This window comes from Marmota flaviventris, unplaced genomic scaffold (assembly GCF_047511675.1).
Source record: "Marmota flaviventris isolate mMarFla1 unplaced genomic scaffold, mMarFla1.hap1 Scaffold_43, whole genome shotgun sequence".
NCBI classification, from domain to species: domain Eukaryota; kingdom Metazoa; phylum Chordata; class Mammalia; order Rodentia; family Sciuridae; genus Marmota; species Marmota flaviventris.
In genome coordinates this window covers 26,329-170,507 of record NW_027288260.1, presented here as the reverse complement: position 1 = coordinate 170,507, position 144,179 = coordinate 26,329, and the positions used below count along the sequence as shown (strand labels likewise).

At 38.8% G+C, this 144,179-nt stretch overlaps 1 protein-coding gene and 3 pseudogenes across 1 annotated transcript; 2 read left to right on the top strand and 2 right to left on the bottom strand.

The window, feature by feature from the left end:
• The first annotated feature begins 28,958 nt into the window (after positions 1 to 28,958).
• On the top strand, positions 28,959 to 55,046 carry LOC139701379 (ruvB-like 1; annotated as a pseudogene).
• Positions 55,047 to 70,317: 15,271 nt separating this feature from the next.
• On the bottom strand, positions 70,318 to 80,812 carry LOC139704174 (transcription factor JunD-like; annotated as a pseudogene).
• Positions 80,813 to 103,764: 22,952 nt separating this feature from the next.
• Positions 103,765 to 112,502, bottom strand: LOC139704173 (zinc finger protein 845-like; annotated as a pseudogene).
• Positions 112,503 to 114,463: 1,961 nt separating this feature from the next.
• Positions 114,464 to 115,684, top strand: LOC139704172 (syncytin-2-like). Its single transcript, XM_071607239.1, has one exon. The coding sequence runs from the start codon at positions 114,464 to 114,466 to the stop codon at positions 115,682 to 115,684; it is 1,221 nt and encodes a 406-aa protein (XP_071463340.1).
• The last annotated feature ends 28,495 nt before the right edge of the window (positions 115,685 to 144,179 follow it).

Sequence of the window (144,179 nt, the reverse complement as noted above, 5' to 3'; positions counted from 1 at the left end):
GTTCTGGGAACAAAGTATCACAAATAAGACATGGATCCTACATTGCTACACAGAGTAATTAAGGCACATACTAAGAGCTTGGTATAAAACTTGGCATAGAGACATAAATAAGTAGAGAACACCATAGAAAATTATATCTAAATGCTAAGCAGCAAATTCATAATCTATAAGTACATGAAGAGACAAGTTATCATAGTATATTTTATGACTGAGTTGCTGCTAATATACAGAGATAGAGATATTTATTAAGAGATGGTTTTATGCATATTTTTGGTTTAAAAAGGGAAGGATCAAATAATGTAGGTGATTTAAACATGAGCAACTAATATTTTTCTGTGTTCAGTACCTTTTTTAGCAGATATATAAATTGTAATTAATTCCAACCAGTAAAATGGAGAAAAGGTATAAAGATTACTCTCTATGAGTAAAACTACTTAAAAATAGTACCAAAACTTCCATTCATGCCCAAATGTTTATTCCTGACAAAAAAACTGCTTCTTTTGAACCATTTCTGTAGATATGATTTTTTATAATAAATATTTTTGTGATTTTTTGCACATTACTTGATATAGTTATGCTTCACATTTTCTCTTCTGTGCAAAACATAGACCTGAGAAAGACTCAAATCTCTGCTGCCTCCTCTGCAAAGACTTTTGATTTCTCCCAGCACATGTTCCATCTACCTATTTTACCACCTATATTCTGAAAGAAAAAAAAATTCTAACTTCTAAACTTCCTTGATATTTGAGCTATCTTTTAATTTTTAAGCTTATATCATTTCTATAATCAATATGGTGCTTTCAGTAAAGAATGGCTATTATTATGCACCTGGTTCATTTACAGGAGTTTTGTTTTGTTCTTTGGTTTTATTTACAGTGAAGTTAAAAAAAAGGTTAATGTTGAAACAGAACACAAAGAAAAGACTACCAACTCCGATTTGAAATCAAATTAAATCAAGATTGTATTGTGTACACAAAACCTGGACAGAACTCTCTCTTACAAAACTCCATGCTAGAGATCACCCCCTGATCTTCAGGAAAAAGTTTTTACAGCACAAAATGTTACAAAGAAGGTCGGTGTCTCTGGTACTATACAGATAACAAGATTTTGACAAGCATAAAACAAAGGCAGATAGCAGGTTAAGGATCTACATGTCTCAACATTTCAAGGTAGGGAATAAATTCAACTCCAGACATTAGAATTTATGAGCTGCCACTGAGATTTTGAGAGAGTTGTTATTTGGTCAGTGGGAGCCAGGATTTATGAGGCACCAGTAAGGTTTTAGAGAGGGTTGTTATCCGGTCAGGGATAGCCAGGCATAGGTGAATTCAAAGCACAGGTAGAAATTCCAAACAAGTTTAAAACATCAAAATATTGTCAGGCCAAAGAGAAATTTTAGTTTTCTTACAGAAAATAAAAATAAACTTTTTATAGCTTTTTGACAAGATGTCTCCCAATCTTATACTGGAATTAGGCTGTGTTCATGATTAATACTGTTCAGAGTCAAAAGATTGGTTTAAAATCCCAGGCCTTTTAAATATTTTTTTTTATATTATGTCATTGAAATATTCATACCAATGGTGACCACACAAGGTGAAAAGATTAATAATTGAAAACAATTTCCAATACAATAGTAAATATAAAATTGTTTTTTTTCTCTTTAAAAGTTCTTTAGCACAGTTCATGTTACCAACATTTGTTGTATATTTTCTATCTAGTTTTAACATTAAGGCTTACATTTACTTTGATAGGGAAATTATGTTAAATTTGATTTCTTCAAATGGTCAATGTTGAGATTCAATTAGATATTCCAGCAGAGTTTGGCATGAAGCACTTGTGAAATGTTTAAGGCAGACCTCTATAAGACTACAGCTGCTTGTTCATGTGATTGCTTTTGTTTTCCTAAAATAAGTGAAGTTTTGTATGGTAAAACAATAAAATTATCAAAAAAGTAAGATACAATTTGAATTTTGAACTGGAAATATATAGCTCACAGTCATACTTTGTTTTACTCACCTACAGACAATGTTACAAAACAAATATTTTGCAAAGTTCTGGTAAATGATATATAAAAACATTTTTAAAACTCAGTGATAAAGAGGCATAACCCATTTCCTAGAGGTGTGCAAAAGATTAGAAAATGGTTCTTAAAAGAAGATGTACAAAATATCAGTAAGAACAAAAAAGAAACCAGTCTTAAGATAAATGTAAATTAAAATCTGAATGACATATTGTTACATATTTATTAGAGTGGTTAAAATACAAAAGGCTAATAGCCCCTCATGTGGGCAAGATTGCAGAGGAACTGGAAATCCTCTGTGATATTTCTGAGTATATATAATGGACCCAACATTTTGAAAAACAAACTTGTATTTTCCATTTTTGTTTCTGAAATTGAACATAGACACCAAATGTGAGTCCCAAAACCTCCACTCTGAAGTTTTACCCAAGAGAAGTGAAGACACACATCACAAAAGTAGCATTTAGTAACATTTTATTCATAATACATAATATTTGTAGTTTGGAGTCTACAAATAGAAAATTAAATACACTCTGGCCAATTTACCTATGCATTGAATAGCATTTAGTAAAGTCCTTCAATGCCTTACTGTTAGATGTACTATGAATTAATAATAAAACAAGATAACTAAAGTTTATTTAAATAAAAATACATAAACTCTTGTGTTTTATATAAAATTCTAACGCAGACTATAATCAGTTGAGAAAATATAAAAATAGTGATTGCTTCTGGTGTGATGGAGTTGAAATTGACTATTGTAAGAAATTTGGGGGTTTTGGATGCTTATAAGGCATAAAAATACAATTATGGGAGAGGGTCTCATTGGAAAAAAAAAAATCTATGTTTCACTGTGTATGGTGGTTCAAGCCTGTAATTGTAGCAGCTTTGGTGAATGAGGCAGGAGAATCACATATTTGAAACAAGACTCAGCAACTTAAAGTTGTAAGCAACCTAGAGGGACCATGTTAAAAAAAAAAAACAAACAAACAAGTAAAAAAAAACCTGGGGATGTGGCTTAAAGGTTAAGCATGCCCTTGAGTTCAATTCCTAGTTAAGAAAGAAAGAAAGAAGAGAAAAGAAAAGAAAAAGAAAAAAATAACACCCTTCACAGCATGAAACTGTCCAGGGAATTATGACAAAGAGCCATCATCCAAAAGTTGAGAATTTCAAGTGAACTCATGGGGAAAAAGAGAGTCAGAGAAAGTGTCTCTGGAAATTATTTGCCCAGGTAATATAGCTAGAAGTATGGCAGGGGTTATAAAAATCTGAAGGGTGGTATCACCTTGGGGTCTCTTAACCACACCCTCTTTTAATTGGACATTAGATGCTAGGTGCCCAAAGCAGGTGGGATGTGAATGGTGAGAATTTTTCTACTTTCATCTATATTTTTAAAATAATTAGGGGTAAATAAGTTTGGATTTGGCATTCATGAGCTTTTGAACTAATGGTATTCTGTCTTTAGTGAAGATGTAATTTAGGAACAAACACATGGAGCAACCATGGAGTTATTTGATGCCACTCAAGAACAGGAAAAATTGAAAATCAGAACAAGGAAGAGATCTGCTAAGCAGGGTGACAAAGGCCTGCTCGAATGCTGGCAGTTATTTTGCAAGATTCCAGGGTCCTTGGATGATAAGACATGACACACCACAGGGACATTTGGGACATGTGAGTTAGAGCCTCAAGGGAGAGAAGGTGCCCAGCAGGGACACACGGGGCTGCACCCACAGAATAGGACATAGCAATCTGGGGTACTAGGGGCAACTTATGTATGCACAGTGGAGTGGGATTAGCTGAATTTTAAGGGCTCCCTGTGGATTGACATTTTGATCATCTTCTTGGACTCTTGAATATGGATAAGTGCTGTCCAGGGTGGCAGGGTCTCTGGACCTGGTAATCCCATGGAGGCCCTGCCTGGAGTTCCTGGCCTCCTCATCCAGGACTGTCCCCCTTGGTTAGCTTTCTATGTTATCCCCAGGGCCCTTGTCATTCCACTTCTCTCTCTAGAACTTTCCCGTCCCCACTTATCATATGGACTACCCACTCACTCCCTCTGGATTTTGCTTGGACATGAGCTTTTCAACAGTCTGGAGGTTCCCCCTCTCATCCCTGTCTCCAACAGACAATCTCTGTGCCCCCCACATTGTGCCCATTGCCTTTACCTTTCCTGATCTACTCTATATTTTTTTCTCTCTCCCCTCTCAAAATTATAAGCTCCAATTACATTCTATCCCCAATGCCTAGAACAGAGATGCTCAATAAATGTTTGCTCAGACAAATCCTGAATCAACATCTGCCACAGGAACTTAGCACACACCACCCAATTTCACAGTCCCTTTCTCCACCTAAACCTGTTTCTGAAGAGCTGAGATGTGAGGCCATGTTTCCAACAGAAACCGTAATGTGTAAGTGGAATCTCATCATGCCTCCCAAAGAATCCACTGTCCACTCTCTTTCACTGGTGAAACAGATCACATGACCAAGTCTGAGGGCAACAGAATCTAGGCTGGACTCTGCCCAATGGGAAAGATAAAATAATCTAATTCATGTCAGCTGCTAACATTCATCATTGTCACATGGTCATCATCCTCTTCATGACATCATTCCCATCAACATTATGTCACTATCATTGGCATAACCATTGCTGTTTTCACCATCATAATCATTGTCATCATTATTGCCACTGCCGTCATCATCATCACCACCACCATAATCACCACCACCACCACTACTATCATCACCACCATCATTATCATCACCATCATCACCATCACATTTATTGTCATCATCATCATTGCCATCATCAGCATCACCAGAAACTCTGAGGAGAGACAACAATTCATAAAGTCAGCCCCTTCCATCAAGTTCATAAGCAAAGGTGGCACAAGAAATTTTCATGGCTAAGAATCTAGTGATGATGTGGTTTTGTACATCCAGGAAAGATGGGTGTGAAGTTCATGTGTGAGCACATGAGGGCCTGGTGAGCACATCATGATAAAGCCTGAGATTGACCTACTGTGCCCACTGAGGCAAGTATCTTTCTCACTCGAAAATCAATCAGCCTGAGGAAGATAAATGCACATTATGGGTAAAATACAAATGTGAGATTGTGAAGAGTAGAGCAGTAACAAATTTAGTGTCAGGCAGTAAACTTCATTCTGTAATACACTCCAGTTTGAAGAAAAACATAATTAACAAGGTTGCATGTTTCCTAAGAATGTTTTTAACCTGATATCCTGGAATAATGACTGTCATCTCTATTTCAAAACTTACTAGGTAATCCACATTAACTTTCATTGTTTCATGGGGAAAGAAATCCATCAGTTTGTTAAAGCTAACAAGGGCCATCAATTTTACATATTATTTGTAGTTTCTTAACTAGTTTTTGCTTTGGTCTTTTTGGTGTCTCATATTTTCTCATGGAGATGAGTTATTGCCCCACAGGTAGCTGTCTTGGAGGAGATGCCCAGTAGTGAGTCAAAGTGATGGTCAGGATAAAGAATAATGGGACATCAGATGTCTGTGGACCAAACACAGAATTAGCCTCACTGTACAAATCAGAGGCGCTCCTCAAAGGTGCTGCCTGGAGAATCCCCTGAATGGGTCGTGGTTTGGAAAAGATCACTTTGTCTTTTAAGTTTCTGTCCTCCATTTCTCTTTGGCCTCCAGTGGGCAGAGGCCCCTGCCAAGTGAGCATGAAGTGCATCCTTTCCCTGGCTATTAGGAAGGTGGCTTTGCCCCCCACCACCCAATTCTGCAGAAAGAGACATCATATGAAATGCTTTGTGAGACTGCCATATGGCACTCCACCCTCTTATACACTCTGCAATAAGTAGGCTTTCCCAAAACCAAGGAGGGACATGGCAACAGGGTAACACAGGAGAAAGAGAGTGGGCTCCATAGCATTCATGGCTCAAATCACAGCTGTCTTTTCACACGGCCTCTGCATTTTGTTTTAGTGTCCATGCCTCAATCTCCTCAAACTTAAAATGAGAAGAGGATCCATCAGCCAGGATGATGCACTTGACACTGGCAGGGCAGGTTTTCCATGAAAATTACCTTGTGTGTTCAGATGTTGAAAGCTGGATATGACTGCCTAGGTGTGCCAGTGAGACACAGATCCTCATGTGAAGTTGAGTGCAGTTTTGCCACATGGAGTTGGTCCAAGGCTCCTCAGCATTGAGGCCCTGGGTCTCAAGCATGTGGTCAGCCAGGATACCACCTGTGGTGAGTGGACTTAACTGGACTGCTTAACGATCTAAGCACAGGACCACAAAGCACCAGTTCCCAACCACCACTGCCTGATCTCAGCAGCAGCTGTGAAGTCAGATTTGTTCTCTCCAGAAAGAAATGGAACATGAGTCCAAGAGGTCAGGCCCCTCCTCCCACACGTAGCACTGTTTAAGGACCAAATCCAGATTGATAGTCACACTTCTTATCCACAATACATGGAACTTCAAAGATGCCTCCTTCATCTTTTCCAGGTAAATTCAGGCAAGAGCACTGGGCTTGTGATCCTCTCAGCAGGTTTTGACCACTGAGTTCCCAAACAGAGCCTTCCTCCAGTCCAAGTGAACTTTGTCCAAGGCCATATTTTCATGAAATACCAACAGCATTCCTTCTTCTGACTCTGGGCAGACAGTGCCAGCCTCACGAGTACCAAAGGTCCCATGCCCAGAAGGGCCTCCAGTTGTTCTGCTGTGCTGTGCTCACCATCTTAAAATCCTCAACAATTTCATCCTTGAACCTGTGCTCTGAAAGTGCAGCCTAGTGAAACAAAGGCAGTCCACAAGCATAGAGTGCCTGCATCAGGCATGGCCATCCTTTCTCACATTCCCAGTCACCTGCAGAGCCTGCAACCACCAGGAGCACATGAGGCTGGGGCTGGCAGAATGCCTTGTCAGTCAGCAGGATGCATAGTGAGTACCACAGGTGCATCATGAGGAGGCCGGGAAGACAAGCTGCCTCAACAAGTTGCTCAGCACCTAACCACAGCTTGCTTTGAATGCAAAAAAAAAAAAAAAGAGCAGCAGCATTCTAAGAAATATGACTGACCAAAGAGCTGCCTAATGGATTCCTGCCTCTTGTTACTCATCAGCATACAGAAAATCTTTCACTGTAGCAAACTTACTCATGTAACTGCTCCAAATACACCTTTTCCTTTGACCTTTACTCTATGTAAACATGACTGTAAAAGAAAATTACTAGTGGATATAAAAGTGAAGAAATTGGTCTCCCTGGATTGCACAGTTGTCTGTTTACTGGCTTCAAATGAAGTCTGAATGTTTAGCTAAACTATCAGTACTGAAGGCTCAGTCACTGAATACTGAAAATATTACTTTTGCAAGCTGCCCTAAAGCAAATCTCTAATTCAAATAAATATTTACTGCACATAGCACTGTTGAAAGTGCTGGATTTCATGCAGAATAGACAGTACCAAATTACAAAGTTATTCCATGTCTTCTTTTGGAATAATTTGTAAAGTTTAGCAACACTTAAATCACATGATGAAAAAATAGCAATGGAAACATACCACAGCATAGAACAGTGACTCTTCTAATTAAAGGTTAAAATATTAAATTTCAACGATAACAAGACTGGAGAACTGTATCCTAACAGTTTAGAATTCCAAAATGACAAGTATATCTCATATCTTAAGTGAACTCAGAAAAAAGATTAAAAATTATTCCACACACAGCAAGTATTGAGTCTACCAGCTCTAAGAGGTCATTCTGGCTTAGAAATATAAAAGAATGTGAAGACTGACCCCAAATGATTTTTTTAAGATACCAATAACAAACTGGAAATTTTAAGTAAATATTCTAATAGCGGGTATTAAATATAACACTCTAACAGCATATTCTTCATTACTGAACTCAGCTAACTGGACCAAGAATAGAAATTACTATATCTTATAGAAGATACAACCTTAATTATTCATCATAAATATAACCATCCATAGCTCTGCCACAATATTCAAGACATTTTACAGCTTAGTAAGGATGTCCCTTTGAAAACCATCCACTATCTTTTTCCCTTGCAATGATACTACCCTTTAAGGTTGTTTCTCTAAAAGAACCCAACACCTGCTACATTTGTGTACAATGTATAACTACTCTCATGTATAACTGATTAGAACTAGTGAATATATTTTTTTAAAGAACCCAACAAACTCATGCCATGTACACCAAAATATATAAAAATCACTTGTCAGTGATAACTGGATGGCATGTGCTTCGAATTCCCTTAGAAAGTTACTCTTCTTCTAATTTTTTCAGGTTCTTCAGAAATGTCATGTTTTGTGTTCTAAAAGGTACAATTTTGCTAAACCATAAGCTTTTAGTGAATTTTGACTGACATGATTACTCTGCCCGTGTTCCAAACACATCATACCCAAATTCATATCTACATTAAACACTACTAATCCTGAGTATTCAGTAACCATGGAACCGAGACCATGAGCTCTGCAAGCACAATATCCAAGTATTCTCATCTTCACTGATAAGCAGTGTCCACTAAACAAAAGATGAAACCAACCATAGTATTCAGTTATTTCATCTTCTATTTATTGATTTTTGGAGTTTTACAAATGAAAATGGCTTGCTTTAGGTAAATTTGTGAAAAAAGCACAGAAATTTAACTGCTTATAGTTAAAATTATGAAAATTTACATCTCACCTCTGATACTGATTTTAATTAAAATTGTGAAATTACACCTGCTACAGCTTGAGTTCCATTGAAGCTAAGAGCCAACTTGTGGTTACTTCTGATACCTCTGATGTCAGTTACTGCCCTCCTTTTGCATTTTACTTTGAAGAAAACACTGTTGTGTGGAGTAAGATCTACTTGTAATTTGAAATGTTCTTGGCACTGTGCTTACCAGTTGATATGCAGCAGCTCTGCTCATCATCACAACAATGCTATAATGGAGAATATTATAGACAGGTAGAGTGTCACTGACCTTAATATACTTGTCCAAGGTCACTGAGCTACTTCCCATTACTAACAGCACAGAGTATATCTTGAATATTTTATCAAGAGGGCCCCAAATAGGACCACACCTGCCAGAGAATATGGATTCATCCCACCATGAGTACCTCCCATTTAATCTCAGCAAATTTATTTTTCTCTATTCACCTTAATCTGACCATATGCCTTGGCATGGAGGAGAAACAACATAGTGGCAGAGCTGGTGTGGGCAACAATTTATCTTCCAAGTATTAGCATTCAGCTAGCCTTCATTGTCATATCTTGCAAAGCTAGGAAAGATCAAGATCTCTTAAGTAAAATGACATCTATGAAATGGCCTTACCTGCAATGCTATTTTCAATACTGACCATGTATAAAGTGACTTTAAATATTCAAAACAATTCTGATCTTATATGTAGCAGTGTTTATCACATAAGCAAATGATTTGTGTCATGTTATAACACATAAGATATATAAATGAGTAATTTATCCTTCATTCCTCCAAAAATGACTTTGTATTTCATTAATGAAAACAGAACAATGAGTTGTCTGTGGAACTGAGTATCAAACCCAAGGCCTCACACATGTGAAGCAAGCTACATCCCCAGCCCAAAATGCTAGTGTTTGAATGATGCTGTTGGAGTAACCGTGTAGTGCCAGGCCAGCCTTCCACTGTTCTCTGACCAAAATTCCTATTTAACTGCTACACACACTGATGTTTCATGGATTTACATCCAGAAAAGAAGTTCTCAGAAACCATATAACTTCCACCCTTTTAGAGTTGCTGTACAGTATATTGTACTCTTTGAGATGCAGAAAGAAATTTCAATTCAGACTTCACTAACATAGGAGCAAGAACAGGTAAACAGCATCTACTGTTCTTTGTCCATTAAGAAAGATTGCTCAGCCAGGTTGGTGACACACACCTATAATCCCAGTGGCTTGTAAACATTAAGTAGGAGGATTGCAAGTTCAAACCCAGCCTTAGCAATTTAGTGAGGCTTTAAGCAACTTAACGGAACTCTGTCTCAAGAAAAAAGAAAAAAAATAGTTGGGGATGTGGCTCAGTGATTGAGCACCCTGAGCTCAATTCGTGGTACAAAAAAAAAAAAAAAGAAAACATAAAAACAGAATAAGCTGCACTGTATAAAATAAATTTTAATTACTTTACCTAAGAGCTAATAAAGGTACCTCTGAAAATCCATGCTAGTCTCTGGAAAGTCATAGCAAAAAAAATAACCAAACCCTAGAGAGGCTTCTATTAGTGAATGAAGTCAAGTGAACTGTCACTGAAACATAACATCTTGACAGGCACATCCCAAACTAAGCTGGTCTAAAAGTGAACTCTGTTTACTTCCTGCATTCTAGTGTACTCACTTGTGAACCTTGTTCTTGCACAGAAATGCTGTCATCATGGTCTACCCAGGCCACAAACTTCTGAGGCATTCCTAACCTTCCCCTTCAGATCTTAACATCTGCCCAAGCCAACTTGAATAACCAAAGAGGAATAGATGGCTCTGCTCCACAATCCTTCCCCACTTTTGGGAATGCTAGTGATGAGGGTGCAGAGCTCCCAGCAAAACTTCTGCCTGAGCAGGGTCACAAAACCCAAGGCTAAGAGTGCTCTTGGGGGCTGGGGTTGTGGCTCAGTGGTAAGCAATGGCCTAGCCTGTGTGAGGCACCAGGTTTGATTCTCAGCACCACATAAATATAAACAAAATAAAGTTCATCAACAACTAAAAAATATATATAAATTAAAAACAGAGTGCTCTTGGGATTTTAAAAAGCACAGCTGGAAGGAGACCCTCTTTTCTCCCTCTTGTGTGAGGGCCTGAGTATGGCCCCTGCTCTGTCCCTTAGCCCCTAAGGGCCTAAAATAATGATGGCTTCTGTGGAATTTCATTCCTTTGAAACTTTCTTCAGAAGTCTTCTTTCTTCAATAATCCTCCTTTTAACTTATGATGGTTGATTGCAGCCAAGCATTCTGACTTGCATCTTCTAAACATTTCCAATCTGTGTGTCCACATCTATCAGCAGTGCCCTAGCTCAGGTCCTCATTGGCTCTCATCTGGACTAGTCCCACAGCCCCACAAATCTCCTGTCTCTAGTCCACACAAACAGCTTCTGTGGAACAGATAACAGGAGGGACCATGTTCCCCACACACAACTAAACTCATCAATGGCTTTCCATTATTAAAGAAAGATCTAAATTCCTTAACAGGTCTCACCCAAATATCTATATACAATCTTCCCTCCAGTCAAACAGCTGTTCCTCCTTGACTCACATTTTAGCTCTGACTACCCAAAATTGCTTGGGTTTGGTCTGGAGCTCAGATACACACACACACCACACTGAATTAATTAGTAAGTAGGAAGTTCCCATTCTTGAAAACCTGAAGAAATCAAAGAAATGTGGCTTTCTTCTGGCTTGCTTCTAGGTATCAAAGTCATCACATTGATGTCTACAATTCATTACATCAATATCCCTAAATATTGCTGTTACAAATAACTGGTGCCAATGTACATAACACACAGCAGCAGCAAATGTCTAAAAGGAAGAATCATAGGCTATAAGAAAAGATTCTGATCACCAATGAATCTCTGCAGACAGAGCACCAGCACCGACTCCCTGAGAGGCTTTCTCACCCAGACAGTGCCCCTCTTTCTCCACTGGTGCCACTACCCTCTGTAGAAATCTGTAGCATGGCACATGACCTCTGGTTCTTTAAGGACAGGACCATGTTCCAAGCATCCTTGGATCTCCAAGCCCAGTCAAGTCCTCAGAATACATTAGACACCTGTAAATATTTACAGAATAATGTGTGCATTCTGAGCTAAGCAGATTTTTAAAAAGTGCACTGGATATCAAGTTAGAAAACTTGGGCTTCTTTCATTAAATGTGATGAAAATATTTGAAAACAAAAAATATTTTTAATATCTGTAACCCATTGTGTAGTTAACTAAATAATCATTGTTTGTGTAGGAAGAAAAAATAATGGAAGATGTTGAGAAATAAGGTCTTTTTTTTTTTTAACTTATGGAAAAATTTCAGAGAAAACTGCATAAGCAGTCAAAAAGCTGGTAAATTGGACTTGAACAAAAAACCTATTGGCCTTATAAGAATGAAAAGACTATAGAATAAGAAAAAAAATATATACTTCATATATCTGATAAGTGAACATTTGTGTATATCCAGAATACAGAAGAACTATTAAAACTAAACAAGAAAAGGACAGCTCAGTTTTTAAAATGGGTAAAGAATCTGAACAGGAATTTGCCTAACAAAGATAAACAATGGCTAACAAGTACACAAAGTTATTGGATATCATTATTTATCAGGGAAATGCAAATAAAAACCACAATGCAATGCCACTTCATACCCATTAGGATGACTAATATGGAAAAACACCATGTCACAATGTTGGCAAAGATATGGAGAAATGAAATCTTCAAACATTGCTGATGGGAATATAAAGTGGTTGAGTCACCTTATAAAACAGTCTGGCAGAGTTACTTATGGCCCATAAATTTCAATCCTAAGTATCTACCCAAAAGAAAACAGAAGTCAACTCAAAAACACAAATATTCACAGCAGCATGATCATAAGAACCACAAAGTGAATGTCACCCAAATATCCATCAACTGATAAATGGATAAACAAACTACAGTGTATCTATATAACAGAACACTATGTAGCAATAAAAGGAATGAAGTTCTAATATGTGCTACCTAAAAAACAGGATAAAAAAAATACAAAGGGCCATATATTGAATGATTACATTTATATATCATGTCCAGAACAAGTAAATCCACAAAGAGAGAAAGAAGATTCATGCCTACATGGAGCAAGATTGAGTGGAGACTGACTGCTAAAGGGCATGGGTCTTCTTTGGGTATGACAAATGTCTTTCCATATTAGATAGCTGGATAGGCACACAACTGTGTGAATATACTAAAACTCAGTGAATTGCACTTTTAATGAGTGACCTTGATGGTAATGTGAATTATATATCAATAAAGCTGTTATTTTTGAAAGTGGCTGCCCAAATCATATACTAACACCTCTGCACAAGGGTCTGGTTGAATCACTCTGCCTGTGACAGAATAAGCTGTCAGAAAAACACACAATCTGTTAAAATGGGAAAATAATCTATGTTCCTACCAATAAATCTCTATTTCAACCAACCATAAAACCAGATCCAAAGTAGACAGAGCAAAGAACAAAAAAAGCATGCAATTCAACAATTAGCTGGAAGGTTACAGAATGAAACTAACCAAAGATTGTCTACCCCTCTTTCCAAACAAATGATCACTTACTCTGCCAGTCTAAATTAAACTTTATGCCTAATATAGAAAGAAACTGTTTCAAATACAGAAAATCCCACCCATTTAATATGTAATAAAGTCTTTGGGGGGGGGGGTAGTTGTTGATGGACATAATTGCTTTATTTATTTATTTGTCTGTCTGTTTGTTTGTTTGTTTGTTTATTTATTGTGGTGGTGATGATCAAACCCAGTGCCTCACACATGCCAGGCAGGTGCTCTACACTGACCCATAATCCCAGCCCTGTAATAAAGTCTTAATATTTATTTAAATGTAGTATAAAAATTTTAACAAATGCAGCTAATAGGAGAAATAAAGAAAAAGGTCTTCATTTTTATTACAAATTCTGTTTAATCCCTCACTTTCCAGGAATATTTTTAGTAGGTTTTAGGGCACAAAATTAAAGAAATTAACTCATAAGTAAAATGAAAGGCACTGTATAAACAAATCCCTGTACTTTCACAGAAAAGTTTCAAAAACCTAAAACTTCAATATTTTAGAAAACAAATAAGATTAAATCATTAGCCACAATAAGATACCAGAAGGAAAAGTCCAGGAAAACCTCATTAATTTGGCCCAATAATGAAGATCAGTAATTTCAAGTCTGCCTTGATTTAATTTCAGACTATGTATTAAGAAATATTTGCTAGGGGCTGAGGTTATGGCTAAGCAGTAGAGTGCTTGCCTCGCACATCAGGGCCCTGGGTTAAATACTCAGCACCACATATAAATCATACAACTAAAAAATAAATATTAAAAAAGAAACAATTGTTAGGCAAAATAAAGTGCAAATAAAACTGGATAGAGTATTATTTAATTGATTTTAAAAATTTCACATGCAAATGACTTCTGCAAAAATAATAATTAAAACAAGTTACATGTATTCTTTAGAATCCTGTACTCTAATAGAAATATTAGAATAAAGTATATAAAATAGAGACTAAAATACTTCTTAAATCTATTAAATCTTTAATTGTTCCATTTCTATTTACTTTGGCTGTGAAAAACTGGTTTAGGAGTCAGAAAAGCTTCACAGGCAAGACTCAGACAAAAATTTATTAATTCTACTCAAAGTCTGGCAATCTAATTTTCTGCTTTTATTTTAAAAAATGTGAACCATACAATTATATTTACTTTATTTTGGGGGGGGCATTTACTTTATCATTATTTTTAAACAACATATTTTATAAAATATTGCCATGTCTATACTGAGAAACATAAACAGATCTTAAACAGGAACCAGCAGCATACTCAGTTTAAATACTTACTCTGCCCTTTAAAAAAAGATTTAAAATACAGGACACATGTGATTATAAAAATTAAATAAAATATAGTCCACATCAAAATTTGAAATAAATTAACCATTGAATGTTATGGCAGCAAGTGCCATACAGTTATGCACATCGAAATTTAAAAGAAACCATGTTAGTTTTCTCTAAATTAAAATGTATACTATTCTCTTTTGCATCTTTAAATAATAATGATAATATGCATCAACCTTTGGGAGGTTGAGGCTGAGGCAGAAGGATCCTACATTCAAGGCCAGTCTTAGGAACTTAGTGAGGCCCTAAGCAACTTAGCAAGATCCTGTCTAAAAATTTTTAAAAAATAAACAAAAGGGCTGGGGATGTGTTTCAGTGGTAAAGTGCCTCTAGATTCAATTCCCAGTACCAAAAAATTAAACAAAGAAGTAAATAATGATTTTGATGTCTGTGGATGCCTAGCATTTAGGTAGGTATTCAGTGCTGAATGAAAACTGGTGAATAAATCGCCAGTTGGTCCATATTGTCCCAGCCTTGGGTTATTCAGTAAACAATGTTAACTGAAGTGAAAAGAAAAGCACTCTCAGGAAAGGCAATCTAGATGTACTTTATATATAGAAGACAGTTCAAAGAATAAACAGTCGGTCAATGATAAAGTTGTGAATCTGCTTCATGTGAGGCCATCTTTATATGTAACTCTTATTTGATTGAAATAAAATCTAAAGCAAACATAAAATTAAAAATCATATTTCATCAGGAAGTGATAAAATCTTTGGACAGAAGAGATACACATAGTTTTAGACATGATTGGACAATCATATAGTTTACATAACTCATAAAAACTATATTATCACCCAATTATGGAAATAATATTCTTTATGCTATTCAGCCATTGGTATCCATGTTTGGAAATTGTTAAGAAATTTATTTTGAAAGTTACTTTAGGCTTTCCTTCAGGTGAATAAAACACAAAAGTACTACTCTTTGCAGAAGAAAACATTCTGTGTTCAAAACAATTATAGCTGGTTGATCAAGTTTTCAAATATTGCTTTTAATATTTGCTTTTTAGTTTTTTTTTTTTTTTTTTTTTTTTTTTTTTTTTTTTTTTTTTCACGGTGGACACAATCCTTTTATTTTATTTTTATGTGGTGCTGAGGATTGAACCCAGTGCCTCATACAGTCCAGGCTAGTGTACTACCACTTGAGCCACATCCCCAACCTTCAAGTTTTCAAATATTAACAATGAATTAAAATCAAGGCAAAAGACCTAAAAAATACTCAATATATTTAAATATTTTCATCACATTAAATGCCTAAGAATATCTGACATGTAAGAATCACTAGTATGTTCTTAAGGAAGAGAATTCTTTTGTTAATAAAAATGTTGAATGAAAGAAATCTTTGAATAACACAAGGTTTCCTTAATAGTTTACAGTGGAACACACCTATAATCCCAGAAAATCAGGAGACTGAGGCAGGAGGATCACAAGTTCAAGGATAGCCTCAGCAACTTAGCGAGGCCCTGTCTCAAAAATAAATAAATAAATAAATAAAAATAAATAAATAAATAAAATAAAATGTGCTGGGGATCTAATTTACTAGTGAAGTACCCCTGGGTTCGATCCCCAGTACCAATAAAACACATGTTATCTCAAAAATGTACTTTTTTTCCCTATTGAATTAGCAAAGGTTAAAAAGATTAACAAAACTTGGTGTGAGCAAGGGTTTTGAAAATAGGATTCTCATGGACATTGAAGGGGACAGTTTTTACAGATAACAGCTTAGCTATATTTATCAATATTTAAAATGTATATAATCTTTGACCTGGCAGTTATACCTCTAAGAAGATAAGTGAATAAGTACACTATAATCAATATACCACTATTAACAAGAAAGAAAAACAAGTAACAATCTAAATGGTTATGAAAGGAGTAGCTAGATAAAGTATGATGCCTCTAAATAATAGAAAACTAGGCAGGCAGGGCTGGGTTGTAGCTCAATGGTAGAGCACTTGCCTGGCATGTGTGAAGAACAGGGTTTGATTCTCAACACTGCATATATAAAGATCTATTGACAACTTAAAAATAATTAAAAAAAAAAACTAGGCAGCCAGTAAAATGATCACCCATGATTATGCACATCAGGTTCAACTCACAAATATATATATATATATATATATAGAACACTATAAAAATGACCACATAGCTTCATATATAGAGAGAGACTGCTGTGTATTTAAAATCTTATATATACTTTCATATCCATCAATAAGTTTCCAAAAGTGAGTTAATTGTGGCCATTTCTTTGTGCAGGAGTTGAGGGTTTACTTTTGTCATTATGTTGTTTTATATGGGTAAAATTTTTCTAATTATTATAATAAAAAATCACAACAAACTTTTAAGAGAAAGAAGTGCCTCTATATCACCAAAATTATTTCAAATCTTTTCATCTTCCTATTTAAGAGGAAAGAATTCATTGAATGTTGCAAGTAAATGTAATACAGAATCTCCTTCTCAGAACCACATTTTAAAATGACAAAATAATAGAAATTAAAATATTAGAGTCATAGAGATAGGGAAAGACAAACATCATTATTCAAACAGCCCACATTATTGGCATTCACCTTACTACCCAGAGGTTGTATGAACTCAAACACTCCTAAAACAATATCCCTTTTACACATTAAGGAAGCAGACTAATAATAATAATAATAATAATAATAATAATAATAATAATAATAATAATAATAATAATAAAATAATTTTTAAAATGTAAAATCATAAAACACTTACCACAGTAAAAATATTTAATTATTTTCCTGTCTTACATTCTTTTATAGCACCTTTATTAAGAACCTGAAAAAAAAGTTTGGAGAAGTTAAACAGATTTTAAATGTATACATTTAATCTGATGTTTATTTCCTTTAGATTTTTGTTTTCCTGGAACTAGAGAAAACAGTTCAAAAGTACTCATGGGAAAATAAGCAAGCAAGAATTCCCAGGAATATGAAAAGCAAAAAGGGGAAACTAGTTTTAAAAGATATTAAAACTTTTATAAAATCAATAATGTGATACTGGTATATGAAGAAAAAGACTAATAGAATACAAACCCCAGAGACACCCCAATACCTCCAAAATTTAACAACACCATAAGAGATTCAAAGAAGGGCTCTAAAAGCAACAGGTGAAAATAACAGGCACACAGAAAAAGATAAAGTTGAACCTATGCATCATTCTGAACACCAGAATAAATCCTAATTTGAACATTTAAATGTAAATGTGATACCATAAAAGTACTAAAAGAAACCATGGGCAAATTCTAAAAATCTTGGAGGCCTTTCAGTGACTTAAACTCCAGATACCTGGGCTGGGGCTTTAGCTCAGTGGTAGAGTGCTTGCCTAGCACTTGTGAGGCATTGGGTTTGATCCTCAGCACCACATAGAAATAAAGAAATATTTAAAAAAATATCAAGATACCATAATGATTAATATAAACTGTAAAATTTTAAAAAAATGTAAGACTTTTGTATATCAAAATATGTGAAGGTAAATAAAAATAAGTGAAAATCTGGGGAAAACTAGAATTGATATCACACAGGGCTAATCTCTCCAATTTACAAATTTCTAGAAATTGATAATGGGAAAAAAGCAACCCAAAACAGAAATGTGGAAAAAAAAAACATTAACAGAGAGTTCACAAGAAAAAAAATACAATTCGTTTTTAAGCATAATATGCAGAGCCTTATTAAAAATGATAGAAATACACATCAAATTACTCTATATTGATAATTCTCATCTATCAAACTGTTAACAAATTCAAGGGTTGTACACAGTACATTGGAAAGGCCCCAGAAAAAATAGGAACTCTCTCATACACTGAGATCTGCCCTCTTGTATCTGTGGTATTCAGACTGAATTCAACAATCATAGGTGAAAATATTTTTTAAAAATATTGTCATACTGAACACATACTAACTTTTTTGTTGTCACTAGTCCCTAAACAATACAGTGTAACAACTATTTATATGGCATTTATATTGTATTAGTCTTCTAAGAAATCTAAAGATGATTTAAAAGTATGTGGAGAAAGTGCATAGGTTATATGCAAATACTATGCTTTTTATATAAAAGACTTAAGCATCCTTGTATTTCAGCATCCACAAAGGGGTCCTCAAATCAATCCTCTATGAATAATGAGGAGCAACTGTACTTGTGGGAGTTTAAAATGGTGCAACACCTAAGAAAGGAAGCATTTAACTAAATTATAAATGCAATGCCCACTGGCACGGTGATCCCACTTCTAGGAATGTATCCCACAGATGTACTTGCACATGTATAAAATGATATGTATACAAGCTGGTTCACCATAGTATGGTCTGTGATAAACCTAGAAACAACCCAAACACTATGGGGGGGGGGGGCTGGATAAGTAAACAAGGCACTTAATAGACACTGTTTAAACACAGCTGTTTTTTTTAAGTGTTTTCTATAAACAAATATTATGTTCATTCTAAATAAATACTAATAGGAAAAAATCTAAAGAGCATATAAAGAAAAAACAATAGGATAGAATTACTTACATAGTATACCACATTTTATATAAAAAGAATATAGTACACTGGCATTTCTTCTACTATAAAAGGAAACAATTGACATCTATGGGAAATAAATTAAAGGTAGTTATCTAAAAAAGAGGGGTGAAGGGGGGGGGGCAAAGCAGTTGGAAATCACATTTTCCGAAGCATGCCTGTGTCATTTTAACTTTTGAACCATAAGAACATGTTATTTACATTAAAATAATTTTTAAACATTAAAAAGAATACTTACAGAAAGAAGAGAAACAGACACCCATAGATAAGATTTAAAACTAAGGTTTAAAGAGATTTTTTGCTCTGAAATTAGATGCTGAAAAGCAATCTTGGTGTGGTCATTACAAAAAAAAAATGCTTTTTCCCCCTTCAATCAAGTTAAAGAATATGAAAATCTGTTTTTAAAAAGCTATTTGAATGAGTAAGAAATTTGGAAAGGGGAGAAAAATGTACAATGAGGACACTCTAGTATAATGGTTCTCCAAGTATGGTCCCTGTACCGGCAGCATCAGCAGCATGTGATAACTTGTTAAAATTAAAATTCTCAGGCTCCCACCCAGACTACTGAATCAGAAACTTTATACTAGTCCAGCAATCCTGGTAATACCCTCAAGTCTGAGATTCACATATCTTGTCTGGTTCTTCCCACAGGTTCAGGTACACCACCAGTCTACATTTCAAACAAGCTCCAGGACATAGGACCATACTTGGATAAGCAAAGCTGAAGTCCTCCTGGGGGAAAAAGGTATGTAATCTTCATATAGTTGAGTTTCCCATGAAACCTGTCCTCAGTATCAGATGGAAAAAGTCCTTATACAGGCTTCCTAGCCAAGAGAAATCATGGAGCTAGTTTCCTACATAAACTGTGTACACAGAGAATAAATGTTTTCAAATACATTCTTATAAAAACAATAACAACTATGAATCATTGAAATTCAACTTAAGGATGTCTCACTTGAAAAAAATTATAAGTGGACCTACAAACTTTCAGAAATTGGGCTAAGAAACAAAAATAATCCATATTCCATAAATTCTGCCTGTGTTGTGTGAACAACTTAACCTCAAATGCATTAACTGCCCACCATGTGCTTTCATGGAAAAGCACCAAGAAGTTTGTTTCCCTCAAACCCTTTTCAAAAAATTGTCCTCATGTTGATGAACACTGGTCTTCCATTTGTTTTACACAAGGAGAAAGATCTGTACAGGAATCTTCTGAATAAAACATTGTAGCTTAGCAGAGCGCATCACACACATCCAGAAGGCGGGCAGCTTTGGAGCAGCGGCGCCACAGCAGCCGCGAGATTCGGACCGAGCTTGAGCCCTCCCTGAGCCCCAGAGCTGCCCCAGACAACCACCCCGGCTCCCCGATGGCGCTCGTCCATCTGTCCCCAGCCCTGCCGCCCAGCCCCAGGACCCGCGCCTTGAGCGCCCCCCCCCCCCACTTTCCTCTTCCTGGCACTGCCTGCCACCAACCCGCTGGCCACCACGTTGGTGGAGCTGGAGGAGGCCCTGCAGCTCCTGGGCGCCAAGGGGGCCATGGGGAGGGCGGCGAGGTGGGGGGGGGCAGCGACAAGGGCCGTGGTGGCCCCAAACATAGAAGCAGCGGCAAGAAGAACCAGCCGGTCAAGTACAGCCAGCTAGTGGTGGAGACGTGCGCAGGCTGAGCAAGCAGAAGCTTGTCGCTGGTGGGCATCTATGCAGAGGCCAGGAAGGTGGAGGGGTTCAACCAGCAGAACAGCTGCACCTACCTCAAGTACTTGGTGCACGCTGGTGCAGAGTGACTTGCTACTGCAGGTCAAGGGCACAGGCGCCACCGGCTCCTTCAAGCTCAATTGCCAAAAGCTGACGGCCAGCTAACAGTGCACAAACCCAAGAAGCAGGCAGCACTCCTGACCCACCAAGGGTGCCACAGCCAACAAGCACGCACCCCGGAAGGCCGCTGCCACAGAGGACAAGGGCAGCAGCAGCAGCAGCAGCAAGGACAAGAAGGCAGCGGCTGGGAGCAAGAAGTTGAAGAAGGCAGACAAGCCCAGTGTCCCCAAGGTGCCCAAGGGCTGCAAGTGAGCGCCCAGGCCCCACACGCGACAACGTGGAGGGGGACCTTCCCTGCTGGGCCACGACCTCCCCTCCCCTCCCCCAAGCGCTGCAGGGAGATTTTTGAAACAGCCCGGGTGATGCCCTGATTGGCTCTGGCCCTTAGCAATGGCCGTCGCCATGGTTACCCCCCCACCCGGCAGCCAATGGGCAGGGCCCTGGTTGGCTAGCTGGATTCAGCCTCCAGGCCTGGCCCCCTCCCTCTTGCCACCTCTGGGCTCGCAACAATTGCTCAGGGTGCAGGGTAGGGCAGCGCTCCCCTCCCCACCCAAGCCACAATAAAACATTCTTGACCTTTGCAAAAAAAAAAAAAAAAAAAAAAAAAAGATTCTAGTTTAGACAGAAAGATTTAGAAGTGAAATGTGGTGGCACATGCCTGTAATATCAGCAGCTCTGGAGGCTGAGACAAGACTCTCTCAAATTCAAAGCCAGCCTCAGGGATGGTGAGGCACTAAGCAACTCAGTGAGACCCTGTCTCTAAATAAAATATAAAATAGGGCTGGGGATGTGGCTCTGTGGCTGAGTGCTCCTGATTTCAATCCCTGGTACTCACCCCCCTCCAAAAAAAAAGAAGGATATAGAAATCTGTAACTTTTTTTACAAGTCACCTTTGAGTAGTTTTGGATGCTAAAAATTAACCAATGTGCTGACATATTTATATATTTCCTATTTCATTCTCTCTGAGATGCCATCACCTTTAAGACATTTAGAACATACTTATTCTATGTTCAACTCAAAAGAAAAATTTCCATGTGGTTACAACATGCCAATTTTAAGATTCCATCCATCTCAGATGTGCATCTTAAAAAATCAATGAAATGCCTTAATTATAAACCACAGAATTGTATGGTAAATTATTTGTTTTTCTTCCAATTAACTCTTATGTCTCTCAAATGTAAAACTCCAAAAAGGCATGCATGTTTTGTACATTTGATGACATTTCCTCCATGCTTAGAAACTGGAACATTTTCAATATCTTTGTAACTCGTTATTTATTTAGTTTACATAGGAATATGTGAATATGAAAAAAAGTAATGATTTTTAACAGTGTTTTTAACAGTACTGACCTCTTTTACTCTGGGAAATTTTACTTGCTCAAAATAAAAAAAAGTAATTATTTTCAATTTGGCTGGCTTCTCAGGTCAAAGAGATTCAATACATCTCTACACAATTGAAAATATATTCTCTTCTGAGAAGTCTTTACTTACATGTTTCCACAGCACCTTTCAATACTAATAAGCAACAAACACTTTACAAGATTTTTAAAAAGTCAAAATAAACATCCTTTTTAAAGTTAAACAAGTTGAAGAAATTTTTGTTACATTGTAGCTAGCTTGAGCTAAACGCTATTTTAATTTTTCTCTATCATAACTAGCAGTGTTTCAAATGAAAAGATAATTTGTAATGAGTCATACCATGAGATCTGGTGTATGTACATCTATCTGCATTTTCCAAATTTGCTAATATGAACACCAGTAAGTAGAAAGGGTTATTTTAAAAGTGATTACAGCTGGGCATGGAGCTGCTTTTTTGTTAATCCCAAGAATTTGGGAGGCTGAAGCAGGAAGATCCCAAGTTTCAGACTGCCATTTCAAGAAGGGGAGAAAGGGCTGGAACTCAGTGGTAGAGTGGCTCTGGGTTCAACCCCTAGTAAGTAACCCACCCCGCCAAAGTGATGACATGAATGTATATTCTACTCAACTCAGAACTACTATCATACACACGGCTGTCACTTCCCAACTCTGTTCTCACATCAAACTGCTAAAATGATATTAGTGTTTAGATGTCAACATTTCTAATGTGAATTCCCATTAAACACAGACAAACATAACCTTGCCTTCCAAGATTCTAGAATAATTGACAAAGGTGTCACTAAACAAGATCATAGCCTTTTTTATATGTCAGACACATCAGAAAAAATAATTTTCCCAGAAAGAAGTTGTTTGTCATCACTTTCTTGTTAAAATAAAGTAGGTAATGGATATGTTCTCAATAGTATTCTCAAAGAGGCAGAACAGTCCTTAAGGAAAATTTTTAGTTATCAAATATATTGAGGGACACCAATTTAGTGTTTGGGTGCCAGGATCTAGGCTTCACACAATGCTTGGGTGGGATGGATCTGTATCATCAAGATTCATCTGGTCACAAGAATTTTGATCTTAAAATGGTTTAATCAAGCCCACTTTAAATGACAATTATTTTAAGACACAATATTTAAAAGTTTTTATAGGAAACTCTACCCCTTGCCTCTAATTATGTAAGACAAAGTAAGGGGTGCTTCAGGAGAATAAGGAAACTTTATGAAAATTAGTGCTCATTTTTTCACACTACACATTAACTCAACATAAATTTAAAATTATAGTGAGTAAACATAGACTAGTATATATGCTAACAGTATGAGATGGCACATAAATATCACCCCAATGAATCTAAAAATTACAATCTTGCTAATATTTTACTTGCTATTACTGGCAACTGAAGGGATCCATGGAAGGGTCATAGTACAACCTGTGGGTAGACTGAGGCAGCCTGTAATTGACCTTGGCATGTCATCCCTAGTTCAATCTAGCCTCTACTTTTTATTAGTTTAAATAAGGTTGTCCCAACACTAAGTGTCCCAACACTAGTTTCCATCTTCATCTCCCTCTTGGATTTTCTTGTTTGAACTAGATCCTAGTACTTTTTCTTTCTTTCTTTTTTTAACCAACTCAAACGTCTTCACTAGCAGCAGGTGCAAGCACTTGAACGCATGCTGTCTTTCACTACAGCTGAAGTTTCTGGTTATAAGTGAGACTGCAATGCATGTCATATATTGTCCTCCCTTTATTTCTCTTCTACATGTAAGTGAAAGTATCACACCCACTTTCACTTATGTGTGTAGGCAGGTTCTGTTGTGTACAAACCTCACTGCTCAGTAGCAAAGTGGGCTTGATAAACATTCAACACCAAGGAGAGGAACCTTGGTTCTGTGGTTGACAACCAACTGTTCCAGACTGGAATCCCATGCTTCAAGGTTTATCTAAACGTTCCTTTGCCTGAGGCAAGGCTTGGGCTCCAGTATTTCACTTTCCTTGGGCGAGTGACACCACCTCTGGAGTACAAAGATCACTCTAAGCCCACCTCTGCTCTCTCACACAGGGCCAAATGATAGTTTAGGGGTGGAAGTGAAACAAAAGTGACCACAACACTCGGAGTGACCAAGAAATCTTTATTGCAGCAGTGCAAAAGAGGAGGAGAGAGAAAGAGAGAGTGAAGAAAGAGAGAGCAATGGAGAGTGAAGCAAGAGATTGAGAAAGAGAGAACAAGAGATGGGGGCACCAGCAGGAGGGAGTTTTTAAAGCCAAATTCTAATGGGGTCTCTGGGTCTGCAAGCTGCCTTGTTGGTGGACAATGATTGGATTACACAGTAGTTGCTAAGGGTATCCTCTTCTGCCTTCAGGCAGATGGGGAAGGGGTCAGATGTGGGTTTCTGTTGCACCAGATGGGTTGGGGTTGAGTGTTCAGACTTGATGTAAACAGGTAATAAAGAATGAGGGGGGGGCATGTGTTATCCTGCAGCTAACATCCGTTCAGCCTTCCCTACATACAACTGGGTTCAGCCTGTCCTGAACCTAACATTCCTCCCATTTGTTTTTCTAAGTGACATGGGGAAATCATAAAATCCTCTGGCTACATCCTGCTTAATGGTGGGCAGCATAGGACCTAGGGGGGAAAGTGGAGGAATGTTCAGGGACAGGTCTGGGAACACCAAGCAGCCAGAAATAACACCCAGTGGCTATAAACAGTTATTTTGGCAGGGGTAAAGTCCATAAAAGTTCCTTGAAACCACAAGTGATCGATGGCATCAGATCAGTCCTGGGCAGAGGAGATCCTTGGTATCAGCCATTGGTCCTGTCGTAGGGACTCTAGGAAGTATCAGAGGTAGCTTTGTTGAATCCAGTAATGTTAAGGGTGACAGCCCAACTTCAGCCAGTGGAAGGGCAATTGACCCATAAACTGAGAGTGGGTGGTGTAATCCTCGTGCCATGTCACTTGGATGTTAAAGCACCATCTGTGGTTGGGATAGAAACTTGAAAGAAATTTAATGATTAGTAAAAGAAGAACAGGATTGGTGAGAAAATTTGAGTTTAGTGGGCGTGGTGGAAGTCCAGGACTGGATATTTGGAACAGGTGCCTTTTTCAGGTGGGAGACATGGTACCAAGGAGAATGTCTTAAAGCTTGGTCACCACTGGGGTAGTAAATATGACTGTATGTGGTCCCATCCAGCAAGGTTGCAACAACTGAGAATGTAGTTCCTGAAGTAAGACTGAGTTGAAGAGGGTCTAATTCAGTTTGTGGTTGTGCTGGGACTGAGGTAATGAATGTTGCAGGAAGGCACTGGTCTGCTTGTTTCCTGAGAAGTGGGGGCTGGACCTTTGTCTGACTGGGAGGAGGTGGGAAGTCTTAACATGGGAATGGTCTGCTTGATGAGGATTGAGGTGACAGTGTCAGCAGTTTCCCTGGATGTAGGGAAATCTTCTATCCAACCTGAGAATGTATCAACCAAAGTAAGTAGGTAGTGAAGCTTTTTGTGCCTAGGCATGTGAGTGAAGTTGATCTGCCAGTGTTCATCTGACTGGTGGCTCCTCATCTGATGTGTGGGGAGTTTAGGTGTGATGCTTCATGGTGGGGATGCTGTAGAGCAGACAGACCAAGTAGAGTGGACCTGCCAGAGAACAGATCTCATTTCTAGGAAGTGAAAGAGAGGTTGTAATATCTGGAAAAGAGGTTATGAAGGGTGTTAGGTGGGAAAGAGTCTCTAGAGCTAGTGTTATGCTCGAATTCGGGACCCCCAAAAGACCACCAGAGACCCAAGATCAATGTAAGCAGCAAAGAGGCATTTATTATGAGCTAGCTCGGTCCTCTGTGCACACACAGCAACTGGTGATGCTGAGAGGCCCCGAGCCCAGGATTTGCAGCAGTTTTATACATTCTTTGGAGAAGGCAGAGACCCCCACATACATCATAGCATCTCTTAGCAAATCATCAGACTCCACAGGAAAATCAAATAACAACTTTAAAACATGATTAGCACATTCACTGGTGGGAACAAGTTGGGTAGAAGTGATTGGTTACAAATATTCATTTGAACTGATTGGTTTAAGCCAAGAGGGGTTTTCATGCTGAATTACATGGTTTCCCAACATGTAATTACTGGGAGGGTCATCTGGCATCCCAAGTATTTCCCTGTCTCATGCTGATTGGTGGCTGCTAGGGGGTTACTATGGGTTTCCACCTAGCCTGACTGAGTCAGGGACACCTGGTGCAGCAGGTATCTCCTGTTATTTGTAGATAAACCACTTAGCAGGTTGGGAATGTGCTTAGGAGTGCTCTGTGGGTCTTTCCAAGGACAATGGTCATGTCCTTTACTTGGACAGGCTTTGCTCTGAGGTATAGGCTGGTTTTTCACTAGAAGAGTTGGTCATGAGTCGTAGGTCTCTATCTTGAGCATCAGGGGCTGGTATTCTTAAAGAAGTAGTTGATTGCCCGGCTGGTTGGTGAATTTGTGTATCTGATCTTGCAGGAACTTCTGTAGGCAATTTAACATACAGAGTTCTATTAGGAGAAACATAAAGAGGACTAATAGGGGTCCTGTGAGGGGGAGGATCCAAGGCCACACTTGACTGAACACCACCCCTGGAGTTCTGTTGGCCTAGTTGCTGTCTTCTCTTTTCTAGCTGTTCCTGTCCTTCATTACTCCCAGGAATTACTGTGTTTTAGCTTAACTGTTTTTGGTAGGTGTTTAAGATGAAGCTGGTCAAAATTGACTTTGTTTCTATCATTAAGAGTCAGCTGAGTTCCCATAGGGATCACTTGTGGGAGAACTTGAAAGCAGCCTCTTAGTTCTGCTAGTACTATCTGCACAATGATGGGTCCAGATCTTGCTTGACCATGTGGCTTTCCTTGGAAGAATCAGGGGCATCTCCTGTCTCAAATGACCCTCCTATTCAAGGCAAGTTCACTGATTGGGTTTTCATTCTCCAGTGGTCTCATTAATCTCCCTGATCAGGAGGTTATGTGGTCCAGAGTTGCAAAGCTCTTTAGAGAATTTCCCTGTTCCCTAGATTCAGACTGACTCAGAGGGCAAGAGTCAAATATTGGTTTTCTTGGCCTTTTTAATTTAACTTTAATTCTTGATCTTAAAGATCCAGAAAAGTCAGTTTCACCTTAAATTAAGAGTACTGGCTTTTAGCTGAAGTCAGGGCTACTTTGGAGTCATTCTGATATATAGTAAGATGGTAGGCAGAACATTATCTCAGGGAAGGCAAGGCTCTTTATAAATCTTAGGTAAAGTGTTCTAGTATTGAAGTTGATCTTTGTTTCTTAAATATCATTTTATAAAGTTTACATATATTGTTGCTTGATGTTACATGAATACTAGCTAACAAAATATGATGTTACATTTGAATTCTACCCAGTGTATAGGACTTCATATTTATATTATTGATAACAGGTCCAGTTATAGAAAATTAAATGATATAAATAAATCTCCAATATGTTATTCTTATAAGTCTAAAATTACCATGCAACTTTAGTTTGGAGAACACCAGTTTGATATAATGTTTTTGTTGTTGTTGTTGAGCTTCTAATTTAAAGACTTATATACCTGGAAAACATGAACACATTTGATATACAAAAAAGAGTAATACTACCACAATTACTATAGTTGATTTTATATTAATCAAGTTTAGCTCTTAAAGAAATAACATACTACAGTATTGCAAAATAACAGTTGTGGTTTAACCACAGTTGTATAATGCTTAATTCCTTCAAGATTACTTGCTCAAAAAACTTACATATATAATCAACTTACACAGACCTTCTTTATGACTTACTGAATCCTATATAGCCAACATAAACAGACCTTCTTTATCACTTGTTTAAACCCTCTGATTTACTTAATCACATACACTCTCTTATCCCAAAACAAATTTTCCTTCTACTAAATCCATACTTAGAACCTTCTAATTTCTCTTTCCCATCTGTTAACTCCTTCTTTATTCACACTTTAAAACAATCCTTGTAAATTTCTGAATTTAGGCAAGTTATTCCATTTTAATAAGTGATATTTTGTTATTTGAAGTACACAATTAATCTCATCTGTTTACCGTTTCATGAAAACACAAACAATGTTTAAGTGTATAGAAGTATACTTTTGTAGTGATGGACAAGGCAAGACACCTAAGATAGCACTGAAGATGGGGAAACAGTTTTATTTGGTTGCAGCCAGATTCAGAGGGCACCTAACAGGAAGACCTTCCAGGAATTGGACAAAGGCATGGAAAAAGCCTGTCCCAAGGAACTCACACACCCTGCTGCATCCAATTTCAGAGCAAGTCCCAGACACACCTTCAGCAGCCGCACCAGGACCCAAGGGAACCAGCTGTGAGCACCGTTGGGAGAAGGACCAGAGGCCAGGAAGGGCACAGGCCTGTATGGGTATTGGAAGCTCATCCCACCACATCCCAGCAGTGTGACTTTGGGCAGGGCGCTGCACCTCTCTGTGCAGCCTGAGCATGGAAATGCACAAGTTAAGTGCCTGGTACACAGCAAAGTGGTGCTGCCATGGGCAGCAGTGCCAACCCCGCCACCCTGGGAAACTGAGGTGGGCCCCAGGGTCCCACCCAAGTGCGAGAACTGACTGGCCAGGGGGACTGGCCCATGGCACTTGGCGCCTCGCCCTGCGCCGGGTCCCCAAATGTCAGGGACTGGGCAGCACTGCTGCAGCCTCGGGCATGTTGGGCTGCCTCCGAAGATGCAGGCCACCCACCTGACCCACTCCCTTTGCGGCCTTGGTCTCTGCCACTCTCAACCTCCTCAGCCCCCATCAGACTCCGCTGCCGCCCGCTGCTCACATATTGGCCCGCCACCCCAAGTACTCAGGAGACTTTGGGACTTGGCTCCTCTCTGCACTCCCCCGCCCTCACCCCAGGGACAGCTGACTGGTCTGGGTCACCGAGACCGAGCCCGAGCCCTGTGTCAGGACTAGCCATTATCAGGACCTTTTATCCATATTCCCTTCCTGGAATCCTCTCCACCAACCCTCGTGACCTAGAAGGATTAAAACCAGGTGCTGTCATGCTTTAATTTGGGGCCCCCAAAGACCCCCGAGACCCAGATCAATGTGAGCAGCAAAGAGGCGTTTATTGCGAGCAAGCTCGGTCCTCCATGCACAGCAACTGGGGGCACTGAGAGGCCCCATCCCGGGGCCTTCAGAAGTATATACACTCTTTTGGGAAGGCAGGCACCCCACATCCATCACAGCATCTCTTAGCAAATCATCACACACCGCGGAAAATCCAACAACAACTCTAAAACACAATTAGCGGATTAAGTGGCAGGAGAGAATATGGAAAGGATTCTTGGTTAGTTCAAGGGGTTGATGCAAATAAACAAATGATTCGTTTAAACCACGAGGGTGTGGCAAGGGGGTCACGTGCCCAGTGGCAGGGATTCTAGTTTAGATATTGGCCACCACACCTAGTGGGAGCATCTGGAATTTCAGATATTTCAATATCTTGGCCTATCTTCATCAATCACCTTCTGCGGCTTTTTTAGAACTGTTTCCACAGAGCTTTTCTGTGGTATTTTCCTGACTTTAGGACTATAGTAGGTCAAAGGTTAAGTTTCAGAGCAAAATGAGGTCCCAAGTAGAATGAGGTTGCTTAGGCCTTTCAGTGGATCTGCAAATTAATACAAATCTGGAAATCTTTATGAAGATTAAAAAAGAAAACCTAGAAATGAATACTGGGCCTATCCTGTGCCTGAGGGCTTAGGAGATCCTAGTTTTGAGCCCTGCTCTCTCCTTCACTATTTATTTGGGAATCACTTTACAAAAGCACTCTTTCTTCAGGCTGTGACTCTCATCATCTTAACACAGTGACCCCAGGTGCTTTCTGTGACCCTGGCAGAAAAAAAGCAGGAATGCTGAGGGAGTGTCCTGAGACTGAGGGGAAGGGGCCCAAGTGCATTGCATTAATTGTCTTCCTTGATGATTTAATGGTTCTTTTTCTTTGTTTTTTGCAGAGTTAAATTATAGAAAAAATACTGAAAATTGAAAAGAAAATGTGTTCATGAAGCCAGAATTAGACAGGCAGTCAGTACAGATAGATAACTTGAGTCAGGCAAGATCAAGAAGACCAATTTTGAGTGATTCTAACAGTTTGGAGACTGTCCCATAAGGGAAGAATTTTAACTCTCTCAGAGTGCTTCTTTGACCCTTTTCAAGAACCTCACCCCTCCACCTGTAACCAAGGTAATCTGTCCCAAGAATTGCCCCTCTTTACAGGAAGCTTTAAGGTGGTTCATTTGTCTTTGGCTCTCTGCACTGCCCTTCCCTCTTCAGCCCACCTGTGTTCCACCTTTGGGCCACCCCACCAAGAATTTCTTGGCCCAGTTCTGGGCCTAGTCAAGAATTCAGGAAGGAGAAAAATAAGAAGAAAAAGCAGGAGAACAAAGGAAGCCTAGAACACAAAAAAAGACAGAAATCCTCACTTCTTCAGACACCAGTGTTGTTGTTGTTTACCAGTGACGAGTCCTTGCTTCTCCAATGTTGAAGTATAACACCAGAGAAGCACGCTGAGGCAAGGTCAGAGTGGAAAGTAGAAGTGTATTAAAGGACAGCAGAAAAGACTTCTCCCAGAGGAAGAAGGGGACCCAAGAGGTGGTATCCGTGGAAGGGCAATGTCTTCCCCTTTTTATAGCTAAGCTTTTCTTTTAGATTTCCTGCATTTCTGATAGTGTTCCTGTCCTTTGTTCTGTTATCTTTCAGTGATGGAATGTAGGTGGGAAAGCCTGAAGAGTGGGCCACACATTGGCCAAAGGTAGCCTTGTGAATCCAGCAATAAGAGCTGACCAGATTCCCTCTAAGAGTGGAGGAATGTAAGAAAAAAGTTCTCACATCTGTTGAGAATTAACCTCTGAACTATTTAACCAAACATTGGCTTATCCTGTCCTTGGATAAGGTGTATCCAGCAAAGAGATGAGAAAATTGGGAGGCTATTCTTTTAAATTACATCAGGAGGGGGCTTGTTTCTGCTGCAGAGCTCAGAGGGTTCTGTCTGAGAAATCACATCACCATCAGCATACTCAAAGACAGAATTGAGTGCTTTCTTCTGACTGGGAGTTCAGGAATTCACAGGGATAGATAGATGATATATAGATATACAGATATATAGATATAGATAGATATATGATGTATAGATATATAGATCTATGGATATATAGATATATAGATAGATAGGTAGATAGGTAGGTAGATAGATATATAGAGAGATTGATACATAGATACAGATATAGATATAGATAAAGCAAGAGGTATTTTAAAATAAAGTGCATGCATGGCAGGCTGTCTGACCTGAGCCAGGGCTATAGCACGGATGATTATGGAAGAAGAAATGGTATGTGTCACCATCACACAGAAGTTTCTAATGGTTCTTCTGCAGGAACATCACCTCTCATTTTTCCAGAGACCCTGTGTGAAGACTTCCAGAGCTGTTAAGGACCTCCAAGGACATCCTGCCTGCCCCAGCCCCCTCTTTGAGTGCAGAATTTCTTATTTCATGGCAGGATGGGCCAGGAAGAATTCTAGACAGGTAGGGCTGTCCAGCCAGCTTCAACTGGCAGATCAGAGTCATTGCAAGGCCACCAGGCCTTGGACAGAAATGTTGGGGTACAGGCTTTGGATGCTGCCAATGGACCCACCTTCTTTCCTGTTTCTCTTCTGACCACCAAAAGATAGGAGCAGGTTCTATCTCCCTTTCCATGACACAGGTAGGCCCTCTTTCAGTCCCAAACAGGCTGCATGGGAGGTTTCATGAACTGTTTTGCTCGAATTCAGGACCCCCAAAGACGACCAGAGACCCAAGATCGATGTAAGCAGCAAAGAGGTGTTTATTGTGAGCTAGCTCGGTCCTCCTCGTGTACACACAGCAACTGGTGATGCTGAGAGGCCCTGAGCCCAGGGTTTGCAGAATTTTTATACATTTTTTGGAGAGGGCAGGGACTTCACATACATCATAGCCTCTTTTAGCAAATCATTACACACCACAGGAAAATCAAATAACAACTCTAAAACATGATTAGCACATTCACTGGAGGGAACAAGTTGGGTAGGGGTGATTGGTCAGTACAAAAGGGGTATTCATTTGAACTGATTGGTTTAAGCCAAGAGGGGTGTATGTGCTGTGTAAGGGTCCCGTGAAACGTCGGAGAAAGAGACCACCAAGTGACCACTCATGCAATTGGCAGAAGGGGATTTATTGAACCAGCATGCTGGGGCTCCATGCCCACTCAAGAAGGGAAAGCAGCCAGAGCCCCAAGCAGGGGCTGAGCACTGCTTAAGTACACTTTTTGGGGAGGGCGGAGGGCTTTGTATACATCAGAACAAATCATCATGAGGCGCGGGAAAATTGAGCAACAACTCCTAAACATGATTAGTTTATTCATTGGCGGGAACAGGTCAGGCTGGAGTGATAGGTCATTCCTAAGGAGGGGGTTACATTTAAACTGATTGGTCCAGGCCCTGCAATGCCTATGTGCGACCACACAGGGCCTTTATTAAACAACCAAATAGGGGAAATATTTACTGGGCAGTTCCAAGCATTGTCTAAACATCTACAGAAATTTCAGGTTTTGCAGGTAGCATAGAAACCTAACAATACCTAATCCTTTACATTTTAACTCAGACCTTGCAGCTTAGAAACTTTACAACACCCGGTCTTTTACCCTTTAACTTTTATGCTTTAACTTCAATTTCTTTTACCCTTACATGCTGAACTACATGGTTTCCCAACTTGTTATCAACCACCATAAACCACTGGAATCCCAGGTATTTCCCTGTCTCATGATGATTGGTGGCTGCTAGGGGGCTGCTATGGATCCCCACCTAGCCTGACTGAGTCAGGGACACCTGGCACAGCAGATCTCGCCTGTTATTTGTAGATAAACAACTCAGCAGGGTGGGGATGTGCTTAGGAGTGCTCTGTGGGTCTTTCCAAGGACAAAGGTCATGTCTCTTCCTTGGACAGGCTTTGCTCTGAGGTAGAGGCTGGTTTTTCAGAATACTAGAGGAAGTTGGAAGTCTTCCGTGAATGCCTTCTGTGACCCCAATAGTAACCTCCTTTTTTGTGCCTCAATTTCCACATGGGTCAAAGGAGCTGGATAAGATAATCTTCAAGGCCCTATCAACTCTGTACAGAATAGTGTTTGTCCCTAAGATTCCCTCGATTTTTTTTCTTGACATAGATTTTTTTCTAGAAACAACTTTTCCTTCTTCTCCCAGGGAATTATTAGCCACATGTTTCTGAACTTTTCCACACCATCTTCTCTGGACTCGTCTCACTGAATCTTTGCTTTTTTTCTCAGGTCCCTGGTGGCCAGAGCTAGTAAGGTGTTGCCTGCCTGCTCCCTGGGACACACTGATCTTATATTCCCATGGAACTTTTTCCATGGAGGGGGAATGAAAAAGGTGCCCCCTCTCTTTGAGCATTGGCTCAGTCCTGGGCCCCAGGCTGGGCTCTTTCATTTGGGTTTCATTAAATTTTGAAAGCATCTCAGAGACACAGAGGAGTCAGTTCAGATGAGGAAACTGAGGCTCAGAAACCATGGCTTGTGCAATCTCCCAGATTAAGAAAAGGTGAAGCTGGGAATCCAACTACATCTGTTTGGCCCGAAAGCTAGATTTTATCTTTTGCATCATATAACCACCTGGCTTCTTCCTGGAGAAAATTCCTGGCTCAAGGACAGGGGTGGCCAAATATCAGAGAAAGGAGAGCACAGAATGTTGATCTGAAGACACAAATACTCCTCAGGAAAACAGGAAAGGAAAAAGGAGACACTCAAGTCTCAGAAACTGGCAATAATCCACTTGAATCCAAGGCTCCTGGCATGTGACATCACACCCAGTCTGCTCTCCACCCAGTTTTGTCAATCTGGCTCTTTAGAGAGGATTTTGTACCAAATCCTACAAGAGCCCAAATGGCAGAGTGCAATGTGCCCTCATTTCCATCACAGAGGAGCTGTGGGAATTTGGATAAGTTCCTTCCATGCTCAGAAACCTTGTTTTATTTTCATGAGTAATGAGTGTGAGACTCTGCACCTATCTCAACAGATTATGGTGGGCAACAAAACTGAACAGGCTTCTCTGACTCAGATGTAAAAACATATTATCCTCTTTCACTCACAGCACCCACACATCTCAAGTATCATCTGTAGAAATACCTGACAGACATTTTTGAATCTCTACCTGTCACCAACTTTGAACAGTTTTTTAAAGCTTCATGAGTATTTCCATATTTTCTAGTCTATAATTCTCTCCACAGACCTCTCAGTAGGTAGTGTGGCTCCTGTCCTTGGCTGTAGTTCACAGATTTAGAAACTAAGGCTCACCATTTATGGTTCCCAGCTTGTTGAAGGGTTGACTTGGAGTTGGAGCCCTCTGTCAACATTTCTCTATCTTCTTGTCATTTGGAGAGAGCAGGCGAGTAAGAATATCTCTACAGCCATCTGTGGTCCAGATGTGCCCAAGACCCTCATCAGCTCCATGTCCCTCCACACCAGCCACATGCCTGAGTTCAAAGCCAGCCTCGGGACTGAGCATAAAGGCTAGCCCACAGGTCAGCCCTCCTGAGGCCACCCACGTTCTGAGGGCTGCTGGTCTTCTTTCCTGTTTTTTTTTTTCTTTTTTTGTGTGTACTGGGGACTTAACCCAGGGATGCTTCACCCCTAAGCCCCATTCCCAGCCATATTTTATATTTTATTTAGAGACAGGGTCTTGCTGAGTTGCTCAGGGCCTCATTAAGTTGTTGAGGCTGGCCTCCAGCTTTTGAACCTCCTGCCTCAGCCTCCCAAGCTCTTGGGATGAGAGAATGCGCCACCATAACCATCTCTGAGGATGCATGGACACCTGTAAATGTACCATGACCCCAACTTGAGTGGGACTCACCCCCAGAGCACTAGCCTATATAGGCATCTTCCTCCACAGCACACTCCCCATGTCCCCTTCAGTCCCACAAGCTGGGCACCGTCCCTGGGGACATGACTGCTGGAAAACTGCCTGCAGAACTGGATGATTTTGGAATTTGTTCTTCGTGGTCATAGGATGCTGGCTTATTTCTGTGTTTTCAATGCCATTTTGAAACTGAGGTGGTTCAGACTTCTTTACAAACAGCCAGTCCTGAATTCAACTTTATTAAGGGCAATTCATCCTGGATTCATTATAAATTTTCCCAGAGGAAGTTATTATACTTTCCCCTTCGATTGAAATTTGGGCTTTAAAGATGCTTTCAGGAGTGAAATGGAAATTTCTCTTTTCTCAGAGGGGACCTACCTTGCCAGCAATTGCCATTAACCCTGTGTGCTCCTCAGTGGGTTGTACACCAACCTCAGAGTAGACTTTCAGGCCTCCAGCTGAGCTCCCTGTCACCCCCAGAACTGAACAGATCTGCTAATGTCACACTGAATCAGAGGTGCAGGAAATCTGATGCAGTGGCAGAATCTCATTCAAGCAGGGCACAGTGGTGATCATCTGTCATCCAGGTGGCTCAGGAGGCGGAGGCAGGAGGATGGCAAGCAAGTTGGAGGCCAGCCTCCACACCTTAGTAAGACAGTGACTCAAAATAAAAACACCAAAGAGAGCGAGGGATACAGCACAATGGTAGAGCATCCCTGGGTTCCCTCCCTAGGACCGCAATCAATGATAAAAACTGCCACTGAATTTGGTTTACTAATACCAGATTTTTGTGAAAAATTTTGTGTCTATGTTCATGGGGATATTGACCTTGTTTTTTTTTTTTTTTTTTTTTTTTTTTTCTGCTTGTAGAATCTTTACCAGATGCTGTTACAAGGATGACGCTGGCTTCATGGGAACATATTAGAAAACATTTCTTCCTCTTTATTTATTTATTTATTTGATAAGAGTTTGAGATGCATTTGGTTTCATTCTTTGTTTTGGCACCGGGATTTGAACCCAGGGGCACTTATCCACGAAGCCCCATCCCCAGCCCTTTTTTATATTTTACTGACAGACAGGGCCTCACTGAGTTGCTTAGGCCCTCGCTTTTGCTGAGGCTGGCCTCTAATTTGTAATCCTCTTGCCTCAGCCTCCCCAGCTGCTGGGATGACAGGAGTGCACCACCTTGCCTGGCTGGTGTTCATTCGTTAAATAGATCATAGAATTAAAAATCGAGTCAAGCCATTGGGTCCCGGGCTTTGCTTTTCTTTCTTGGAAATCCCTTGCAGCTAGCTATATATATATATATATATATATTTGGTACTGGAGCTTGAACCCAGGGGTGCTTAACTACTGATCTCCATCTCCAGCCCTTTTAATGTTTTATTTTGAGACTAGGTCTCACTATGTTACTGAGGCTGGCCTCCAACTGGACATCCTCCTGCCTCAGCCTCCTGAGCCCTGTGATTACAAGCATGCGGCAATATGCCCAACTGAGAAAAATAACTTCTATTTTGCTTTACCCACCATTGTTTTGAATCTCTCCATTAACGCAGTTATACTAACATTCTAACTAATACAATATTAGATCATCACTTGCACAGCTGTGAGTGTTCAGCTGAGGTTGGAGGCTATGATGACACAAGGGCTCCTGGGGAACCCTGGGTGACTTTCTCCTCCTCAGCAGCAGTACAGAAGGAAAGGCAGGCTTGATCCCAGGCTTGGGGGTTCAAAGATCAGATAGGACAGAGGTCAAGGCAGGCAGGGAGCAAAAGAGTTGGGAACCAAGTGGCTGAGGGCCTCAGTCTTGGGCTGGAGAGAAGAGAGGTGGAAGGACTTAAGGTGAAACTTGATGGGAGTGAGAAGCTGAGAGACGGGATAGATGGTTTGTCCAGTGCACGGTTCTGGAAGGTAGTTCTCCATAGGATTATTGGTGTATGTTTCATTGCATTGATCTGGCATTTTAGTACCTATTAGTGGATAAAAATATAATTGAAGCCAGGCACAAAGGCATATTCCTGTCATCCCGGTGACTTGGGAGGCTGAGGCAGGAGGATTGCAAGCTGGAGGCCAGCCTCAGCAACTTAGTGAGTCCCTAAGAAACTCAGTGAGACCTTGACTGTAAATAAAACATAAAAAAGAGTGGGGATGGGGCTCAGTGGTGAAGTGCCTCTGGGTTCAATCCATAGTATAAAAATAAAGAGCATGGATTCAACAGTGTGTGTGCGTGTGCAGGGGGATATCTTCTAGAACCTTCTTTGAATTCATCAGAAGTCTTATCTAGAAGCTTGTTTGTAGACTGTGTACCACGTTCCAAAATTAAAATTAAAATGGTAAATATGTGTTCTCCACCTTCATAATGTAAAGCAGTATAGGGATAGAGGCAAACATTGACTCAATAATGATGTCAATGATTAGAATAAAATAATTAGATTTTAAAGTCAGACTAGAGAGGACAAAGAAATCACATGGGAGTCAGGAGCCCCCACAGCTGGGCTGGATCTCGGGCATGTCTTCACCCTCCTGTGAACTCACTTATCCCTGGAAGTTCTGTATTTCTCTGGATGCATTTTATTCATCTGAAAAATGGTGCAATGCCATTTGCTTCTGATAAATTCTCACTCATTTATTAAGATTCTGAGTAGGTGCCAGGCATGGTGGTGCACACCTCTAATACCAGCGGCTTTGGAGGCTCAGGCAGGAGGATCGCTAGTTGGAGGCCAGCCTCAGCAACTTAGCAAGTCTCTAAGATTCTTAATGAGACCCTGTCTCTAAATAAAATACAAAATGGGCTGGAGCTGGGGCTCAGTGACTTAGAGCCCCTGGTTTTAATCCTTGGTACCAAATAAACACCCAGAATAACGCTCCTCGGGGCCACCCACCCCCTGGGCTCAGCTCTTCAGCCAGGCAGCAAAACTCTTGGCTCCCTCCTTCTGCAATCACACCCTCAGAGCTAGCTGGAAGAACCTGTTGCCAGGGAAGTCAACCCAGAGACACAGCGGGAAGTGTGTGGGCGGAGCTCTACCGGCAGCTGCGATGAGCACATGCCTTAGCCAATGGAGAGTGGCGGTGTTCCAATATCCTCCAATGGGGCACCGACAGAGGCGGGCTCTTGCCAGCCGCCCTTGTAATGGCCCTTGGTAACCCCTGGGCGGGTGCAGGGTAGTGGCTCCTGCACTGGTTGGGCTCTGGCTGGCACTTTGAAGATCGAGGAGGTGGAGAGCACCACGAAGATGCCGCGCATCACCTCGCACAGCCACGGGAAGGGGCTGGGCCTCAGCGAGAGTGCCCTGGTCAAGCAGGCGGCCTCGGGGCTCCTGGGCCAGGAGAATGCATGAGAGGGATGGCGGGCGGGGCTGGGGGGCGTGGGGACCTTCCCGGCATTCGCCCCGACTCAGTGTCACTTTGGTGCCCGGCGTTGACCCCGGGGGCGCTGCCCACAGAACCACACTGTGGCCCCTTTTGTGTTTATTCCGAGACAGGATCTGGCTGAGCTGCTGACGCTGGCCTCCACATTACAGTCCTCCTGCCTCAGCCTCCAGGTGCCCTGGGATGACAGGCCTGCACCATCGTGCCCTAACCCTAACCATCCTTTTACCAGTAAGTTCTACTTTTGTTAAGTGGCAACTGTACCAAGTCCCTGCAGTTATGGTATATTATTATTATTATTATTATTATTATTATTATTATTATCAGAAAAAAATGGCCTATCTATAGGCCACCGAGTTTAGTAATGACAACTGGAGGTTTGCACTCCACCACCTCTAAGCTGCTGGACCCTAGAGTCATGGCCCATGGTCTCCCTGGAGGCTGAGCAGCTACAGAAACCTGCAATTTATATGAGCTTGTGACTGTGGCCTTGGAGCCTCCTAGTAACAGAAAGGGCCAAAGAAAAGCCTCTGGTTTCTTGTCTATGTCTTTTTTGGAGGGCGGGGGGAGCCCTAAACCCCTGAGCCCCTCCCCAGCCCTATTTTGCATTTTATTTAGAGACAGGGTCTCTCTGAGTTGCTCAGGGCCTCACTTTGTCTGAGGCTGGTTTTGAACTGAGATCCTCCTGCCTCAGCCTCCCAAGTCCCTGGGATCACAGGTGTGGGCCACTGTGCCCAGCAGACTTTTCTCTCTCACCTCCACTGTCTGGGCACCCAGAGCTGTGCCTGGAGGGTGCTGGCTCTCAGGGTTTGTTGGACGAGTCTGTGAATTGTTTGGACCAGGGACTGCATTTTTTCCCCCACTGAAACACAGTAATAGTGACCATTTCTCCCCTCTGTGCTGCAGGCATGTGACATCATAGAAGAATTAATCGAAAGCAGGAAAATGGCAGGAAGAGCCTTGCTGTGGGCCAGACCCCTGGGAACTGGAAAGGTGCTTGTGTTCTCGTTGATTTCTGCTGCCCAAGAGGACAATTCTCATGTTGAAGCCAGTTGGAATATGCATCTTAACTAGTCTTTGTTTAGCGACGTGGGTCACATGTGTGTTTAAGAAAGGAATCTGATCTCAACTCATACTTCTAGAATGAAAATCATCCTGGTCAGAGGGATGGGAAAGTCCTGAGAGGGGTCTGGTCTCTGGGATGGTCCTTGAACTCTTTCAAGTCTCCTTTGCTTGAGAAATGCATCTCTTTTCCTTTTCTTTTCTCTTCTTTCTTTCTTTTTTTTTTTTTAACCAGTGATTGAACTTGGGGGCAATCAACACTGAGTCACTTCCCATGTTTGTATTTTATTTAGAGCCAGGGTCTTGCTAAAGTTGCTGAGGGTATTGCTATGTTGCCGAGGCTGTCCTCCACCTCGTGATCCTCCTGCCTCAGCCTCCTGAGTGGTAGGATTATAGACATGCACCACCGCGCCCAACTGAAAATCCATTTCTGTTGGTCCAGGGACTCGTAAAAATTTGTGACGGGATGTGGCTGTGGCTCAGTGGTAGAGTGCTCGCCTCGCATGTGCAGGACCCTGGGTTCGATCCTCAGCACCACATAAAAATAAATAAGTGAAATAAAAGTATTGTGTCCAACTACAACTAAAAAATAAATATTAAAAAATTGAAACAAAGATATTATGTCCATGCACAATTTAAAAAATATTAAAAAATCTTCTGTGGCACATTTTTGGAGGGGGAAAATGAGTCAGCCAGTATTTTTTTGAATGCGAAATTTGCCCACCACTATTTTGGCTACGTGCATGATTGACAAATAACAGAAACACAAGTTTGATCTTCAAGGGGCTTCTAGTGTTTTCTGGGCAGAGAAATAGGAAGTCTCCTGATGGCACAAAATGGCTCAGTTGAGTCTGAGCTTCAAACTGCTGACTGATTATAAATGCTGGAATTGGGCAGAGGGTTTGATAATTCCCCCCAATTTGGGCTTTCCAGGGGACAAAAGAGGACACATGGTGGAGCTTTTTGGGATCTGCAAGGGGATTGGCCAGATCCTCAGGCTTCCCAGAGCTCCTGGTCTGGGCATGGCTTGTTCTCTGGAAGGGCCTCTTGGCACAGGAGAGTAGGAGCCTGCACTCTTGTATGTAAAGAAGTGGGCTCTTACAAGGGGTGGTGGCCCCTGCCTGTCATCTCAGTGACTCTGGAGGCTAAGACAGGAGGATCACATGTTGGAGGCCAGCCTCAGCAGTTTCACCAGTCTCTAAGTGACTTAATGTGACCCTGTTCAAATATAAACACCCTAAAGTTCCAGGCTGCGTCTTGGTGTGTATTGATTGATCAGTTGGGAGACCTGGGGCAGGCTCCTGACCTTTCAGAAGCAGAAACACAATCAGCTGTGAAATAAAAGCTTGAATTCTAATTTTGAAGTTGTACATATGGAGTTGCCAGGGTGTGTTGTGTGGTGTCTGATGGTGGATGAAGAAGTCTTGAGTCTGGGGGAAGTTTTTGAGGCTGGAATGCTATACAGTGTGCACTTAGAGGAACATTAGCTTGTCCAAGTCATCTTCCATTTTTTTGGGGGGAGGCTTACCAAGAATTGAACCCCAAGAATTGAACCCAGGAGCTCTCGACTCCTGAGCCCCATCCTCAGCCCTTTTTGCATTTTATTTAGAGACAGTGTCTCACTTAGTTGCTTAGGGCTTCGCTTTTGCTGAGTCTGGCCTCCAACTCATGATCCTCCTGCCTCAGCCTCCCAAGCCACCAGGATGACAGGCCTGCGCCACAGCACCAGCATGATAGCTGTTTCCTTCAGTGCTGTTTCTCTCAGTGTTATTTGGTACTTTTTATCTTCCAGTGTTGCTCTTAAGAAGTTTGATTTCCAGGGTTGAAACCTTTCTTTCTAGATGTTTTGGACGTACTTTTGGATAGGGCGCCCTCCCCTGATTTCCCTTTCTTGATGTCCACAGGGCTTTCTGAGTCTCAATGTTTGGTGTCGTTGGTGTGGACAGTTGCCAGCTCTGAACCCCTGAGCTGTGGGCTGTTCCTGTTCTCTGTGTGCTCTTTCTGGAAGTCCAGCTAGGTGAGATTAGCTCTGCAGTGATTTTCAACCTGGACCGGTTTTGCCCCCCCAGGAGATATTTGCCAGTATCTGGAGAAGCATCTCTTGTTGTTTTCAAAACGTGGTGGGGGGACTCGTGGCATCTAGTGTTAGAGGCCAACGATGCTGCTAAGCAAACTGCACTACAAGGCTGTCCCCAAAAAACAGAGGAAAGACTGAGAAATCCTTTTTTTTTTTTTTTTTGGCTACCAGGGATCAAACCCAGGGGTGCTTAACCCCTGAGCCCCGTCCTCAGCCATTTTTGTATTTTATTTAGAGACAGTGTCTTGCTGAGTTGCTCAGAGCCTTGCTAAGTTGCTGAGGCTGGCCTCCAACTAGCCATCCTCCCAGCTCAGCCTCCCAAGCTGCTGGGATGACAGATGTGTACCCCCACACCCAGCTCTCAGTTTCTTAATCCATAAAATACAAGTTAATGGGCTGGGATTGTGGCTCAGTGGTAGAGCACTCACCTAGCACGGGTGGTACCTGGTTTGATCCTCAGAACCATATAAAGATAAAGGCATTGTGTTGTGTCCATCTACACCTAAATCAGTTATATCAGTTCAGTCACCTATATCAGTTCAATATTTTTTGCTAAGGGGAGGGGTGCTTAACTTTATAATGGCCTGATTTTTGAGCATTATTTTTAAGAAATAAGTTCTTCCCCTAATTTAGGGCTGGAACAAAATTAAACTTGTTTCGAAGAAAAAAAAAATAAATATAAATAATGCAACCCTGTTCAAAAGTAAACACCATAAAGGTCTGGGTTGCGTCTTGGTGGGTATTGATTGATTAGCTGGGAGGCCTGATAATATTAAAATATTTAAAAAAATACAAGTTAGACTTTCAAGATGACAGCCTATGCAAAGATCAGTGAGATTTATAGAGCTCCATAGGAAAGGGTAGGTATATGTGGCTTTTCTTCCATGAGTTTTTTTTTTAATAATATCATATTTTTTAGTTGTAGTTGGACACAATACCTTTGTTTTGTTTATTTACCATTATGTGGCACTGAGGATGAAACCCAGGGCTGTGCACATGCTAGGTGAGTGCTCCACCACTGAGCCCCAGCCCCAGCCCAGCCCCTTCCATGAGCTTTTAATTGGATAAAGATGGACAGACATGGAGCCATTATTAACCAAGTATTGATCCTATTTGAATGGAAGGGTAATGATCACCCTTCGGTATTAGGTGGAGGGAGGCAGGGACGCTGTTCAGTGGGACGTGGTCACTGTTTTGACACTGGAAACTGAGAATGGGGAGTTGGGGGCTGTGAAAGAACAGGGAAGAGACATTTTGGGTAGAAGGTGTACATGAAAACCAGGCACTATGGCTCACACCTGTAAACCCAGCAACTTGGGAGGCTGAAGCAGGAGGATCTCAAGGTGGAGTCCAGCCTCAGAGGCTCAGTGAGACCCTGTATTTAAATTAAAAATGCTGGGCCTGGGGCTCAGTGGTGGAGCAGCTGCCTGGCACATACAAGGCTCTGGGTTCCATTCCCAGAACCAGCAAAATAAAACAGGTGGGCAGAGCTGCCTGTGGCCTCCCCTGGGCCTTGTGGTGTTAGAATCGCATCCCTCTGTGTTCTATTCTAGACATTTTCCATTTGCTATTAGAACACATGCTTTGGGCTTGCCCACTCAGGTGCCTAAGCATTTGGGAAGCAAGGCAAGCAAAGGGACTGGCTAAGCCCAAAAATGTGGTGTCCTGTCACTAAAAGAGGGCCACTGGGTCCAGACCTGGTTTCTCAAAAGAAGCCAAATAGCTGGATTTCTACATGAAAGTTCCTAAGGTTCAAAAAATGGCAAGAGCTGGGCACAGTGGCACATGCCTTCAATCCCAGTAGCTGGATCGGGAGGCTGAGGCAGGAGGATAGCAAGTTTGAGGCCAGCCTCAGCAAAAGCGAGGCCCCCAGTAACTCAGGGAGATCATGTCTCTAAATAAAATACCCAATAGGGCTGAGGATGGGGCTCATAGGCTGAAGGCCCCTGGGTTCAATCCCCCCACAAAAAAGGCAAGTTTAAAGGCACATTTAAGACTACATGGTCCCAACCAAACCATCCTGTGGGCAGCTCATTGGCTCCTTGTAATCTAAACTGTATTTTAGTTCATCAGATGAGGCCATCCAGCATTAGCACTATTGTGTGCTCAAGACCACATTGGAAAACAGGGGGGATATCAGAACTAGAACCAGCCTCTGCCCCATGGGCTAGTGGATTTTGCCCCACAGTGATCGGTGATCATCCCCCAGGTTGGCATTGAAAAGAAAATCTAAGAGGAGCCTTCCCTGGGCCATCTTTGAAGCAGCAGCTCCAGTTGGCCTTGTCCCAGCATGTTTGGAGTCTGAGGCAGGAGGATCAAATGTTGGAGGCCAGCCTCAGAAACTTAGTGAGGCCCTCAGCAACTCAGGAGGCTCTGCGTGGACTGCACACCTGGGGTCTGACCTCATTCTTGTTTCAGAAATGAGGGAGGATGAAGTGGCACTCAGAGGCCATGGCATTTCCCAGTCCTGGGCCCACTTGAGAGCATTTGCTTTCCATAACTTGGTATTTGACAAGATGTCTGTTCCACCTGGTTCTCTTTAGCATCTGCCAACCTAAGTTAGGTTACTGAGTGTCAATTTATAGTTGACCACAGGGCACGGTCCAGGGGAGCTTGCAGACCAACTCACTGCTTCCAGATTTGGCCTCACATATTATCCACTATTTCCTGGCCTTTTAACATAAAATGAAGGTCATGTGATAAATCCTTCCTGATTTGTTTGTGTTGTTTTTTTTTCTTTTTTTTGAACCCAGGGATTGAACCCAGGGGTGCTTAACCACTGAGCCCAATCCCCAACCCTTTTATATTTTATTTAGAGACACGTCTCACTGAGTAGCTCAGGGCCTTGCTAAGTGGCTGAGAATGGCCTCCATCTTCCCATCCTCCTGCCTCAGCCTCCTGAGTCTTAGGGATAAAAAGTATGTGACACCATGTTCAGCCTCTTGAATAAATTTTTTATAGATGGCTTTGAATTATGTTTTCAAGACTATAAAATAAAAATCTTTCCTTTCTTGCCTCTGTAGACAGCCCTGGCCCTGGCGATTGCTCAGGAGCTTGGGAGAAAGGTGCCTTTCTGCACCATGGTGGGGAGCAAAGTTTACTCTATGGAGATCAAGAAGACAGAGGTACTGATGGAGAACTTTTGCAGGGCTCTCAGTGAGTGTCACGTTGGAGTGACAGATGGCTGTTGCTTTTCCAGTGCTTTGAAATGTTTCATCTTAAAAATGCTTCTGTGATGTGTTGATTGGAATGCTTGTGTTCTTTTGGTGCTGTTGACAAGACAGGCAAGAGCAGCCAGCCATCCCAGAAGCTTGGGAGGCTGAGGTAGGAGGATCACAAGTTGGAGTCCAGCCTCAGCAACTTAGTGATGCCCTGAGCAACTCAGTGAGACTCTGTCTCTAACTAAAATATAAAAAGGGCTGGGGACAGGGCTCAGTGGTTGAGGGCCCCTGGGTTCCATCCCTGGCACTGAAATAAATAATAAATAAATAAAAAGACTAAGAAATCTACTTGGGGAGCTTTTGATTTAATGCTGAAGGAAAGAAAATGCAGTGGGAGGGTGCAGCATTTGGAAGTGGGGAGATATCATGGGACCCTGTTTCACCCCCCACAGCCATCTGATTTTCTGGTGGCTGGCAATGTGTCTTCCTGCGGTGCCTCTCTGAGGGACTGGCTCTGCCTCTTGATCTTCCCAAGCAGGTCAATGTAAGCACTAAACTATGGGTCTCTCTCTCTCTCTCTCTCTCTCTCTCTCTCTCTCTCTCTCTCTCTCTCTTTCTCTCGACCATGGCCGCTGAGCCACCCCCAGCCCCTCTGTGACACTAATGCTGAACTGAAGAGTTCTAATTCTGAACTGTGTTCAGAAGCTAAGCTTTGTGTCACATTGAACTTAGGCTTTTTATTTTTATTTTTTGCTACCATGGATTGAACCCAGGGGCACTTCACCCCTGAGTTTCATCCCCAGCCCTTTTTATATTTTATGTAGAGACAAGGTCTTTCTGAGTTGCCAAGGCTGGCCTCCAAATCTCAATCCTCCTTCCTCAGCATCCTGAGGTGCTGGGATTATGCATGTGCACAACCACACCTGGGTTTTACGTTTAAAATTTTTCTCTCTATTGTTTTTTCCTCATTTCTCCTTTTCTTTTCCCTTTTTATTTCCTATTTTTTAGGGTCTCACTATGTTTCCCAGGCAGTCCTGAAACTCCTGGGTTCAAACCATCCTCTTGCCTCAGTATGCTGAGTAACTATGGCTACAGATGTGTGCTGCGGTGCCAGGCTTACTTTTCCTTAATTAAACATGTGCCAGTGATTTTATTTAACTCATTAATTAAACATATGAACCATATTGCAACAGCTCAGGAGGCTGAGGCAGGAGGATAGTAAGTTGGAGGCTAGCCTCAGCAACTTAGCCAGACCCTGAGCAACTCAGTGAGACCTTGACTTTAAATAAAATATAAAAGGGGCTGGGGCTGGGGGTCAGGGGTTGAGGGCCCCTTAATTCCATTCCTGGTACCAAAAAGAACCCCCCAAAAATGTGACCAGTAAGATATCACAACCTTTCAAATACCTGAATATTAATATTTTTAAGAACTTAAATTTTAAAAACACCATTTTTCTGGACTGGGGCAGGGGCTCAGTGGTAGAGACCCACCTAGCATGTGTGGGGCCCTGGATTCCATCCTCAGCACCACAAAAAATAAAAAATAAAAAATAAAGGAATTGTGTCTATCTACAACTTAAAATTTTTGTTAAAAAACCCATTTTTGTGAGACAAAAACCTGATAAAACTGGTCTTCACACGGTTGCTTGTGTTTCAATGGCTCAGCAGGAACTGAAATGCTTTAAAATTTGAAAAAGTAGAGGTCACCAGGCACATTTGATGGGAGTCACTCCTGGGGTGGGGGGTGGGAGACACAGCAGGGGCTTTTGATGGCAGGAGGTGAGGAGAAACTTCTAGATTTTGCCACACAATGAAAGGGCAAGCTGTGGCCTCCCCTCAGACAGGAGCCTTCTGTCCCTGCACCTTTGACTTCCTGTGAAGCTGCAGAGGGAGGGAGAGAGGGTCATCTGTACCCTCTGTGCCACTCCCTTGACGTGATAAAGGTCCCTGTCAGGGACTTAGAAACTGGAGCCAGCAGATGAAACCCGTGTCCTTTGTGCTGTCATGGCCAGAGACAGTGCCTTCAGCCCCTCTCCTGGCCACCAACTGGGCCCATGGTCCATTGGGCCTTCCTCTGTCTACTTGTCACCACCGAGAAACTTCTAGACAAATATGAGTGGCTGAGAGACGGGGATGCCTTTCTTCCCCTCCTGGAAAAATTTCATATCACTGTCCCATGACAGTGAGTATGGGCAGGCATTCCATTTGGAGGAATTTCCTCTTTGTCGAATAGAAAAGGTTCTATAAAAAATATCAAAGTAGGCTTAAAAGCCCAGAATTTTCCAAGCTTGACAGAGACTTCTGATACCTTCATGTTGTCTGGGATTTTTTTTTTTTTTTTTTTTTTTTGTACCAGGGATTGAACCTAGGGGCCCTCGACCCCTGAGCCCCATCCCCAGCCCTATTTTGCATTTTATTTAGAGACAGAGTCTCTCTGAGTTGCTCAGGGCCTCAGTGTTGCGGAGGCTGGCCTCTAACCCATGATCCTCCAGCCTCAGCCTTCAGAGCTGCTGGGACTCGAGGTGTGTGTAGCTGCTCTGGGCTTTGTTTGGGAAGTTTGTCTTGGGGTTCAGGAGCTGGGAATTTGGTTCATCAAACACAGAATGTGGCTTCTCTTTTGGGTGTTTTCCAAAAGGCCCATTTATAGGCTCTCAGGTGGATCACAGGCAGAGGATAGCTGGCCTTTAGCTTCCTGTCTTGAGTGTCCTTGTCCTGGTTGGGTTTCTGGAGAAGAGAAGGCAAGGGATGGTGTGATAAGATAATGCCCCCCCCCCCCCTTGAACAGTGGGAAGTGGCCTGAATGTCGGATCCTGTGGCCATGTGTCTCTGCCTTTGGGACACTTCTATATCAGCTCACAGAGAGCCCGATGGCCACCTGCCAGAAGAAGTCCTCTGTGGCCTTCCCATTTGTCAGGAGAGCAGCGAGCCTCATCTCTTCTTCTTCTTCTTCTTCTTCTTTTATTTTTTTTTTTTGAGGAGGGGAACCAGGGATTGAACCCGGGGCACCTAACCACAGAGCCACCTCCCAGCCCTGTTTTGAATTTATTTGGAGACAGGGTTTCACTGAGTTGATCAGGGACTCACTGGGTTGCTGAGGCTGGCCTCCAACTCACCATCCTCCTGCCTCAGCCTCTGGAGCTGGGATGACAGGCCTGAGCCACCGCTCCCTGTAGTGTTGCTCTCCACCCATGATGGTGTCTCCGTGTTGTACTGTAAGGTGACTTGTCAGTTCTTGTGCTGTGGCAGTTTGAGGTAAGAAGGTTGTTGGTGGGGAGAAGATGGATGTGGAGAGAAGGATGGTCCTGCTTCTCACCGTGTCTCCATTGGCCATCCGTCCCAGGGCTGTGGATAAAAGAGGCCAAGGAGGTCCATGGGGGGGGGGGGTGACTGAGCTCATGCCATGTGAGACCGAGAACCCCATGGGTGGCTACAGCAAGACCATCAGCCATGTGATCATAGGGCTCAAGACAGCCAAGGGCACCAAGCAGCTCAAGGGGAGTTCATCCTGAGCCCTGCCCTCGGCACTGCGGCACCAGGCAGGTGGTGTGACCTCTGTGTCCCTCTTTCCTTGGTCTCTGCACTGTTGATGCCATATGGGACACTCAGGATAACACCGTGAAGTATAAAGGGACACCTTGTAGAGGGCTTGGACATAGGTCCAAGTAGTTCTTTCTTTTCTCATTGCTCCTGGGAGTTGTGTGGTTAAGTCAAGAAATTGCTTCTGCCATCTCATCCCCCGCATGATGACCATTGGCCAGCCAGGCACAGTGGAGCACTCCTGTCATCCCAGCCGCTCAGGATGCTGAGGCAGGAGGATCACAAGGTTGAGGCCAGCCTCATCAACTTAGTCAGGGTCCTGAGCAGCTCAGGGAGAGCCTGTGTCTAAATAAAAAATGGGGATGGGGATGGCGATGGGGCTCAGGTGTAAGTCACCCCTGGTTTCAATTCCTAATACTGCCCCCTCACCTCCCCATAAAGTCAAAGTGGACATAATTTTGTTTTCTTTTTTCTTTCTTTTTCATAATGTTTTTACTCATCCACTGTTGTTATGATTGACCCACACTAGCTCTGTACCTGTCCCCTGCTGCATACCCAGGTCCCCTGCTGCGGGCTTGAGGAGGTATTTTACCTGTGGTTCCTCACAGCTGTGTGTCCATGTGTGCAGGTGCCATAAATCTCATTTCCCCTGTTTTCCAGATCAAGGCCTCAGGCTCAGAAAGGGGCTCTGCAGTCATCCTGCATCCAGTGCTGGCTGAGGGGCAGGTGACTGTGAGTCCTCTGGTGCTGGGTGACCCCTGAGAGTCCTCTGAGCTCTCTGAGACTCAGATTCTCTTCTCTAGACCACTCTCCATCCACCATAGAATCTTTCCATCTTTCCCCCTTTTATAATTTGATGGTTCTTTGATTCTCTGAGGTGGTTTCTCGGTCACTGCTTTATGGAGATCATGAAAATGTCACTTCTTCCAAGGGCTATTTTTCTGTTTCCTAATGGGGCCTTCATCTCAGGAGCTTGGCTCTGCAAACCCCTCTCTCTCTCTCTCTCTCTCTCTCTCTCTCTCTCTCTCTCTCTCTCTCTTTAATCCCTCCCCACATCCTGTCCACCCTGGATTAATGAGGTTCTGAGAAGGTGGCCCCTTCTCAGGAATGACACCTTGAGCCAGTTCATCTGGAAAATCAACCATATAAAAGTGCCTGAGAGGAAAAGAGAAAAATTGTCCTCTTCCCTGTAGGAGAGAGGACACAGGAACACAGTGAAAATTTGAGCCATCCATCGGTCTGCTTTGTCCAGCTTCTTGAAGAAAAGAGCCTAATGGAAGAAGAGGAAAATTGTCTCTGATCCCAGCAGCTTGGGAGGCTGAGGCAGGAGGATCGCGAGTTCATAGCCAGCCTCAGCCAAAGTGAAGCCCTGAGCAACTCAGTGAGACCCTGACTCTAAATAAAATGCCAAACAGGGCTGGGGATGGGGCTTGGTGGTGGAGGGCCCCTGAGTCCAATCCCTGGTACCCCCAGCCTCCCCCAAACCCAAGTCCTTCTGGGCAGTTTTCCCACATGGATGAGATATTGGGACAGAAGGACCTCAGGTGCGTTGTGTGGAGTTGTGAAGTGTCTGAGTTTGAAGGAGGCTTATGAATCTTGGCCTGGGGACTCCCCACCCCTGGTCCTGTTTGCAAAATGCCCAAAGGAGGCCAGAGAGGCTGGTCCCTGGCAAGCTCCTGGCAGCTCTGTTGGGGTACAGTTGTGAACATGATCCACCCACTTTAAGTGTGTGTTGCCCACAGGATTTTGAGGCATGACATAGTTTACTCTCCCCATCTTAATTCTAGAACATTGTCATGACCTTCCAAGGGACCTAATTCCCATGAATGGCCACCTGATGTCCTTCCCCCTGGCCTTTGGCCACCACATACTGACTTTGTTTCTGGATTGGCCTTTTGGGGGCCCCCTCCTGCTGAGGGAGCCCTGCACTGGGTGTTAGTCTGTGTTGTGTCCCCTGCTGCCCCCCTTTGACTATAGACTCTGTCTGGGACAGAGTTCAGGTGTGTTTCCACAGGGTGGCCATCTGTAGCAGCTGCTCTGGAAGCTCAGCCTCAGGACCTGTCTGCCATCTGGGTCCTGTAGAGGTTGCTGTCCTTGCCCAGTGCACACCCCTAGGGAAGAGCAAGGCCCCGTTTAGCACCATCACCCCAAGATGTGTGTGCACAGCCCAAGTATGGAAGATGCTAGAATTTGCTTTCTTCTGGTCCTGGGATTCAAACCCAGAGTTGTGGCCATAGTGAACCAGTGCTCTGCCACTGAGCTGTGCCCCAGCCCCAGGGACTAGCTATGTGGTCTAGACTGGCCTCCACCTTGGCGATCCTCCTTCCTCAGCCTCCTGACCCAGACAGTTTGGGGGGGATTCCAACTTATATTTCCCTTCTGAGCTGGACTCCTCTGTGGGTGCTTCTGGGTGCTGTCACATAGAGGAGGAGACCAAGGCCCAGAGAGCCGGAATCACAGGCCACATCAAAAGCAGCCTCAGGTGGCTAAGCAGGAAGCTCTGGTGTCCCTAACCCAAGGACTGGAGCTGCAGTGGTGATCCTGGGGGGTGCTGTGGGGCGTGGCCATGGACACATGTACCCTCTAAGAGCAGCCGGGTCCCAGTGAGAATGCTCCTACCACTTTGCAACCCCTGAAGGCAAGGCAAGGAAGAGTAATGGTGACGTTCTCTTGTCTCCTACAGGCAGACATGGTCACCCTCAGGTTCACCTGCTGGTGTGCTAAGCCCCCAGTCCAGGCTCTTGTGCCCTGCCACAAACCTTCATACCCATCCACTCCTGGGGTGGCTGGCTACCTCAGGTGTCTGTCTGTCTGTCTGTCTCTTATGTTTAGTCCTGTGAACTGAATCAGTAGTGCTTAAGCAGGGAGCCAGAAGTCTGCCCTTTTTATTTTGCTTTGTATTGTTTTCAGAGAGAGTTTCCCCTTGCTAAGTTGCTGAGGCGGGCCTCCAACTTGGCGATCCTCCTGCCTCAGCCTCCCAAGTCCCTGGGATGACAGGTGTGCACCCCTGTGCCTGGCCCCTCAGGTCTCTTACAGAAAAGTTTCTTCCCTCGGGGTCAGAAGGAACTGGAATTTGCATCATGGTTGTCTGAGTCCCCTTATGTCTGGTTTGGTTTGGTATTACCTGAACCCCAGCATTTTTGAAAGTCTGCAGAAGAAGCAAGTTGAGGCCAGGGACGTCATCTACATGGAGGCCAACAGCAGGGCTGTGAAGATATGCTCCCGGGGGACAGTGCCATGCCTGAGGGTCTGCAGAGGGAGACCTGGGTGACCAGGGAGTCACATTGCTCAGCGGAGGTGGGTGGGGAAAGTTCAGCAGCTGTCCCTTTACCTAAGTCACCTTGGCTTTTCTCTGTCTTCTTCTCCTGGTGACTTCAGCAGGCAGAGTGTTCAAGACCCAAATCCTGTGGGGGGCAGGGACCAGACAGCCTTCATCCCTTCCTGCTGCACCAGGCGTTGTCTTCCATCTTCCTTTATCTCCCTGGTGTCCCTCCCTGAGTCCTGAGCCTGGGGACTGCACCAGGTGGCTCCTCCTCTATCTGCTGCTGCGTCCCAGGGTGGCTGCACCTCCCTGGTTCATGGATGAGCCTAAGGCCTTGTGTCACCCATAAATCACCACCTAGAATAGCCCGGGCTCTAGGCTCCAGTGAGTCCCCTGAATGCTCTTTTATCAGGAGTGAAAAGAAAGGGGAGAAAATCTTCCATAAAGTCTCAGGTGTTGGCTGGGCGGGTCTGGGAGCCCAGTGTTGCACCAGGCCATGGGGCACAGGTGGAGGGTGACATTGGGGGCCCTCAGTGGGCAGCGGAGACCTTTCTGTCACTGAGCTCTATGTGGTCCTGGTGCCCCATGGTCTGCTGGCAGAGGCGACTCCTTGGCCACGGAGTTCAACCTGGAGGCCTAGGAGGACATGCCCAAGGGCGACGTGCACAAGAAGGAGGTCATCTAGGATGGGACTTTGCATGACCTGGACATGGCCAACACCAGGCACCAGGGACAGGCCTTGTGGTCCAGCACATTCCCAAGGCCCTGGGAACCAGTGTTCAGGGCCATGCTGTCCTCCTGGAGGCCTTCTGGGATGCTCAGCAATGAGCACGACATGAGCTTCGTCCCCTGTCCCAATGTCCAGATGCTGTCACAGCTGATCTCTGGGCATGGTCTGCCCCTGGCCGCCTGCCAGCCTGCTGGGAGCTGCTCTCTACCTTGGGCTGGGGGTTCCTGGCGGGAGCCTTCACAGGGCTTCAGACAGCCTCACAGAGGCCCCAGCCTCTGCAGAGCTCGAACCCCAAGTCCTCCAGCTCCCAGCTGGCGCTACTCTGGGCCCCGCTGGACAGAGAGTCAGGTTTGCTCTTCATCCTAAAGGGGGTCTCCTCCTCCCCACCAGGAATGGGCTTTCTGCCGGGAATCTGGTTTTTCTTTTTGTCCCACAGAACTTTGCCCAGGAGAGGCCAGAGACTCTTGGGATTGGAGTTTCTTCCTACCTGGCCGGAGGGTTTTTTTTTTTTTTTTTGTACTGAAGCTTAAACCCCAGGGTGCTTACACATGGAGCCCCATCTACAGCCCTTTTTATATTTTATTTAGAGACAGGGTCTTGCTGAGTTGCTCAGGACCTCACTAAGTTTCTGAGGCTGGCCTCCAACTTGCGGTCCTTCTGTCTCAGCCTCCCAAATCGCCAGGATTTTTAAAGACACGTGCCACCAAACATGACTCAGCTTGATTCTTGCAGGTCAGGGGAAACCTCGAGGGGATCCCTCTGAGTTCAGGAGCCCCTCATCCTTCCCAGGGGAGCTGTGCTGGGCCTGTCCACCTAAGGCTTCCAAGTTGAGTGACATCAGGGACCCTCAGTAGGCAGGAGGATAGGCTTTGGTAGCTGCCTTAGAAAGTCCTCTCTCCAACAGGGGAGACTAGACATCCTGTCCATGATGGGCCAGTTGATGAAGCCAAAGAAGACAGAGATCACAGGGAAGATGCATGGCGAAGCTTGAGCCCAGAGCCGAGTTGAGGCCCTGCCTCTGACATGCTCCTGGCTCTGAGAGCCACCCCCCCCCCACTGCACGGCTCTGAGTCTTCACTCCCGTAGGAAGCTGTGGCCAAACTGTGTGCTCTGGACCCGCTGAGGTCAGCATCTGCTTCCTTTGAGGTCCCAGAAAGGTGCCGACTTTGACACCAGGCAGTGGGTCTCCCTTGCTCCTTTGTGGACTTATTTTTTTTAATTATTTTTTATTTTTTGATGCCAGTGATTGAACTCAGGGTTTTCGACCACTGAACCCCGTCCCAGCATTTTTATTTTTTATTTAGAGACAGGGCCTGGCTGAGTTTCTTAGGCCCTTGCTAGGTTGCTGAGGCTCGCCTCCAACTTATGATCCTCCTGCCTCAGCCTCCCCGGCTCCTGGGATGACAGGTGTGTGCCACTGCGCCCGGCTCTTCCCCAGTTTTATGTCCGTCTCAGGCCCATTACCACTTTACTCCCTGAAAACGTAAGTTCAACATGAATCCACTGTTGCCTTGAGGCCTCGCAGCAGCCTAAGCTCCTCCATGAGTGGCCAAGAGCAGGTCTGTCACTGAACTCGGTTTTGACAGCCGCACATCATGGCTCTGGGAGAGGACAGGCCTCAGATCCCGGTTCTTTGGGAACAGCTCCATCCTGATGACAGGGGGCGCTGGTTTGGAAGGTGAGGGCTGAGACCTGAGGTGGGCCTGCTGTTCTGTAAGGGCTGATGTTTCTGGGGCCGAGGCTGGGCCTGCTCTCACCCTCCTTGATCAGGTTTCCTGGGGAGAGGATTCTAACTGCACTTGATGGAAAGCTCATTAACCTAAGCATTGTCATGCACGGCCCCCAAAAGAGCTCCTTGACTGAGTGCAGCAGAGGGGAATTCACATTTGAAAACACATCTCCCTGGAGCTCCCAAATGAGGTGTCTTGGCATCAGGGTCAGGGCTTGATGGGGCAGCTCCTGGTCATTGTGCCCCACACAGCTCCACAAAAGGCGTTTTGTGGCATTTGGGGGCGATCATGCCTGTTTTATTTTTTTTTAGATGAGGGTACAGGGATTCAACTCACGGGCTCTTGACCCTGAGCCCCATCCCCAGCCCTATTCTGTATTTTATTCAGAGACAGGGTCTCAACTGGGTTGCTCAGGGCCTTACTAAGTTGCTGAGGCTGGTCTCCAATTTGTGATCCTCCTGCCTCAAACTCCCAGGCTGCTGGGGTTATAGGTGTGTGCCACCACACCTGGCACGATTCTTGTTTTCAAATGATGACACCAAACCTGGAATGGGTCCAGTACCCAGCCTTGGGTCAGAGAGCCAGTAGGAGAACCAGGCTGCAGGGTTGGTTCTTGATTGAATTTAGGTGTGGAGAAGAGAGCAGGTGACATTTCCCCCACTGGCTGGGACCCTGTCCAAGGTGAGATCAACAAGGTGGTGAACAAGTACATCGACCAGGGCGTGGCTGAGAGGGTCCCCAGCATGCTGTTTGTGGACGAGGTGCACATGCTGGACATCGAGGGCTTCACCTCCCTGCACTGAGCTCTGGAATCTTCCATCGCCCCCATCATGATTTTTGCCTCCAATCGAGGCCACTGTGTTATCAGGTAGGTGCTGCCAGCTGTCCCTGCTGCCCGGGTCTGTCCCCTCCCATGATGTCACAAGTCGGGATGGGACGAAGGGAGTGCATGTTGCCCCTGGGAGGAGACAGCAGGGGGACTGAAGGCCGCAGCTGCCGTGTCCCTGATGGGCAGGGTCTCCACGGGCCTCTGAGGCTTGACATTCCTGTGAGGAGCAAAGGCCTGAGGAGGTGGGGCCGCTCTGGTGACCTGAGTGTCAATTCCCTCACACTGGCTCCCAGAGGCCAGCAGAGCCCATTTCATCTTCAATGAGGACACTGAATGACATTGCACCTTGTCCCTTGGCATAGGTGGGAACACACATTTGTCTCTGAATTGGTTCTTCTTAGCTCCCCATGACAGCAGCATGCATCCTGCCATGTCACCTACACAGGGTGTGATTTTCATTCCTGTGACTGGCCCTACTGTGGGGTGTCCCTGGTTGTGTTCCTATGTGAACATGGGAAAGTGACGTCCATTTATTTTCCTGCATCCCCCAGTCCTTCCCCTCCCTTCCCTTTGTCTCATCCAATTAAATTCTATTCTCTTCTCCCCTATTGTGAGTCAGCATCTGCATGTCAGAGAGGACACTCAGCCTTTGGTTTTGGGAATTGGCTTACTTAAACAGCACAGTCCTCTCCAGCTCCATCCATTGACCTTCAAATGCCATCATTTCATTCTTCTTCATGGCTGAGTAATATTCCACTGTGCATAGGGACCACAGTTTCTTTATCCGTCCATCTGCTGAGGGGCACCTAGTCTGGTTCTGTAGCTTGGCTACTGTGAGTTGAGCTGCTCTAAACACTGAGGAGAACGCAGGTCTCTCCAGGAACAAAACCAGTAAGAACAGGAAGACATTCCTGAAGACACAGTGGGGCCTCTGGCCCCTGCCTGGCCTCAGCCTGCCTTTGAGTATAGCTGCTCCAGGCTGTGGGGACAGGGGGTCTGGTGCAGAATGGCTCGGACACATCTTTAGCACAGTGGCCCTGCTATCTGCACCACAGCTGGGGGACATTCCTCCCTGGGCCCCTGCGCTGGAGGCCTCCCGCCTCCCCTCAGGCCCAGTGGCTGCAGTGGGTAGGTCATACCCTCGGGGTTTTCTGACTTCCTGGTTCAACAGGAGCTGGGCCTGGGCCTTCTCAGCACCGGTGGCAGGAGGGCAGCCAAGGGCTATGGGGACGAGTCCCCGAGAATGCATGCTGGGGCAGGAATTAGAAAAGAACCCTGTGGTCCAAGTGTCTCAGGACAGCTAGAGCCAGAAGTGACCCCCCCATTTGCCCAGACTGGCTGCTGAGTGACAGACAGTGGGAAATTCAGTTGCTCTCAATGGAGAAGCCCCATCTCAGGAGCTAGGGGACCACAGCACTAGGCCACCCACAGGTCCCTGCCACTGGGTGCTCCCTTGCCCTTGGGATCTGAGCGAATGACCCAGGTTCATGGGCAGCATTGTGTGGTCCCCCAAGTCCCCTGACGTGACTGAACAAGATCAAGGCGAAAGTACCTCCTGCAGCTTGGGGGCAGCTGGTGTCAGTCTGGCCAGCTGCTGGGGGAGCTCAGGGCACCCTGAGTAGCATTGGGGGCCAGGGGCCCTTCAGCCACCACCTGATACTGTAGGAGTCCCCTCCCTGGTTCCCCATACTGGATCTCCTCAATGGGTCCCCATCAATGGGTCCCCTCACTGGGTCCCCTATCTGGGTCCTGCCTGGCTGGCCAAGGGCTCCACGTGGATACATGGCACCCCCTGCTGGGGAGCCCTGCTCACAGTCCCCCCCTCCCAGGGTCCCTGGCCTGGCCAGCAGGTGTCCACAGAGAGTGCTGCTCTGTCCACCCTGAGCCCCAGAGAAAGCTCCATGGGAAGGTGGCTCTGGCCCGAGAACCTGCCTGTGGGGATGGAGCCCCATGGTCTCCAGAACAGGACTCTGGTGCCTAGTCCCGGGGACGTGGTTGAGTAGCACTGAGGGACATGACCCTGCCCCTCAAGCCCAGGAGCAGGGGCTGTGACCTGGTGTCCAGGGAGCGTGCAGCCCAGAGGCAGGCTGTACTGTGACCAATGCTGGACTGGGCCAGGACCCAGGGCTCTGGGCAAGATGGGGTTGGGGCGGGGGCTGAAGAGTATCTGGGACATGAGCACACTGTCGTTGACTTCTGACCTGCTGCCCACAGGCTGCTCCCAAGGGGACCTTCCCTCTCCCTGCCTCACAGACCCATGTCTGACCCCGGAACTCATGAGGGACAGGGGAAGAAGGTATAGTGTTGGCAGAGGGCTTTTTCTCCTGGCTTCGCACGTGGGACCTCGGGGGCAGTGGGAAGTCCTGACTTGCTGAGAGCCCGTGGGGCTGTCCTGACTCAGGGACCTGCCCAGGCCAGAGCCAGCAAGTGTCCACCCCAGCAGCACCTGGCTTCAAGGCCCACCCCCACCCAATGCATTTAGAGACAGAGACTCACCGAGCTGCTTATTTAGCACCTTTCTTTTGCTGAGGCTGGCCTCCAGGTACGATCCTCCTGCCTCAGCCTCCCAAGCTGCTGAGATGACAGGCGTGGGCCTCTGCAGCATCCAGTCTTTTTTAAAAGTCTTATGTGGTGAGTCTGGATGGCAGACTTGGCCTCCTCGTTTTCTTCTGTGTGGGGCTAAGGAGGGAGCCCAGTGCCTCCCGTGCCAGGCTAGCTCCAGGCCATAGGCACCAGGCCATAGGCAGTGGTGTGGCCTGGTCTCAGTGGGAGCCTGTGGCCTAGTCCCAGGTGGGGCTTTGAACAGCCCTCTGTGAGATACAGCTCCTACACCCTGGAAAACTCAAGCAGTGCTTAGTGTGTCCACAAAATCACAAGGCTGCCACCACAGTCTGTTTTAGAACACTGCAACCCCCATCCCTGTCAGCCATCCACAGCCCCTCTGCTGCTGCGTCCCATCCATCACCCTGACCTCAGGCAGTGGGAGGCTGCTTTCTGTCCCTTAGCCATCTGTGGCTGTGTGGGGTGTGACTGACAGGATTCACCCTTGTCCTCCAGGCCCTTGAATCCCCCGTGGCTGAGGAGCACCCACTGCATGGGGCCTTCACCAGCTCATGGATCTGTGCACTCATCAGTCCCAGCCCTTTGGGAGGTTTGGCTGTAGGAGTGATGCTGCCGCAGATGTGCAGGGACTGCAGTTTCTTTCTTTTGGATCTGTGTGGAGAGGTAGAGCTGCTGTGTCACACAGCACCACTGACCTTCCAAGGAACTGCCAGTAAGATGGCTTTATTGCCATACTCCTACCAGGAATGTCTGAGGGTCTTGGTTTTTCCATATGCCACTTGACATCTGTTACTGTCCACTGTAGATGTCCCGGTGGGTGTGTGGTGGCCTCTCACTTGATTTGTATTTGCCAAGGGCCAGTGAGACTGCATTTTTTGTGTTTTATTGGCTATTTGTATCTTTGTAGAAATATCTGTTTGTATCCTTGGCCTTTTTTTATTATGTTATCTTTTATTATTGAATTGTAAGAGCTCTTTATATATTGTGGATATGGCTTAAAGTCATCTTTAAAGGATGCCATTTTGGAGAAAGAGTCAATAAAAGCAGAAAAATTGGTGGCAATATATAAAAACCTGGATAGATCTGTATCTAAACCTGAGGATGAAATATTCTTTCTAGAAAAAGAGCTACAAGAAGAGAAAACTAAACATTCTCAACAGGATGAATTGATAGTGGGATATATAAAAAAATTAAGTTTCTAGTAGATAAATCAAAATTCCTCAAATCACAAATACCTGAAAGTAAAACAACCTTGAGAATATGTCAAATAAATAAAGGAGTTACGGTAGCAATAAAAAATTCTTTGAATAAAAATCCCCAACTTCAGGAAAGACAAAAATAGCTTTCATAAGAAGTTGAAGTATGAAAAGAAAAACTGAATTGCCTTAATAAATGGCACATGAACACTCTAAAGTACATGCAGAACAAGTTTTAAAAAATAAAGAAAATCACATTAAGTCTCTGAATGAACACTTGCTGCAGATGAAAGATTGGGTTCCTCTGCTTGGAGAAGTGCTAACAGATGGTGGTAACTTGGAATTGGAAATGGAAAGTGAATCAGAAATTGGTGCTCACTTAGAAGATCAGCCAAAAGGAGCTTTAAAAACTGGTTTATGTTGCTAAGTTAAATGCCTCTTTTAAAAGCTTAGAGAAAGAAATAAAATTTTTACTTTATTATCTGAAGTAGGTAAAACAAAGGAAGACCTTATAGAACATTAACAATCTTAAGACAGAACAAGCATCTTTTTTATATTCTCTTTTTTAAAATTTTTATTTATTTTTTATTAGTTGTTCAAGACATTACAATGATCTTGACATATCATACATTTGATTCAGATAGGGTATAAATTGTCATTTTTCCACGTGTACAGATTGCAGGATCACATTGGTTATACGTCCATGTGTATACATACAGCACACTTTGCAAGCAGAAAATACAGAATTTGAAAGTCAAAAATCAGAATCTTTAGCATAAACTTAAAGTCATGATGGAACTATAACAAGAAAATGTAATGAAACTCCAAAGGAAATTAATAAGAGAAGAAAATTACCAGGTAGAGCAAGAGGACAAACATTCCAAAGTGGAGGAAAAGATAAGCCATATAATTAAACCACTGGAGACCTATAGAAAGCAAGCCAAAGATCTTGAAGAATTTGAGAGAACCATTTGTTCTTATCAGGCACACTTTATTTACTATGAAAAAAAAAAAAGCACATGATAATGTGTTGGCAGCTCAGAATGCTGAAAGATACCTCAATGATTTAAGGAAACAAAATGCTCTCAATAGACAAAAATAAACTGAAATGGATTTCAAATTTAAACTTGTGGAAAAATATCCTTCTGTGCTTGATGTTTCATATTCAGTCTTTGCCAGCAGAATTCCCCAAATAGTTCCTCACCATTGAGTCAAAATTCATGTGAAATAAGACCTTCTCATTCAGAAAAGAAGGGTCCACTCATACTCTCACCTTTGGTGCCATTGGGAGGAGAAAGAGGCCAAGGGGCCCATAGAATCCTCTGGACCATCTTATCAGCAGTTCAAAAAGAGAATCAAGCTGTGATTTGTGAAGTGATATTCAGAGAGCACCTTCTGGTGCTGGGCCCCTGGCACCTCCATGGGAACAGGCCCATAGGATAATGATCCTGCCACCAGCCACATCTTCCTCTACAAAGGCAAGATGGATGTTATTCTAATTATGGTAGTAGACCATCTTGATAAGCAGAAGTCAGAAGTTCCAATATGCTGCCCTTGGATTAATTGGATGGGCCTCATCTTCAGAAATGAAAGCCAGTAGAAAGGATACCAAGTTGATCTTGGTGATTCCAATGAAACTGATTCATCTCTCCCTGCTGAAATCCAAGCAACTGACTCTGGCTTTGCTTTCTTACCTTTCCCTCATATCAAACATCCGTTGTTTCCAATGGATCCAAGGAGTAAGTTCATGAGAAGAGGACCTTTTTTTCTTCCACCTCCTCCAGAAAACATGTATGGAGCATCTCAAGAATATTTTCCAACCAAGGCCACCACCCCCTCCATTCTCAATGGGACCATGATGTTTTCTTCATTATCTCCCCCCAGAGCTGGATTTCCTCTCTCCCCTGCATTCTGAAAGTAGAAGTGAGTTCCCTTCAGGGTGGATTCCACCTTCAAAAGATTCTGCTACTGAACATTCAGAAGTACAACAGGAAACTTGACAATAATTTTTTATCTGCCTTCAAAAGTAATATAGTTCTCATTTTTAGTTTATGTGCTTTTATTTAAGTGATTATAATTTTGCTCCAATTGAAGCTTGATGAGATTATAATTCTGAGGATAGTATTTTATAAATAAAGATGGTTTATAAATCTTATGAGTGAATTATTTCCATTTTATCTTATTTAAGAGAGTATAACATTTAATTTGAGTAATCCACTATTATATGAGCAACAGACAGAGTTTTAAATATGTAATCTTTCAGTTGGGGATATTTTAAATTCCAAAGACTGTCCCTTTATACAAAGAAACCTATTTACTGTGATTGTAGCAAATGTGAAAGTAATTTTATGCTTAATGAAAGATTTTAATTGATTTAATGTCTTGTTTGGCATTGATAATGATAATAAAAATCTGCTACTTTTTCCATTAAAAAAAGTTATAACTAGAGCATATTAAGAGTAAGCCAGGAAACACAATTAAACATGTCATGGAAATAGGAGACTTTGAATACAGAAAAAAATTACAATTCTCAGAAAACTTATGAAAACCATAATTTAAGTTCACTCTGTCCCTGTTTTTTCTTACATCTTCTTTATTTCATACACATGATGCTGATATGGGGAGTGTTCTAGTCTTTGTTTTGTTCCCAGGGAGAGTTTTGTAAAATGCAAATAAATTATTAGGACACTGAAATAAAGAAACAAAGACATAACTCAAAATTTTGTTATTGTTAGATTCAATAAGCATAAAATGACTCAGCTAAACTACTATAACATGTTTGAAGTTCTTATGTTCAATTTCTATATAATTTCAAATAAGTAATAATTTCCAAAACTGCACCAGTCCAGAGGTGACACTTTGAACAATGCTTCCCTGATAGAGAACAAGAAAGAACATTTATAAAAAATACCCTAATTAAGAATTAGTGGTTAAAGCTTTTTTTCAAGTATAAATATGTTCTTCAGTTTTTTGTGAAGATTATATATTTAAGTCTAAAATAAATACAGTAATATAACTTTCTTCTTAAATATAAACAGTAGCTTTATCACAATTGATGGCCAGTGAAGACTTTCAATGATACTTGAGCCCACAATTAATTTAAATGAGGAAAAAGTTGGGCCTTGAAAAAGAAACTCTATAAGTTCAATAAATCTAATCACTTTTCTCTCAAAAGTAACATTGGTTGTTAAATCAATCCTATAAATAATTTTTACTTTCCAGCATAAAACATTACTTGCTCTAAATAAGTGGATGGCAGTCTACATCCAAAGTTTCTATAAAATGGGCTGACTATTCCCCACTGATATTAATCAAGAACTACTTCTGCCCTAACTACTGTAGGAGAATAGTTGCTAGTATAGTTCATGTTTTACATCAAGAAACCAAAAATAATATAATTTCATGTTGAAAACAATACTGAAATGCCTAAATACCATGATACAGTCCTATAAAAAATTATAGCTTCAGAATAAAAACCTGAAGGGCCCTTTTAAATATGACAGCATTTAGTGAATCAGGTTCCAACATTGTTTACAGCTCTAAAAAATGACAGTAAAATAAAATAAAACAATATTAAAATTCGGCAATTTATAGAAAAATAAGGAAGTATTAAATAAAAAAAAGTAATATATACAGTACATGTTTACATGTACTTTACCTAAATAATTGGGCTGTTATTGTAAAAATCAAAATTTCCACAACTAAAGAGGAATCCTCCTCCTGATATTCACGCTGTCATAATTAAAGAAATAGTCTTTTTTTTACATGACTAATGTGGATAAATATAGTACAAGTGAATGAAACTAATAGGTATATGATTAAGCGTTTTATTTATGACTTTTTAAAGTTGTTGATTGACCTTTGCTTTACTCGTTTATTTATATGTAGGATACAGAATCAAACCCAGTGCCTCACACATGCAAGGCAGGAGCTCTGCCACTGAGCCACAACCCCAGCCCATGATTATGTTCTAATAACCACTAATAATAATCTAAAAATATAATGAGGATATCTACATTATAAAATAAATACAAGCCCAAAATAGATAACCAATAACAATTAGGCCTGAATTATTTTCACATACTCTATTCATTACAGGGATTCCTTGATTCTATAGTGGTTTTACCAAAGGCCTGAAGAAGTATTTCCTAGCACTTGGCCACCATCTACTCTTCTAAAATAGAGGAAATGTATATGGTAGAATTTTGCTGAAATGAATTAAATTCATATATTCAGGGATAGCAATATTTCTCAAATATGCTATGGACCTGAGAGTATTTATATTGAGGAAAAGAATTACGTTTAAAAAAAAATTGAGGGCTGAGGTTGTGACTCAGTGATAGAGCACTCACCTAGAACATGCAAGGTCCTGGGTTCAATCCTCAGCACTACATATAGAAAAATAAAGTTATTATGTGCATCTACAACTAAAAAAATATTTTTTTAAAAATTCTTAACATGTAAAACTTTATGTGATGTCTATTTTAACCACAATACAGTGTTTAAAATGGAAAACAAACAACTGAGGGGTTCCAGTGAAGGAGCAGTGAGTCTAAAAGAACAGAGAGGTGAGTTGTCAGTGAGGATGGCAGGTGACTCAACTTCAATACATATATTAGATGGTGCCACATGCTGGGATATCCATCCTGGTGAGGTGTTCATTTGAGGATTCATTTGGGAGGGTTTAGTTGGTGATGGCAGGCTGTTCATAAATCCTTGCCTGAAATTTTGGTTGAATAAGTCATTATGCCATTAGCGATATTAATATTGGGTCAGAGGAAAACATACAACTTTTGTTTTCAACATACAACTGAATGAAGGTCATAAATATGACAAATGTGGCCTTCTATTAGAGTTTTTTAAAGTGACAGATTTCTGAAAATAAGAAATGACACCTTCATTTGGGACATGTAAACCTCTATTCAAAATATGTATATACTTTACGTACTCATAGGAAAATTCTGTGATATAAATTACATGATGCACTTTTTCCTGAGTCCCCTCTCTTCCATTAGCCCATGACTCTAAGAAGAGCACCTCCTAGAGGCTGTAGGGCCTCCTGCCTTAGAGCATTGAGCTCTGCCCTGAGCAACCTTGAAAGTGGCTCTCTGGTGAGGTCCAGAGAAAGGCAGGAATGGAGAAGTTCGGGCAGGGCAATGACATGGCATGACAAGAACTATCCTGGAAGATGCTGCCTTCTGTCTGGAGGATCTACTAGAAGAATAGGTGTTGAAAGGAATTGTGACATCAGGGAACTTGGGGGAGGAACCATGCAAAGCATGCTGAGAAACCTGGCTTCACCTTAGAACTTTTCAGTGAACCTTTCTCTAACTGTGCCTGGAGAGGTGTGTGGCTGTCTGCACTTGGGACAAAGTACCTAGTGGCTCTTCCTTCATCAAGGATAAAATCAGAGCCTTAAGTGAGACCCTGTCTTTTTTATGACTGGCTTCTTTGAGTTGGCCTAATATTTTCAAGGTTTATTCATATAATAGCATGTCATCAGTATTCCATTTCTTTCTATTACAGAACAACATTCCATTAGATGGAAATGCCATATTTATTAATCTGTATTGTTAGTTGACTGAATCACTTGTACTTTTTGGCTATTTGAATAATGCTGCTGTGAATACTCATATACCTTTGTTTCTCTTGGGTGTACACTTAGAGTAGGATTGCTGGGTCATTTAGTAAGTCTGTGACTAACATGGAAGGAGTTACCAGACTGTACAGTAACCTCTGCAATATGACACCCTATTTGCTACTTGACCAAGCACATGTCCATCTAGATTGGCCAGAGACCAAGGCACATTGAACCCAAAATGGACTGTTAGTTCCTTCAAGTGCATAGCTCCATGTGGTTACCACAAAGGTCTCTTCCTAGGATGTCATCCAAAGGGGCACATTAGCAGATTCTTTCTTAATCCATCCATGTAGGAATCAGTTATTGATTGTATGGGTGAGAGATAATTACATTTATATTAAATATCCAAAATTAGAAAATCATAGAGTTAGGAAGGAGAGAGTTTGTTGCCAGGGACTTGGAAGGCATTTAAGTGGTTGATTAACAGATTAAATTAATTAAATCAGTTATTAAAATGTTTAAAACAAGGTAATTGTGGTAATTTTACCACAAAATTGTAAATGTCAATACTTAATTAATTTTTTGATGGGCACTCTTATGAGAATTAAACCTCAATAACACCAATAAGAAAAAAAAAATTGTGAAAACACTGAAGTCTATACAATTATAGCCAGAGGTTACAGAAATGAACTATGTGTTTGGACATAACTTTCTTATCTTTGTATTTGAACAGATGACCAGAGTAACTGCATGATGTAGAATCACAAATATAGAATTCTGACTACAATGAGTTATACTCACTGTATGCATAATATTCCAAAATATTTCCTATCATTATTAATATTTAAAAATAACAAATAAAATATAATAAAAAGAAAGAAACTATGGAGTTGTAGTCACCCACATGTACTCTGCATCATGAGACTAAAGCTTGGATGGTAACACTGGATAACAGAATTCAATAGCTTTCTCTGTGTCAGACATTCATTTTTTACTTTGTCCTTATCTTTCCATTATCTTGAGTCCTGATTGGAAGACTTCTAATCTTACAGATGAGTACACTAAGTTTGAGGGATGACTGATTGTCCCAGGGTCACCATCTATGCAGACTAAGGCTCTCACAATTAATTTGTGTGATTTACAATTTACTGTATCATGTATCACAATACAAGTCCATGTTTTTTTTTGTTGTTTGTTTGTTTGTTTTGGTTTGGTTTGGTTTGCCACCCCCCCCCCCCACTGTAGGAGGAGGAGAAATTAAAACAAGAGGTAGAAATTACAACAGGGCACCAAGAAACATATGCATAAACTCTCAATGTAAAAAACTTGATTGTGGTCACTGTTATATTGGTAAATAGGTATGTCCAAACATGACAAAATATGAATTATATATGTATATTTTATTGTATTTTGGTATTACCCTAATACAATGGTTTTACATTTGAATGAAAGAAATAAATATATTCCTCAGAAAATAAACTATATATTTGGAAAGCATAGAAAAAATTACTGAATATTATATGTCATTAATAAATTACAAATTAAACAACCTATAAAAATTTACAAAATTTCAAACCTCACAATATCAAGAGCTGGCAAAGATGTGGAACAAGAAGAACTCTCGTACACTGCTGTTGGGATCACAAAATTGGACAGCCACTGTGGAAGACAGTTTGGTAGCTTCTTAAAATTACAATATGCACTTAATATGGTTCACTAATTGTATTTCTCAGTGTTATTTCAATGGAATTAAAAACTAAGTCCACACAAAACCCACATACAAATGTCCACAGCTTCTTCATTCATGATTGCCAAAAACAGGAAGCAGCTAAGAGAGACTTTAGTAGCTATTTACCTGTTATTAATGTAAACACTGTGATACATCCATACACTGGAGGGTCATTCAAAACTTAAAAAAAATGAAATTTACTATCAAACATAAAAATAATGTAGGCATCATAAATTTATATTTGCCAGAAAGAATATATTGTCTGAAATGCCATATTTGTGACATTATGTAAAAGTCAAAACATTAAAAATGTTAAACATTGCCAAGAAATCAGGGAGAGTAGAAGATGCTAAAGAGGTGAAGAACAGGGACTTCTGGTGTGGTGAATATACTCTGTAAGACACCATCATGAAGAAAATTGACATTATTCTTTGTCAATGCTTTAAAAACTGTAAAATTAGTGTTTTAATAAATAATTAAACTATTCATTGCCATTAATAATTACTTAATACCAAAACTATTGGAAAAATATTTTGATTTTTTGCTTACATCAAATATTTCTCAGTCATATAGAAATAAAAAAGTAGTGAAAACTCTAAATAAGGGAAGGTGTATCATATCAAGGTACTTACTATGTGCTTCATTTTCCTGTAAATCTAAAACTCTTCTTAAAATAAAGTCTGTTCATTAAAACAATCAGAGAAGGTTTGCTGATTTTCCTTGCCTCAAACATGCACAGCCCTAGGACTGGTCCTCAATAATAAAACTTGTACTAAGAATAAATAATTTCCAACAACCTTATTTTTCTTTCTTTTTTTTTCTATTTTTACAATTTTCATTATCTTTTTAGAGAACAGTGAACATAAGTCCTTAGTGAATAAACTAGTACCTTACATTCAAAAGATGCTTTTACATCAATAAAAAATGGTTATTCATCACTCTGCTACATAGGTAGTAATTCTTCGAATACTAAGGAAAAGATGTTCTAAACTTTTTTTACTACACTCATATTCATGTGAAAATTATCTGAGATTTTTTAAGTCTACCTCACTTCCAATATGCTACCTATAAAATTAGAGTACTTTCTTTTTCTTACTCAATAAATCTCTGGTTGAAATAAATAAAGATAGTCCAAGTAAAGAGGTGTGCTGATACACATTTAAGGCCAGATAAATTGTGGGTGATATTACTGAGAAACACAGTCCAATTGATCTGATAAATAGTAGGCATTTGGTAATACTGAGAGCTCCATATTCTTTCTTCATTTTTTAATAAATTAACCCTTTTCGGGTAGATCTTGCATTTCTGAGCTTTGGTAGTTACTAACACTAACCTACACCAAACAGATAACAGGGACTTTGAGTCATTTCTGTCCAGATCAAGTTCCATTATGCTCACAACAATATTTAGTAGAGTTGGACATAATCAGGGCCAGTCAGGACCTTCGCTTACATTCTCAGCTAAGGTTAACAGAAAAGAGGTTCTCATTTTGGTTCCTAGAATGGGAAAAAGAAAATCCTGCATGATTGGCAACCACAGTTCTTTTTTTTCACAGTTCTTAAACTACCTGCCCATGGCTAAGCTGGACTGTACAGTGGCTGAAGAAATTATCTTCAAGCACAGATTAGTTCATAATCACAATGTATATCTGCTATATATTCAACATGATGAGTGTGAGAGAATGAGAAGATGGACTATAATGGAAAGGGAGTAATTGGAAGGAAAACTGGCTCCCTCAGGAAGAAGTTGTTTAACCTGTCTTCATTCCCAAATGAAAAAAAAAAATTAAAAGTCAAATGTCTTTTTTTCTTTCTCTCTTCTCTATTTTCTTCCTTCCTCATTTTATTGGTTATTTCCATCTTATCTCTCACTCTCCATTCATTCCTTGATTTCTTTCTAAGAGAAGATGTCTCAGTTCACTCTTCATATTTACTTCTCACAAACTAGTCATTTGGAAAATAAAGCTCTATGGGAGGCATATCCATTTATATTAGGTGTCATTACTCTGAATTGGTTTTAGTTGAAAAACCTGAAAAATATATTTTAAAAGTATACACACTCACATAAAACATTAGTTTTTTTTTGTTGTTTGATTGTTTGTTTAATTTATTTTCTTATACAACAAGCCATACACGTCCAGGGTCTAATGAGAGGTCTTACATTGTTTTGTGAGGAACACAACCAAAAACAAACAACCAAAAAAAAAAAAAGACAACATCAATAAATACCAAATTATTTTCTATTACATTACTGAATTTTCTGTAATAAGAGCAGTTTATAATAATTTAGAGAAAGGTATTTTATCTTTTTCTGAGAAGTATTCAAACTTTCAAAGGAATTTTCACTGATTTTCCACCCAAATATCAAAGGATGATTTTGTTCACTGAAAACTTTCAAGAAAAAATGCTCTTCAAAGACAATTTAAATTCTTCAAAGAATGACACTTTGGGTGTTTGGGTAAAGTAAACATTTTCTACAGAAATTTTTGTAATTTTAAAAGAAAAAGGTAACCGGATCAACAGAGTACAGCGTTGCCCCAAATATCTGAATCCACACATTGATGTCAGGATGGCTAAATCTTGGAAAAAAATGAATTTTTTTTGAAGAAGACTATAAGACCTTGATATATATTTCTTTGTCCCCATGAGTCTTTCAGGAACTCTGAGACTATTCTGTAAGCAGAACCAGAGTTAATGAATATTGCAATATTTTTCAAAGTGTAGCCATTTATCTGAGAAAACTTTTTGTTATTACTGAGTTTATTCATGGAAAATAGTCATTTTTTCTTCTCGGTTATAGATGTGTTAAAGACAGTTGAACAAGTTGAACTTGATAGTTCCTTCATCCACAGCCTGGTTTATTAGTTTCCCTTGAAATGAAGCATTTTATTGAATTTGTTACAAATATGTGTGTAAACTATTACCTTCTAGACTGTACTCAGAAGCAAGAAAACTGATGATCTATTTGCTTAACTTTGTTGCTTTCTACAAAACATCCCTAGGCTTCACATTTGGGTTTTCAGCAAAATTCAACATGATGTTCATGATAGAGCTCCTCTTATTTCCCTATTTCTTAACACTGCAATAGTATCTTATATCCTCCTACTCTACAAACACCTAAATGTCTTAGTGTAGTAATTATCTCAATACACAAACATAAAAATATTGATTCAACTTTTCATGGAACTTAGATTTTAATTCAGAAATATTTTATAATCTTCATCCTGCTCTCATGCAGTCTTTGTCACTTCCCTTGAATGATATACTTGTGTTTTGTTTATTTCAAAGTGTTTATATTTATTTCAGGAGAATTATGTGAAGTATGAATAACATTAAATTCAATTAGAAATAAATTTTATAATATTGGAGAGTTAGAGTGTTAAAATATTTTATCTCATTATTTCATATTTCCATGTAGAGACTCTGATAGAAATTATAGCTAAAACTGTTGTATGGATCAAAAATTTAAGATGTGGGCTAAAATGCTTGAGTAAAGTACCCAAATTGATGTGATGGCTGTGTTATTTAATGCAGTTTTACCAAGTGATCACAAAACATTGGATACACACACACACACACACACACACATACACATTTTCACATACATGTTTAAAGAAAGGAGTCTTGGAGATGTCAGTCTTCTTCTGGGGAAAACAAAAAATGTTCAACAATATTGTTATTTGAGGACTAACATTTGCTAAAGCAGGCTAATGTTAGAGTAGGCATTTCTCCTCTAAAGTATAAAGTCTTGAGTATATTGCATTAATTCTCACAAGCCAGGGATTATCACAAGCCTAACAACTAAGAAAAACCCAGGATCAGAGGAATTCTCAGCCCAGTTCTACAAGAAGTTGAAAAAAGAATGAACACCAATTTGTCTAAAATTATTTTATGAAATAGAAAATATTAAAGACCTTCTAACCTCATTCTATGAAACTGATATCAACCTGATGCAAAAACCAGACAAAGACACATCAAGGAAAGAACATTTCAGACCAGTATTCCTGATGAACAGAGATGTCATAATTCTCAATAAAATTATGGCAAACAGCATACAAAATCATATTAAAAAGATAGTACAACATGATCAGTGGGCTTTGTCCCAGAGATGCAGGGTTGGTTCAATACATAGAAATCAATAAACATATTTTTAATTAAATAGATGTAAAGACAAGAATAAAAAAAATTATCTCAATAAATGCAGAAAAAAAACATTTGACTAAATACATAGTCAAAATACTAGAAAACTATGTATAATAGAAATATGTCTTAATACTATAAAAGCTATCTATGGTAAACACATGGACAATATTCTCCTCCTCCTCCTCCTCCTCCTCCTCCTCCTCCTCCTCCTCCTCCTCCTCTTCCTCCTCCTCCTCCTCTTCCTTCTTCTTCTTTTTGGAGTAAGGAGACTTTACTGAAAACAGAAAACAGGGAACAAAGGTTTACAAACAGGAATGTGGACTCCTAGCAAAACAAAAACAAAGAACAAAAAGGGCAGGGAGGAGGGGTGTTGGAAGGACAAAAGTGGGTAGTGAGAGCAAGGAAAAGGCTTAATATTTTTTTTTTTTCTTTTTCCCATTTCTTTAAAAAAAAAACACAAGGAAACACACAGGGACACACAACCATTTGTTCACGAATAGAAACATAAATGGTGCAGAATCTAACACTCTGTTCTTCTCTTTCCCAAAAGCAAAACAGAAAAAGAAAAGGCAGCCTGGAGGCTGTGCCCCATAGAGACCCCTTCCGCAGTGGTGTGTAGGAAGGGGCAACCTGCGGGTTTGTGCAACACCTGGCAGCAGCGCAGGGAAAAGAGGCGGGGGGGTGGGTGGAGGTCATGGACTCCACCCCCCTAAAGGAGCAGGGGGTCCAGCTTGTCAAGCCCAGGGCACCCATGGGGATCCCTGGGGACCGGGCCCTCTCCGAGTCCTGGGCACCCTCGGGGAGGTGGTCGCCAGGGTTGCACCCTCCCAAGTCCAGGGTGCTCAGGCCATCTCCCTCCCCTTGTGAGCCCGCCCCTCAAGGAGGGGGGCCGCGCATGCACCCAGTGCTTGGGCTCTGTACAAGGGCACCTGATGCTGGGGCAGCAGCTGGCAGCCACTGTTGACATGGCTGAGGACGTTCTGCTTGAGCTGCACCACCTGCTCAGTCAGCAGGCTCCTGGTGGACTCCAGGTCCTGTTCTGGCTCTTGACCTCTTCACTTTCTCCTCCAGGGAGAGATGCTCCAGTTTGCCCTTGGGGCACTTGGAGGCTGCAATGCAGTTGAGCAGCCAATTGCGCTCAGCCTGGATGTGTTACTATGTGTCCATGTCGATGAGCGATATCCACAGGCTCTCGCTGAAGCTTGGCAAGTCGGGCACCTTCTGTGGCTCATCCTTGAGCACAGCTAGGCATGGCAGCCCCAGTGCGCGGGGCGGGGCGGGGGGGGGCCGCAGTGACGGGGAGAAGGGAACGGAATTGGAGGTGAAGGGGACATTTGCAGCACCCCCGGCCCCACCCCTGTAGCTGCTCAGGTTCCTGAAGACCGATGTCAGCTGGGGGGTGAGGGTATGGCGCCTGATGCCTGACAGAGGGTCCTCTTGCAGAGGCTGCAGCAGCAGCAGCAGCAGCAGCAGTGGGGCTGCACACTCGCCAAGCTGGTGCTGCTTTTCCAAATCCTCCAGGGCCTTGACAAACTCCTCGGTGAACTCCTGCTTCTCGTTGGCCAACATCTTGGGGTAGAAGAACTGTGTGCTCCTCAGTGTAGTGGTAACCAGCCCATTGGTCTGGATGATGAGGCACTCGAGCTCAGGAGAGGGGAGCTTGAGCAGCCTCAGGTAGGGCTGGAGAGCAGGCTGTCAGGGGGCACCTGTTGTGTGTGCAGTTTGCAGATGGGGGGGGCAGAGTTGGCTCTGCTGGCACCTGTTCCTTCAGGCTCAGCTTCAGGGCATCATTCTTCACCACGCTGCCTGCTGCCCATCTTGGCGCCTCAGGGACAAGTGGGCCAGGGACACAAAGTTGCTGCCACTGCCACTGACGCTATTGCCCAGGCTTCTCAGTGCCTCATCACCATAGAAAAGTGTTTCCACCCTCTGCTGCACCGAAGGCTGTCTCCGCTGGGGGAGGGTGGCCAGGGCCTTTGTCCTGGGGTCTCCCACCCCCTCCCCTGCCCAGTCAGTCCTGGGCCCACCCTGCCAGTGGGCTCTGTGCCTGGCCCTTCTGTGGGGGGCTCCTCAGAAACATTATTATTAAGGGAGAAAAAATTAAAGAATTCCCTCTAAAATTGAAAAAAAGCAAAAAGATGCCTTTTTTGTCATTTTATTCAACATCATCCTTGAAGCTCTATCCAAAACAATTAGAAGAAAGAATTAAAGATAATGAATAGAAAATATAGGAAATCAAACTATCACTATTTGCTAATGACATGCTTCTATATTTAGAAAATCCAAAAAATTTCACCTGAAAACTTTCTTGACTAATAAATTTAGTAAAATAGTATAACATGAAATAAACACTCAGAAACCAAATGAATTTTTATAATGAAGTGTTCGAGTCTGTAAACAAGTCAGGATGGCACCTGGCATTTTGCCAGAGAAATGCTAGAGTCTGTAAACAAGGCTGGATGGCGCCTGGCAAAATGCCAGAGGAAGTGGTTTGTGAAGTAACAAAAGCAAGCCATTAAGTGTGGAGATTCCTTATTGGTTGACTGCTGTATCTAGTTTATGCTAATAAGATAAGCTGTGTGGAATGTATAAATACCGCTCCTGTCCTACAGTAAACAGCTCCCATTCCTGCTGTATCAATGTACACAAGTTGTTCATCACCCACCCACCCCCCCCCCCCCCCCCGCTAGTTTGCTGCAGCCGGACTGCGGCAATGAAGCAATGAATCCAATGTAAAAACAAATTAGGAAAACCACCCCATTAACAATGGCCTCAAAAAGAAAAAGAAAGAATAAAATAAAATACTTGGGAATCAAACTAAAAAAGAGGTAAAATACCTCTACAATGAATACCACAGAACACTAAAGATAGAAATTGAAGATCTGAGAAAATGTAAAGATGTTACATACTCTTGTATAGGCAGAATGATCATAGTCAAAATGTTGATACTAACAAAATAGTTATAGAGATTCAATGCAATTCCTTTTAATCTCCCAATGACATTCTTCATAAAACTATAAAAAGCAATCATGAAATTCATTTGAAAAAATAGGAGAGCCACAATAGCCAAAGCAATTCTCAACAAAATGAGTGAATCAGTAGGCATCACAATACTAGACCTTAAACTATACTACAGAGACATAGTAAAAAAAGAAAAAAAAAAGTACCAAAAGACATATAGACCAATCCATACTAGACAAAGGTGAAAAAACATAAATTGGAGAAAAGAAAGCCTCTTCAACAGTTGGTGCTGGGAAAACTGGAAATCCATATGTAGAAAGATGAAATTAAACTTCTATATCTCACTGTGCTCAAAAATCAACTCAAAGTAGATAAAAGATTTAGACATGAGAATGGAGACCCTAACAAAAAAAAATGTCCACATCCTCATCCTGTTAGCTTAGGACCTGACTTCTTGAACAAGACTCCTAAAACACAAACAGTAAAATTAGGAATCAAAAAATGGGATGGATTCAAACTAAGAAGCTTATTCTCTGCAAAGGAATCAATCTATAACATGAAGAGAGAGCCTACAGAATGGGAGAATAAATCCTTAGCACAAACACATCAAATAGAGCAGAAATCTCCAAGATATATAAAGAACTCAACAAACTTATTGCCAAAAAAAAGAGACATAACCCATCAACAAATGGATGAAGGAACTGAAAAGACACTTCACAAAAGAAGAAATACAATTGATCAACAAACACATTAAAAAGACCATCATCTTTAGCAATTAGAAAAATGCAAATAAAAGCTATTTCAATATTTTATTTCACTGCAGTCATAATGGCAATTATCAAGAATACAAGCAATAATATTGTTCATGAGAATGTGGGAGGCAAAGGTACACTCATACATTGCTTGTGCCATATCAATGTATTCACAATAGCTAAGCTACGGAACCAACCTAGGTATCCTTCAACATATAAATGAATAAATAAAATGTTATATATAATATAAATAATATAACATTTATATATATATATATATATATATATATATATATATATATATATATATATATATATATACACACACACACACACACACACACACACACACACACACAAACAAACATACAGCCACACACAGATAGATTAGCCTGTGTGGCTGTATGTTTGTGTGGTTGTGTGTGTGTGTGTGTGTGTGTGTGTGTATGGAATATTACTCAACCCTAGAAATAATAAAATTATGCCACTTGCTGGCATATATAACTTGAGAATACCATGCTAAGCTAAATAAACCAATAACAAAATTTCAAAGGCTTAATATCTTATCTGATGTGCAGATGCTAATTCACAATGGAAGGCACTAGGGAAGAATAAATACACTTTGATTTATAGAGAGGTTAGTAAGGGAGGGAAAGAGGTATGCGGTTTTGAAGGATCATGAAATGGATCAGATATTATTACCCTGCATGCTTATGCAATTACATGACTGGTGTAATTCTGCATCATGTACAAAAAGAAAAAATGTGAAGTTATACTCCATTTATGTATGCTGTGTCAATGCATTATACTGTTATGTATAGCTAATTTTAACAAATGCCAAAAAGATAGAATCAAATAAATTACAAAATACAATAATTAAAACACTGTTTTACTGAAATAGAAAGCAACATATAGACCAATGCACAGAAAAGAGAACAAGGGTAAGCCCAGACATTCACTGCACAATCATCTTTGAGAATGGGGCCAATAATACAGAATGAATAAAGGATAGTTAGTCTCTTTAACAGATGGTGCTGAGGACACTCAATATCTGCACAGGGAAGAAAGAAAACAAAAATTTATCTTACATCATATCAAACATCAACTCAAAGAGGAGAAAATGTAAAGTGAGAGGTGAACCTGTATAATTCCTGGAAGACTGTACTGGGGTCCCATTTACCAATCTCTTCCCATCCTACTAAGGTGACAAATATGATCACTACACAGTGTTATATGTATTAAAATATCATGCCATATAACACAAGCAGATGAAGTTGCTATTTTTAATCTAAAATAGAAAAAAAGAAAGAAGAGCATAAGTTTGTGAGCAAAACATACAAAGAAAACACAGAAGAAACACTTTACAAGATAGCTCTAGGTAATGGTCCTTTTGCTATGACAATAAAAGGACAGGGAAGAGAACCATGAACAGAGAAGTATAATTCCATTAAACCAAAAGCTTCTACACAGCACAGTAAAGCATGAACAGCGAAGAGATTCAACTGTTGGAATGAGAGAAATGACTGACACATCACCTGAGAAGAGTATAAAATCTGAAATACAAAATATCCCTATGAGAAACCATTAAGTGAGCTGGGTACAGTGGGACATACCTTGAATATCAGTGATTTGAGAAGCTGACGTGGGAGGACCACAAGTTAAAAACCAGCCTCATCACGTTAGCCAGGCCCTAAGCAACTGAGTGAGACCCAGACTCTAAATTAAAATAAATAAATAAATAAATAAAACTCTGGGGAAGTGACTCAGTAATTAAGTGCTGTGGGTTCAATCTGTAGTTGCAATATATAAATATAAACAGAGAGTAGCATGCTGTTTGCAAAGAAATGTGGTTAGGGTAAAATGTGGTGCTGCTCTTCGATGGATATAAAATTTTAATTGCATAAGATAAACAACTTCTAGATATTTGCAGCATAATTCTGTAGTTACACTTTACAATAGTATAATGTTCACTTACATGTTTTCAGAGTACATATATCCTACTTAGTGTTCTTACTATTGTGCAAAGGAGGAAGGGAGGATACAAGGGACTGAGGGAGGGAAAGATGATGAAGAGAGTGTTGAAGCCAGAAGGCAGGGAAAGGAGGACTAGCCCCATGATGCTCTTCCTACACAGTCAGGATTCCTGCTCAAAGTGGACCTGTTCTTGATTGAATATTCACTGTTGCTATCATAATTTTTATTGATTTTATCTTACTACTTATTTTTCAAAAGTAAATTCCAAGAAGGCAATGGACCACAGGTATAAACACAGCACATAAATGTAACCTGCAGGTATAGTGCTTTTGGACACCTCATAAACATTGAGTTTTCATTCCCATTATCACAAATTCCAGTGGGCCACGGAAATATGGGAGCTAAGAGAGAGTTGGGTACAAAGTGACCATGTCCTATCCACAAGTATAAAAAAAAAAGGGAGCATGATGAAACCCAGGTAGGACACACATTAATGTCGAACCAGAATTAGATTCAAATATAGAAAGAAGACAGCTTTGTCACTCAAGGTATTTCACTGTGTTAACCCAACTTTCCAGCTGAGGATGTGAAGGGATAGGGAAAGCAGGGTAATCCACAGTCACTTTTCTCCCAGCTCTTTCAAACTCATTAACAAACCAGCTGGAGAAATTGTTCACAGTTATCAGGGTGTAATAAATGCAATTGCACTGGTTCTGTGTAACATATTCACTGCTTTGGTATTAATGAACACAACATGGATGTGTAAGCTCTCCAATGTGACTTTCTCATAAGTTTGCATTTAGAATTGATATGGCATACAAAAAGATGAATGTTAGAAGTCTTGCTAATAATTTAAAATTCTGTAGTAAGAAGGACAATTAAAAGACAAATTGTACAATGACATGTGAAGAGATCACAGAAGAAAGAAATAGATTTCTGTGGCATGATGTCAATGGTAGAGGTCACCTGCTTTTAGACAGGGAGTCTAAGTTTTCATTTTGCATTGGTCCTGACAAATTACACAAGTTGCCCTAAAAATACCAGTAAAAAGGTGTATATTTCCCTGGAGAAAGTGGTGATTCTAGCATCATGAAAGATAAATTAAAAAAAAAAAAAAATGAGCCTTAACATATGAAGGAGGAAGAGAATGAAGAGTAGGAGGAGAGTCTCTCAAGGTTTCCCACATGTGAATTCCTGATAAATGACATAAGAACTAAAGTAAAAATCCTGAAAGATTGAAAGCTGGAAAATATGAGCAATAAAATAAAAAACTTTAATATTAAATTATAAGTGAAAGCAACAAATAAATGTATATTTACTGAGAAATATTGACTACATTGATAAAAATGATGGGAAAAAAATCTTTCATATACAAGAGTTCAAAACAATACAGGAGAATAGCATCCCATCCTGCATGTGGAGCTTAGTATCTTTGTCATTTTATGGGTGGGCAGATTCAGTGACTTGATTGCAACAAATAGTGAAAGAATAAGGAAAATATTACAGTCCCAAAGGATGAACTTGGCACAAACTACCTTGACAGTGGATGGACTGTAGCACTTCAAATATTTCAGTGACCATCAGATAACCTCATCATGCTGTGACAACAAGGCACTTCAAATCAAAGAAATCATACGATTTCTTCCAAAATTATTTAATCCATTATCTTTATAGGTGACTAACAATGACCATTTTCACAAGCAGGAAACAAACCATAAGGATACTCTCTTCCTCAGTGTTGAGTGCCTACCTTTCAGTGATCAAATAGAATAATTAGTTTTAATTTGTTTTTAATTAACAAATATTTACTGCACATGTTAATGGAGTTGAGCATAATATTTCCAAATGCATGGTACACAGTGATCATATCTAATTATCTATCTTCTACTTTCATTGATTGCCCTGCCCCAGCACCCTTCCTACTCTCCAGAAATTACCATTGGGCTTCCATATTACTTCTAAAAAATCAACTCTAAGGTGTAGGTGATAAACATGGTAATAGAAAAAAGACTTCTGCAGTCACAAACAAACATTTGCAGGAATGAACTCTCCCCACATCTCTGAGAACATAAATGTAAACACCTGGTTGAGTCTCCCTTTATCTCGTTGTAAAAAACCAGAAAAATGACCTCCAGCTATTGCCTTCACTATGCTGACCTTATTTTTTTCCATAAATCTTCAATTTGGCTTCAGTTCCCACCACCTGAGGACAGAGGTTCCACTGAGATTATCAGAAACCCCTATGGCACCAAAACTCAAGGTCCCTCCTTTGTCACCCTGTGGCTCACTTTTTAGTGTTTTTTAGAACAAGAGGTTCTGCCTTTCTTTTTAAAATCACCTCTTCCAGAAATTCATGTCATTACATTTTCCTGGTTTTCTATCTCCTTAACTGAATGCCCACACTCTGTCTTCTTCATATTATTTCCTTCTCCGTGGCTAAATATAAGTGTGTTCCCAGCTCAGAGAAATGCTCCCTGTACTTATATAACTTCACCCAAACCTGAGTCATGCTCAGTCTCATTGCAGTATTTTTCACATTCCCCTGCCTTCCAAATATTCATTTTCTTCCCAGTCCTCTCCTTTCACCTTATGTGGATATCAAGGAGAAATCACAAACATCAACACAAAAGCCTTCTTCAAGACTAACACACTTTTTTCCTGCCTCATGTGGTTTTTCTGCTCCATACAGGAATGCTTTTGCCAAAAAGCTCTGAATATTCACTTAGGCCTACAGATGCCCAATGAACAACTACAAGTGAGATAACACTTGGCATCTCTGAGATATATTTATTCTATTTAATGGCTTTTAATAATAACAGCATAGAAAATAGAAAGAAATACCTGCAATATTAGTAAGGACTCCTGAAACATTCCAGGCACAACAGGTGTAGAAAGAGGCCATGATTGAATTGAAATCCTTATCCCACTTCTGAATAAATTTTGAAAAAAATATGTGTGTGTGTGTGTGTGTGTATATATATATATACACACACACACACACACACACACACACACACACACACATATATCTACACACACACACATACATACACATATACACTGGGTAGTTAGTGTAATACTCCCTTTCATAGCTGGATGATTAATTTCATACATACAATTAATGAAGATTTGTACAAAAAAAACATAAAAAGCTGCTTGTAAAGCAAGTACTGAAGAGTTTTCTAAAGTATTTCATAACCAAGCCAGCCAATAAATAGGCAGATACTCTGGTGGAAGATAGAAAAATGTCAAAAGTACAGTTCTGATACCATCTAGTGTCTAATTAGGACTTAGCACTTCTAACAATGGGAAAGTACCCACATTAAGCAGAGCAGTAAGTACAATTAGGGATGAGACAGGAATTCTTGAAACCTAAAAGAGGGGTGAGGAGATGCAACTGGAGAAGCAAGCAAGGAAGGGATCTTTAAGGAGACCTTTATCTCACAGCTAGGAAAGGATTGGGGCAGCTAAATGATATGGAGAAGGGTGTGTTTTAGAATAATTGAGAAGGTAAAACATTGCCATGGATGGTAACATTAGATCAGATGCCTAAAGGGGGTCAGTACTTCATGTCTCTTTAGTGCCTGAATTCTTGGGTCAGTGCAGGGGAATGGTAGCCCCCACGAAAATAAGAGCAGAGATTCCTTGCTGTTTTGTTCATGTCTGTGTCCTCTCTGCCTAGGGCAGAGCCTGGTACTATAGTTTTTTGCTTTTTTGTTTTTTTTTATGCAAGGAGTTATGTTTCCATATATAAAATTAATGAAAGCTATGGTTTTCCCTAGAGGTAGAGTGTTCGTCTATTATGCATGAGGCATTGGGTTCAAGCCTCACCATAACATAAAAATAAAATAAATGTATTGTGTCTACCTACAACTAAAAAATGAATGTTTTAAAAAAATACTAAATGATAATACTGTCAAAATAGATCCCCTGCCCCATCCGTTGCAAATTGCCTTTTAGAGAATCATGAAGCTGGAAGTTGGCCTTACACCAGCCTGAGAGTCAGATGTCAATTTGTGTCCCACTTTACAGACTTAGGGAGTGTCCCAAAGTAGCACCTGGAAAGAGCCAACGCCTCTTCCCTCATCAATGCTTTTTTTATTGCCCAGGTGCTATGAAACCCCTGCCTGTGAGTGAGTAAGTGAAGGGGACTGTGCGATCCAGATCAGACTCCAGCAAGTGATGGCTGCATCACAGGCTTACCCTCTCTGGACTTCAGGGTCTCAATATGTAAACAGCAGGCACCAAGAGAAGTCTCTGTGAACACACAGGAAAAAAAAAAATTATTGTTCCCCAAAAACAAAGTGTCTCAGGCGATATCCCAAGGACCCCTTCAAGAAACCCCATGGGACCCAACCAACCTGAAAATATAGAAAGTGCACAGCATCCAATGAGTGGGAGGAAGAAAGAAAGGCTGTGCCATGGCATCTTCAGCCTCCCTCCATTGCCTCAGTGGGTAAGAGGGGAAACTGAGGCCCCCAATGGAGCAGACATTGAGGTCACATTACTATCTCAGAGGCCAAAGACCCTGCTTCCCCTCTGGGTCCACAGTGAATCCTGACAGAATTACCAGATGGATGCCTCTCCTGACTCCATTTGCCTCCTGTGGATGCACCCACCATGCCCTCTGCTCCCGCATTACTGTGCCTCCTGGTTCCTAGGCTGTGCTCACCTAAGGGGTCCTGGGTGGGGTGCTGCCTCCCACGTGCTTCCCCTGTCTTCTCCCCGCCCACTGTTCTTAGGAGTTGGGCTCCATTCACTCAGCCTGACTCTGCCTCACCAGCTCTGCCCACAAGGTCCTCTCCACTTTTTTAATAGGTGCCACCCAGCATCTGGCCTCTTACCTGCATTGTTCTGAGAGCCACGCCCACTCCACCAATTTGATCCTCTGCATTCTGTCCACATGACTCATCTTCCGATGACATATTTAACACTCTGGGATTGCAGGTGGTTTCCCTCTAGCCCTGGAACCTTTGCAGTCTGGCTTGGCCCAATTCCACCACCATCCACTAGCATACAAAATGGCTCTGCTCTTCTTCATTAGCCATGGTTTTCCAGCAAGTTCACTCCTACACCAGCCTCACTGTCACCTGGCCTCTCCACTGCTCCTTGAAAACTCCATCTGAAATGAATGAAAGAGATCTTGCTGAGATATCCATGGTTGTGACACCACTGAGTCTAAGGGACAATTACCTTTGGGCTCTGGTCACATTTGAACCCCACATCTTCAATGGTTCACCTTGAACCACTCTGCTAACCACAGAGTATCTCCATTTACAGAATTCCAACTGATGATAATACTTTTTTGCATAAATGTGAGCATGTTTTCAGCACTGTCTTTGTATTATGGATGCAGAAGAGGCACTGTACAGCAACTAGCAATGTCCCTGTCCTATTTGTGAAATAGCCCAGCCAGATTTAAAAAGCATGTTTTCAAAGGACATGGCCTTCTGCTTTTTTTTAAGCTCTGTGGCCTTCAGCACCTTCTCTCCCCCTTTCAGCACAGGATGGGCACAGCTATTTGGCAAACAAGAGTCATCTATGATCTCTTCTCCAGCCAGCCTGGGGCATCTCAGAATGAGGAAGCATAGGTATCTGGTCATGGCCATCTTTCTCAAGGTTCAGTCTCAGAAGAGAAAGCCTCTTTATAATGACTTCTGTATAACTATGGTTTATTCTGACAACCTGACCCAATGCTGTAGAGACAGGGAAGCAGTTGGGGACTTGGGCTTCAAGCTGCAGAAACTGAACTAGGTGATTTATTTTTTTTTAAAAATGACACTGGGGAGGTCAAGGAATCTGATAGCAAAGTTTAATAAAACCAGGATCTGGGTTTTGCCAGGTGATTTCAGTGGCCAAAACCCACTTATAGTTCTCACTGAACCCCATTGCTATATAAGCACACTGAAAGCCTTCCTGCTGTTTCTTTGTTGCTGCAAAACAACAAAGAGAAGGAGTCCAGTAGGCTGGGTATAGGTATTGGCTGGGAGTACAAATTCTTCACATTCAACTAGGTATTAAAGGATAAATTGAAGTATGCTAAAGAGCAAAGGAAAGGACATTCTAGGTAAGAACACCATTTGTGATCTCACAAAGAAATTTGTGTCCTCTCAGAATCACACAACCACACTATGCCAGGTGCTTTTCTCATCATGTCATTCAATATCTCCAAACCTTTCAAAAATAGTGCCATACTTTGGGAAACTTATTTCATTGTTCCACAAAAATGCTAAAGGCTTCTATAAAGAATTCAAAATATACAGCAGAATCCTGCAAAACTGGTCAAGGGGTGGAAATCTTGCCAAAACCCAGTGCCCCAAACACCAGAATTAACATTAGGCAGTATCATTTCCCAGGACTTTTTAGTCACATAGATTGGAGGGTGAATAAAAAAAAAAAGGATGGGTAGAAAGAAAGAAAATATTTTGATTAAAATGAGGTTAAATGTGGGCTGGGTTTGTGGCTCAGTGGGAGAGTGCTTGCCTAGTGCACACGAGGTGCTGGGTTATATCAAAACCACATAAAAACAAACAAACAAAAATAATGGTTAAAATTATAAAAAGTTATTAAATATGAAAAAACAGCATTTTCACTTGAATTTATGGAAAGAAAAAAACAAAATCAGTAAAAGAGAAGTAGCTGCTAACATGACATATTTATTTTGTGATAAAAATGCTTGTTTGATATAAGAATACCCCAATATTGTGATTAACAATGTGTCTCAAAAGCTAAAAAATACCATTGAAAAATCTGAGGATGAGGCTCAGTGGTTATGTTCCCCTAGTTTCAAACACTTGTACAAAAAATAAAAAAAGAAAGAAAAGAAATAAAAAAGGAAAAAAAAATGTGGTTCCTTTTTCTTATGTTACATATTACAATTTTAGCATTCATTTTTACCTGTTGTGGAGGCTGTGAAACATCAGTCTCTCACACATACGTCTTTGCCCACATCTGACATTTTGCTCTCAGCCTATTGTTTTATGTCAAGGTCTATACTTTACCTGCCACCTCACTTTAATTGGAAATCTTTTAAAATCCTAGGTTTCTCTGGAGGCAGGGTTCATCTTCAGTCCTTGGACCCAGGCTTCTTCCTTCTGTGTTCATTTAGATTCAAGTCTTTTTTGGAGACGACCCACTTCAAAATTGGGAACTGTATGGCTTGCTTAAAATCACTTTCCCAATGTCCCATCAGTGCAGGAATTGAGATTGGGACCAGTGTTAGTCTGTTGTGGAACAGTTCTCAGGAGAGCCATGAGAGTCCTGGGATTTTGGACTTGAGTGTTGGCAACAAGAGGAAATATACTCACTCTCTGTGAACATTCTGGGACAGATGAGGGATCCTGGAGATGACTCAGGACTAACTCTGTCCCAAGGGCTCAGATTAGGTACTGTAGAGGTTTTGTGTTGTACTTACACTCCATCCCCAGAGACCTGAAAAAGAATTGGTGACAAAGATGGCTGGTTCTTTTGACCTGCATTGTTCCTGAACCTGAGGACAATGAACAGAAAGTAGAACAAGGAGAAAAATGAATGCATCTGTCTTTCCTCTGCTAGAAAAATGTACCCATCAAATACTGAAAAAGATTTCCTTTTACTTGAAAATCAAAAAGCCCAGTGGTTGGCAGTCTGGGCTGCTATGGCTATCCAGCTATGCCATCATGCCTCAGAACCCTTTCTGTTTTTCATTCTGCAATCCATTCAATACAGCAATCAGGGGAAAGGGAAGAAGGAAAAAAAAACAAAGATCTAAGAGGCCCAGTGGCTTCCACTGATATCTCATTGGCCAGCACAGAATCATAGAGACCCCTACCTGCAAATAATATTGGGGAATACAGTTTGTTTTTCATTTTTAGTTTGAGTTTGGTTCTGTTTTTTGGTTGTGGGAACTGAATCTAGGATTTCTTAAGCACTGAACAACCATCCCCAACCCTTTTTATAGTTTATAGACAGTGTCTCTCTAAGATTTTTAGGGCCTCACTACATTGCTGAAGCTGACATTAGACTTTTGGGCCTCCTGCCTCAGCCTCTATAGTCACTGGGATTATAGGCATGTGCCACCAGGCCTGCCTGGCTTTTTTTTTACATGCTGGAGTTGGATCCTCTGGGAGGCCATCCTTACATGTGATTTGAGTTACCTCCCTGGCTGGGTGAGAGGCGCTTAAACACAGCCTGTGTTAAAAAGCCTTCCCCACACTTTCCCATGTCCGAGGGCTTGTCCATGCAGAAGTGTGCCTGGCCACTGACCTAAAGACCCAATTGCCAGCGCTGACCTTGAGATGCTGACCCCCTTATCCTTCATTGGCTGGGATTTTCCCTTGAATTTTTTTGTTGCCCAATAAAAGCTCACTCCCTGTCATGCTCTCCCTCTCTCCCTAGTCTCTTCTGTAAACCTCACCAACAGATTAGGTGGCTGTAGGCGGGAGCTAGGAGAAGCCATCTCAGAGCTGCATTAAAGGTATGAGAGTCTGTCTCTTTAATTTAAAACTCTCTAGCAATTTCTTATGCACTGAATCTTCTTTCATGAAGCTCACGCTGGTCGTGTGGCAGAGGAGCCCAGAGCCAGGCACATGGGAAACACTCGTTTTACTACTGAACTGTACTTTCAGCCCCAAAACCTGTCATTTTGAAGTATTAGAAACCCATTTTATAAAATATAACGTCCCAGTGGAATGAATTAGGGATACCTGCACCTGGACCTTAACAAACAGTTGTGCTCGGGTGGCTTAGTGTAGGCCCAGTGCATAGTCACACAGTGGCATGAAAGGATGGGCATCAAGTGAGGAATATGTCCTCATTGGCTGTTAAAGGAAAACTGCTGGATAGGTGGCCAGGCTGAGATATTGTTCTTTCACATGTGTCAGGGTGGGCATCCCAGGTGGAGAAGGGGTACAGGGTGAGTGCATTTGGGTGATTACCCACTGAGATACACCTCCAGTTTTTTAAAATATTTTTTTCTTTGTTGATAGATTTTTATTTTGTTTATTTATATGTGGTTCTGAGAATCAAACCCAGTGCCTCACACATGCCATGCAATTCAATTGTATTACCACTGAACCACAGACCCACTCATTCCCAGCACTTTTTATTTATTTATTTTATTTGGCCCTTCTGAGATTGAACTCTTGGATACTCCACCACTGAGCAACATCACCAGCCTCATTTTGTATTTTATTTAGAGTCTCACTAATTTCCTTAGTTCATCACCATTTTTGAGGCTGACTATGAACTCATAATCCTTCTGCCTCTGCCTTCTGTGTCACTGGGATTACAGGTGTGTGCCACTGAGTCTGGGTCCTCTTTTCTTTCTTGGTTTTTTTTTTAATTATTTTGATACAGGATTAAATTGTTTCTCAGGACCTCACCAAGTTAATGAGGCTGGCATTGAACTCTCAATAATCCTGCCTCAGCCTCCACATTCACTGGAATGACATGCCTGTGCTACTGAGCCAGCTCTAATACAAATTTTAAAGTTATTTATTCCATGGAAATATAGATCTATTTAAATTCACAATACAAAAACTTACATATAATATATACACTTATTATAAATAAATTTATAAGAATTAGCATATGCCATTTTTATAAAAATAAATGTCACAAAACTTACTCTCATTGACAAAATGTGACCCATAAAATCTTGAAAACATATGGATATTTGATTTATATATTTTTATTCTTTTTCCAAATTTATTATTAGAGACAAGTTCAAAACACTGAATGAGTGAATGCAGAGAATTATGCCAATTTCCCAAATTATTTATTGAGGATAATATTTTATTTTTCCTAGTAAAGACATTTATTTTCCCACAAATACTGCATGTGACATTTATGTGTTGAAGCTGAAAAGTTGATTACACAGAAACTGAAAACAGAAATGCTAACCAGATTTATGATAAGAATGAGAAAGAGACTGATTTTGTGTAAGAAGTGTCAAAAAAAGTTAAGACCAGAAAGTAAGTCTTAGGTTTTAAAGCACAATAAGGTGATTATGTTCTATAATAACTTCTTAAACAAAACAAAATAGCAAGAAATTTGCAGGTTTTAAACAAAGAATAATTTTAATCAGAAGAAAATTACCCTGATCTGATAATGACACACTATATACACATGTTGAGTTACAATACTGGGTCTCATATCCAAGTATAAATAGTAGATTCCAGTTAAAAATTAAAATAAACAGAAATCAACACTTTGATGTCTTAACCAAATATCTACATTACCTCAGATTTTAAAATGGTATCCTATGTTCATAAACGTTTCACTATTTTGGTTTCTCTTATTGTTATGTTTTTTTATATCTAAAAGGTCTAAAGAGTCATGGAACAATGTAGCCTCATCCACATGGTTTTCTGATAACTGCTATTTTTTTTCAAACCTTGTTTACACTTTATTTTATTATTTTATTTTTTATGTGGTGTTGAGGATTGAACAGTTTCTCACATGTGCTAGGCAAACACTATACCACTGAGCCACAATCTTAGCCCTGATGACTGGTGTTTTTAAATATGTGGCTTGAAACAATTTAAAACACATACCTACTATTTCAGACACTTGACTTAAAACACAACATGCCTTTTATAGAAAATATTCCATCAGATTAACATCAAATTTTCTGTATCAATTTTATGTATGGTTTCTTTACTGAAGAAACACATTCTGCTTCCTTCAAGCAGATGAATATTGGGATTTTATGGAAGTTTATCTTTTACGCTTGGGTCAAATTCTTGATCTTTAATTAAAAACCTTACAATGGAATGACTTTGAGTCTATCTAAACTGTGACTTGAATTACCACCTTTATTCCAGATGACTGAGGAGAAGACAATAATAAAATATTTCTACTGATATTCAATAGCTGGAATTTGGTCACTTAAGATATTTTTTCTAGTCATGATAATAACATATATGCAAGGTGGATAGCTACATTGGGGATTCAAAGACAGGCCTAAAATACTGCCAACGAGATTTCTACACCTATTGCTAGAATATTTTAACTTTATGAAAACAATTTGAAGCAAAAACATATGTAGCCATTATTAAAATAAAAGATTTACATCTATTAAATCACATATATGAGGAACTACATAATTAAAACAATGGCCAGCATTTCTACTGAGGACTTTTTATTTCAGAAACACATCCATATGTGTTCTTCTTTCACACACAAAACCTCTAGAATATATGTAATATGACTCCGTATATGTCATACAAGATGATCAAATTTAGCATCAAGGTAACACTTTAACTCAATAAAAACTTATAAATACAAATAAAAATATCACCTTAGAGGGCATGCTTCTCTGTGTCATCTTAGATGATATATTAAAGGCATTAGGTCGGGTAGTAAATGGTCAAAAGACAGCACTAAAAAAATACATTGGTGTGCACACCTACTACATTGAGATTCATTTTTTCAGATGGTTGCAATTCTTTACTTTTGTGCAATCCTTCCATTTCAATTCACTGAAAATTGTACAGTTTTCAATATGTTCCTATTGCTTAATCAAGAAGAGAAAAATGAAATCAAAGTAACATACTACCCCAGAAAACCTCAACATGAGATTATATCAAGAACTATTTTGATAATATATGGTAATTCTGAATCTATAACAAAGGTATGTATAGTGGGAACACAGTTGCCATTATATAATTCAGACATAATTTGGTAATAACATTGGAATGGCACCTGGAGGATATTAGAGGGACTTGATAACTGAAGTGAGAAATATGTGTGTTGGGTGAATCCACATCTATCCCTAGTAATAGGATAGGTTTTACTCAATCCAGAAAACTGTGTTCTGTATGGTTCACTGAGGATATTGTGTTCTAACAACGTTTGCTTCTTTAATTTATATCCTCTAAAATGAGTCATTTTTTAATATGGAAAAAAGATTAATTTTAGTTTTCCATTTGTTCTAACTTTAATGAGTTCTAGTGATACAACTTAAATATGGAATGTCATCTAGAGATTTTAAAAATTACTTATTTGTATACATATTATAAAAGAAGACATGAGTTTTTACCTTGATATTTTATAAACCTTTATTTTATTTTTATGTGGTGCTGAGGATAAAACTCAGGGTCCCGCATATGCTAGGCAAGTGCTCCAACACTGAGCCATATCCCCATCTGTAATTTAGCATTTTTTATTTATAAACTTGCTTTTGTAATATTATAAAATAAAATAGAACTACTATTGACATGAATTCTATAATTTGAGTAATTATAAGTTTTTTAAATTTTAGAAGGAAATGATATTCTATGTTAAAAACTTCATTTCATAGAGGGCAATATCACAATGCCATAAACTACTTATATTTATCATAAAGTCTTTGGATCCAATTTAACTCAAAAGATTAAAAATTTCCACACCCTGTACTCTTTAAGTTAGGAAATGACAAATGAGAGGATCATGATAAAAGGGTTTGGAAGCACACTGAATATTTTTGAAAATCAATGAATGTACTAGTAATTTCCCATTCCTGGATTAAAAATACACAGGAATATAATTTCCAAGTTTAGAGGAGGAAGAAAAGCAGGACTTGAATTTTACATAACTACCTCAATCAGAGGGACAGACTGCCCTCTAGGACTTCTTTCTTGGGTTTCCCAGTAATGACAGCTTGATATCTGTGAAGAAGCACCTCTCTGGCTTCCTATTTCTTTACTTTAAGATTAAACAGATCTTAACTTTAAGAAAAATATAAATTTATTGATCATCAACAATGGGAAAACTCTAAGGCTGGACTCTGGGATGAGGAGTTCTTTAAGCCACTTTGCATTTTCTAGCTTGCATGGTAATTGCTCTCTAATTTAGAACTGTATGATTACCAAGAGTTTCTAAAAATATATTCTATAATTAGAAAGAGGCATATAACTCATATAAGCATATATTACATTAATACATCTGAATAAATGAAGCACATGAGATCACAAAACAAAAACATAGACCTAAAACTCCTCACACATATATAATAATGCTACAATTACAAAGCAAAATAACTGTCTTTTAGGTCCAAAGCATGTGTTTTCAAAGTCCTGTAGCCAATATATATATATATATCTTCTTTACTCCAAATTTATTGCTGTGCATGCATTATCATAATTATTTGTTTGAAGGATCATGTGTTGATATAGTGTTTCATTTCAAAAAATTCTCTTAAAAGAACTAAGAAATTTTCTTGTAACATCCATCACTAATGCATTAGTACCATAGTTATATGGTGAATTTTGAGCCTATAGGAGAAGTTTACTTAAAATTTAAAAATTCTGTGTCACTGAAAAAGTAGGAGATATATTATATTAAAGCTGACCTTATTGTCTAGGAAATAGAAAGCTGTCAAAGAAAATATATCCAGGTATTTGGTCATTTTTGAGGTACTGATCTGTGCATAATAAGTAAAATTTAATTGTATTTGCAGATTTATGGAACTGTGCTTCAGAATAAATGTGCCTTGAGAAATAATATTAGTGTATTTAACTTCTACATCTATGTCTAGAAAATTTATATAATATCATAAAAATTACATGATTTGTGTAGAAATGCTATTCACTGTATAGTATTTTGAGGAGATTCATGGATTTGGTATTTTTGCTTCAAATATGTTTTGTCAAAAATAAACAGAACTTGGTTATAAAGCTTTTTGTTTTATATTATATCATCAATTTATGGTGACATAATTATTCTCTTTCAAGCACAACTATATATAAAAAATAGTGATTCTTTTTCTTGTTGTCATGTTATCTTCCAAAATTCTTATCCTTTGTTAAAAACAATGAAATTTTGTAGTGCAGAATTACATCCTAATGAAGCCTATTTTATTTCCTCCAATTTTAATCATGGATCTAAATTCATATTAAAATGTATTGAACATTTTTGATTGTGTATTATAAGCCCATAAACTAAGCTAACCATTTTATTTAGAGATCTGGATCTTCAAATATACAAGTCTGGGGCTGGGGATGTGGCTCAAGCGATAGCGCACTGGCCTGGCATGTGTGTGGCCCGGGTTCGATCCTCAGCACCACATACAAAGATGTTATGTCCGCCAATAACTAAAAAATAAATATTAAAAATTCTCTCTCTCTCTCTCTCTCTCTCTCTCTCTCTCCTCTCTCTTTTAAAAAAAATATATACAAGTCTATTTTACTGACAATAAATTAAAGTAACAGTAAAAGAGAAGCATAAAATGAGATAAACATCCACAATGAAAAGTGGAGGTAATCTCCAGTGACAAAAGACTTCCAAGAACTTCTGGAAAACAGAAAGTCTGGAAGTAGATGAAGGATGCATTTGAGTTCTAATTAGGGCTTCCCAGGAGGTGGATTAAGACCATGACTAGGCATCTTGGAAGTCCATAAATCAGTGTGCTTCAGATCATCACAATGGAAATAAAGGGAAGAAAGCATATTTGGGCACACAGAATCTGGGTTTGCAGTCTAATCTCAAAGGAGGCTTCTGCTTACTCAAAGTGAAATTATGGATCTGTATTGCCCTCTTATATATTTCCTACTTGAGACATGGAGTGTGATTTACATGAGTCTCAAACAATCTTGAGTTTAGGAAGCCTTAAATGGTAATAGCCAGAAAAAAGATCTTCTACTAATGACAATATTTTGAAAAGACCACTTTCAGCAATTATTTGGGAAATGAATCCTTCAGTCCTAATGGTGCCATAAAGCATAGTTCCCCATAGTGACACCACAAAAATCTCATTTTTCAGTCTAAGTTCTTTACTTAGTTTATGGTACTGGTGAGACTCTATTCCTGAAGAAAACTTATAAGAATGGAAAACAGTGCAACTAATTACAGTTTTGACAGCTGTGTAGACTGAATGTCAAATTAATAGTCATCTTGTGTCTCTTCTGCTGTTCATTTTAGATCCACTAAACATACTTCCTTTGGTCTCTATACTCATCCCCAAATCATTTGAGGCTCCTTACTATAATTTTCTCAAGATACAACTCCTGCACTGATACTTTTACAATTTCTGTATGGAAAGTGAATACTAAAAAGTAGAAAATTGGATCATCTGTTTTCAAATTGAATCATCTGATTTTTATCTTCAAATATACAATAGACTTTTATATTTGGATACAGTGGATACCACGGTCATAGACCAATGGTAATATTTTTGTCTTTGTTAAGTGTGGTCTGATTCAATTTTAGGCATGATGTATTGGCACTTTATTAGTGGTACTTGCTTAGCATTGCAACATGGAATCAATGTCCTTCTGGTGAGGAGAGTGAATTCACCTAGCTAGGGTTGTAATTTCTCCTCTTGCTTTCTGTTTTCTTAGTACATAGAATTTAGAGTCCTCAAGTGCAGTTTAAATTTTAGTTGGAATTTTGTTAGACATCCTGTTGGAAAAGTGTCCTCTTAAATAATTAGGATTTCTAAGAGTGGAGGATGCAGAGGCATGGCGTAAGAAAATATAATTGCCAAGAGCATTAGTAGGAGTGATGGTGAGTTAAGACTCTTAAAATTTGACACTCTGGTTCCTGGATCTATATAGTGTGTCTCTTGGTAGCACAAACTGATATAATGATGTGAAATTTAAGAAGTGTTAGCAACACCATCACCTGTTCCAGAATTCTACCAGGCCAGCAGCTTTTTGTTTCTTTTTTAGATGATAATACAGTGGATCCCATGGTCATAGACCAATAGTAATATCATTATTTTTGTTAAGTGTAGTCTGATTCAATTTTAGGCATGATGTATTGACACTTTATTAGTGGTACTTGCTTAGCATTTATTGTCTGTAAAAGCAAAATTAAAAAAAAAGTTTGGGCTGGGGATGTGGCTCAAGTGGTAGCGCGCTTGCCTGGCATGCGTGCGACCCGGGTTCGATCCTCAGCACCACATACAAACAAAGATGTTGTGTCTGCCGAAAACTAATAAGTAAATATTAAAAAAAAAAAAAAAAGTTTGGGTTTTTCTGGTTAAAATTATTTCTGCATTAAAAGATGTCCACTTTTTAATTTATTATGAGAGAATGATGAAAAGAATGATGCTGTAACAAGAACCTAGAGATAGACCTCTCCTCCTAGCTGGCTAGATATTTGGAAGAAGAATTTGATAGATAAAATACGGTGACTGGAAACCACTATGGTACTCAGTCCTCATGCATCCTGTGCAGCATCAGAGGCTGGATAAAAACAACTGGCCAAGTCAAGTTGTCAACTTGGTTGTCTTGTACAATGTCCATGATGTATGTGCTTTGGTATGTGATAGCATGAAATCTTATGATATTTACACTGCATTCTCTCTCTCGGAGATCCATCCTTATTACTGTACCCCCCAAATTTTATAGTCTTCATAAGTTTCTTCTAAACCCTTGACCAAGTCTTGATTTCTTCCTATTATTTTATGTACCTTGTTATGTACCTTCTTACCTGAGGTAACTTCTTTTTCCACGTGAAATTAAGGATGAAGTGTGCTGCCAAGTATTCTGCTCTTTAGAAAGAGTTTTTTCATTTTTTATTTTTCAAGGGTAATCCTGAAAGATACTGTACAATGGTGTTATTTTATTTCATTTTACTTCTAAATGAAGATAACTCATATTTATTTCTAGTAATACTTTAATAGAGGTTGGCCAATTTCCTCTTCTATCTGATTCACAAAAGGGACCTTTTCCCAAAGAAGGAAATGAATAGGTATTGTATCACACCTTTGCTCTGAAGTTGATTGGGGTTTTCTGAAAAAGAGTGTAACTTCAGAGACTATCTTCTTGGTTAGTTATTTGCTTAGTTATTGGTCACTCTGTGACCTCAGGTGAAATGCCAAGGAAGATAGAGAGTAAAATATGTAGAATTTATCAATTGATTATACTTTTGTAACCAAAGTAAAGTTTGTGAAGTACTATATGACTTCCATATCTCTCTGCCTTCCATTTAAAATCAAAACATAAAATTCATCTTTATTTTTTATGTATTACCAATAAGCTTCTAAAAATAAAAATTACACCTATTATTTTTCTAATCCTGTTCATGATTTCTCTATTTTCTTGATTATATGAACTTTTTATAACTGATACTAAGTTGATAATCTGTGTCATTTCCTAGTTTACAAACACTTATTGATTTTTGTCTCTTTTTAGTTATATTTGACCTCCAGTGACTAAGGGAAGTCTGCTCCTTAGTCAGACTTCCGGTCTGCTCCTTGCAGCCCTGCTTCAGCCTCTCAGCTTCCCAGACCCTCATGCAGTTGGTTGTAAATTCTTTCAGAAGCTGTTTTACTGTCTACTTTTCAGGATTAAAAATAAAAATCAAAACTTAGAAAAGATACTTTAGGGCTGGGGATATGGCTCAAGTAGTATCGTGCTTTCCTAGCATGCGTGAAGCACTGAGTTCCATTCTCAGCACCATGTAAAAATTAAAAAAAAAAACAAAGATATTGTGTCCACCTAAAACGAAAAAAGGAATATTTTTAATAGATACTTTAAAAAGCAAAATGTAGAGGGAGAAAGTAGCAACATTTTTTTTTTTTTTTTGGTAATTAGGCTTTTTAAAAATTTTTTAACATTTTTTTTTAATGTGGGTCACCCACTAACACTTCATCAAAATAACAGTTTCTTTGCTGAGTTCAGGTGACCAAGGAATAGCCACACCCTTGGAACAAAACAAAACACACACACACAAAAAAAAAAAAAATTTAAAAAAACAAACAATTATTTTTAACCTAACTTTTTATATGATGTCTCAGATCCCCTTAACTTTGCACATTAGCTTCTTTGTTCAGTTGAATTGTAACTGCCTTTTGTAGTTGGAAAGAGTGTGACTATTAAACTTGAGACCTTTTATTCTGGGCGTCTTGGTGGTTTCTGGTGAGGTTAAGTGGGTGAGAGGGTGAAGAGAAAGTGGGGGATTCTTTCCTATCGCAACATGAAGTTCCCCCACAGTCTGCTCTCAGGTGCCAGACCTCAAGTATTTCTTACAGTGGTATACTTTGATTATTTTTACTTCTCCTTTACCCATAAGTTTTAACAGCATTTTATCAAAATGCACTTATTAAGAACCATTTTTAAAAGAAAGTTATAGTTCGCCTAACCACTCTGCACTTATTGCTTATGGTTTCACTCACCTGCTATGCCTGTTTTCGGTGTCTGAAAAACAGATATATTGTTTTCCATATTTTATCCATTTTCCTACATGTATATACTGAAAAGAAAATTAGGTCTGGAAATATTTTATTTTTATTTAATGCTATAATGAAGAAAATAAAATTTAAATATGCTAAATATATCTCCATATTTTCTCAAGTAGCTATGCTTAAAACAAAGAAAATATCCTGAAATGAAAAACCATGGTCAGCTTCAAGAAAGCAAGAATAAAACCCAAGTATTTATCCTTAATGATGGATTATAGATGATAAATACAGAATAACCTCAAGATTTAAAGGAAAAATAGTATTCAAAATGAAGCAGACAGTATTCTAAAATGAAGCAGATTGTCCATCAATGATAAATAAAAATAGATTTTCATAAATAATAAAAACCTAAAAAGCTATTTTCCATGCTTCATTTCAAAGAGAGTTACTCAATATAGAAGAAAAATTTTTAAAAAAAGGAGCAGAGTTTTTGGACAGAAACAGTGGTTTTAACTGCAGAGCTCAAGAAAGTTATGCTGATTCTGCAGTAGACCTTGAAAACAGTTTTGTTAGCATACCTAAGTCCTACCTTTAAAATGATCATTTAATAGAAATATTAGCTAGTGAATAGTCAAGTGATTGAATGTAGCAAAAGTTAGAAGATTCTAGTGATCTATTTTTTCTCACCACAAAAAAAAAAACTGAATATTAGAAAATACAGGAAAAACAAAGTGATGAAAAAAGAAAGTTAAAACGCACTAAACACAAATAATGGAATGCCAAGTTCTGTATATGAAATACAGTAAAATGTGCACTTTTTGTAAAATTTAATGAGATTGAAGAAAGTAGTATTGATTGTTCTTGATGGTAAGAACATCCCTCCATGTGCAGCATTCATGTCCTGATATTGGATGTCAGAAAGGCTAATAAATTAGAGAAAAAAAATCATTCTTAGTTCTGGTGTGTGCTTTGTGATGAAAACTATCTTAAAGTCAAACTTGTGAAAATGCTTAAGGGTTTTTAACCTTCATAAATTTTCTGTAGACAAAGAATTCAACACATAATTATTTTTAAAAGAGAATAACTAACTGAGGAAGCATGAACACAGGGACTTGTAACTATTAAAAAATAGAGTGGGGTGTGGTGGCCTGTACAGATGCTGATACTCAGAAATAATAAAGTTTCCAATGTAGATTAAGCAAGAAATCACAGAACACATATCATAAATGATAATCAATTAAATGCTAAATCCTTTTAATATTTGATTAATTAGGCCTGAAGAAAAAAAAAGTGGCCCCATAAGTTAAATTGGTTTTCCTCCCTTTCTCATTGCAATTAGAAAAAATAATGGGAACACATAAAACATTGTGAAGGGTCTTCTATGTATATATTTCAAGATTATGATCAATATAATCAGACAACTAGTAGTAGGTATGGCTAAATTTAGTTTCCTTTTAAAACATTACATACTTGCAGATAGAGTGTAGGCTGCTGATTTGGGTGTAAATTTTGAAAACTACTGTTTTATATGGCACTGGGGATTTAACTCGGGGTGCTTTATCACTCATATATATACAAAATTCTTTGATATTTTATTTTGAGACCTGGTATCACTTAGTTACCAAGGCTGCCTTGAAGTTGTGATCCTTCTGCCTCAGCCTCTATGATATTTGGGATTACAGGAACGTACCACCACATCATTCTTGGACACTACTTTCTTTTACATGCATCTAATAATCAAAATTATTTTAAATATTTCTGCCTTTTCTTTGATATAAAATATTCAATACTATCTTACCAAATTGGTTTTCACCCTAATATTCTTTTCTTGAAAAGGCCAATATTCATGTTAAGTAGTTATACTTTTTTTTCTTACCATAACAAGATTTACTCATTAGATTCTATCCTGAGTTAGCACGTCAATTTTATCCATGTTTTAGAAAAACAAATTGCTATAAATTTTTCTGGTCATGGTTTTAATAGAAGTACCTTCCTCATAGTCATAACAAAAAAATGATAGGAGAAAATTTAGCAAAGTCAAAAGCTAAGATCCAACAGTTTGCCAGTTCTTGTTTCAACCAGATGTTTATGATTTGACTGTTTCTCTTTTAAATTTCTTCTTCTGGTTACTTTGATGTCCTTTTCTATGATATTTAATAGTCAGCTTCATTTAAAAGCACAAGTTTATGTGAAAAGTGGATACTAAGGGAAATAAATATCTGGAAAAAATTCATAGTACTCAATATGTTTCTCATGATTATATACAGTTTCCTCCCAGCATTCTGGAATTGCAATTCATAGAGCTTTAAATGACTTCCATTCCTCACTATATCTCACTATCATCACATGCAGAAATAATTTATCAACAAATTTATATTAAATAAGTAGCAATTTAGAGGAAACCAGATATAATTTACACCTGTGAAATTAAAACCATATATGTGGAAGTTTGCCAAAGAATACTTGGCATATTCAAAGAATAAAATGAAGAAGTTTACCAGAATTGTTGCTTTCCTTTATGTGGTAGGGCACAGTTTATTGTCATGTTGTTTCAAAAGACATTAGCATTTTCCTTATGAAAAAAATAGTTGCTATTCTTTAACATAAATTTTACTTGATTTTTAAAATTTTTACCCATTTATCTTGCACACTGAGAAGGTATTTGCTGGTTTCAGTGAGATACTGATCAATCAATTGTATTTTCAACTAATGTTGTAAAATGTATCTCTGACACATTTGCTTGTTTTCATTTTATATAATAGCATCATGCACAATCAGCATGAGAAGAGTTTGCTCATTAATTTTGGTATCAATAGTGGGTTAGGTACATTGAAAATATGTTGAGAAAATTACATCTATAATGGTGGAATCTCCCAATTCTTTGTTTTTATCTTTCCTATGGTGCTTCTGCTCTTGATATTAGAATGTTAACTTTAATTTGCATTGCCCATACAGTTTCTTAAAATATAAGACACTTTGAATTGAGGAAATCACATATAGTAAGTTGATTTCATAAACTGATATAAAACTCAATGAAAGACTTTAGAATTTTTAATGTAAATTTTATCAAAATTCCATTATATCACAATGGTACATACATTATTAAAATTTTATATAGCTAAAGGTTTTTTTAACAATGAATGATAGTCACCCTAAGCAAGTATGTAGTTCCAATTATTCATTTACTGAGCTTCATTCATTCATAATATAATAGTAGACAAAAACCACACATCAGAGTGTCTGTTTTTGAAAAAAAATATTTGGAGAATTATTAACAATGCAGCATGCAATTTTTATTTATTATTGGTTCATCATACCCACATCTTACTCACATAGTAAGATTGTTATAATATTCAATAATTTGTAGCTAAAATCATGAAATACCACATACCATATTGTACAGATTATATAAATGTTCTTATTATTTCTTCATCCTTTTCACAAATATTTATCAGTCACTTACTATATGCTAATTTGAAATAAGTTCATTATAATTATTTCAGATATTTTTTTAAAAAACTGCAAGACCTCATTTGAAAAGAGCAGTATAGATTTCAGAAGTAACTACTGTTTCTCTAGTGAATAATGTGTATAGAAATCTTCTAAGGTCTTGGGGTATGCAAATATATTTGAGATGCATCAGAGAGTACATATGAAAAAAACAGTACTATTTATCATGGTATTTAAATAAAGTGCAATATCATACCAAAGGTTAAAAAAATTAACTTTTGGGAAAAAAATGCAAAAGGGTGCACTGGTATTTGAAATAAGGTAATAATAATTTTTACTATAATTAGTTCTTTCTGAGTCTCATTTAACTCTTTAGTTTAATTATCTATCCATTGTGTTAAGAATCTCTATAGGTGTTAAACTATATAAGGTACACATATTGTGGTGTGAGGTGTTACTGGAAAATATTGGCATTCAGTGAATAATGCCATCAATTTTCTGTTTTGCAATATTAAAGAACTATTTCAGATTTATTGCAATGGATAGTTTTGTTTAAAGGTAACAGTCGTTTTTCAATGTAGAAATTACTAATAAAAATTTAGGTGTTCTCAAAAAGTCTGTAACAACCATATTTGATGAACTTTGTGTCATAATGTATAAGAAAAGTTGCTTACTTAACCCAAACCAGACATCATTGGAATAACCTTGTGTAGTATCAGCACATACAAATTCAGATGAGGACTTTTGCATCTTTTCTCCTTTTACTTCCCACCTACAACATGGCTTATTTTTATAAGCAAATTTCTATGCTTGTTCAACCTCTCACACATCTCAGAATTCACTAGGAGGGATCCCTGAAAATCTAGAAACAAACATATCTGAGATAGTGTATATATTAATATATGAAGAAGTTCAAGAAAATATTGATCTGGCCATGAGATGGTGCGGTAACTATATAGAAAGCTAAAAATTGAAACTGAAAGAAATATAATACTCCTGAGAATTTCTATGAATTATGCAGTCTTTGGAAGCAGATATTTTAAGTAGGAAGCTCTTGAGACTGATGTCCACTGCATCTTTTATAGGAATATTTGCTCTGGTTTGAGGGCCACCAGATTTTAGCCAGTAAACTTTTGGCTTGATATAGCATAATCAGAAAGCCCAGCGTTCTCTTTTTATACCTAGGCATGGTTTACTAAACATTCATTGAGTTTTTGCACAGACTTTTCCCTTATTTTAATATACCTAGCCCATTAGTCTTGTCACATTCCAATTCATTCATTCTTCAAAAAGTAATTTAATTAAATTCCCTATTGTCTTTAAAATAAAATATCAACCTAAAATAATTTCTATACTCTAAAGCATTTTATTGCAGTACCTAGAATCTTTATAACTACTAAGAAATCACATTCTATGTCTCATTTTTACCATTGTCTCTCTCGTATTACTTTCATTATGATTTGAGTATGTCCCCCAAATGCTCATGTGTTTGGAACTTAGTTTCAAAGGGAGAGAGTTGGAAAATAGTGGAATGTTTAAGTAGTGAGATCTAGTAAATTGTGGTTAGATCATTGGGGGAGATGCTCTTGGAAAGGGCTAATGTAACTTTCATGGGGCACAACATAGTTCTTATTAAAGCCAGTTGTTACAAAAGAGCAAGTCTTTTTTCTGAATTTCTCTGACTTCCTGTCTCATTATGTTCTCTCTACCTCTCAAATGAGCCCTCACCATATTGCCACCTCATGTGTAATGCAGGTGAAGGAGGTGTCACAGGAGCTGAGAAGATTCTGGTACAGTGCACTTAAATCTTCAGAACTATGTACTCAAAAAATATTTTTATTTATTTATAAGTTGCAGTTGGACACAATACCTTTATTTCATTTAATTATTCATTTTTATGTGGTGCTGAGAATTGAACTCAGATTCTTGCATGTGACAGGTGATCACTCTACCACTGAGCCACACTGCCAACCTCTCAGAAAATATTTTTATGCATTCATATCTCTTTTTTATACTTTGGACTGTTTCTGGTATTTTTCTATAACATTATAAAACAGACTAAAACAACTTCTGTTTCTTATTTCTGAAGACAGGTGAGACTTTGCAATGTATTACCAAAAAATTCTGTAAAATCTTTAGAATAAAAACTGTTATGCATTCACTGAGTGAGTTTTAGTGAGTGATTAAATATCTTTGAGTCTAAGGCATCTTACTATGAGAGTGAGTAGAACATCTAAGTTTACATGTTAAAAGCTCTGCTATAGTTTAGATGGTAATGGCTTAACATTTCTGATTCTTATTTGTTTTTATATTTCAAAGGTGATATATTGTGTTTCTTATATTCCTCATGGTGCTTAGGTTAATGTATTACCATTTACTTTGGGACTCAAATATGTGGAATTTATTTTGTTTAGTAAAGCAAAAGCAAGCGTGGTTCCTTAGAATATAGCAAAGACTCAGAATGTTTTTATTTTTAATGGGAAGAATTGTCTCATTGCTAATGATTATAGAGGGAATTTACATCTTGATGACACCCATTAATCAGAAATGGTCTGAACTGACTAGATCAAAACCATTAGAAAACCATGAATAAAGAGGCAGATTAAAAAATAGGTTTTTCCAGCACCATTTTGAGTCTCCTATTAGAGTACAAATTATAGTATTTTTTACCAGGGAAAGGACTCAAACACACATTTTAAGCCTCCTGTAATCACACAAGTCACCATCAATCATAATACCATTGTAGAAAAATAAATGTAGATCTTCACAGGCAGAAAAATCAAATACAAAAAGTGCAATTTGCCTTATGCAAAAAAGATATCTTCATTTAGGTCATACTTTTTTTTTAGCTCCCAGGTAACATATCTTTGAGCTCAAGATATTCAACCAGAAGAAAGAGGATTTGTTTTATGCTAGATGAGTTAAGAACTGATATAATTAGAATGTAGAGTAAACATATTTTGATTTGGGTTTCAGTTGTTTCAAGTATGATGGCTTGCTCAGGAAAACAATGCAGGAGATTTTGACCTCCACTTCACCCAAATTGTATGGAAAAATCATTATTTTTTTTTAAATTAAAAGTGGAAGCCACAGGCAATCTACAGCAGGTATTGAAATGTCATGATGAGATATCAAACTGCAGTTGTTTTTCCTCATGTTTTTGTATCATTGATTGCTGTGGAATTTGAATATTTTAAATATAAAAACTATATTTAAAAATAAACATTAATATATATTTTTTGTATTTTAATGTAATTTTAAGGCTCATAGCCTAAGGTCATAATACACAGTATAATTACCTCATATTTTATTCTAATGTAATCCCAAGACAAAGGAGTTAGGATATATTTTTCATGAAAAAAATATTTTTACTAAGTAAAATTATGTTGTTCCATTTATCATACTTTTCTATGCATTATATGTTTGGCCTTAAAATTAGCAGAAGTGAATGCCTTGATGGGGCTGACAAAAGGTTTATATTATCTTGTCCGGTGAATATTGTGGCAGAATATACGGAGGATGAACCAGAAGATTTCTGAAATTGTGTATTTTTGTGGCTGGAAACTGTTGAAAGGTACATCATTGTTATTAATGAAAAAGACTGACTAAAAACAGCAATGTTTTTTAAGCATACTTACGTTAACAAATTCTTTGTTAAGCAAAAATGCCCTGTGCAGCCAGGGATGGCTGAAATACATTATACTTAGACTCTGGTAATCTCAGTTCTTTTTTTTAACTCTAGTAAATTTTTCTAGCTCAATAAATCTCACTCTATTCCTTTTCTTGCTTTTAAAACCAGGAGAGCAATACTTGTCTTTTTTAACTTTCTGGATTGTATCCCAATTTGACTGCAATAAAATAAGCAGAATACTTTTGGAAAATATTACAAAGCATACAAATGGAAGTGAATAATCTTTGCTTACTTTGTGACACTTTTTCTTTCAAATTATGTTGTAGCTCCAAGTGGGTAACTTATCTTTCTTCAATTACCTTTAACTGATTATATGTCCATTTTTCCCTAGCATTGGAAAACACACTTCATCCACTATTGGTCTCTTGCTTAAGTATTTACAAGTTTTTATTTCTATATCATTGTGTGTTGATATAATTGATTTTTCTTCTCATTTAGTGTAGTTTTGTGTATAATTAAATTGGTATGAATATGTCTATATTGGAGAGTGTACAATTTCTTCAGACCTTGTTCTTAAGCATATGTTCTGTTCTTCATGAATTACATGTAATATTTATAAAATTGTGAATGATATTCAATATGATTTTTGTATGGATTCTGTGTATAAGAAGCTTTTACCCTATTGTAGCTGAAAAGTCAACATTTTATGATAAGAAACGTAATCTTTACATACAACCTTCTCAGTTTACCTCTTACTACTTGGTCCTCAGAAAATGAGACTACAAAACATAGCTCATTGATTATTTTGTCATAAGTATAACGACTCACTCAACCTTGACTCCACATCCATTTCTCTAATTCCTGCCCTGAAATAACACTACCTATAGAATAACAAGGATGTCAGAATTTACTAATGTACATGAAAACACTGATCATTGACCTCATTCACAGAAAAATGAAAAGTCTCCAATGAGGATGAAGTCTAGAAGACCATTATGCACACAAGAAAGATAAAGCTCTTCTCTCCTGTAAGAGCTACCTTTAAGCTTGTGGAAATTCAGTCTATTAAAATCACTAGGAAATGTTAAAATGTTAAAAAGTTAAAATTTTAAAATTTATAATTCAAGATATGGAAATCTGGGGCTAATTTTCCTATATCTATGTCCTTCTTATAACTCTTAATTTCACCATAAATACAAACAGAAAAAAAATAATGATCTGACTTATGCAAATTGTATTCCACATTAAGTTTATTTAAATTGTGTAAAAGTATTAACAGATGCTAGAGTATTATTTACTCAACAGTATGTTTTACTGTTACATAGAACATTTAGTCAAGTGGAACACTATTATATCTGTCATTTAACAACAGGATGCAATACATGAGTGTTAACATATAAACAAATATTCAGTTATAAAGACATATTGCATACATAAGGTAAATATAGGTAAAAAAGATGCACTGTAAACCTTACATGATGGTCCATGCTTGTAATCGAAGCAAATTGGGAAGCTGAGTAGTTTCAGAAGTTTAAATTCAGCCTCAGCAACTTAGTGTGGTTTCAAGCAACTTAGCAATACAGTCTCAAAATTTGAAAAACTGGAGAGAGGGCTTAAGAATGTGGCTCAGTGTATAAAAATACCTAAACGTAAACTGAAATACAACAAAAAATTAAAGTTTAAAATATTACACTTCAGTGTTAAACATCAAAAATAGATTTCATATAATTCTTTTCTCAGTATTGAAAAGTGAAAATAGTAATTTTTGATTTATAAAAACAAGTATATTCTTTCAAAGATGATGTTTCTTCACTATGCATGTATGATATTTATGACTGTTATTTCTACAAAATAACTTGATAATGCTTAATAAATTTAAGCAAAAGCTAAAGACAACTACTTGTTTTCTAAACTTAAATGAGTTCTGTATTTTACTGATCCTCATATACATCAAGGTGTAATATATAGATAATAACTTTACTATACTCTCACATTTATTATAAATGTTATACTGTTATATAAGGCATATATTTTGGACAAAATCTGTTCAATTTTCACTACTAGTATAAGTTTTCAGATGTTCAATGAATTTAAAATTTAAATACATTTTGGATATATTATTTAACTTTTTAGGGTTTCTGGGCACAATGAATTTTCCAAAAATAAGCAGTGTTTAAGAAACATGTAGCTATATGTTTTTTTTCCATTTGTATTTTCTCTAACCAGTATGTATCCACAGGTTCTGAGTATTGGTGAATAAATTTTGGAGGCATTGTCACATTGTCAATTTTCACATTTCAAAATATTCTCTATGCTATGGTTATTGTGGTGAGGATTAAATGTTGTCTCTTTCTTAGAGTAATGGTACAATGGTCTCATTTTTATAGCTTCTCTCCAATGTGTTTGATCTGATGTCTAGTAATATATGATATATAATTTAAAATGTTTCTACATTCTCTACATTTATATGTCTTCTTTCCAGAAATGATTGATTTCTTATTAAAAGATTTGCTGCATTTTTTTTTTCAATTTGTAGAGGTTCTTTTCTGTATAAATTCTGTTGTTAATAAGGTTTACTCTCTTTTTCATGTTTATTTTTTAGTTTTATTTGGACACAATACCGTTATTTCACTTATTTATTTTAATGTGGTGCTGAGGATCAAAGTCAGGATCTCACATATGCGAGGCTAGCACTCTACAACTGAACCACAACCCCAGCCCCACATTCTTTACATTTGTAGGACTTCTCTCCAGTGAGTTCTGCTGTGATAAATAAGGTTTATTTTTTGACCAAAAGCTTTTCCACATTCTTTACATTTGTAGGGCTTCTCTCCAGTGTGAGTTTTGCTGTGGCGAATAAGGCTTGATTTTTGACCAAAAGCTTTGCCACATTCTGTACATTTGAAGGGCTTCTCTCCAGTGTGAGTTCTCCTGTGGCATATAAGGTGTGATTTTTGACCAAAAGTTTTGCCACAATCTTTACATTTGTAGGGCTTCTCTCCAGTGTGAGTCCTGCTGTGGCAAATAAGGTATGATTTTTGACCAAAAGCTTTGCTACAGTCTTTACATTTGTAGGGCTTCTCTCCAGTGTGAGATCTGCTGTGGTAAATTAGGACTGATTTTCGACCAAAAGCTTTGCCACAATCTTTACATTTGTAGGGCTTCTCTCCAGTGTGAATTCTTCTGTGGCAAATAAGGTCTGATTTTTGACCAAAAGCTTTGCCACAATCTTTACATTTGTAGGGCTTCTCTCCAGTGTGAGTTCTGCTGTGGCAAATAAGGTCTGATTTTCGACCGAAAGCTTTGCCACAGTCTTTACATTTGTAGGGCTTATCTCCAGTGTGTGTTCTGGTGTGGTAAATAAGGCTTGATATTTGACAAAAAGCTTTGCCACAATCTTTACATTTGTAGGGCTTCTCTCCAGTGTGAGTTCTCCTGTGGCAAATAATGCTTGATTTTCGACCAAAAGCTTTGCCACAGTCTTTACATTTGTAGGGCTTCTCTCCAGTGTGAATTCTCCTGTGGCAAATAAGGCTTGATATTTGACAAAAAGCTTTGCCACAATCTTTACATTTGTAGGGCTTCTCTCCAGTGTGAGTTCTCCTGTGGCAAATAATGCTTGATTTTCGACCAAAAGCTTTGCCACAGTCTTTACATTTGTAGGGCTTCTCTCCAGTGTGATATCTGCTGTGGTAAATAAGTTCTGATTTTTCAACAAAAGCTTTGCCACAATCTTTACATTTGTAGGGCTTCTCTCCAGTGTGAGTTCTGCTGTGGCGAATAAGGTGTGATTTTTGACCAAAAGCTTTGCCACATTCTTTACATTTGTAGGGCTTCTCTCCAGTGTGAGTTCTCCTGTGGCAAATAAGGTCTGATTTCTGACGGAAAGCTTTGCCACATTCTGTACATTCGTGGGGCTTCTCTCCAGTGTGAGTTCTCCTGTGGCAAATAATGCTTGATTTTCGACCAAAAGCTTTGCCACAGTCTTTACATTTGTAGGGCTTCTCTCCAGTGTGAGTTCTCCTGTGGCAAATAAGGCTTGATATTTGACAAAAAGCTTTGTCACAATCTTTACATTTGTAGGGCTTCTCTCCAGTGTGAGTTCTCCTGTGGCAAATAAGGCTTGATTTTCGACCAAAAGCTTTGCCACAATCTTTACATTTGTAGGGCTTCTCTCCAGTGTGAGTTCTCCTGTGGCAAATAAGGCTTGATTTTCGACCAAAAGCTTTGCCACAATCTTTACATTTGTAGGGCTTCTCTCCAGTGTGAGTTCTGCTGTGGCAAATAAGGTGTGATTTTTGACCAAAAGCTTTGCCACATTCTTTACATTTGTAGGGCTTCTCTCCAGTGTGAGTTCTCCTGTGGCAAATAAGGTCTGATTTCTGACGGAAAGCTTTGCCACATTCTGTACATTCGTGGGGCTTCTCTCCAGTGTGAGTTCTCCTGTGGCAAATAAGGTGTGATTTTTGACCAAAAGTTTTGGCACATACTTTACATTTGTAGGGCTTTTCTCCATTGTGGTTTCCTCTGTGGTAAATAAGACCTTTTTTTTTACTAAAAGCTTTGCCACATTCTTTATATTTGTAGGGCTTCTCTCCAGTATAAATTTTCTGGTGGAGAACAAGGCCTGATTTTTTATATGATTTCTGGTGTTCACTCTCACTTGGAGTTTTCCCTATTTTCTTTTTTGGTAAATATTCAAGATCAGAACTTCTATATTTTGTACTTATCACTTCATGAAATATATGTTTTAGGCCCTTTTCTGGTGAATATACTTGGGCATGATTAGGAGTCATGGCTGAAATAAACAAAAATAAAAACAATACATATTAGACTGGGATAAATATATTTTGCATACATAACATGAAATTAAGGTAAAATAATTACATCAGGAGTGTAGCATATTAGTAAGTCCAAAGTCACCATAAATCCAAATATATATTAGTTGAATAAAAAATGTACAGACAAAATTACATTGAGAATATTACCAAAATTCTTGTAGAGACTACAGTATCCAAGAGGAGTACATCATAAAGAAGAGTAATATAATAGAGTGTAGAAAAGTATCATTAACAGCCTTTTTTTCCTTCATAAGATAGTATTGTGTATTTAGGAAATATTTACCAGCTACCTTCACTGTCAGTAGAACAAGAGAAATGTAAAACATATACAAACATTTCTGGCTTTTTAAAAGAATGTCCAAAAAATGTTTTTTATCTACCATGACATAGAGACATGAAAATAACTAGTAGATTTTGAGTGATAATACCATAAATATTCAACAAGTGTAAAGAGGCAATGGACTCTTAAAAAGAAATATGAACAAAAAATTTACTAGGAAATATACACATATATGTCTATAAAATTTATCGTAAAAACATTTTTTAAAAGACTATAAAAACCTTGCATAGCCTATGGACATAATACTTGGATGAATTCAACACATGACAGTGAAGTATATTAAATTGATTTTTATATTTTTACATTCATGTGATATGAGAATTTCCTTTATTGACAAATACAACTTTGTTTATCTATAAATATATCATGGTATTTTATACTATATATACAAGGTAAAATGACTAAATAGAATGAATTAACACAATCATTATTTCATATAATTATCAATTTTGTTCTTACATTCCTTCTACTAGTATTTATGAAGAACATAATACACTCACTATGTGGTAAAATAAAACTCTTGACCCTATTATGCTCAATAAATAAAAATATGGAGACTTTCACTATAATATCAACCCTACACAAAACACAGTACCTGGTGAGCAAAATTTTGCTCACTTAATTTCTGAGTTCCACATGTGAATCAAATGCTCCTACAACTTAATATCTGCCTGCCACCTTTCACTTAATTCAAAGTCCTGCATATATTTCTTATAACACTTTAAGAGACAAAATATTTTATAACTAAATAATAATAGTATATATGTACATATTTTTACATATTCGACATTGATGGGCACACACATTTAGACCCTAGCTTTAATACTGAGAAAAATGTTTGCACTAAACACAAAAGCAGAGGTATCTCTTCAATTTTCTGATTTAATTGTTCATGGATACATATTTAGTACTGGTAATTCTGGATCTTTAGGTCATCAAACTTTTAATGTTTCATGTGTAATGCTTGAGATTACCCCAAAAATTCTATATCACAAACTACAACACATGTCTTTTTTAAAATTGTTAGAGCCATGTCATTTCTAAATTTCTGTGACTTCTCTCAAATGAAGTACTTTTTCATGGCCTCCCAATTAGCAAATATTACAAGGATGCAGCACTGTTCTTGCCTATTTTTATTTATTTAAAAGTTTTTATACTTTTTTCCCAAAAATGGACTATATAATCTACTGATGGCTCCTTTAATGAACAAATAAAAAATAGTACAGCAAATATAAACAAAGATAAGCATGGCTAAATCCAAGTGACAAAAAAAGAAAAAAAAAACATTAAGAATTTAACAATAAGGATAGTGACAGTTATGAATTACTCAAAGAACACTAAATAACTATTTAAAAAAAGTTTAGGGAGTGAAATTGAAAAATATTAACATCAATGAGCACAATGTTTATGTGAATAATTCTTTAAGAAAAAATGAGAGGGGCATTACTAGTGTGCAAATCTGAAATTCTACCAATATGGGAGAGGCTTATCAAGCAGTACCAAGTTTAAGAAAAGTCTAAGCAACTTGTACAATACTGTAAAAATTAAAAATCTATAGGATATATAAAGAGAAGTGTTATATATGTATATATACTGTGTTTTGTGTAGGGTTAATATTATAGTCAAAGACTCCATATATATTTTCACATTTCCTATATATATATATATATATATATATATATATATATATATATATATATATATTAGTGTGAAGTGTGAAAAGAATCCAAGCATACCACAATAAAAAAACAATGATCCAGAAATTAAATCACTAATCAAAATTTAAAAAAATATATATAAAAAATATTAAAAAATCACAAAATAAAATTATAATGATTCATTTACTTCAAAATATTTATGATTACTAATGCATTATTTGAAAACACAAAACAAAAGAAAAAAAATACTAACAGAATCGAATCTAAAAAAAGAAAATGTCAAGTCAGTTCCAGCAGAGAGCATGGAAAGAAACCAAACATGATCTGCTCCTAGAGGCCCTATTTGTTTAGAGATGGATAATGCTCCTGCCTTTTCATCTCATCCTTTTGCACAATTTTAATCAATGAGATATAGTTTTAAATCATGAAATTTCTCATAATTGTTTTGGACGAGCTTTTGTTGAGTGAGCAAATTGTATCCTAATATGTTCCTTTTAAAACAGAAACAAACAAAGATCTAGCCTCTCTTATATTTATATGCATTAAATATTGTTTTATTTACAGGTAATATGCTCAATATACAACTTAAAGTTAATACACAAAATTGGTCATCTGCATTGAATAGACATTTTATTCTCAAACAGCCATTACTAAAAAAAATTATGTAATATATGAGGTTCCATATGACCAACATGACAAGATCCTATGCCTTTGATCATGTGGGGAAAAACATAAACTGCTACTCTTATGCCAGCATGTCCTGTTTGGACTCTACCTTCATGCATGAAAAATAGCAATTATAAATGTACATCAGGGACTTCACAAGCTGATTTCTAAGTTTCATTTAACCCTGGAAGATAAGAGTTCATCCAAACAAGAGAATAATCATTCTTCTCAAAAGAGGAAAGTCATTAAAATCATAGGACCCCAAGATACATGAATTCTAGTTAATTCTAGTTACTGGGCAGGGGATATAAAACCATTAACAGCCTCAGCACAACAGGTGTTGGCTAAAATGGGGTTAGAATGTACTCTAGATAACTTTGTTACTGCTTTGATTGATAAACTCACACAAAACTGTGTAAATGCTTTGATCTTAATAACAATTTTGCTCTGTTTCTGTACACCAGCTCTGGGAAAATCAGTACTGTCAGATCCTGAACTTCTAGAACCCATTACAATATCTTGACTCACTTGCATAAAATTGTTATATACTTGCAAAAATGTCTCATTGTTGTCTTAGCAGAATAATGTGTCCTTACCATCCACATAGTATTTAATAGGTCACCATCCTGTGCAATTTATACATATAAGATCTATTCCTCTTGATAAAAAAAAGTGATGATTCATTGAAGCTTCTCTCTAAGGAAGAATTTAATAGGTCGACATTCTCCTTAGTGGGTTTACCTGGACTAGCTCTAGGGGCTTATAAAACTTCTGTGAAACTCACCTATGCTATCATAAACAGTATTAGTCATGCCTCCATGGATGTAAATATGCTTAATGAAGAACAAAAACAACATTGTCAAGCCATACTTGACAATCATGCTGCAATTGATTTTCTGTTATTGTTACATCATAAAGGATATCAGAAGTTTAATAACATGTGTTCCTTCAATTTAAGTTATAATAGTAATTTTATTTCAAAAGACTTAGATAACCTTAAAGATATCATTAATAAGGTTGAACAAGATGATGGCTTTTGGATTTGTTGGATTGGTTAACTTCATGTTTACTCAATTTCATCTGGGTCAAAAATATTCATAGGTGGATGTTTACTGATGTTGGAACTTGCTATTGTCTATGTCTGCCCTATTTTTTGCCCCCACCAGCATTACGGAGATAAGTAATATTATTTATTCAAAAGGCCTTTAAAAAGAGGGGAGGTATTATGTATTCTGACCTTGGAATAGACAGGAAAGTGTTGGAGTGATTGTAACTGGCACCCTGAGTCCCAAAATTGTAATGCCCAACAGTTTCTCCCTGAAGCTATTAAGACAACTCTACAGGTGCACTATCTAGTTTCTGTGGTAATGTCCTTAGGGAGAAGGGGCTCTATATTTGTATTAACAGTTCCTAATATTGGTTAGCTAGCACTTGGGCTTAAAGAAAAACTGGGTTAGAATGTATTCATGGTATCAGAAGGTATGTAATTTTGGAGTATTATATGTGCAGCTGTTAAGAGGGGTGGCCAGTTATTTTTTCTTTTTTCCTTTTCACTGTGTGTGTCTCTCTCTTCTCTTTGCTTCTTTAAAAGTTTCCTTACAAGAAGATTTGAAACAGATCATGCTGGCCCTCAAAACAAAAGGTAAGTTTTGATGGCTAATTTGAATAAACTGGGACATCACTAAAGAAGAAAACAGAGAACAACAAGGAATTTGAAAATGTGATAAATATAGGGCAGTATGTGTTCAATGATTACAATCAAAATAAATAAACCTAAGCTTCTGAAAATTTATTCTGCTGGATAACTACTCTTTCAACATTTTTCAGTTTGGTTTTCTCCTTGACATTTGAATGACTCAACTGTGTCCCCTGCTATGTGTAGTCCACAATAGTTTACATCACTAAATTATACTAGGTACTACTGATCTAAAGTGAAGAATATCTGTACTAAAAATGCCCTTATGCCCTTTTTCTTTGAAACACAAATCTGAAACTCATTCTTATAGAAAAGTTCCCATAAGATACTCTGCAACAGAAGTAAATTAAATAATAATTAGTAGTTAATAATTTTAAAGGGAAATTAAACTTACCCAGGAAGGCAAAGTTTCTATAATTCTCTAGCATTACATCTCTATATAAATTTTTCTGAGCAGGCTGAAGGCATTCCCACTCCTCTTCAGTAAAATCAATGGCTATATCCATAAATGTTAACAGTTCCTAAAATAAGAATAGGTAAATAAATAACACATTGACCATATGAACATTTGCACAGTCTGTAATGTAATTAAAGTTGAAATGAGAGTTAGTAGACTATCATGTTGGTAGTGTACTTCTGCAGAAAAAGTGATTGAAGTTCAAAAAAGTATACATACACCACATTTATGAAACACAATATAAAACTCAGGCATTATCACAAAAATATATTTTTTTTCATTTTTAAGTCTTGATCTAAATTATACATATTTTTCAGATGAGAAAATCGTGGTAATTAAGAACGGGAACCCTCAAATTTTAATTGTACAACCACTAATCAGAGATTTACTAATGTGTAGAATCTTATTTGTTATTTCTCTAATAGAGCTAACTATTCTGAATGTGTAGTGAGATCTCTAGTAACTCCAACATCAATGGTATAAGAGAAATTTTGAAATGCAACAAGGTAGACAGACCACTTAATGGAAATATTTAACAGTTTATTTAAGTTCAAACATTTTATGTTTTTATGTGTGTTATTAATATAAAAAATAGCAACAACAATCCTGTTTGAATTATCCTTTCTATAATATTAACATCTATTAACATACAAGATTATATATATATATATATATATATATATATATATATATATATACACACAAACTTTTATCGATGTTTATATTGTACGATATTTATAATAGAATATACGTATAGCTCTTAAAACAAATAATTTTTTTTAATTTGTTCTTTCTAGTTCTACCTGACAGTAAAATCGATTTTTATGATATTATGAAAGCATGCGATATGTCTTATCCTAATTAAAATCCTGTACTTGTTGGTGGTTACAATGGTAGGATTCACTTACAGATATATATCTTTTATATTTTTATCCTTGTTCCTTTTATTTATTTGTTTATTCATTTATTTATTTTTTGTTTACCATTGTGCAATCTACTGATCTTCTATTTCTTACCCTTCACCACTTTATGAGCTTTAGATTTCACATATCAGCAATAACTTTCAACTTTTGGTCTTAAAGAAATGGTTTGTTTTACTTAACATAAAATCTCCAGATTCATCCATTTCCTGGCAAATGTCATAAAGTCATTCTTCTTTATGGCCAATTCATAGTTTATTGTGTACATAAGCAACAGTTTTTTGTCCTGTCATCATTGAATGGACCCATTTCATCATTGGATGCTTGGTTTTATAGCTTAGCTATTGTGAATTGTGCTGCTATAAACATAAACATGGCTGTGTCAATGTAGTACGCTGATTTTATGTCCTTTGGGCATATACAATGCAGTCAAAAAACTGGGTAAAATTGTGGTTCCATTTCTTTAACAATATTCATACAGGTTATTATGTTTCACTTAGACCTCCATACAGCTGGAAAAATTGGAATTCATTTTTACCTGAGGTGAAAATAAAACATACACAAAAAATTATAAGCCATAAAATGGCTAGAATTTATTATCAAATCATCCATCCCAATAAAAAGTTATTTTTTTAATATTTATTTTTTAGTTATCAGTGGACACAACATCCCCGCAAAAACCTACTCCAGAAGCCTTGAAGGCACTTAGATTGATAGAGACAGCCTTACAAGAGATGCAGGTGATGCAGGTGGACTACTCCCAGTCCTTGTTATTCATTGTTCTGCCATCAAAATTCACCCCGACTGGAGTCTTTTGGCAGACTGGTCCTATTTATTGGGTTCACTTACCTGCATCCCCCTCCCAGGTCTTGATAACTTTCCATGATCTGGTAATACAATTAGTTTGGAAAGCAAAATATCTAGGAGATGCCTTGTTTGGGAAAACCTTTGATGTTCTCATATTACCATATAATCAAGACATTCTTTCTAAATTAAGACAGGAACATGATCTCTTTTGTCTTTTCTTCTGTAGTTTCATGAGACAGGTTGACAATCACTACCCTAAAAGCAGGCTCCTTGAAAGTCTAAAGACATGTCCAATAATTTTCCCAAAGATCCTAAAAGAGGATCCTCTCCCGGGGGCACAAACTGTCTTCACTGTTTTCACAGACAGTCTCTATATCGCCAGGCTCGTCTCCGCGATTGAGATGGCACCTTATATTGGAAAACAATCCACTATCATGGATCAACTACAAACAGTGCTTCTTATATGGGCTAGGGCAGACCCCCTCTTCATAGGTCACATTAGAAGTCATTCTGGACTTCCAGGTCCTCTGGCGGCGGGCAACGCCATGGCAGATGCTGCCACACATGCCACTAATTTTATATATACAATAACTGAGTATGATAAGGCCCTACAACTTCATAATAAATTTCACCTAAATGCACAAAGTTTGCGCTTCTGCTCAGGATGTTCCCGGGATCAAGCTTTAAAAATTGTCTCCCTGTGTCCTACTTGTGCACCTTTTATCCATTCCCCTTCTCTGGGAGTCAACCCAAGGGGCCTTTAGCCAAACGACATCTGGCAAACTGATGTAACTCATATTCCTAGTTTTGGAAAGCTGTCTTTTGTGCATGTCAGTATAGACACGTTCTCTGGTTTTATCTCCGCTACTTTACATTCAGGAGAAAAGGCTAAGGACGTGATACAGCACTATGTTAAAACCTTTTCCTTTATGGGAACCCCTCGATGCATAAAAACAGATAATGGCCCAGCTTATATTAGTCAAACCTTCCAAAAATTTTGCTCACATTGGGATATTATACACAAAACAGGAATCCCATATAACCCCCAAGGACAGGCCATTGTTGAACGGGCCCATCAACATCTTAAAACCTATTTGCAAAAAACAAAAGAGGGGGGATATACCAGAATTGTCAGGGACCACAAGCACTCCTAAGCATAACTCTATTCACTTTAAATTTTTTGCTCACTGACGCCGAAGGCCTACAGCGGCGCAGCGTCACTTTTCCCCTCCCACCATACAAAAAGCACAGATAAGATGGAAGGATCTGGCTACAGGGAAGTGGCAACCCCCTGCTCCACTCTTGGCTAGAGTGAGAGGAGCTGTATGTGTCTTCCCTCCAGGGACGGAAAAACCCATTTGGATCCCGGAGCACTGCACCAGACCGGTGAATGAAAATTCAAGACAAAATGAAGTTCCCAAGATGACTGATCCTGCCGCTGTTGTTCCCACCCCTTCAAGTGAGTGCCAAGACACACCTCATGAGCTGGACACCGCTTGTAGCATTCCTTCTGGACAGGTTTGTTGAAGGAGGGCTTGACCCCCCACCTGGGAATATTCATGAATATCTTTTTGGAGCCCCTTGTGAGTGTAAGGGAGGGCCCCACACTCGACCCCTCTGGTTATACCCAGAGCATTGATTGTGGGACTAAAGTAGCCTATATGGCGGCTGAACTCAATCAAAACATTGGAGGATTTGAGCAACCAAAATGGGTATGTGTCAATAAGCCCGGACTTAATGTCCCCAGTTCGACCGAGACTCTTGGAAGCTGTTCCGCCACTTGTCATTACACCCCGGCGATGCACATCTCCTGTTATACATCGGCCTCAATTTGTGTTAATAATCAAGGAAAACAGTATTTTGAGGCCATCCTAACTAACACCCGTGGAGAAGGGGGGACCACTTACAATTTTATTCCTTTTCTTGGTGACCGGGGAGGAGAAGGCATCACGACTCGGTTAACGGAGGCAGGATGTGAGGGCGTCGTGGGTAAACCCTCCTGATGGCCCATGCAGGCCCCCATCAGAGTCTCTGATGGAGGGGGACCCACTGATGCTATCAAACACCTTCAGGTGATTAAGCTTTTAAAGCCAGAGATCCCTAAGCCTACATACCACCCCTTGATATTGCCCAAATCCCAGCTTCCTGATTTAGATGCCAATACATTAGATATCCTAGAAACCACCCTTTTCTTACTTAACAGTTCCAATCCTACCCTTGCTAGTGACTGCTGGCTCTGCATGACGGCAGGTGCAGTCATGCCATTGGCAATCCCCATTAATTATACCATTGAAGATGACAACACATGTCAATCTGGGCTACCCTTTAAGGTGCAGCCTCTAGGTGGTTTTATGTCTTGCCTTCTGGGCATGATGCAAAATAATACCTATGATGTTGATGTTGGAGTCTCTTCCTTTGGGAACTGCTCATTAGTAAAGAATTATTCTTCACCTACTCCACCCATTTGTTCCCCTAATGGTACAGTTTTTATGTGTGGTGGAAATTTAGCTTTTCCCAGGCTCCCATCAAATTGGACTGGTGGTTGCGTTCTGGCATTACTGCTTCCTGATATCACGATTATTTCAGGAGATGAACCCCTACCCATTCCTAGCCAAGACACCCTAGTTAGAAGACACAGTAGAGCTGTTCAGGCCTTACCACTCCTTGTTGGCCTTGGAATAACCGCTGCTGTGGGGACAGGCACAGCTGGACTGGGTACGGCTATACATTCTTATCGCCGTCTATCTCAGCAGCTTATAGATGATGTGCAGACCCTATCTGGCACTATTAGGGACCTACAAGACCAAATTGACTCTTTGGCAGAAGTGGTCCTCCAAAATAGGCGAGGCCTAGACTTACTGACTGCCAATCAGGGGGGAATCTGTTTAGCCTTAGGAGAAAGGTGCTGCTTCTATGCCAATAAATCGGGCATAGTTCGCACTAAAATCAAGGAGCTTCAAGAAGACCTAGAGAAAAGGAGAAAAGAATTATTCGAGAACCCTCTTTGGACTGGGATGAATGGGTTCCTGCCCTACCTTCTTCCCCTCCTGGGGCCCTTACTGGGTCTTCTTTTGATTGCAACCTTGGGACCTTGTGTTGCAAATAGGATAACTCAATTCATTAAGGGCCAGATTAACATTTTAACCTCCAAGCCAATACAGATTCACTACCAACGCATGAAGATTGACGACTCCGCCCACGAGGTGTACTTACAACCCATCCAGAGATGAGATGTAACTGGACAGGAGCCAATACCCGAGCCCTCCTATGTATGCCTGCTTTTGCCCAGGTCCCTAATTACCTTGCCGACTTGGTGCTGTCATCCCAGACCCTTACGTTCAGAAAGCTCCCTGGTCATAGCTATCCCACTGGCAAAGATGATGACTGGGATCCGCAGTTGTGTCCTGCTGGCCATGACATCCTAACTGAAAAGTGTCCATTTACATAGGACAAGAGCTGATCTTGTAGTACCCAGTGACAGGCAACTTCCACGCTTGCACTGCAACCTAAGCCAGGGGAATGGGGCCTCCCGAGAGAAGGGTAAGCAGTGCAGGGGTGGTGGACGACCTAAGACAGGGGCTACTTGATTCCCATTGACATGCAAAAAACAAAAAAGGGGGACTTGCTGGTAGCAGGCCCTCCCTGGCCCCTGGGGACTCAACCCCCAGTTCTTTGTTATGCATGTCAATGTGGCCAGCTCACAAGGCCATGACACGGGCTTGCGGTTCCCTGTTTATCTGCCTCGCACATATGTGTCTCTCGGGAACATCTTGACCTGTTCGAGCCTCCCGATAGGGGACGGTGACGTGACGGTAACCCAAGGATGCAGTTATTACTCTTCCCTCCTCACTTTTGAGTGATTTCCCGCAGCTGTTGAAAAGATATATAAGGGGAACAAATTTGGCAATAAAGCGCACACATGCTCCCTCCTGGATGAAGAACCTTGGTGTCCTGTGTATTTTTTAACCCCGCCGTCCCTCGCCGGACTCGGCTCCATTAGCCGGACGTGGCACATAAACATATAAATAAATATAAAATAAAATATAATATTAGATAGATTTTTTTTCCTGGATAATCATTTTGTACATATTTCCCTTTAGACACAGTTCTGGGAACAAAGTGTCACAAATAAGACATAAATCCTACATTGCTACACAGAGTAATTAAAGCACATACTAAGAGCTTGGTATAAAACTTGGCATAGAGACATAAATAAATAGAGAACATTATAGATAATTATACCTAAGTGCTAAGCAGCAAATTCATAGTCTTTAAGTATATGAAGAGACAAGTTATCATAGCAAATTTTATAACTCAGTTGCTGCTAATATAGAGAGATAGAGATATTTATTAAGAGATGGTTTTATGCAGATTTTTGGTTTAAAAAGGGAAAGATCAGATAATGCAGGTGATTTAAACATGAGCAATAATATTTTTCTGCATTCAGTACCCTTTTTGCAGATATGTGAATTATAATTAATTCCAACCAGTAAAATGCAGAAATAGTGTAAAGATTATTCACTAGGAGTAAAATTACTTAAAAAGAGAACCAAAACTTCCATTCCTGTCCAAATGTTTATTCCTGACAAAAAGACTGCTTTTTTGAACCATTTCTGTAGATATGATTTTTTGTAATAAATATTTTGGTGATTTTTTCACATATCACTTAATATATTTATGCTTCACATTTTCTCTTTTGTCCTATTTTACTACCTATATACTGAAAGAAAAAATTTCTAAATCCTAAACTCCCTTGATATTTGAGATATCTTTTAATTTTTAAGCTTATATCATTTCTATAATGAATACTGTGCTTTCATTAAAGAATGACTATTATTATGCGCCTGACTCATTTACAGGAGTTTTGTTGTGTTCTTTGGTTTTATTTACAGTGAAGTTTAAAAAAAAGGGTTAATGTTAAACCAAAACACAAAGAAAAGAACACCAACTCAAATTTTAAATCAAATTAAATCAAGATAGTATTGTGTGCACAAAAGCTTGCCAGGACTGTCTCTTACAAGATTCTATGCTAGAGATCATCCCCCTGATCTTCAGAAAAAGTTTTTACAGCACAAAAAGTTACAAAGGAGGTGGGTGTCTAAGGTACGTACAGGTAACAAGATTTTGACAATCATAGTACAAAGGCAAATAGCAGGTTAAGGAAATACATGGCTAACATTTCAAGGTAGAAAATAAATTCAGCTCCAGACATTAGAATTTATGAGCCGCCACTGAGATTTAGAGAGAATTGTTATTTGGTCAGTGGGAGCCAGAATTTATGAGGCACCAGTAAGGTTTTAGAGAGGGTTGTTATCTGGTAAGGGATAGCCAGGCATAGGTGAATTCAAAACACAGGTAGAAATTGCAAGCAAGTTTAAAACATCAAAATATTGTCAGGCCAAAGAGAAATTTTAGTTTTCTTGCACAAAACAGAAATAAACTTTTTACCTCTAAAAGCTCTATGAGAAGATTTTATTTTATTATTATTATTATTTTTTTTATTTTCTCCTATCTAATGGCTTCTGGCATTCCTTTGTTTGTAACCATAAATGCTTCTCTTCTGTTTTTATTGGGCTTCCAAAACAAAAAAAAATATATAGATAAGCCCTTCTCATAGGGAAGATGTTTCTAATATAGCAAGTAACTACTCTTTAACCCACAGGGTCTGACAACCATATTATAGGATATGAAAGACCCTCCAATATGCTTGTTCTTCCAACCATTGTTTGCAAAGATTGACAAAAGTCAATTCATTGCACAGAATGAGTGAGGTGAGTCTCTGCTCTGCAGTCCAAAACAGGAGGTAAAAGGGCCCCCAAAGTGAGTTTAAGACATGACCTACCTGACATAATCCTAAAAACAAAAGAAAACATAAATTCAGAGAGAGCCGTACCCACATAATCTCATTTGACAGAATCAAATTCATAAGAGGAACAGAGGACATAGGCAAATCTAAAGGGATTTGACTATACTTTCTTTTTCTAAATTGCTATTAATGTCTCCCACAATTATAGAGTTCTGGATCTCCTCAGTTACTACTTTATCATTACCTTCAACCTACAATGCATGAGGCACACTGAATTTACCCTCATACTCATGTACTTATCAGTTATTTTTTCTATAGAAATGCATATGTATATGAATATATTTTTCCCACATTTCCAAGATTCTACCATGAAAATTTCTGTGATATCACTTCCCTGAAATGCATTTTCATTATTTCATGTCAGTTTATCTAAGGATTCCATATCATGTCTTGCAAAAGATGAGACAACTCTAAGGCCATTCTTATTTGACTATTTATAAACTATAATTAAAGGTCCACCTCAGTACCTCCATAGAACTTAAGTCTCATTCACCTTTCTCATTCATAGTGCTTTATTTTTTAAGTAGGTAGCAGAAATTTTGTTTTGAAGAAGAGTAAGTGATTTAAAGCCATTCAGTGTACTTTAGAGGATCTCAAAAATCTATGCTTGTCGTTCTTAAACAGCCTTACCACTGAAAGATCTGGATTACACTCCAGGTTGGACACTGATACTATGCTTCCATGGGAAATGGTTTCTTGGTTGTGAATATTGTCTTTCCCTTTCCCCTATAGTCTTAGAAATGTGTAGATTGTGTGAACTTTTAGAATCACTATTTTCAACACAGTTAGCATGGACCCATTTGATAATAGAAGACATCTATATTCTGAAAAAAAAAATACCCTTCACCAAACCCTAAAGAAGTGATAAAATAATCTCTGGAAAAAATAACAGCCATCCATTAGATTATTTTTAAAAAATACTAAGAATAATTTTAGTTAGTAATACATTACTGTACTAGGAAAAGTGATATAAATGCAATTTTATTTTTTAAAGTTGTTTCTGATTACTACAAAGAGATTATAAAAAGCTGGGTACATGGGCTAGAGTTGTGTCTGAGAAGTAGACTACTTTGCTAGAATGTGCAAAGCACTGAGTTTGATTCTCAGAAAAACATATAAAGAGTTTTTTGTTTTATTTTTTAAATACAAGATAGTGGAATGCATCGCAATTCTTATTACACATATAGAACAATTTTTCATACCTCTGTTTGTATATAGACTATGTTCATATGAATTCCTGTCTTCATATATGTACTTTATCTTTTTTAAAGAGAGGGAGAGAGAGAGAAAAAAATTTAATATTTTTCTTTTTTAGTGTTCGTCGGACACAACATCTTTGTTTGTATGTGGTGCTGAGGATCGAACCCCGGCCGCACACATGCCAGGTGAGTGCACTACCACATAAGCCACATCCCCATCCCCATATATGTACTTTACATAAAAATGTCTATCACATTCCACAATCCTTGCTAATCTTTACACAACACTCCTACACGGGCTACTTCACATAAACTTGCCTCAGGGATTTAATGCATTAATCAAATAGATTTTATTCAGCGTATGGAGTGCTGTTGGAATGGATATTATAAAAATCTAAAATTGTCATGTATGGTGGCATATGCCTGAAATTCTAGAATCTATGGAAAATGACACAGGAAAATTGTTAGTACAAAGACAGCCTCAGTAACATAACAAGGCTACAATCAACTTAATGAGAGCCTGTCTCAAAATATAACATGAAAAAGAATGTGGATGTATCTCAGTGGTATGCACCTCTGGGTTCAATACTCAGCACCAAACCATACAAAACCAAGCAAATATCTCATAATTAATAGGGATTCCAGGGTACACAAATATGTAAAAATATTGATGACAATATAAATTTAATAAATATATTTGTATAAAAGTGTTAAGGTTCTTTAAAAGCCCAAAATAAAAATGCCACATAATCCACTAGTAATAATTTGGGGTAGCAGTGCAAAATCGTACATGCCTGTACTCCCAGTGGCTTAGGAGAATAAGAGGTAGAAAACTCGGGATTCATTCTCAAGTTAAAGTCCAGACTCAAGAACTTGGCAAGGTCCTAAGAAAATCAGTAAAACCCTCTCTCAAAAATAAATAAATAAATAAAAGTGTTGGAGACTGGGTATGTATCATACTGGTAAAGCGCCCTGGAGTTAATCTCCAGTATTTAAATAAATAAAAATATATAAAAAATAATTCTCAGTAAAAAAAAAAAAAAGCCATACAATCTAGTAATAATAACTCTGGGTATATATGTAAAAAATTAGGAATCCTTTTGCTAAATATATTGCCACACATCTATTTTTATTGTACCTTTATTCCCAGTATCTAATAAAAAGAAAACAAATAAAGTATCTTTTAGATAGAAAGTATATCAGAAAATGTCTTCCCACTACAAAGCATCCAATTAGTCCATCCCTTCAGAAGCTACACACTTAAAATTCAAACTGGTCCCTAGAAGGCAAGACTCAGAGAGTGGTGTTTTATAAATACTCCAAAAAATTTGGAATGTTTGGGAACCTTGTTTCAGATATTCTAAAACTCAGAACTAGGTCCTATGGGAGGTCAGAATGAGAACACAAGACATAATAAATTCTTTAATGGAGAATCTTAACTCAGACACTGACATAACCAAAAGCAGTGTTGGAGATAAAAAAATAGATTCTGTTTCACTGATTTCTGGGTTATGGATTCAAATCAAATATATATTAGAAAAAAAGTTAAGGCTACTGGTTAAAATCTACATAAAACAGGTATTATAAATATATCAGGGGCTGGGTGTGTTGGTGCAAGCCTGTAATCCCAGTTGCTGAAGAGGCTGAGGAAGAATTATCAAAAGTTCAAAGCCAGACTTAGCAGAAGCGAGGTGCTAAGAAATTCAGTGAGATCCTGTCTCTAAAAAAAAAAAAAAAAAAATATCCTGGGGATTTGTCTTAGTAGTCAAGTGTTCCTGAGTTCAATCTCCAATATCCCCCATAAAAAAAATGTACCAGAGGGCTGGGGCTGGGGCTTAGTGGAGCTCACTTTTCTGGCACATGTGAGGCACTGGAATCAATTCTCAGTTCCACATATAAGTAAATAAAATAGAAGGTCTATCAACAACTTTATATATATAGTACCAAGATATTGACATGGACTTTGATCTAATTTGTGTGTACTTTAGCCCTTAATATTGATGTTGGTTGGTGCTGGGGATGTGGCTCAAGTGGTGGCATGCTTGCATGGCATGTGTGCGGCCCGGGTTCAATCCTCAGCACCACATACAAAAAAAGATATTGTGTCTGCCGAAAAATAAAAAAAAAAAAAATAAATATTAAAAAAATTCTCTCTCTCTCCCCCTGTCTCTCTCTCTCTCACACACTCTCTCTTAAAAAAAAAAAAAAAGATTGAAGTTGGCCAGGCATGGTGGTGCATTCCTGTAATATCAGCTGTTTACAAGACTGAGACATAAGGATCATGAATTCAAAACCAGTCTCATCAATGGTGAGGCACTAAGCAACTCAGTGAAACCCTGTCTCTAAATAAAATACAAAATAGGGGTAGGGATGTGGCTCAGTGATAGAGTACCCCTGACTTCAATCTCTGGGCTCCCACCCCCCAAAAATTGGGCTGAGTAAATAGCTCAGCTTGTAGAGTGCTTGCCTTCTAAGCATGAGGCCCTGGGGTCAATCCCCAATACAGAGAGAGAGAGAGAGAGAGAGAGAGAGAGAGATTGAAATTGCATGTAATTTAAATTCAAGTTAGTCCCACTTTTATTTTTTCCTGCCACACCAGAATAAAAGAGTTTCCTGAAATGTTTGGAATGTTTCTGTGGGTTATTTATTTATTTTTTGTTTACTTATTTTTATGTGGTGCTGAGATCGAACACAGAACCTTGCACGTGCTAGGTGGGTGCTTTATCACTGAGCCACAACCCCAGATTGTCTGACCATAAATAAATAAACAAACAAACAAATTAATAAATATATAAACCCTCAATTGATGACCCATTACAGTTTTTAAAAATCCTTAATTGGGACACATAAACCAAATTTAGGAGAGATTCATTCTTTTTAATGTCATCTAATTTTATTCTGCTTTCTTCTCATGAGAAAATCTCAGAATGATAATTTAAAATCTATTAAAAATGCCCTCCAGTTCTTGAAGAAAAACATTATAAATGATGCATACCTTTGAAATAAACATGGGAAAATAATGATCAATAATGCTGAAAGTTGAGTTTTGAGATGAACCAAAATTTCTAAGTTTGCCAATTGAATCTGGGTGCTTGTCTCATAAATTTTGAAGAAAAAAATCTATTTAAGCAAGAAGAAATAGAACGCCCACCATGCGGTATGAGGAATGATACCAGGAAAAAAAAAAAAAAAAACTCATTTTTGTGTACCATCTTAGAAGTTTACAGATAGTTTTGGGCAGAACATGGAGGATAATGCATTTAGAATAGGCTTTGGAAAAGGCATCCTGACTACCATATGGGTTCACTTTCATTCTTTCTGTGACCCATCCTTTTTTCTTCAAATTCAATCAGGAATCACCCCTGGGACAAAGGACTTTGTTGAAGGCTTCAAGGCCTTTTACATTTGAAATACGCCTTAATGGTGCTCATTAACATCTTTCAGTTAGCCACCAGGTGTGTTTGAGTGAGGCCCATTATCCACATTACATGGTCATTATACTATCTATTCTATTTTATACTTATTCCCTGTGAAAAGAGAACCCTAGATTTGCATATGTGAACAGAGAGCTAGAAAACTAGGGGTTTATTCTGAGACCTATAGAGAGCTAAACTGAAGTTTTGGATTTCAGATTTTTGTTTTGGATTTGAGATACTGCTTTTGCTACATTTAAAAATCTCAGGACTCATGAAGAGAATGAGTTAAAAGCCAGCATCATCAAATTTGTGAGGCCCTAAGAAATTCAAAGGGACCCTGTCTCTAAATAAAAATATTTAAAAAGGGGTGGGAATGTGAATCAGTGGATGAACACCTCTGGGTTGAATTTCTGGTACCAAAACACACACACACACACACACACACACACACACACACACACACACACACAAAATAATAATAATAAACAAACAAACAAACAAACCCTCATGAGTAACAAGCCCTAAAATTAACAGCTTCTCTCATGCATGAATACAATAAATGGATTTGGAGTTCTCTCTTGATAATTATCTCAGTCTTCACCATGCAATCTGGAGACATGCTGGACTCATGGCACATGGATGCTCACAAAGGGTTTTAGAAAGAAGCTGAAAACACCATACAATTATGGAACAAAATGCCCAGGTTTTCAACTGCTGATCTAAGCCTCACTAGACTAGTCAGAGGGAGGTGAAGACTAAGCTACCACAGAGACCCTCTGGCCACAAGACTCTGGAAAGACCAGGAGGAGTCCCTAGCCATGACTGCCAGTTTCCACCATTGCCAATCCTGTCAACTTTAAGCCACCTTCCTAAGCAGTCTCAATATAACAAGGCACACTTACCATTTCCTGGCTCTCAGGGTTCTCAGCGTTCTCCCTGTGGTTTGTTTTCAGATTCTGCATAGCACAGACACCTGGGCTCCGGATCCAGGACAGAAGCCTACAAAAAGATTTTAAAAATGGCGGGTTCCAGACACCAAGGGAACAGAAGATTGTGGAAGCCCTCCCCCTCATCACTGGCTGCTAGAGGATTGGACAGTTCTCACCTAAGTGACTGATTGATCAAGGCTTCAGGCACTGCCTCCAACCTGAGCCAAGTGGGCACAGAATCAAAGTCTAAATGACAGGCTGCTCCATTGTCATTGTTAACTGACTAAAGATCAGGGCTGAGAATTTAGCTTAGTCAGTAGAGTGCTTGTTTTGCTGATATAAGTCCATGGATTCAATCCCTGCACTACACGCACACACTCCCCCCTTCCCCCCACACACACAAAAAAAAGATTAAGTAAAGGACTTTGGGGACTAGGGTTATGGATCAGTGGTAGAGAACTTCCCTAGCATGCATAAGGTACTGGGTTGAATATGAAGCACCGCATTAAAAAAACACCCAAGAGGGGGATGTGGCTCAAGTGGTAGCACACTCGCCTGGCATGCGGGCGGCCCAGGTTCGATCCTCAGCAGCACATACAAACAAAGAAGTTGTGTCCGCCAAAAACTAAAAATAAATATTAAAAAAAGCCAACAAACAAACTACTAATGATACTGTGTCCATCTACAACAAAAAGTATTCAAGAAAAAAAAGACTGTGTATTGGACTTGTGCACCCTCACTACAGAACTCATAAACACTTTTTATAAATAATATATACATATATGTCTTCAGACAATATAAATTTCTCCTGTGATGTCTTTTCAAGTAACTTATATTACAGGTATGCTTCACAACCTGAAATTCTCTTCACCTCACTTCTTCTTCTTCTTCTTCTTCTTCTTCTTCTTCTTATTATTATTATTATTATTATTATTGGCCTGTTAATTGCATTAAATGCCTCTGTATGGGGTTCTTTTAAGGCAAAGTTTTCTTCCAAAAATAGGACCTAGCCCAGAGAGAAATGTATTGACACTTATAACTGTTTATAAGGTTAAAGCAATTTGTGAATAAATATGTATATATTTTTATGAAAATGATATCACAATTATTTTAATATTTTTTAAATCTTTCTATTCTTTGTCTCATAAAAACACAGTTTGAGCTTTAAACTCATTAGCAATGTCCTTATATCCCTTCCCCCAAAAAAGTGACTCACAAGTATAATTCAAATTATTGAGACTCATAAATTTTTGATCCTTTATTTTAACTAGTGAAGTCTAAAGATTTTCTTTTTATTTTCACCTTTAAATGAAGCACACTTTTATAGCTTTCTTGTTGTTTAACTGACCTTTAATATTCTGCAATATTTACCCCCATTCTGATCACTTTGGACTATTGATGTTTTCATGGAGGGGATCTCAAAGTGGCCATGCACAAGGTAGGAAATGGATATAGAAAGATAAGATTGGAGATTGCTGAGTATGTAGATTTTGCTATACAAAATAAGTATTGGTGGATGATATGGGGGTAGGGAGAAAAAGAGCAATGAAAAAAAAGAAGAAAAACTTGAACAGTAGAGGGGTTCAGATGCTACAATTCTACAGTGATAGCGTGAATATAGAGGGTAGTGTTCTTGGAAGCAGCAATAAAATTTGAGGGAAAGAAAAAGGTAATTTTTTGCACAGTTCCCAAGTGAGAGAGCCGGATGAATGGGTTCTGTGTTCAACTCTTCCAACCTAGGAGTGGAATTTATAGTTCATAGGGTATGTCTCAGTAAGTAGTAAAACACCATTTCTATGTACCTTTACACTTTTTCATGGCTACAAGCTGACTTTGACAATTCGAGTCACATCACATCTTTGCACTTATTAGGCATTCATTAATTAATTCATTCATTACATTATTTATTTGTTTTTTATTAATTCACTTTTTCTTTAGTTGTCATTGTTTTTACATGACTGGTGATTACATAATTGCATAAATATTCTGAATGTTGACTTTTGGTTAAATATTATTTTATGTGTTTACTCATTCATTTACTTTTCATTGAAATTTTTTTCCTTTGCCAAGCCTGATTTATATTAGACCTCAATCTTCATTTATGAAGACTAGATAAAATCACAATATTCCAAAAAACTCAAGGATTTATCATCTTTGCAGAATCCTAATCACCTGCTAAAGTTGACCCAGTCTGGGTCAACTAAAAGCTGTGTCAAAACTCCTCTTTTTTCTTATATACACTTTAATAAAGGATTTCTCTCTCACTTTTATATTTTGTAGAGTAGACTAACTTCCCAAAAAGTAGTTAATAACCTAGATGAGTTTTCCAACTAGCTCACTATTACTTTTAAATTATTTACATCCTTGACACTAACAGTGTCACTGATTACTTTTTTTAATTTTTGCAAGATATCTCTCTCTCTCTCTCTCTCTCTCATATGACAAATTGAAATTAGATATGCTTTTTTACTAAGAAACACTCTCAGCCTTTAATAAAATATTCTACAAAGAAAAAGGGATTCCCTGATTTTCTTAGAGCCTCACTAAGTTGCTGAGGCTGGCTGACTTTAATCTAATGTTATAGAAGTATGCATTATATATATATATATATATATATATATATATATATATAGAGAGAGAGAGAGAGAGAGAGAGAGAGAGAGAGGGTAGTGTTCATTTGACTCTTTCTCTTTGGGACTGTGCCAAAGTTATCTTCTTCTTTCACTTCTACCTTATTTCTGCCTCCAAAGAAACTACCCTTTACCCTCATACTACCATTGATCCACCATTAGACTTTTTAAATCTGAACTCTTGAGCTGGTCATTCTTTCCCTCTTTCTTTACAGCACTTTTTTCTCTACCTGTACCTATTCCACCAATACTTATTCATGAATACTCACTACTACATATTCAGTCCACCAATGTCACATCCTGATCCATCCCTGTTCTGCTTTTTCATGGATTACTTTGAGATCCCCTCCACCCAGATATCAATAGTCCAGAGTAAGGTCAGGTAAGGGTGTTATATATGCAGGTTTTAAATGTCATTTACATAACAATAAGCCTATTAAAATTGGGATGTATTTTGTCTTAGGTTAAAAAAGAAAATTTACAGACTGCACTGTTATACTCAATTGTTTAAAATTCATTAATCTCAATAATTTGGAAAAAGTAATTCTATAAAAACAGAATAAAGAAAAGAACATAATACATAAAATTGACAATTGATGGAGTAGAAATTGCTGTTATTTCATCATGAAAACTGTATGTGTATATATATATGAAATACTCCTCACCAAGCAGCTTAGACCTGTAGAAATTATTGTATGTGTGTACAATGACAGCGTACAAGTATGTGATAGCATAAGACTAGAGCTATACTTGTCAATACAGTAGAAATCTGAGGCCTAGGAGGAAAGATGAGGTGATTAAGAAAAATAAAAATAATAAAGTTTGAGAAAAAAAATGGTTTCTGGAGCCCAGAAAGATTTTTGGTTTATTTAGAGTACAAAATACCACATAAGTATTATACTGAAGTTACATCTATTAAATACATCACATGTATAATGGATTTCAAGGAAAATATGTGGAACTTATCACAAACTAAATAAAAATTTACAAAAGCACATAAAATAGCAGGTGTGTAAATAAAACTAATCATTATAAAGACAACTATTTTAACTCAATTTAATATATAATATATTCCTATCAAAATTTTAGCATGTTTTTCTTTAAATACAAGAAGAGAGCTGGACCTGTTGGTGCACAATTGTAATCCCAGTACCTTGAGAGGTGTATTGTGAGCTCAAAGCCAGCATCAGAAAAAGTGAGGCCCTAAGTAACTCAGTGAGATACCGTGTCTAAATGTCATACAAAATATGTTTGGGGATGTGGCTCAATTCCCCTGAGTTTAATATCAAAGTACCAAATAAAAGAAAAGAAGGGACCAAAAAAATTGTCTTAGAAATAAAATATATGTAAAATACCCCAAAACGTTTAATAAAAAAACAAATAATATAGTTATTGTTATGAGACACATTTAATGTATATTATGAAACTATATTGCAATAATACAGACCAATATATTATAATATAAATCAAATCTGAAATCATATGTAGATCAATAGTATTGTTAAAAGCAATTGAAAGGCATATGTAAAACCAACCATATGAAAAATAACATTAGAAGTGAATGAATGAATCTATCCAACCTAAAGTTAGAATTGGGACATAGAGGCAAAGTTCACTGTTAGAGTGTGTATGCAGAATGTGCAAGATAGTCAGTTCCAAACTTAGCAACACTATAAAAAGCAAATATTAACAGAGAATGATGTTGAAAATAAAGCAGAATATTAAATGAGACACTCTCCCTCCATCAATAGATAAATTTAAGTAAAAAACTATGGTGAGTATCTCTTTGGTAAAATCATGAATGAGTAGAGAGATTTAGATACACTGGATATTAGTCCGGTCTTAAGAAATGTACAATATTTGGGACAAAATTCCCAATTACCATCATCACCTCTAGTGAACAGAAATGTGAGAGAGGGGCTGAGGATGTAGCTCAGTTTTTAGAGTGCTTGCCTTGTATGCACAAGGCCCTGGGTTCAATCTCTAGCACAACAAAAAAAAAAGAAGGAAATATGAAAGAAATGATACAAAAAAAATGGTGATATGTAGGTGCCATAAAATTTTTCACAAGTGCTTCATCAGCTGTGACCAAGACACAAAAATACCCAAATATCAAAGCTGCCAATTTATCTCAAAACAACATCTGCCAGCATATTTTCCCAATTGCTGTTGCTGACAGATGAAGTCCATTTTAGCTTGTATTATAGGTGAAATAGAGAGGAATCCAGTAAACTACTCTTATCTTGAGTGAGATTTTAGCACTTCCTGAATCCTGCCCCAACCCTGATACACTAGTAATAAGGCCAGAACTACCAATTCCTCCTAGAAATTTTTTTTTTTTTTTTTTTTTTTTGTGGGTGTGTGTATGTGTGTATTGAATGTTTCACATTTAACATATTTTGTTTATGTTACTATGTCCCTGATACACTAGTAATAATGCAAGAAGTACCAATTGCTCCTAGAAAGTTTTTTTTTTTGTGTGTGTGTATGTGTGGATGTGTGTGTCGATGTGTGTACTGAATATCTCAACTTTAACATATTTTATTTACCTTACTATGTCCTGAAGTCCCAAACTCTAGAACAAAAGGTGATTGAGCTTATGTAAATCTCTGTAGATTTCAAACAAATGAATTTACATCCTTTTCCCAGCACTTTTATGAACTATGATACCAAACAGCTGTTCAGAAAGGAGCTTAAAAAACAATGATCCCTGTTTATTCCAACAAATCTGTACAGAATAGTCCTACATTGGCTACTTCATATAAACTTTCCTCAGGGATAAAATGCATCAGTCAAAGAGATTTTCTGTAGCCTGGGCAGTGTTGTTGAAAAGGTTATTATAATAATCTGAAAGAGCTAGGTGTGGTGGCCAATATACTAGAGGCTGGAGAGGCAAGTCAGTAGGATTGTGATATGAAAGACAGCCTTAACAACATAGAAAGGCTATAAGCAACTTATTGAGAGATTAGTGATATATCACCTGTCTCAAAAAAAAAAAAAAAAAAGGACTGGAAACATAACTCAGTGGTAAGCACCCACGGAGTTCAATTCCTAGCACCAAACTAAACAAATATCTGAAAGATAGTAGGGACTCCAGAGTATAGGTGTATATGCATAGATAAAAATTTTGGTTACAATATAAAGTTAATAAAGATACTTTTGAAAAAAAATTTCATGGTTCTTTTTTCTTAAAAAGAAAGCGAGAGAGAGAGAGAGAGAGAGAGAGAGAGAGAGAGAGAGAGAGAGAGAGAGAGAGAGAGAGAGTTTAGTTTTCGGCAGACACAACATCTTTATTTGTACGTGGTGCTGAGGATAAAACCCAGTGCCACACGAATACCAGGCAAGTGCACTACCGCTTGAGCCACATTCCCAGCCCCTATCATGGTTCTTAAGAGCTCAAAATAAAAATGCCATATAATCCACTAATAATAATTTTTTGAAGCAGGGAATCATTGTGAATGTCTGTACTCTCAGTGGCTTGGGAGGATGAAACAGGGGGAACTTAAAAACAGCCTCAGAAACTTGGCAATGGCTTAAGTGACTCAGTGATAGCCTGTCTTATTAAAAAAATAGGGATGTAACACAGTGGTAAAGTCCCTAAATAAGTACAAATAAATAACAATAACAATTCTTGGTTTAAAAAATGCCCTATAACACAGTAATTATAATTCTGGATAAATATCTAAAGAAATTGGAACACTTTTGTTAAAGATATTACTTCACTTCCATTTTTATTGTAGGTTTATTCACAGTATCTAATAAAAGGAATCAAATGAAGTGCCTTTTAGATGCAAGGTATTGATGAAAAGGTTTCTTCCAGCTGCAGATCATCCATCTACTTGCCTTAAAGTCTGCATACTTATAATTCAAACTGCTCCCTAAAAGGCAAGACTCAGATATGGATTCTTCTGAGTACTCCAAGAAATTTTGCTACCTCTGGACAAATTCTGTAAGACTTTTCCAAAACTAAGGAATAGGTAAATTTTGGAGTTTGAAATGTGGACATACAGTAAATTCCTCAAGGTGGAATCTTAATTCAGACACTGTGATAAGGTGTCTGGTCTGGAGAAAAAACAGGAAGTAAAATCCGAGTTTGAGATAAAACTAGACTTTACTTCACCGATTTATAGGTTATTGATTTAATCCAAACAAATATTGGAAAAGGGTTAAAGCTACTAATTAAAATTTCTGTAAAACAGGTATTTAAAAAGCACCAGGAAAGAGCTGCAGGTGTGGGTCAGTGGTACAGTGCTTGCCTAGGATATATGAGGCCCTGAGCTTAATTCCCAGCGCCCCATATAAATAAATTAAATATAAATAAATATTTAAAAAAATACCAGGTAAGGATTTAAGGTTGTTGCTCAGTAGTAGAATTCTTGGCTAGTATGCATGAGGCAGTCTGCTTGATACTGGACCCACATTAATAACAATAATAATAATAATAATAATAATAATAATAATAATAATAATATTTTGTTCATCCACAACTAAGAAAAAAATATTTTAAAAAAGTACAACAGTGCTATGGCCTGTAACCTTCTAATTATCTGTGTTCTAATTAAGCCCTTGCAATTGAACTTTCTTGTTATTTAAATTAAAGTCCAGTTCCACTTTTATTTCCTGCCACACCAGGACAAAGGAGTTTGCTTGAATATTAGGAATACTTCTAAATGTCACTTAAATAAAGTTGTTTTACATATTTAAAAACTCAGTTGAAAGCAAACTTGGTGGCACAGGCCATAACCCCTGTGGCACAGAAGAATTATACATGGGTATCATGAGTTCAAAGCTACCATCAGAAAGAGCAAGGCACTAAGCAACTAAGTGAGACCCTCTCTCTAAATAAATACAAAAAAAAAAAAGGACTGGGGATGTATCTCAGTGTCCCTGAGTTAAATACCTGGTACAAAAAAAGTGAAGAAAGAAGAAAAAAATCCAATTGGGGACAAATACATTAAAGAAACAAACAAACAACAACAACAACAACAAAAAAAAAAACACCTTAATTTTGGACAAATTAACTACACTATTGTGAGGAAGGCTTTAGGCCTGGCCTAAAAGAACTCCATATTAAAAACTTCAGTTTGAAACATGCAGCCTCACCAGGCATGCCTAAAGAAGCCCTGCAGTATTGCCCTCAGACATAAACAAATCACTTCCCTTCACCTTGATAAACAGAGTGAGGCCTCTGTCAGGTTGTCCTCACCTAATAAGAGGGAAGGGTGAGAAGACCAAGGTGCAGACCACCAGACCAGATGTTTCTGGCCCTAGAGTAAATGATGTCATGGAAAAATCTGGTGGTAACTAACAAGGATTGAAAAAAGGGTAAAAAAAGCTGCAAAATTTAGTATAAAGAGTAGAGCAAATGAACAGATGTTCAGCCAGCTCAATAAAAAATGCACTTGAGATGGGGAGGCTGATGAGGACTTGGAATGACATCTCATCACTTCTCATCATTTGTATTATCCTCACCACTCTTAAACTCTACAGCCACACCTTAGTGAGAGGGGGAACAGTAAAAGATTATGTGATGTTCTTCTCATGTGATGAAAACTTAATTTCAGTGGGGATAAACCCAATGGGGAAAATAAAACCAAGAGGCAAGATCTCCCACACACCCAAAATATATACTTTCATGAATAAAAATTTTATCAAAATTACTTTAAAATTTCATTTAACTTTTGTGCTGTCTGGTCTTATGAGAAAGCAAATTTTATTTTAAACTTCTAAGCAATGTTCTAAGGCATTAATATTTTCCCAGAGGGAAAAACAATATAATGCATTAGTATAATTTAAAAATTTCTAGTATTCATAATAAAAATTAAGGACAGCTTAAATCAATTTAATAACTTAAACCACTATATCCAAAATATTATTATTTTTGAAAATATAAATTGACAAATAATTAAATGTATTTTTCAAGCTTCATCCTAAAATTCACTCTTGACCTCTCAGGGATATCTATGGTCACCACAGCTATATTCCATGTTTGAGATCTATAAATACCCTGACCTCAGCAAGATGAAAAAAAAATGGACAACTCAGTTCTGTGTCATAGGTTATGGAATAAACATACCAAACAACATTCTCTCAGGGCCAAAGAACAGGAGAGACTCTACACTTTGAGAGAGAAGCCATCTACAACTTAGAAGTGTACAAAAGTGGAAACTGTTTCTCACAGGATTCTGGGCACAGATCCATTTTCATTTTAGATATCATACTTTAACCAAAAGAGGTTGATATCACTGGAGAGAAGACTCTAGGTAATCAGATCATCAGTAACCCAGAAACTAGAGTCTAAACATTTAAAAAAAATATTTTGCAGTTTTGTCTTTAGCCTAATGCAGGGTTGAGATTTCAATTTTCTTCTTTAGTATGGGGTACTCTGAGAATATCATCAAACATTAAAGGCATATACTTATACACATATTTTCATATAATTCAATAAAGACTGTCAAGAGATTAAAGTTTAAATTTAAATTAATAAAAATTTAACCAGTACCTATAAGGCACAATGTTTTTCACATAACTTCTGTTCCACATGTGATTGAATCCTGGCATTTGGCCCATGTTTAGTGAATTAGATATCTATCACTGAATAAGAAGAAACCATATAAAAATTATTGTCTCAAGTGTGGGCTTATCATCAATTAAGCCTGGGTTCATATGGGATCTTTTTACTGCATTAGGTGATAGTTGGTAAGGTTACTGAACTTCAGAGGGAGATATGGTTGCCAAAAAAAGCACCCTTCTTCTCAGAATCAAATAAATTAAGGTGGGCTCATTCTCATGGAGGTGACAGTGTTATGAAAGTAAAAACAAAGTATTCAAAATGTTTCCTGACTAATACACTTTCATAGTCACAGATTTACATAAGTCACACACAAAAAATAAGAGCTCAGATCCAAAGTTTGGGAAATATACTCTGCACTTTGGCTACAAGACGAGTAAAAACACATAGCCAACTTTATGTGTACAGATAGGGCTAAAGAATTGCTAATATGTTGACACTCGGTATCATTCTGCTTTTTGTAATGGATGAGGTTTACATAGCTGTTCAGTGTGAAAGAATATTTGAAAGGTCTCCTGAATATTAAGCAACTTTACTGGAATTCAGGATCAATTCTCTGTGACCCCAAAGCCACAACTCACATCCTCTAGACTACATGAATTATCAATCTTTCATTATTGTCTTAGAAGTTAGATAGTGGCACAAAAAAGCAGAATTTTTTCTTTTTGTACCAAGGACTGGACTCAGAACACTTTATCACAAATCACATCTCCAACCCATCTGTTTTTAAAGATAAGCCAAGTTCTCACTAAGATGCTTAAGTCCCCACTGAGTTGCTGAGTCTAGCCTTGAACTTAAAATCCTTCTTCCTCAGCCTCTTGAGTCACTGAAATTACAGACATGCGTTACAATATTGGCTCTTGTTTACTGGTTTATGAATAGGCAAAATTGAAATGATAAGAAGAGAAGCAGCTGTTATAATCACTCCTTTATTAATTCTGGCTTAATTCCTAAGGTTTAAATATTGAAACCCATATTTCAATGTATACTGAAGGTAACATTATCTATTATAGGCAACAGTCTGTTGATCTCCATTTTATCCAGACAATGTTTTACTGCCTAAACTTTGATTTAATTTGAAAATGTTACTCAATATGTTTGAACTTCTGGTTTTTCTTCTGGCATTATTAGGATACTAAGTTCAAACCATACAGCCTATGGAAAATTATGGTGTGGTTATAGCTAAAGAGAAGACTATATGATAAAATTTTAAACTCATGAAGATGAGGTATTTTCTTTATTTTTATGTAACCTTGGTGAATAAGATACAGAGTACACAGCCAAACCTTAAATCATACAAAGCAGGCTCTAACTCTAGTTAATAAAGAAAAATATCAAATACAAAAAGTTGTGTTGCAAAATCACATAGCATTTGATTTGTTATCAGCAGCACAGGAATGGGTTTCTGCCGTATAATAATACCAGTATGACTTCAATACATATGATATCTTTAGATGCAGCAACACATCAGTTGATCAATGAGAAGTTGCAAGAATGATGAGCTTGTTTAGATACCATCTGGAGATGGGTTTTAGTAATCCTAGACAGGGGGATTGTGTTCTAGTCATATCACAATACAGCATATTTTTTTGAGGCCTGTGGATGCAGAGCTCTTACCTCCTTGCTAATAGATCTTTGCAGAAGACTTCAGGTGTGTAGATTTTTTGATGATGAAACCTATAAGGGTGGATCATTGGAAAGGCCAAACATGGCTATAGCTACTCTGTTGTTGATGCTTCAAACAGGTTACTGTTATTATTATGATGATGATTATTATTAATATTATTATCATTTATTTAAGTAATGAATACCTTGATTAAGTGTATACATTCATTGTCATAAACATTTTCTTCTGAGCATGTGTTCACTATGTAAAATATTGATCACGCACCTTCATTTTCTGGCCTATATATGAAAAGACCTATGGAATGATGCAGGATTCTGAGGGCTGAATGCTCTGGGCTACCTGGGAGCTATTGTTACCTCTGCATAAGCATGACTACACTGCCAACTCTTCCTCACATCTCTCAATTGCTAGAGACCAAAATTTTACATCCTGGGTCTCAACACCCACACAGCAACTCGCATAGTCTTTAGGATATTTGCAGGTGAGAGATATCTCAGTCCTGATAGATTAATGGAGATTTTTAGGGGAGTAGTGGCACCTATGGACACGAAGAAGCATACAACACTTTGTTGCCTCAGTCCAATTACAGTGAACTCCTGTGGAAAGCTGTGACATAATGGGATTAGTTCCTTGTAAACAGAAATAAGGATTCTGACTGCACTGTGTGCAAACATGAACCTTGGAAGTTGAACTATCAATGAATTGCAGAAGCCCAGGCTCCAGCCCCTGGCCAAAAAAAAATGTGGCAGCAATGGCATAGATGATTTGGAGAAGTAGTCAAATGAGTCATGTGCAGCTGCTGTGGTCATGGGATGAATGGTTTCTATAGATCTGACAGCAAAAACTGATGCAAGTGTAGGAGAGACTACCAGAATGAGAAATTGCAAGATAATCAAGAAGTATAGGAATCCAAAGTATATCCAGTAGAGTAAGATCTCTGTATTTTGAAAATACCCATCAACCTTTTCCATTGTGATGATTGAGTCTGGGGAGAAGAAGAAGGATAAAGGCCTTCAAGTCCAGTCAATGGATGATGCATAAAATGAAACAACAGCAGCCAATGGCTCCAGTGAACAACTGGCATGGCCAGCCCAGGTATCCAAGTTTACCCCATTTTACCTGTTAAGCAGAACTGATGGACTTAAAAAATAATTTCAATGCTTTATTCATTCAATTACTCAACATAATTTCACTCTATAGGTTCTTAATCAAGAAAACAACAATTCTTAATGCTAGGTACTGCAATAGATAAAATCCATTCAGAGCTAACAATTATAAATTAATTCTAAGCACTGCAAAGCACACATAATAATGACAGGCTAATTACAGACATTCCCTCTGCATGCTAAGTTAAAAAGTCTCAAGCCTTAGGCTTTATGTCCAGCATATGCACAGTCACTCAGACCAGGGTGATCATGACACAAACCAAGGCAGGGCTTTCCTGGTGTGGAGCAGATGACTGGTTGAGGAGAGGATGATAGGGAGAAGTTGCAACTCTCACCAGGGTCCAGACAAGGGCATAGAGTTGGAGAGTGGTGAGTATTATGCAGAGGATCAGAAAATGAAGACAACTAATGGGATGTCAGGTCCTCATCAGGCTCTCCATGTCAAGTGCATCCTTGTTTTGGCTGGCTGAATCCCTGTTCATTATCCCTATTATTTACATAAAATTTTGGGCTTTTTGACCCCCCTTGCAATCTTCTTCAGCTAACACCAGGTTTCTCATTATCATTTACCCTGGGGTCAGAAACATCTTGTCTGGTGGTCTCCACCCTGATATTTATGCCTTTCTCTCTTATCAGGCTAGGAGAGCCTGCCAGGGGCTTCACACTATTTATCAGGTTGAGGGGAAATAACTTGTTTGAGGCCATACTGGAGTGCTCTGTGTGTGTGTGCCTGGTGAGACTGCAGGTGTGAAACTAGAATTTTAAAAATAGAGTTGTGTAGGCTGAGGCCTGAGGCCATCTTCACAGGACTCCTCAGTGGGTCTCTGTGGTAGATCAACCTCCATCCCCCCCCCCATTACTAGTCTAATGAAGCTTAGATCCGCAGTTAAAAACCTGGGCATTTTGTTCCATAATTGTATGGTGTTTTCAGCTTGTCTCTAAAGCCCTTTGTGGGCATCCATGTGCCATGAGTCCAGTATGTTCCCACATTGTGTGGTGAAGACTGGAATAATTATCTGAAGAGAACCCAAACTTCATTTGTTGTTTCCATGCACAAGAGAGATTGTACTTTTAGAGCTTGTTATGGAGGTTTTTTTTTTTTTTTTTTTTTTTTTTTTTTTTTTTTTTTTTAATGTGTGTGTGTGTGTGTGTGTGTGTGTGTTGTTTTCTTTTTGGTACCAGGAATAATTCAACCCAGGGGTGTTCAGCCACTGAATCACATTCCCCAGCCTTTTCAAAATATTTTTATATGGAGACAGGGTCCCTTTGAGTTTCTTAGGGCCTCATTAAGTTGCTGATGCTGGATTTTAACTCAATACTCCTCATGACTCCTGAGCTTTTTTAATGTAGGGGAAGCAGTATCACAAATTCAGAACAACAATATAAATTCCAGAACTTCAGCTTAGCTCTTCCTAGGTCTGAGAATAAACCTCTAGTTTTCTAGCTCTCTGTTCACATATTCAAATCTAGGGTTCTTTTTTCATAGTGAATTAGTATAAAATAGAAGGGATAGTAAAATTACAGTGTAATCAGGATAATGAACCTCATTCTAACACAGCTGGAGGCTAACTGGGAGATATGTTAATGAGCACCATTAAGGCCTATTTCAAATGTAAAAAAACCTTAATGCCCACTTTTGGGAATACCTTCAACAAAGTCCTTTGTCCCGTGGTGAAGTTGCAAGAGGAAAGATGGGTCATGGAAAAGATGAAAATGAACCCATATGGTGGGAGTTCTATTTCGACTTGCTTAAATAAATAGATTTTATTCTTCAAAATTTGTGAGACAAGCACCCAGATGCAATTGGCAAAGTGAGAAATTTTGTTTCATCTCAAAACTCCACTTTCAACATTATCAATGACTATTTTCCCATATTTCATTTCATTTTTCTTCAAGAACTAGAGAGCATTTTTAAAAGATTTGATTTATCATCTGTGTAGGTGTAAGGGTCCCGCGAAATGTCTGAGAAAGAGACCACCAAGTGACCACTCATGCAATTGGCAGAAGGGGGATTTATTGAACCAGCATGCTGGGGCTCCGTGCCCACTCAAGAAGGGAAAGCAGCCCAGAGCCCCTAGCAGGGGCTGAGCACTGCTTAAGTACACTTTTTGGGGAGGGCGGAGGGCCTTGTATACATCAGAACAAATCATCATGAGGCGCAGAAAAATTGAATAACAACTCCTAAACATGATTGGTTCATTCATTGGCGAGAACAGGTCAGGCTGGAGTGATAGGTCTTTCCTAAGGAGGGGGTTACATTTAAACTGATTGGTCCAGGCTCTGCAATGCCTACGTGCAACCACACAGAGCCCTTATTAAACAACCAATAGTCAGGGGAAATATTTCCTGGGCAGTTCCAAGCATTGTCTCAACAGCTACAGAAATTTCAGGTTTTGCAGGTAGCATAGAAAACTAACAATACCTAATCCTTTACATTTTAACTCAGACCTTGCAGCTTAGAAACTTTACAACACCCGGTCTTTTACCCTTTAACTTTTACGCTTTAACTTCAATTTCTTTTACCCTTACATAGGAATGGCAGAAAAGCTCCATAAACTCAACAAGCAGGACTGGAGAGGCCTGTCACAGAAGAGAAGGGGGAAGGGGGAAGAAGAGAGAGGGAAGGGGGGAAAGGAGGGAGGGGGATGGGGAGAGGGAGAGGGAGAGGGTGTTGATATTTATGAGCTCAACAGGGATGAGGAGGAGCAGGGGGGAGTGGGCTCTTACTTCTTTATTGGCTGAGAGTTCACGCCACTTTGGAGATATGGAGGTGTGCCATTGTGCCATTAAAAGTTCACGCTATTCAGTGTCATGGACCTGAGCTCCTGGAAGAGAAATGCTCCAGGCACCATCTTTTTTTTAAGAGAGAGAGAGAGAGAGAGAGAGAGAGAGAGAGAATTCTTTTATTTTTATTTATTTATTTTTTTTTAGTTTTCAGCGGACACAACATCTTGTTTGTAGGTGGTGCTAAGGGTGGAACCTGGGCCGCACGCATGCCAGGTGAGTGCTCTACCACTTGAGCCACACTCCCAGCCCCTCCAGGCACCATCTTTACCAACAATCCAAGCTTTTTAAATATGAATAAAGCAGAATAAAATTAGGTGACATTAAAAAGAATCTCTTCTAAATGAGGTAGTGTAGTTTATGCGTCCCAATAAAGGTCCTCAATTCATTTTGTTTTCATATGTAAGACCTTTTAATTAAAATGGCCCTGACCCATAGAAACATTCCAAACATTTCAGTAAGCACCTTTCTCTGGTGTGGCAGGAAAATAAAAGTGGGACTAACTTGAAATCAAACGACATGAAAGATCAATCTCTCTCTTTCTTTCCTTTTTTTTTTTTTTTTTTGTTTTTTGTTGTACTGGAAATTAAACTCAGGGCCTCATGCTTAGAAGGCAAGCACTCTATCAGCTGAGCTATATCCCCAGTCCCATGTTTTGGGAGGCAAAACCAGGGATTGAAGTCATGGGCGCTCTACCACTGAGCCACATCCCTACCCTTATTTTTTTTTATTTTTACTTAGAGAAAGGGTTTCACTGAGTTGCTTAGCTTCTCACCATTGCTGAGACTGACTTCAAATTCAGGATCCTCCTATCTCAGCCTCTGAAGCAGCTGAGATTACAGGCATGCACCACCATGCATGGCCAACTTCCATCTCAAAAACTAAAGTGCACAGCAAATTAGGTCACAGGCTGTCAACAAATAGGTACACTCTGAAAAAAACTATTTTTACTTGTTGACCTTTATTTTATTTACTTATATGTAGTGCTGAGAATTAAGCCAAGTGCCAGACAAGTTAGCTACTGTTAGACCAGGACGCAAGAAAAGACCACCGACTCCAATTAAAATCAAATTAAAGCAAGCTTATTATTTCGACCGGCTGGGCTGCCTCTCCCTCCCAAAATGGTGAGAACAAGACACCACCCCAGCTTTCCTGAAACCCAGCTTTATAGCCCAGAAAGTTACACAAAGGGGGGTTACAGATAACAGAACTCTGACAAGCATCACACTAATGGTAGTTTACATTTTTTTGCTGGCCCCAACATCAGAATTTATGAGGACCATTAGAGCCTCACAGAGGGTCGTTGTCTGGCCAGGGAAGGCCAATATTTATGAGGTGTCACTAAGTTTCTGAGAGAGCTGCTATCTGGTCAGAGAGCCAGGCATGGGTGAGTTCAAGGCACGGGCAGGCATTTCAAGCAGGTTCAGAATTTGCAGTAATTTATAGTAAAGCTGAAATGATCTTTTCATGGTTTTGTGGCGAGATGCCCAATTTTAAGAAAAGATCAGGTTGGGTCTATCACTACCACTGAGCTCCAGCCCCAGCCCCCTGGTACATATTTTTTTTTTTTTATGGTGGATACTAGAGATTGAATTTAGGAACACTGGACTACTGAGACTCAGTCTCAGGGTTATTTTTTACTTCATTTAGAGATGAGGTTTCACTGAGTCATTTAGCACCTCACTTTTGCTAAGGCTGTTTTGAAATTTGATCGTTTTGCCTCAGCCTCTCCAGCAACTGGGATTACAGGCCTGCACCAACACAGCCAGCCTTTGGTATATTTTCAATACCTATTATAAATAGATTTTAACCAGTAGCCTTAAGTCTTTTCTAATATATGTTTGGATTGAATCCATAACCCAGAAATCAGTGAAACAGAGAATCTAGTTTTATCTCCAAAACTGTTTCTTCTATTTGAGTGTCTGAGTTAAGATTACCCATTGAAGAATTTACTGTATATTGTGGTTTCATCCTGACCTCCCATATGTACCTCGTTCTGAGTTTTAGAACAGTCTGAAAAAAGGTGCCCACAGATACCAAATATCTTGGAGTACTTAAAAAACACCAGTATCTGAGTCTTGCCTTCTAGGGACCAGTTTTAATTTTAAGAGTGTAGTTTCTAAAGGCATTAGTTGAATAATCTGCAGCTGGAAGGCATTTTCTGATAATACCTTTTATGTAAAAGGCACTTGATTTGTTTCCTTTTATTAGATACTGTGAATGAAGATACAATAAAAATAGAAGTACAGCAGTATCTTCAGCAAAAGGATTTCAATTGCATTACATATATACCCATATTTTTTAAATTTATTTTGAATTTAAATTACATGCAAGTTCAATCTATCTCTTTCTCTCTTTTATTTTATTTATTTGCTTATTTGTGGTACTGAGGATTGAACCCAGGGATTAACTCATGGGCATTTTACCAATGTGCTACATACCCAGTCTCCACCACTTTTATTTATTTATTTATTATTGAGACAGGGTTTACTGATATGCTTAGGACTTTGCCAAGTTTTTGAGTCTGGTCTCTAACTTGAGATCCTCCTGTCTCACCCTTCTAAGCCACAGAGAGTACAGGCATGTACAACCTTGTAGTAGTACCCCAAATTATTACTAGTGTATTATGTAGCATTTTTATTTTGGGCTTTTAAAGAACCTTAACACTTTTATCAAAAATATATTTATTAAATGTATGCTGTTGCCAACATTTTTTACATGTTTTTGTACCCTGAATCCTTATGTTTATTTTTTTTTTAATTTTTGGTTTGGTGCTGAGTATTTAACCCAGGAGTGCTTTCCACTGATACACATCCACTGTCTTTTTTATGTTATATTTTGAGACAGGCTCTCACTAAGTTTCTTGGAGCCTTGTTAAGTGAATGAGGCTGTCTTCAAACTACCAATTCTCCTGCCTCATTTTCCTGAACTTCTGGGATTCCAGGCATGTTTCACCACTCATGACAATTTTACATTATTATAATAGCCATTAAAACAGCACTGTACAGGCTGCAGGAAATTCATTTGATTTATGAATTAAATCCCTGAGTCAAGTTTATGTGAAGTAGCCAGTGTAAAAGTGTTGTGTAAAGATTCCTTGGGAATAAACAGGGATTTTTTTTTCTAACCTCTTTTGTGAATGACTGTTGGAAACCATAGTCCATAAAAGTCCTAGAAAAAAGAATGCAAATTTATTTGTTTGCAGTTTACAGATATTTGCACATGCCCAGTCACCTTTGCATCTAAAACTTTAAACTTCAGAACATAGTAACTCGAACAAAATTTGTTAAAGTTGAAACAGTGCACAAACAAAAATTTTTAGGAGCAATTAGTAGTTGTGGAGGTATTACTGTGGTCAGCAGAGTTGGGCCAGGGCTCTGGAAGGTCTCACTCAGGGTATTGGTGATTTACTTTATTCTACATTATTACACCCACAATACAATACTCCCAGCAATAGTAATTGAGAAAATATGCTGATAATGTCTTGAGCTAAACTGTCACCTTTGATATTTGCCTACTTCCCTGCTCTGATCCCAGCTGAGTAATTAACATACAACCAGAATGTGAATAGGGTATTTCCTGGGCCTATTGTTTTGGGGTCATCTGCTCCATTAGTGTGTGTGGGGGGTCTGAAACCAGGCTGGTGCAAGTATTTTTATATATGTTCCTTTGCTCTGGCTGAGGTCTATCATTTTAAATGACAAAAGATTTAGAGTAATGTGTTTGGACTTATTTTTCATACACTTCACAGTTTACATCAAGAAGAAATGCCGCAGTCTGTCTGGGCACAAAGCCTTGTAGGTTCAAACAGCAACACTTTATTTCAACTCTCACCAGCACTGCACACGTGCTTTTTGGCCAACACCACTCACATGGCCCTTCCATCAACCCCCCACACTGGAAATCCCTCCTCCGGCACTTCCTCAATCAATGGGCACTCTCCGGGAATCCCCAGGAGAACTCCAAAGTAGAGCAAGAACTTCAAAGTAGCGGGCGCCCAAGGAAGCAAGAGCCACCCCATTGCCCGACAGTAAAGGTCAAATATACAATGCAATCAATCCAGCATCATAGCAATTCGATATAACTTAACTCAAATCATCATCTTAATGGTTCCCTGGCATAACCTTTCAAACATTCCCTGTCACCTTTCAAACATTCCCTCTGGCAAGTGCCAGGCATCATTCTGACTGGCTATGGCTCTCAACAAAGAAACAACAGCTAGAATTTATCTCAACACCCCTTTACATACAAAATATAGGTTGTCATTGAATATGTTGGAAGTTTAATCAAGGTTTATTCATTAGAGAACAGGCTGATCTAGAGAGAATGTAAAGTACCACAAAGTCCTATGTTTTCAAAACAAAAAGAAATGTGAGATATATAGACATGCAGAATAATTTTTTTTTAATTTTTCTTTGTTTATTTTATTTCATTTTTAAATAGAAAGCAAATAGAGGAAAAAGGAGACCAAGGTGGGAAATATAATTACTGGCAGGACTATGAAACATTAAAAAATAGAATCTAGATTTCAGAAAAGAAAGATGTGACATATTGTATTTGGAGATGTGGATGGCATGAGTGTCCATGATAAGAATGTTGTAAGCTTCTGAAAGAAAATTGATTTGGTGAAAGAAGCTTATGTAACCCAGATCCTTACTTAAGCCATTTTCTGTCCCCCCAAATAAGCCATGCTAGGTAAACCACTGCTTGACTCTACTGCTGAATACTGAATAAAGAAAAGATTGCCAACAAAAGGTTTGCTTCATACCTTCCACCTTTGTCATGTTTGTGTCATTTATGCTATTGTTAATCAATCCAAAATTATACAAACAGTAATGACATTTCAGCCCCTTTGAAATTTGTCAGTGAATTCCTGACCACTTTGATGGAGGCTCACAGCAGGCCTAGCAGGTGCCCTGGAGAAGACTTGGACCTGAATGGCAGCATAAGAACCTTATTTTCCTCCTTCTGAAATTAATCAATATTTTGAGATGACTTTCTGGCTGGAGGCAGAAAACAGGAATCATTTCAGAAGAATTGAGTCAGCTCAGAAATGTGTCAAACCCAGCTGGGCACTCGGCTCAGTAGTTGACTGGTCACAAATATCTGCAGTGGCCTCATGATTGGCAGCCTTGCACAAAGAAAGATCAACCTTGGTGCTTTCCCAGTTTCCAGGTAAGTCACATGGATCCCAGGCATTGGGCACTCATCTGCCTTCCTAAAAAACCTGCAAAGCCACTATCCAGTTGTTCATTCTTAATAGTTGCTGAACACTCTGTGCTTTTCAAGGCGAATAAATAACAGCATCATGACTGCTCACCCCAGCCTGCTTGTTTTTATGCAAACAGAGTTGATCTGTTTCAAAACGAGCTAAGTAGCCTGAGATCCTGGCTCAGTGGTAGAGCACTTACCTAGCATGTGTGAGGTCCTGGTTTCGATCCTCAGCATCATATTAGATAAATAAGTAAATGTATTGTGTTCATCCACAACTAAAAATTATTTTTAAAAAAGAGGCTAAGTGTTCTGTCTTGCTCCCC

Coding starts and splice junctions, on each gene's coding strand:
- LOC139704172 (XM_071607239.1), top strand. CDS start 114,464: ATGCAGGCCCCCATCAGAGTCTCTGATGGAGGGGGACCCACTGATGCT.